Here is a 131,288-nt window from a genome sequence, read left to right as displayed (position 1 = left end):
TTAGTTTTCTGTTTTTTTATTTTTCACTAAAATAACCGCTCAACACTGGACAACATTTTGGCGAGAATGACCAAGATGCATAACAACTAGAGTCAGTTTCTGTGACAGATAATGAAATGATAAACAGGCTCTGCAGCAGAAACACTGATGGACAGATTGACAGCTTGAACAGAATGGAAATTCACCCGGGGGCAAGTTGGTGGAGTATTTTTTTTTGTCACAGCATTCTGGAAAAATAACATAAACCCTCTAAACAATGGTGGTAGACAGCCAAAAATATCCACTGTGAATTTAAACCAACATGAAGGCATGAAAGGGATGCGTGAGGGAGAAAAGACGGGCTCAGGAAAGTGACTTACTATGTCACAAGTTTGTGCAAAAAAACTAAATATACACATTTAAAAGGCATTCCTATGTTATTTTAAACACATTGTACACAATGTGCAGCTTTTTCCTGTTGATTATCGTGGTTCAGAGTTCAAACTGTGTCGTATCTGCATAAAACCAGAGCTCCATCTGCAACGAAGAGGCCTGAGCGCTCTGACCAACAATAGATGAGCAGCAGCTCTGCCGGGTGATTTCCTGTCTGCGGTTACCGTTTGATTGACGGCAAAAAATAACCTCCGAGCTGTCTGGGTCATCTGAAAACTGGGCGACTGACAGGCATGAATGGATCTAATTTCCATATGTAATTTTCACTCAGTCGAATGTAATATTTTTCCCAAATAACATGACTTGGTGTTATTTCAGTGTTGGAGCTGTATCAGCACGGAGCTATCAGCATTTTAATGAGAAATACCAGCATCGAGATTTCTTTTTACTCCAGGGCTGCCCATGGGTACAAGGTGACACTGTAGTGACGTGGGTGCAGGCTATAGTCTACGTTTCTCTGTGTATGTTGGTGCCTAATCAGCCTTGCCAGAGAGTTAAATACAGAGGCTTTGTTACGGTCGTCTGCATTCGGTACTGCTGCACACGGCACCCTTTAGTGCCGGTATGAAACACACTAAGTATAATGCAAACCCAGTAACAGTAAACGCTCTGAAAAGTGTGGTGACGTATTTTAAAGACCAAAAGGTCCAGCAAACAGAAGGCTTTCATCCAGGAGACCGCTTTTCGTGTCCCAAAATTCACAACGTTCAGTGTCATTTTCACTGTACAAACATAGTTGTTTTAAGCCCAACCATGTATTTCTTTCCTAAACTTAACTATTGTGGTTTTGTTGCCTAATCCTAAAGTGATGCCAAGGGGCAGTATGTCACAGAAACGGAAGTAAGGACATTTTTAGCTTCCAAAACTGAGGTATTTCCGAGTGAAACGAAATATGTGGATGTGGTTTAGTTTACTGTTCACCTCCCTCATCCACCTTGTTAGCTTGGAGGAGGAAATAAATTAAATACCAAGGTCTAATTTAATGTAGACATCTAAATATCTTACTACGATATTGCTCTGCTACTCACTAGCTAACGGTTAAGTGCGGTTTTATATGAAGGGCTTGTTAGCTAGCTGCCTCAAATTACATTTTATTGGATATATTTATTTAACCGTCCCCAAGTTCAAGATGAAACATCAAAACTTGTTTGTTTTTTAGATTTTGATAACAAAATACACTGAAATGTTTCTTTAACAGCATGTTAGGATGAACATAGGAACACAAGATCAGAACTTTCCCTGTTTTTAAAATATTGTAGTTTTAGCACAACACAAGATGCTTGTTTTAAAACAAGTCAGCTTGAAACATTAAAACATTAAAGTCAACTGGAGAAAGCACTTTTAACCAACTCATAGAGTAGCTTAAATAGCTAGGTATATACAGCCAAGGTTGTATAAAGAGAACTGGATTCAGCATTGGAGGCGGTAAATAGTGGTTTTGATGCCAAAAATAAAGTGACACCGAGGGGCGGTATGTGACGAGTTGGTATGAAAATGTGTTAGTTTAGCACAACACAAGATTCATGTTTTAAAATGAGTCAGTTTGAAACATTAGAAAAGTCAACTAAAGACAGCATTTTTATCCATTGAGCTAACGTTAAGATTACGTTAGCTTAAATAGCTATACACCTCATAAAATCTGCTAGCCACTGTTGCTAGAGCCGACAAAATTGCATTTAGATTTAAATTTAGCATGTAACAAGGATAGATGAACAATTAACATGGAACACAGAATACTTTAAAAATGTATTTTTAATTTTGCCATGTCTTTATTGCCGTTAAGCAAAACACGACATTTAAACCTGTTAAATTAGGCAACAATCATCTGCGATTTCCAGCTTTAGCCTTTTAGCACAATGTTAAGTATGTGAACATCAAGTGCATAGTGTACCTCACAAGATTCTTGTTTTAACATAAGTTAACTTGAAACAGTAAAAAGTCAACTGGAGACATAATTTTCAACAAACGCATGGAGCTAAAGTTAGCTTAAATAGCTAACTAGCTACAGTCGATAAGTTGTGATAACCGGCTAAATCTGTTATTGTTTTTTTATTTACATGTATTTAGCATGTAATAAAAGAAAAATGAACACGGGATACTTCAAAAATATATTTTTCATTTCGCTGTATCTTTAATATATTGTAGTTTAGAACCACACAAGACATTTAAACCCTTGTGTCAATGATCTTCCATTTCCAAGTTGGTTTTAAGGTAACAAAAAGTGAATTAATGGACTGATTACGCATTTTAACCCTGCTGTGTGAATGAAAAGAAACCAGAGTAAATATCTGACTGCGGTTGGGGATAATGTTGTTAATTTGCTTCTTTTTCTCCACACAATACAACACAAAGAACATTATCAAATGATCTCAATTACATTTCCCCAGTTTGACAAAGAGGGTTAGCACTGCAGTATAATTGAACATTCAACATGGTCTAAGCTCATGGACATCTGGGCTCACACACACACACACACACACACACACACACACACACACACCATTCACACGCCACAGCTTTCCTTTCATTATGCAACACTAATCTGAAGCCTGTTTTCAAAAGCAGCCATTGTGTGGCGGAGCTGCTTCTGAGCCAAGCCGCATGGTGAAAATCCCTGGACTGTTGGCAAAACTGATCATACACCATTATTAAAAGATAATAATTGCTCTTCCTCAACTAACATGAAGAATAATAGAACAATAGAAATGACAGGATATGATTGCAACTGAAAAAATCTACCTGTAAGTGCAGTGAAATAAAATCTGTTACGGACTACTGACCAACAACTTGTTATAAAAACATAAATAGATGGCTTTTGGCTTTGACAAAAACTTAATGTAGAAATGAATAATGGTTATTTTTAACATTTTAACTTTAATTAATCATTGTTGTAGGCCTAAGGTGATTCTTACATTCTCCAAGTGCAAAAACTCCCTATACTAGGGATGCACTGATACCAAAACTGGATCAGATATCGGGCCGATGCTGACTCAAATAGCTGGATCGGATATCGGTGACAATGGGGCTGATCTATTCAATTCAATTCTATGTTTATATATACGACATACATTATATACTGGAATTTTAATTCCTGTTTAAGTTTTGACCAATTTGCTGTTGCATTAAAAAGTTTTACACCTGAATTGTAATTCCTGTTAATTTGCTAAGTTACTTGTGTACGATTTTATTATTTTAATACTAAATAACACTTCACCAAATTTATGTTATCTATGTATTTATTTGTTACATTTTGTTTTACAAAGTTAGAAAAACAATGTTTAAGTCCAACCTGATGTTGGCTTACACATAACAGAATGATCCCAGTCACTTCCACACAGTGAGGCATACAGCTTATTAATTAAACACTGGCATCGGATCAGTACTCGGTATCGGCCGATACCCAAAGCCCAGGTATCGCTAGAGAGGGCACTTTGGACGCTCTCCGAAACTTCTTGAGCGATCAATCTTGTCAAGCTTTTTGAGCTCGGACACTGAACTGAGACATCAACGCCCAGAGCTGCGGCAAAACCCTGAGAGATTGTGTCGCCCAGATTGATTTTGGCACCGTCCACCGTCTTTTGACGGTGTCAAAACCAATCAAGAAGGCTTTCGTCAAGGCTGCTGTGATCTCCAACAGCAGCTCTCCCATCATGGTGGTGGTGGTGGTGTCATCAGGTCTGCATGATTTCAACAATCCCCACTGTTCTGCTGTCATCCCTTTAAAGAAGGAGTGGAGCAGTTGGGAAACAGCATGACGTACGTTGAACTCAGGCATGGCTTCTTTCTGGGAAGTTCCTGATGATTCCATGTTGATTAATGCTGATTTATGGTTAAAATGTACTCTTATTCACTAACATTACATCCTACATACATCACAACGTTCACACATAATTACATATGTATAACTTTTGGTAGTGGTCCAATTTTGTAACGCATTGTAAGCATGGGAAAACACATGTCTGAGCTGTTTTTTTATGAATTATCTAAAAAATAAACATGCTAAAGACATGGAATCTCGGTCACAGGTTTCATATGCTATAGCTTTTCACCCCGCAAGATTGTGTGCCAGCTACAGGCAGGATCTATGTTTTACTGTAAAACGCCAAAAGTATTTAAGGCAATATCAATACAAACCAAAATTGACTTACATGTCATGTGCACACGGGAGCAAGCCTGTAGCATTTCACACACGGGAAATATTTCAATATATGTCTTCCTATCGACATTACAAATATGATACTGGTAGTCAATTTCGGGCGGCGCTGGTATATATACAGTATATACTGCAAGCGCCCGTGTTGGAGACCCCTGGGTTAGAGGAAGAAGAGAAGCCATGATAGATGGATGGATGGATAAAATGGGATAGATGAGTTGTGTTAAGCTGTTGTTGACACTATACTGTAGATAGCAGCTCGGTAACTGTTTCATTTCCGTATATCTATAATCCTCTCACTGTATGTCTCACACACACACACACACACACACACACACACACACACACACACACAAGATGGAGCAGTTGGTCACGATTCATCTGGACCGGAAATGTACAATGCTGATCTTCTCTCGACCATGGAGCTGCAGCAGATGTTTGACCTGGTTCAAACAGAGTACAAATCTCAATGTTTCTATCCACAGACTTAATTTAACTTCATCTATTTTCTGCAATTAAAAAAAAACAAGGTAAGGACAGTACCTCTTCCTCGACTGCACAAGAATAATTTTTGGATCATCACCAGAAACAGATATGTCACATATCTCCCTCCAGTGGACGTAAACGGCATGACAGTCATCATGTTGTATTTTTATTTCATTACAACTTTGGCACACTTTGACCTGACCTGACAAAGTGCGAGTAGAAAGCAGGGCGGCATTATCAACAACTGAGGGTTTATTTTAGGTTTGTATGCAGCTCTACATATAATAGAAGAGGTGATTAAAGGAAAATGAAAGATACAAATCTTGTTACACAAAATTAGGTTTATTTTTTCTCCTATAAAAGTAAAAGTACTCATTCTGCAGAAAAATGCCCCCTGTGAGTTATACAGTATTATATATATATATATATATATATATATATATATAAAATATATGTAAATGTACTTAGGTACTTTCCACTGCTGACAATCTAATAATATACAGTATATATTCTGCAGAAGGAGTACTTTGGATACTTAATTTGCTGGTGATACTCTTGTTAAGTACAAATTTGAATGGAGAACTTTTACTTGTAATATAGTTCTTTTACATTATTGTACTGGTACTTTTTCTTACTGAGTACTTCATTCACCACTGCTAAATTATTACACCTATCAATTTATGACTGATGACCTAGATTATATTACTAAAAGTATAAAGTAGCATAAAATGGAAATACTCAAGTAAAGTACCCCGAAATTGTACAGTAATTGAGTGAATGTACTTAGATACAAAAATACTTTTTATGTACAACTTTGAATGGAGAACTTTTACTTGTTATGTAGTATTTTTACATTATTTTACTGGTACTTTTACTTACTGTAAGTAGCCTAAAGGACCTGAGTACTTCTTTCACCACTGCTAAATTATTACAACTATTAGTTTATGACTGACGACCTATATTATATTAGTAAAAGTATAAAGTAGCATAAAATAGAAATACTCAAGTAAAGTACTCCGAAATTGTACAGTAATTTGAGTAAATGTACTTAGGTACAAAAATACTTTTTAAGTACAACTTTGAATGGAGAGCCTAAAGGATCTGAGTACTTCTTTCACCACTGCTAAATTATTACACCTATTAATTTATGACTGACGACCTTGAAGCAGGAGTTTACTGGGGTCAGTAACCGTCTACAAAATGCAATGCCGAAAAGAGAAAGATATTCAATAACTTCAGTATTATACAGTGTAGTACCACCAAAATTACTTCACACGTCAATGATCTCCTCATAGTTGTACTACAACAGTAGTTAGTTTGGAAAAATATGCTTTTGCATAATTTTGGTGAATCTTTAATGGGAAAATTTTTCAATAACTTCACTTTTAAGTATAGTCCCATCAAAATGTCTTAATTAGTTTAAAGGTCCTATATTGTAAAAAGTGACATTTTCATGGCTTTTATATTCTAAAACAGGTTTAAGTTCTATATGAATACTGTAAAAGTATCGAAACGTTTAATCCACAGAGAAATATACACAGCCCGTATTCAGAAACTGAGCTTTTGAAACAAGCCCTCAGGATTTCTGTCCATTTGTGATGTCACAAATCTACAATATTTAGACCATTTCACAGTTTTAAACATAAACATTCTAAATGTGTCCCAGTTTATTTCCTGTTGAAGTGTTTGTAAATAACATCAGCTGGCAGGAAGTAAACATGGACCCAAACTGTTGCCTAGCAACGCAATTCCGTTGCAATTCCATTGAAATGTACTAAAACGGAGCATTTCAGACAGAGGGTAAATACAGTTATATCCAAGCAGACAGTATGAGGAAAATAAAGTTTTAAAAAAAAATTAAAGCATGTAAACATGTTCTAGTAGAAACCAAAAATACAAGTATGAACCTGAAAATGAGCACGATATGGGACCTTTAATAAGTATAATCAGGAAGAGACCATTGATGTGTGAAGTGATTTTGGTGGTACTACACTGCATAATACTGAAGTTATTGAATATTTATCCCATTAAAAAATTCATTAAAATTATGCAAAAGCATATATTTTCCAAACTAAGTGTTGTAGTACAACCATGAGATCATTGATGTGTAAAGTAATTGTGATGGTACTACACTGTATAATACTGACGTTAATGAATATTTTTCTCTTTTCTGTTCGTTGCACTTTGTAGACGGTCCCTGACCACTCGTCTCATGCTGCACATAGAGATTAATGTTATGTGTTAAATGTGTTAATTAAAAACTTGGTTGTAGCTCGTTGTCTACCTTACGTTTGTGTTTTAACAACGTTTTGGTTATGAGTTATTGATCCAGGAAGTTTGAATCTGTCAATATCATTCCAACTTTACCGAAGTACATCATCTAGGGGGGCTCCGTACATCAGCAATGCCAGCAATCAGTTACCTAACTCGAGGGAACGAGATAATAAAAATGTTCTCCTAGGGGTCTAGGGGGTTTCCGTAGGAGATCATTGATGTGTGAAGTAATTCTTGGTGGTACTACACTGTACATTACTGAAGTTATCGAATATTTTTTCCCATTAAAAATAAAAAAACATTATGCAAAATAATATTTTTTCCAAAACTAAATGTTGTAGTACAGCCATGAGGAGATCATTGATGTGTGAAGTGATTTTGGTGGTACTACACTGTATAATACTGAAGTTAATGAATATTTTTCTCTTTTCTGTTCGTTGCACTTTGTGGACGGTCCCTGCTCATTCAGTTCTCAGTCGGCTGCACATAGAGACCAACGTTATGTGTTAAATGTGTTGATTAAAATGAGGTTGCAGCTCGTTGTCTACCTCGCTACGGTTAGAAAAGAGCCGTTTATTTATGTTTTAACAACGTTTTGGTTGTGAGTTATTGATCCAGGAAGTTTGAATCTGTCAATATCTTTCCAACTTTACTGAAGTACGTCATCAAGGGGGGCTCCTACTTTAACGCCACATTCCAGGTAAGAAAAACAATCTACCTGTAAACTGATCTTTTTAAAGTGCAAAAATGTTATCACAAATAATTAGTAATTTAAGAGCTTATAAAGATCAGTTTGAACTGTGTGTGACCGACACTTCTCCTTCAGTTTATTATACCTGTGTAATCATTAACTCTTCTTCTCTGGTGGGTTTTTTCCAAACACTAATCACAGGTAAGTGATCTTTGTCGTGTGCTCGTGCCTGCAGGAACTGGCTGCTTTTAACACTTTATTTTTAACTTCATTTTCACCTTCCAGGTATGCAGTAACTTCCCCTTTCTTTCATCACCACAAACCGGCTTTATACCATACAGGTAGAGAAAGTGAAAGCAGGTAAGAGTGGAGGTGATAAAAGAGCAGGAGCAGAAGCAGAGCTGGCAGAGACCTGAGCTACACAGGTAAGCAGACACCTTTTTACTCTCTCTCTCTCTCTCAACACAGTATGAGCCTGTAACTCTTTAACTTAGTGTACAGATTGTATGCATTTGGTCAAATATTTGTCTTTGCAATCAAACAGAGAGTTTTGCTTCACTTTTAGTGATAAGTTTTGTTATATATAGAAGGTTATTTGGTGTCAAACACTGTTATCAGCACATTGTTCCGTATTAAGCATGACTTGACAGGCCTGTATTATATGCTATTAGGAATTTTGATATAATATAATACAGTTGAGGTCCTCTATTGAGAGTTTAAAGTTACATATCAGTGCTTATAATGATATAACAGTATATATGGCATCGCTGTAATCCCATATTTACACTGTTAAACTTTAATTTCACCCGTCCTAAGCATCTGCATAATGACTTTCTTATAGAAATGATACTAAAGAACTGTTTCGGAGTCCTTTATTAGACATTTAATGTTAATCCTGTCATTATTATATCTTTATAAATCAATGTATTGGCTAATAATGATTAATCTCCATTTTCTATTTTCAATTCTCTTACCAACATTGAAGAAATCAGTATGTTAAAACCTTAAATCAACAGTAACATGTCCTTAAAAATGCAACCGACTGAGGAGACTAAGAGCTTAGTTTTTTTAATGATGTCACTGTTTGCTTTATTGCAAATAAAGAGGCATTACATTATTGATATTTAACGGACTCCCCACTTCTTCCCGCCTCTGCTTAAACCTTTGAATTAATGAATTACCTTTAGTTAAATTGTAGCTGAGCTGTAAAGTGATGAGGTGGCAGATACTAAAAGTAAAGAGCATTCTTGTTGAGCTGCTTTTTTTTACTTTCACTTTTACAACTCATCAACCACACAAAAGCTTAATTAAACAACAGATACAGGTGAAAAGAAATAAAACTGAAAGTGTCTACATGGCTGGATACTAGCAGGCCGGGGGTAAACATTGACACACAGAATGAAACCTTTATTTATACAGGGAGGGATAAAAGTCTAATTCTTTTTTTGGCCAGGAGTGCAATGTTTACATAGATATACAAATACTACGATAAGTATGGCAAGTACAGTTAGTTACAAGAACATTTAAACAAAAACAAAATGTAATATGATGTTTGTGCATCATATTTCATGAAGCGCCGGAACAAGTTAATACAGAATATATTTGATTCTGTGTGGAAAATAAAGATTTCTCAAACTTTAATGCTACATAACTGCAAATAAAAGTGGGGTCCCGGATGTTATTGGGCTAATAATAATAACAAAATTGGTGGACTTTCCTTTTAAATAAATTAAGTAAGGGATAATGTACAGTGAGCCGGTCATTATTGTGAAATAAACCCCGACAGGGGTGCAGCATCGCCCAGAAGGGGTTTATTTCACAACAATGACACGCTAGCTGTACATTATCCTGCTTATTACACGGCTACTTACTTAAGAAATCAATAATTTGACACAAAAACGGTCCGCCAGAGTCCAACATCAGAACTGCGCCCATAGCAACGTTCTGTTATACATAGAAACGGTCTGTTATAAAGAAATAACAGACCATAGAATGCCGTGATTGACCAATCAGAATCAAGTATTCCACAAAGCTGTGTGATAAACCTATATATCATATATATCGCATTTCATTTCTCTTAATCATCTCTTAATCATTAGTATTGTTTTATTTTATTAGGTTAAAATCACACAAATGACACAGAAACAACACTTAAAACCTATATGATATGGAAATAAACATGATAATATATGAATATATCAACATTTTTATGAACTCCTCTCTTATTTTATCTGGATTATTTGAGATGGACAGTCAGAGGAAACTGTGTGGAGTGATTTTATTAAAGAAAACCAACCTGAAGAGAGGAACAGAAAAAGTATTTTGGGACTTCCCCTGTGGAAATTACACCCTTGTTTCCTTGTCGCTGCTGTTACAACATACATATTCCCAACATATTTCATGTGCCTGTTGACATGACCTGCACTGCCAGGTGGTGTTATGTGTTGTTGTCTGTAAACAGAAATTGCCCAAGCCTGTCCCTCCTGTTTGAAACCACAATAACCAAAAGCACATCTTAACTTCACACATTCCTTCGTAGAGCAGAGTGCAGGCAGCCGTTAACCTCTCTTTCCTCACAGGTGTATGTTATTTAACGGGATGAGATGTCACAAATGATGGACAAGTCTATGGAGAACCCCGACGAGGACAGAGTGTCCCTCAGGAGCAACGAGAAGACGCCGACCAACGGCAGCATCTCGAAGGGCATGCTGAAGACGTTTAGAAACAGCATCCGACGGGCGACGGAGAAGAGCCCGCTGTCGTCAGGAGGCATGGGGTCAAAGGTCGCGACCGGCGATGAGTCGGGGTCACAACCGCCTCTGTCACCCAGTGAGTACCGTCATTAAAATCTGCTGTCAGGCAGGTACAGTAATAATAGGACCTCTCAAGGTCAGAAGGTGTTTGTGTGCCGGCTTATCTGACCAAAAAGTCACCAGGAGGTGATTACAGTTTCAGCCTGAGTTTCCGCCTTCTAACCGGGAAATATGCGCTTATATATGATAAGAAGTTTGTCATTTATTTTGTATTGTATTACCCTGTTTACCTCTACTGTAATTCGTGGTTGCCTACATTTCCCAGGATTCCCTTTAACACCCACCAGAAAGACGTGTGTGAACTCGTTCCACTCAGGTGTGGGTGATACTGCATGTGTAGGTGGGAATATAGTTCAGAAAGAGCAAGACAAGCATCGTTTAACTTTTTTCTAAAAACAAAACCTGCTATAAATGTGTCTCTGCGTGTCCTCTGCAAGAGATTTTGTTTGGGACTCTCACTCGTACAGTAAATGTTCTGCGTGGAGGTGATCTTGTGTAAACAATGGGGAGATAAAATACCAAAAACACAAAACATTCAAGTTCCAGCTTGTGAAGATTTGCTGTGCGACAATAAATTGGTATTTTCTGGGTTTAAGACTGTTGATCTGACAAAACAAGCTGTTTAAAGACATCAACTTAAGTTTTATGAGATTATAATGAGCACTTTTCACAGTTTTTGTCCAGAATATATGGACCAGATGATTAATCGAGAGAGTAATTGTTAGATGCTGATGATGATTGAGGTCATGTGTGCAAGCGTGAGAGATAATAATAAAAACAGAAACTAGTGTGATGAGCTTTGAGTAACACCGTGGTTAGTATTTTGTAATCCACCTCACCGGGGAGTTCATGCAGAGTTTCCCCACCAGGAAAAAACAGTTAAACAATCACCTGACTCAGTAAATATGTGGCCTTTAATGTGTGGTGAAGCACCGCTGCTTGTTTTTCTGATAAACCTAATTTCATAAAAATGTAATAATTGTTGTTATTTATGTTGGGACACCTCCACAGTTTTAATATCTATATCAATATCTATTTCTATTTTGGTAAATGAACGTGTGAGAATTTATTGTTTTATCGCAGAATTACAGCTGACTATAATCACAGCCTAGGTATCGGCTATGGAGGACGGAACCTGCCAAAATAAAAAAAAAATAGATAAATAAATGACTCGATAAATAAATAAATATGCCATTAAATTAAGTGAAAATAATATTTAAAATAAATGTAGGCATTACTTAATGCAAAAGGAAAATCATGCATAAATAAATAAATACATAAATAAATACATAAATACAATTTAATAATGAATAAATAATGGTAAAAATAAATCTAAAATTAATTAAAAAAATAAATGTACCAATAAATACATCCATTTAATGGTAAATAAAAATAGATAAAAGGGGAAATTATATAGAATAATAGATTCTGTAGATCAGGGAAGTAATACAAAGATAAATAAATAAAGAAGCAAATTAAAACAGAAATATCAATTTATGTCACATTTGATCAATGAATTAATTATTATTTTTGGTTAATTTAATGGCATATTTATTTATTTATCGAATCATTTATTTATTTACTTTTGATTATGGCAGGTTCTGTCCTCCATAATCAATCAGGGTGTTATCGTTCAGTGTGTGTACCTTTAATTTAAATAGTTTTTAGAGGCCCCAAAGAGGCAAAAACAACCGAAATTAAGGCTTTCTACAAATTTAGAATAGATAAGCTTGTGCAGCAGCTTTTATATCTTGATCGTCTTTTGCCCCCCATCAAATTTATCCCCTTAATACATTTGTGAAAGAGGCAATATAGATGCAGAACCAGGCTTCATTTTCAACATTGCCTTGTTTTAATAGCTGTTAAAGGTGTATGGTTTGTGCATGTGAGCGATCTCCACTGGCTAGCTCACGGCCGCCACTCTGCACTGCTCTCATATGGCGGTAACAGCTGATAACACCATCCCGACCGAAGTATAGCGCCCACCCTCCGGTTCCAGCTCTGTCAGCACTGTTGCCGTTGTTTTCACTGTTAGCGCTGTTAGCATCGTTAGCTCCCAATCTCGCATTTAGCACCTTTAACAAAGCTCTGGGGTACAGAGAGAGAGAGGCAGAAGCTGATTGGATCATTATCAGTCAGGCAGGCTCTATTTATTTTAAAGCAGATGCTTTCCAGACTTGAGTCTTGCAGTAAAAACAGAGCTTCTCTTTATGTGCAGGAAGAACAGATGGTTGCAGGAAAGCAGCAAACGTTACCTTGAGCTATTTTTTTAACCTGTGTTGAAGTCTTTTAGGGTTGATTAAACCTTTAAAACACAACACTTCCACTTCCTGCTCAGTAGTTTTGTAATTTCTGCAGCATTCAGCAAGGTTACATTAGTCCAGTTTAGTCGTACACATGAGGTCATTTCATTTAGAGTAAGTCCTGTGGATTCTTTTTAAATGTCAGCAGAAATGAGGACAAACTGCTTTCAAATCTCCGCAGTGACTTTCACTTTTAAATGCTGGAGCTGAGCCAGACCTGTCGGTTTTCATCAGGACGTAATCTGTGCATTCCTCAGGTTTAGTTTTAGGTCACGGTGAGGACGAAACACCGCCAAAGTCATGCACCCACACATAAATGTAAACATGAACCTTGAGAAATCGATTGATTTTCTTTTCTTACTGACGTGACAAAGAGAGATTGTGAAATGAGGAAACTGGTGTAGGTTAACTGAGAGACTTTCTGCCACTCTGTCAGGTCTGAGCGCCGGCTCTCCGCTGACGTCTCCTCGGAAGAGCATCGTAGGCCTTTTCCACAGAAAAGAGGAAGACGAGAGCGACGGCACTCCGCAGAAAGGCAAAGGTGTGACGCGTTCAAACACAGGTAAAGCAATCATTTAATACTGGATCAACGTTTCATATCAATAAGTCTCCTGGCTGCTGACTTTAAGATCTACATGGCATGATATCTCTGGTCACCATAAACTGTGTGTTCTCCATCCTCAGATCCCAACATGGCCAGGTTTGGTGATTCTATCATGAAAAGAGGAGCGTCGCTTCGTCGAAGCCTGAAATTCGTCACCAAGAAGGATAAAACCGGCACACTCGTCCCCGTCTCTGAAGGCGCAGCAGAGGAGACGAAGGAGGAGAAAGAGGAGGAGGAGGTGGCGGTGGTGTGGGAGGAGATGGAGGAGTCGTACACGATGCCAGAAATACCACACACACCACTGTCAGGTACTGTTCAGTCTCTCTCACATGGTTTTATAAGCTTGTTTATCCACGGAGGGTTTGCTGCTGATGTGCCGTGCTTAAAGGCCACCCATCACCTTCCTGTTTGTAACGTTAGCATGTTTCAACATTTTCAACCTTCACCTTTTAAGTTGATATGGTGAACTTGATTTGCTTATTTCTACATCCAGCAGTTACAGAGCAACAGGATCATTCATTAGGAGTCTTTGAGTTCACCTGATGAATAGAAGTCCAATATTCTCTCTCTTTTAGCTCTGTTTTTGGTCTCTACCACCTCCTGAGAGAAATACCTGTCTCTTTAGCTGCTAAATGCTCCATTAATGGACTCCAATTCTAACCGAACGTTAGCTATGGTTGCACACTGTTAGCCTGGAAGCGGAGCTGAGAATAAAGGCACTCGCGAGCGTGCATGATGCCACATCCGTTGGTTTTTCCCGGTATAAACGGGCCCGGGTCCATCACATTAAAAGCAGTCTACAGGCTGATGGAGGAAACCCAGAAAGTCGTGGAAGTTCTCATTTTTTAGGTTAAGTTCACACATTGTCAACAAAAAAACGATTTCTGTGTAAAAAGTAACATATAGTCCCTTTAAGGTTTCAGTTTCCAATTTTGAGAAAACACTAGTTCTGCTAAAGTAAGGTCAGAAGTTACTGATTTTGCACATTTTTCCTGATGGAAATTTGAAGCTTTTGACTTTGAGGAACTAATGACTATATTCTGATTTGTTTTTCAGTTGCTTATATTTGCATTAGTGTCCTTCAGTTTACATAAAGAAAATGGGCTGTCAACCTTGTATGTGTAAAAAGACATGATTATGAATGCAACCTTTTCTCACCAAAGCAAACACCTTCCTGACCGTCTCTTTCTCTGTCTGTACATTCAACTTCTCTTTTCTCTGTTTTGGCAACAAAAGCAGTTAATGATAGGATCTTATTCACCGTGTGAATACACAGTTTGTCTGTAGACAGTCAGAGTCTGAATCCTGCCTCAAAGAGGAGTCTTTGCTTTAACTGTTAAATTGACAATCAAGTGATTTCTTCTGATTTTAAGTTAACTTATTGTTGTGGATTGTGGATTTATTGTGAACATGCATCGATTTACAGGACAGATTACCTAAGAAAGAGTAACAGTGTTCGCCTCCCTCTCTTTTTTCTTTACTGGAACATTTACAGTTGTCATAAATCATTTGAAGTGACCAGCCATCCTCTCTGTTTTCTCCCAGTGATGCAGATCAATAAGCTGATCGAGATGGAGGTGCTGGAGGAGGCTCACCTGAACCTGCTCGCCCTGCGTCAGGAGTTCCAGCATGAGCGGGAGCGCTGCGGCGAGGACTCGCCCATGGAGCTGGCCAAGAAGGAAAAAGACCTCAACCTCCTCTACGGAGACCTGAGGAACAAGCTCAACACCATCGTTCGCCACTCCAACTCTCTTCCCTCCAGAAACAAGGCGCTGCTGGTACCCGTGGCCCGCATCATCCAGGAGGAGGGGAGGAGAGCCGAGGAACCCGGCGGGCTTCCGGGCTGCTGGATGGAGGCCTGGAGGGAGGCGGTGGGCGAGGGCGTGAAGGTGAAGGTGGGCAGCGTTCACCTGGAGCGGAGGGAGCAGAACTCCTCCTGGTTGTCGGTTCACCTGGGGCTGCTGGGTAAAACCGTCGTGGAGGATTTGGAGAGCGTGAAGAAGGAGCTGCGTTGGTCGTACCCGCCCAGCTTTAATGTCTTCAGCACTTACGTGAGGAGTTACCACCGAGTCGTCGGGCAGCACCTGAGGAAGCTGGAGCAGCAGGTGACGGAGCCGAGGGACCTGTACGCTCTGCTGGACTGGATCATCAACCGCTATAAGAGGTCAGTGGATGGAAAATCAGGAGCTGAAATATATATTTTTCACTATAAATCACACAAAAAGACAGAAACTAGCAACTGCTTAACACTGTAGGAATATTAACTATTTTGGAATAAGGGCAAAAACTGGAATATTTTGTGCATGTAAACTTAGTAAATGAGCCACAAATACTCGCTGGAGCACCAAATGGGAATTACTCCGCCGCTGAAAATAGTCCCCAACAGACGCTCTTTTTCTTCCTGTTTGAGTGATGTTTGTTTAAAAACTACAGTGACCAGCTGTTTTAGGAATTTACTGAGCCTTTTTAGAAAATGAAATCATATATTTTTGAGGTGTTTTTAAAGATTAATGACTTCAGTATGAACCAGTGAGTAGAGAAGTATTGAGAAAGCAAAGCAAAACCAACAATGTCCGTCACATTGCTGGTTTTGCTTTTTCATGGGATTTGTTTACAGTAAGACAAATAAAGAATAACTTTTTTTTCAACCTGTTATTACCATATTTAGATGTTAATCTTGATGTTACTCCCCTACTGACCCCACACCCACCACACTACTGTTGTCCTCTGTTGCCTCCAAGTTGCCATTATATCCAATGTAACTAGTATGCTTATGCTGGAATAATATTTAGTTTGCGGTAATTTGATTAAACAAAAATGTGTTAGGAATATGCACAAAGTGAGCACAATATAAACAAAAAATAATACATTTTGACACAAAATGATCTAATCATACCGGACCAACCTTAGTTGATACTGTACTTACGTTAGTGGTGCAAATTCCCAATCAAATGTGCAGTAGTTACATTACTAAAACCAATTGACATGCAGTTAATCTGTGACTTTTGAGGCCTTCCCTTACCTGTGTATAATTTGACTCATCTTGTGATAAATTGGGTGAGATCTAGGGTGATAGAAAACACCACTAGGATCAGCCTTGTAGGACAAAAACACAAGTGGCCAGACAATCAGACAGGTTGATGTGACAGAGTGATGTAGTGTGTGCTTATTCAACCATCTGGCACAAACAGCAGTTTGCTAAGTATAAAAATACTCACAGAATCAGTGCATGTATTTTTGCCTCCATTCAATGATTGGAAATAAAATGAAATGAAAATGAAAATAACATTAAACATATTAAAAAAGAAATAAAGAAAGAGTTGGATGACTCCGTGACGCCAGACATCTCTCAGACTGATTGTCCTCCTGCAGAAATATTTATGATCTCAAACTCTGCAGGAAAAACCCAAAACTTCTAAAAGCACATCTCGACTTCCCTCCCACAGTAAAGATGTGTTCACAGATGGTGCAGACAGAGATGTTTGAAGAATCAGCACCAGAGAGAGCAGAAGTGGGGGAAGCACATATAGAAGAAAACAGACGCAGCTCTGCTGAATCAGGCCACGCCAAAAGCTAAAAAACTGAGCTCCAAACAACATTTGGGAGACCAAAAATAAACCGATGAAAAAAGAAGCACGACACTCTCTCGAGGACAAAATGGAAAAATATAAATCAGGTCGTGTATCTCACAGATTATGTAAAGTAGCATCCTAGAAAACAGTATATAACTCACATACTGTAACATTACTGTTAACACAAATCCGTTTAAAAGAACTCTGATTGGATTTTTATTAAACTTATAAGAATGATGCATCTTATTACTCAGCTGAAGCATTTTTGGGAAACTGTATGTTTATTAATGTACTTATAAATAATCATCTACTTTTAAGTATTTTGTAAAGCATAATTTAAAGCTGATGTTTCCCAAACATGACAAAGTTCTGGTGAAATCTGCAGAGCTTGTAACCTGATTTCTTCTTTCCTCCCCCGACATGAAGCGACACGTCTTCAGCGTTGCACCAACAGATTGCAAATGTTGATAAATGTATGTTGTTTCACCACAGCGAGAGGATCATGGGAAGTCTCTCCCTGCAGCCGGACATGAAGGACGAGAGCGCTGATCTGCAGCTGGAGGACGACCTCCTGAAGCAGCTGAAAGACAAGTACTGCTGCAGAGTGAAGGTGAGGAGCACCACTGAGGTCATATTGTCACTTTTATGGGAATTTGGGGAATTTTAGCAACCTAAGAGAGTTAATAAAACTTGTTTTTTTACCAGGATTCAGTATGTCTCCAGAAGAGTTAAAGTAAACAGGCCCTTTAGTCCTTCGTGTTGGGAAATAAAATGTTTATTTTAAGTGCAGGCGAACAAAAAAATCCTGCACACCATCGATCACTTGTCCTCAGACCTTCATCAGGTTAAACTCTGGATGGATTTAAGAGTTTTTCACGACTCAAGAAATGCAGGATTGGACCCAAAAGCAGACAAAGCAGGTTCATTTCAGTGATTTAATGCCGAAGTGAAGGTATATGTATGTAGGAATAAACTGAATAAGACAACTCGTTCAGTTTTTTGTGGGCTTTAGATGAACTTCATTCAACACTTCATAGACACGTCATTCAAAACTAAAAGCCTGCATGTGCTGTTTGCTAAACACTACCTCAATTATCAATCACCTGCACCCAGAATGCACCTGTGAAAGCACCTGTAACTAAAGATAATAGTGTTTTACTGCATACTTAGCACATCGGGGTGCAGTAGGCATGTGGAAAGAGCTATTTATTTGGTGTTTGTGTGTAAAATTGTGATACAAAAAAGAGATTTTGGTTTTTGCCTATTTTCAGGAAATGTTTTTAAGCAATTGCAAAAAACTGTAAATCAACATCCAGGATAATTTTTTTACTCACGTTTCAGTCACAAAACCATACAAACATAACTATTAAATGTAACTAGAAATGTATTATGCATATTAGCATTATTTGAATGTTGAGAGGTGAGCTGCCCTCCAGTGACCTACAAAATAAAAGCACAAAAGCCTCTGATTTGGAGACTGAAGTGAATTTTTTTTAAATTTTATTTTAACTAAAGGTTTGTATATTATTAATTACTACAGCAGTTCTTGTGATAATAATTAAGTATGTTTACAATCGCTGGGAAGATGAGCTCAAATAACATCATCAGAGAAGAGAGAGTGAGCTTTTTACAAACTCCTCCACCTTTCGTCTCTCTGTGTTTGTCACTGCAGGAGGACGTGAAGTCTTCTCTGGACAGAGTCATTGAACTTGAAAACGATGATGTTTGGAAGGACGGAAAGACTCCAAAGAAGGAGGAGGACTTCCTGGACTCTCAGCTTCACATGGACATCTGGACGGTACGACATCATGAGTTGTTTTATTTGTTTTAGACATCGAGGATGAGATATCACGAGAGGCTTTCTTTTGAGGTTATCAAAATCTTCTTCTTAAACATATAGGTATGCTATTTATTAAAAAGTCTGTGTACAAATCTGAAAACTTGTCTGCTAAAAATAGTAGAGTATATTTTATCATGAAAGTACCACCAAAACCATCAAAGTGTGCCTGTAGAGTATTCAAATAGTTAATGAAAGTATATAAAAAATACATAGCAGATATACTCTGAAAAAAATATACTATATTTTTTTTTTAAAGAAGCAATTTTATATATTAATAAATGTAATATTTGTTTTTAAGTATGTGGCCTAATATGTTTGTTTTTGTCTAGTTTTGTGTGTTTTTGTTTATTTAAAAAAATCTATATTATTTGTGTTTATTTTTCTTGAACTGTCGTCTTCTTAAAAAACAAAGTAAACAAGTAAATATCCAAAAGTCTAAGTAACAATAGTGGGATGTTTTTTTTCCTCCTCCATCCATGATGTAATGTTGTATTTAGACCATGTGGCGGCAGCAGAGAGCTTCATATTAACCTCATGGTTACTCTGTGTATTATTCTCTGCAGAACGTGAAGGGATATGCTGTGAACTCTCAAAAAATTGATGCTCAACTGGAACAGAAAGTGATCTCTTCCTGTCTCCAAGAGTTGAAAGAGTTCCCCAAGAGGTACGTTAACACAGAGACAGCAGTGTTCCTTTCAAGATAAAGCAGCAATAAAAACAGAAACACATAAACAGTACATGAACTGCATGTTAAATGTTTTCCCTTTTTGTTGTTTAAAGTCGAGATGAAATGAAAAATACCTTTTTAACCCTTTTAAATCCCATCTCTGGTCATATTGTGCACCTATTTAACAATATATGAAGAAAGACAACCAAACAATTTCTTTGTTTATTTATGTCTAGCCAGTAACAACCAATTTCAACCAATTTCAACCAATAATATCATGACATCCATCAATCATCCTGCAACGTTTAGGCTCTTGTAAGTCCGCCCTCAAATGTAAAGGATTTGATTTACATCACTCTTGTTACTTCACACTGCTCAAATATTCACTGGGTAATATTTACAGCACAGAAACTAAAGATTGGGACTTTAAGGAGGTTTTTGAAACAGAAAACAGCTTTTAAACTTTTCCTAAGAGCCTCCAATTGAACATCATGATAAAAGTTTAGCAGTTTAAATATATTTCTGAAGACATATTTTAAATTTATCTTCCAAAATATCTTTGGAGGATGCTTCATGTGAGTGAGTGCATGCCGTAAAGAGTGTCAGAAAGATATAAACTGTTATTTTACTAGATATTTTCACGGATTAGCTGCTTTGAGCATAACACACCTGAATTTACAACCACACTGTCTGCAGCTGAGTTGCATTGTGGGTAATGTAGGCACCAATTGTCCATGTGTGCCACATCACTCAGCCACCTAGAGGGAGGATAATGTTGTCTTGTCGTCTCACCACTTTGGTTCAGACTGAAATATCAGAATTACAACAATTATTGGCTGGATATCAATGAAATTTGGTTCAGGCATTCGTGGCCCTCAGAGGATGAAACCTGCGACTTTGGTCATCCTCTGATTTTTCATTTAGCGTCAACGTGACGTTGAAGTTTGCGGTTTTGAGTAAAATGTCCCGACAACTATTGGACGGTAACAACCTATAACAGTTCAAGTCTTTAGAAGCCGGGTATTCTTATTAACTCCTTCATTATAAGTTATTTTAGTGTCTTTAAGAACATACAGTACGAACATAAGACTGTCATCATTTTTATCTTCCGACAATTCATTTATTAGTGAGGAGGTCAAAGGTCAAATGGCATCACCAGGCCAGGAGAATAAGTCAAACACTCTGGGGAAGAAAATGCCACGTGGTACACAACAAAAGTCACATTTATTTAAAAAAAAATATATAGAGAGAGTTAAAAGAGGAAGGGAGAAGTGTGAGGGGGACCCCACCTACAAGGAAACAACCCAAAATAAACCAAAAATAAACCAAAAACAGGATCCTGCCCTCGGGAATGTGCAATAACCTGCAATTACCACACTTTCGCAATGTGAGAATATTTCATTTGTCTGCCCTGTCCTCCTCTAACATAAACATAAAGATACAGTTTAAATATATAAAAAAAATAGAAATAAAACACCAGAAATTACACGGTAATAAAACAATAAAGAAGACAGTGGTGGAAGAAGTACTCAGATATTTTGATTAAAAAGAAAAAATAGTAATACCACAGTGTAAAAATACTTTGTTACAAGTAAAAGTCCTGCATTCAAAATATTATTTAAATAAAAGTATAAAAGTATTAGCATCAAATTATACTTAAAAGTACTCATTATGCAGCCATTTCAGAATAATATATATTATATTATTGGATTATAAGTATTGAAGCATTAATCACTTTAATGTTGCAGCGGATAAAGGTGGAGATCATTTTAATTACTTTATATACTGTAGCTTAATTCATAATAATAAATTGTAATTTATTAGTTGATTTATATTTTGCATTAATAATCTGAATCTGAAAGTAACTACAGCTGTCAAATGACAAATGTAGTGCAGTAAAAAGTACAATATTTTCCTCTGAGATGTAGTGGAGTAGAAGTATAAAGTAGTATAAAGTAGCATAAAATGGAAATACTCAAGTAAAGTACAAGTACAATACTTACATACTTACATTCCACCACTGCCTGCAGACTATCTCGGCATATTAATTATAAAGTAAAATGAGTATTAATCACATTTATGGATTTATTGCAACTTAAATACAAACTTGAGATATTTGTTTATACACTAAATATATATTTTACTATGTGTTTACTAAGGTTTTGTCCCTTTATAGTTTATGGACGTCTTAACAGGAAGTCCATTAAAAGTGGGAGTTTTACACCTTGTTACTCGTCTGACAGCTGAATCCTTCTCTCCTCTTCACAGGTTTGAGGCGGAGTTCAGACGTCACTGCAGCGCTTTCAGACCGCAGCCTCTCTGGACCGAGTATCAGATTACATACATCAACAGCTTCACCGCTTTACAGTAAGTCACATGGCTTCCTGAGATTACCCACGAGGCACCGCGATAATCCAACGTGCCCTGACAAAACCATAAAGCCTCCAGAGGGTAAAATATGTCAACGGATTCATTCAGCGACGACTTCCTGTTTTACACAGAAGCAGAAATAAGAGCACAGCTTAAAATAGGTAATGCGGAGGTAATGCTTCTGGGTTGTTTTATCTTCAAAATAAAAGCTCAAATTGGTACATATACATTTATCTGTATTTAAATAGTAGAGAATACAACTTTTGTCTTTAGCTCACAAAAACATATAACATAAAGAACAGTACAAAGAAAGTTTAAAACACAGTACATTAGTGAAAAATACAAATACTTTAGAAGCGTTAATCGGTTAAAATGCTTAATGTCGGTTAAACGGTTAATTATGAACATCCCTAGTCACATCCGTTGGATTTTCCCTGAAAAACGGGCCTTATTCTTCACATTAAAATCAGTCCACAGGCTGTAAAAGGTCTCATTATTTGGGTTAGGTTACAGCCTGTTCACACATACACAATAAAACATGATTTATATGTGTAAAAAGTTACATAGAGTCCCTTTAAACTAATGATTTTAAATTGTTTCTGTATCTTCACAAACAAACTCTAACACAGAAAACAAGCAATTGAAATGCACACAGACTCGGGAGGATGTTTTGAATGTCCCGAAAGTCCTGCAGAGCTTTAGTTTGGATGATTCATCTCTGAGCTATTCAAGAGTTTTCGGGGAGATTCCAGCGTTCATGCCAAAACGATTTATATGCAATTCAAGCACAAGTCTATTCTAAGAGTCTTTTCACAAGCCTGGAGTTGTATAGCAGTCTGTCTCTTTAACATGCACAGCAGAGGCTCAGTACGAACCCACTTTTAACGAGGTCAGTAAGAGAGATCGTGTGCCAGCCGTGGGGAGACTGCCACCTCACGTGATTTCGGGGAATCGGGGCTGCGACTGAGAAGCGCTGCTGTGCTATAAGTCGGGGGGAAAGTGAAAGTACTGAGATTGATGAGCTTCTAAAACCTCCCCAGCTGCTTCTCCCACAGATGCTTTGCAGCGTGTCGTTAAAGGACATTCAAGACAGACTTAGATGGTGGGTTTGTAGCTGCAGATTTCATGTCTGCTTTCTGTTTCAGAAGTACAGTTGAGTCTGTAGTTGACTTTTTAACATCTGACACCACATCCTCTCCCTCGTCTGAGTCTCAGTCCTGCAGTCATTTACAAAAAACAAACAAAAAAGCTCCTAAATTAGTAAGCAATGTGAAGGATTTTATGTGCAAAACCTCTAAATTGTTGCTTTAGTTGTAACGTATATTCATAAAATACATGGTTTCATGTGTTTGCATACAAAATTGAATTATATTTTCACCTCATAGACTTGAACTGCAAGATCCATCCATCCCTTACTTCCTATCCTCTCTCTACATTTCTGTCTAATAAAGGCATAAAAGACCCAAAAAGCAAACGCAGATTTAAATTTAAATTCTACATCAATACATTAGGGAAACATTTTGAACATTGAAGGTTAAGAGGTTCAAATTAAGTTGTTAGAAACTGATTTCACTGCACAAATCACACTTTAATATTATGATTAACATTCTTTCTTCTTTCTGTATCCCACTTTATTATCAGAAGTGACCGTTGCTTTTTGGGGGTTGTTTGTGCTCAATAATTCCAATATCAATACGTCAAATATCTCTAAACTCAAATTACATGCATGCCACTGCAAGGTAAAGTGGCTGTGGACGGGGAGCAGCAGGAAAACATCTTTTAGTCACTTAAAAAACTCAACATCAGTTTAATTGTACGCTATATTTAGAATATTCTCACAGCTTTACCTCGCCATCAGACAGCCCTTTCGATCGGTTAGTTTATCTGTGTTATTGTGGGACTTTTGGATCTGAACTGACGTGGCGTCCACAGCAGTACGTTGCTTAGCTTCCTGCCGGTACTCCTGCCTGCTTCTCCAAACTGGGAGCACGCCGACCGCCATCTAAGTTACTGTATGTAACGTTAATACACTGACTATAAGGATGTATATATATATTGTACATGAAGCAGCGTCATCATGCAGAAAATGTTTATATTTGAAAACATGTGCCCTTTAAGTAAAAGTACCAATACAACAATGTAAAGTTACTCCATTACAAATAAAAGTCCTGCATTCAAAATCGTACTTAAGTAAAAGCACAGAAGTATTATCAGCTAAAAGTTACAAAATTAAAAGTACTAGTAAAAGTATTAAGGTGTGATGTGACAAGGGGCCAAAACCAAAACGATTTGAAACCTCTGCTTTAATATAGCATTTTAAATACTGTTTTGTTTTATAAAATTTTAATCTGAAAAGTAACTTCAGCTGTCAGATACAGTCCAATATTTCAGAGTGAATTGTAGTTGAGTTAAAGTATTAAATGGAAATACTCAGGTATACAAGGGTGAACTAACTAAGTAAGTGAGATGTACTTCAGTTTTTGTTCTCACTGAAATGTGTCAATACTACAAAAGTATTGCGTCATAACATCGGTCAGTGATGCTGTTTGTCCTCCTGCAGGCAGCATATGGACGGGTACCGGGACACCTGTCCTGAAGAGGTGGACGGGTTCAGAAAGGAGGTGAAGGGGCTGATTATGAGGCTCCTACAGGTGCTGGAGGACCAGTTCAAAGATGAGGTCAAGGTACAACCAAAGCACAAATCAGAGAGTCAAATCAGCGTTATTTTAGGTTAAAACCCAGTTCTGGTTTTCATTGATTTATTCCCTCAATCAGAAGCTGTTGTGGTTTCTAAAAAGGGGAAATGAAAAAGGGATGCTCCTTCCCTGAACCTCTATTCAACACAAACAATCTAGAGATGCTTTCAAGAAAGTCTTTTACCGTAACGCGTAACAGAAGAGCGAGAGCAGGGATGTGAAATCAGGATGTAAGACACTGCAGTAGATTCCTTATCAGAGGCAGATTTATAATCTCACCACCAGCTGTCCAATCTAAAAGACAAAACAGGTCATTTGTGACTCACAATGAGCAGCAGGACACTATTTGTTGTTACAAATATGATTCATACGACTTTAGTTTAGTGATCTACCACCACTATGGTTAAAGTTTAGGCACAAAAACGACTTAGTTAAGATCGGAGAAAGGTTGTAGTCGTGGTTGAATAAAACCAACATTGACGGTTTCCGTTTGGTGATAGCTGTGGGCGGTATATTCTAATGAGCCTGCATGTGACATAGGAAGGGGAGCCACATCTGGGTCATGACTAGATTACATTAGAGGTTAGGCATTGACCTCGAATAGTTAAGGTTAGGATTAGGGCTGTCATTCCATTTAAAATAGTTAATCACGGTGAATCGCACATCTTTTATCTGTTCAAAATGTACCTTAATGGGAGATTCATCAAGTATTTAATACTCTTATCAACATGGGTGTGGACAAATATGCTGCTTTATGCAAATGTATGTATATATTTATTATTGTAAATCAATTAACAACACAAAACAATGACAGAAAACCCTCACAGGTACTGCATTTAGCATAAAACAATATGCTCCAATCATAACATGGCAAACTGCAGCCCAACAGGCAACAACAGCTGTCAGTGTGTCAGTGTGCTGACTTGACTATGACTTGCCCCAAACTGCATGTGATTATCATAAAGTGGGCATGTCTGTAAAGGGGAGACTCGTGGGTACCCATAGAACCCATTTACATTCACATATCTGGAGGTCAGAGGTCAAGGGACCCCTTTGGAAATGGCCATGACTTTTTTGGAGCATTATTTAGCCTCCTTTGCAACAAGCTAGTGTGACATGGTTAGTACCGATGGATTCATTCGGTTTTCTACAACCTAAAAACCGCAAGTTGCATTAATGCGTTAAAGAAATCAGTGGTGTTAAAAAGCATTTGCGTTAACACGTTATTATCGCAGTTGACAGCCCTAATTTAGATGTTTACAAACGACCTAGTTTGTCATTTAATTTGGAGGACTTACTGAAATCCAACCTTCTGCACACATGACACACACCTTTTTCTAAAAGCAGACATCTAAATGAGGAGATAAAGTCACTGATAACCTACCTCAAACCTGTGGTGAATAAAACAGTAAAAACATTGTATAATATGTTTGTTTTTGTCACTTTGAACCTGCTCTCTGTGCTGCTTTCCAGCCGTACCTGAGGAGGCAGATGACGAGGAAGTGGCTCACCAACGACGAAGACTTCAAGCAACTTTACAGTCGGACGGAGCTGCTTTCTCAGCACTGCGCCCTGATGAGGCCTCCGCATGGTCAGGTGAGGAGGAGGAGGGAGAGAAAGCATCGGGGGGATTTCCAACATTTACCAACCACTTCATTATCTTCATGTAGCAGTCGAACAATTTCACTTACAGGAAATACCTCCACCTCTTAATAATGATTGGTTACCTGCCAAAATGATGGATATGATACGGTAAATTTCCCATTTAGGGCCAAAGATTTACTGGCATTCGTACGATCTTGATTAGACAGATCCTTCATAGATGTAACTGGGAACAAGCTGGCTTAAACAATGTTAGGTTTGGCAGCGTTTGTGTGTTTTTAGGGTAACAATGATGCAGAATATCAGCTAAAAATAAAGGATTTCACACTAATGGCTTTGGAGGTCAGGAAAGGAAATCCTTATTTACTTTTTTAGTTGACCCTTCTTGGAAGTTCCAGTGAATCAATCTGGGCGCCATTGTTTTCGGCCGGATGCTGCGACTGCAGAAGACATTAAACCGAGTGAGCTGAAAACAAGCCTGGATGAATAGGTGGAAGTGGAGGTGTTAGTTCAGATGATCTGACGGGTGCTGGTCGTGTGACAGACAAATAAAGAAAACCACAACTTACACTTCCTCTTTTTTTTTTTGGTGCCCATCCTGTTATTCTGCAACAACACTCTCACACCTCTCTCTCTGTGTGTGTGTGTGTGTGTGTGTGTGTGTGTGTGTGTGTGTGTGTGTGTGTGTGTGTGTTTGTGTTTCCCGGCAACAGGAGTTTGCGAGCCGACTGCACTACCACGTGGTGAGGGAATACGTAGGCCAGCTGATGAAGAACAGCTACTCGTGCAAGAACCGGAAACACGAGAAGGCCGCGAGCAAAATCCATGCACAGTGGGCAGAACTCGGAGATCTGTTTGAGGACATGGTAATAAACTTTTTTACTTCCTCTTCAACACCAAACCAACCCTGACTCTTAAAAAAATTACGTTACCATACAACTAAACTGCATCCTCAATAACGTTTAGAGGGAAACGTATTTTCTCCCAGATTACAGTTTTAAACACGTGGTTACGTTGTAAACTGATACAGAGCTAAACAAAAAACGCAGCAAAACTACTTGGTTAGGTTTAGTAAAAAACATCATGGTTTGGCTTAAAGGGACTGTTTGTAAGAATCAGAAATGCTAACATGTTAACAGCATCGCCTGTGGCCGTTAAGAAACGGCGGAAACGGGAAACCTCTGTTGGTCTGGAGGAGCTGCAGCAGTTATTTCTGCACAAACGTCCACTGTACATTCACTAGATATTCTCAGAGCTAAACTAACTCTTCTGCAGTGTGTAGTGTGCACGCATGCACGTGTAGAGGTGGAGCGAAAGAGCGAGAACGAGCGCGGTGTGTGAGTGAAGACAGGCAGGCAGAGGAGCAGAGGAGCAGAGTACAGCAGAGACTCCGGTCCTGGAGACCAAAGCTACAGTCTCCACCTCGTCCTCCGAACGCGGCCAACACTGTTTAACAGACGGGCTTCACTAGATAGAACTTTGCAGTTTTGGTGCTTCCGTGTAGTTTGTGTTGGAGTTTGAGTCTGGACAGCGTAGCCACACGCGAGCGCGCATGGGACACCGACCCGCAATGATTTATACGCGTAAGAAGTTACAAACAGTCCCTTTAAGTTACAGACGTAAATTAAAATAAGTCAACGCTGAATTGGCTTCACACGGGACACGAACAGCCGTCTCCGGGGTGATAGTCCTGCGTTTGTTTGACCCGTCCACCCCGACCTATTCCGTTTGACCTGCAAGTCAATACGGAAAAATATGGTCTAAACAGGTTTAATGGAAATGGTGGAAAGTATATTTACTCATGTACTGTACCTTAGTACAATTCTAAGTCAATTTACCTGAGTATTTCTGACATTTAATGCTACTTAAACTTCTACTCCACTACATTTCAGAGGGAAATGTTATACTTTTTACTTACAACTTTAATTTGTACAGATATATTTACTGCTGTAGAGATTCATAACATACGATAAGCTAATAAAATACAATACAGTGTTCAAAATTAAACCGGTGGCTTCAAACCTTTTTGGCTTCACATTTCAGATGTCTACGAGTTGTTGTCAGTTCCCACCAAAGAGACACCCAATGTTTCACACAAAGAGAGAAAAATAAATACAACTGTGCGTTTCAGAACTTCCTCTTCCTCTTTCCTCTCTCATTAATCATCTCACGACCCCTCAGAGTTATCCGGTGACCCTTTGGAAGCACTGGACTAAAATAGTAATAATAATAATAATAAATAGTAAGATATTGAAGTCATGGTCATGAGAAAAAAGGTTCATGTCATGATAACAATGTTCTTGCGTTCTTGAATTGCAATAAGAAAATAAATATAAGCACCACTAAATCCTGATTTTCCAACACTTCAAGAATTCAAAACATATTTTGTGTTTTGTTATTGTTTTTCTGTGCTAGAAGTCGACTCACGAGTGGCTCTACGCTGCCGGAGACGACCTGTGCGACATCATCGGACAGAAGAACAAGACGGACATAAAGAACCATCTAGAGCCTTTAGTGGAGCATTACCCCGACTGCAGGTAAGTGTTTCTAACTCAGTTAATCATTCTGTATGAATGAACCTGGTTCACCAGCACAATTCACTGCAGAAAAAAAACAAAAAAAGTCACGTTAATCCCAGCATAGCTTCAGCCTGCAGCAACATAACTGAAAACACCTGTGAGGAGGGATGTTGGACCTTTAATCTATAACAGGTTTGGCCCTTCTGTGTGGAGTTTACATATTCTCCACGTGTCCACGAGTGTTTACATATTCTCCACGTGTCAGAGTGGCTTTTTCTTCCTCCTGCAGTCCAAAGACATGCAGGTTAGGTTAATTAGGTTCATTGTTGACTCTCATTTGCCCGCAGATGTGAATGTGAGTGTGAATGTTTGGCCAAATCCCAAAGTCCCCCTGATGCTGCGTTCCAGGCAACTCGGTGACCGGAATTTTCCCCGTTGAAATTTCCAGCTTCCGACCTCCAAGCGTTCCAGGGGCACGACCCCAAATGTAAACGTAAAAACCTGGCTGGCTGTGACAACTGATATTTCTTTGTCAACTGCACACACAATCAAACTCTCAGCAGTGCAGCCTCCACATTTTTTGGGGCATTTTTAATGTTTTACCGACTAACTTTTGTGCAGAGAAGATAACTTCCAGAGATTGCCATAACCACCTACTAACTACTAATTTCAGGATCAGACTACACAATACTTTTGACGGTTGCGATGGTCACTATGTCAGATTAGACGATTGAGAGTCATAAATTCTTGTCGTGACTCGGCCGCGACACACGACAGACTACACATCGGTCCCCTGTTCCGACAATACACACTCTCCCGGCACCGGGCTTGAGCCCCGGTAAGCCCGACCATGTAAAGTGGCCCACGAGGCTCCGGGGGAAACAGTAAAAATATCATTCACAGGGAGAAGCGAAAGCGGGCGCGCAACGGGATGCTCCATGACGCAAAGACACAACGGCGGTGGTGTTTTTTACTCCGACACAACCTAGATTGAATATCCTACCGCGAGGTCCAGCAGCAGTTGAAGGTCCGATGACATCATTGTGCATAATAAGTAGCCTTCTGTTTACAGCTGCGTGCGTCTGTGCTCAGCCGGTCAAAATCACGGCCGTGACGGAACGTCGTGGAAGGCAAAAAAAATTACAAAATCAAACATGCTAGACTTTCTGTCGGGACGTCGTGAGGCGTCCCAGACGCGGCGTCGGTTGTCGTTTACTATGACACACTACACAAGATAAAACTATCGACTATCGCGCACGACACTCATTTATCGATCCCGATCCGAGCCGACACCCTACGACGGCCGTGTCCGGCTGATATCGTGTAGTCTGAACTAGGCATAACCTATACTATTAACATTGCCGACATATTTTGACATCAATTTACATGCAGAACGGGTTTTACTCTATGATAGTATGTATTACTTTAATTAAGTACAGGAAAATATATTTTATGTTGCCTTTTAGTTGATGGTTTACCATTTACAGTGTGCACTTCCATTGTCCATTGTGTGATGTCATGCCAGTGAGAGAGCCCTCATGCTCTTGACAGTGGGACAGCTCTAAGCCCATTAGACTAAAAGGGAATGCAACTCAAAGTCTGTGAGTGTGGACATTACGATTGGGCCGTCGTCTGTCTGACTGGTGACCTGTCCAGGGTGTACCGCGCCTTCCCCTTCCCTTCTAGACCTCAGGTTCAACCAGGCAGGAGGGCGACGCTGAGCTGTCAGGCTAACGAGATTAACATCAGCTTTTACTGTAACAGCAATAAAGCCAGCCAAGGTCACACGGGCTGAAGACGCGAGCTTTCCTGTCTTACTAACACTCAGTTTCTTATAAATCAGGCAGGTTTGTAAAAGTGAAACATACGTGGAGGTTAGCGGGGCGCCGTGACGCGTGTCTGTGTGGAAAAGTAGCGGTTTGAGGTTTAAAAAACCCAGAGTGAAGACATTCAACCAACATCCCGATTTTAATTTCTGTAAAATACTTAAAGAGCAGCAGTTTCCTCTTTTTTTATGATGGTGCTTCTGTTTACACGGAGGGGAGACGGAGAGGTCAGCAGACTGAAGCTGTGCAGGAATCCCCCCCCACTACGTTTAGGGGGCTGAAACACGCAACACACAGCTGGAACCAAAGTCACCAGAAGAATGAGGAAGTGGTGATGAAATAAGAGCAAAAATGGTGAACGAAGAAGTACGCTTTAATTACTGATTAACCCCCTAAAATACAGAGAGAGAGCAGCGATCATTTGGCTTCACGTGACGTTTGTCACGAGGAAGCTCCGGTACAAACAAACAAAGGAGCTAAAAATGCTCAAACCTTTAACCCCAATGAACTGAATAGTTTACATGGACTGAATTAACCCTGATATGATGTTGACATCCGCTCTGAAATCATGTGAGTGGTATTTACCTAAACAGCAGACATGTGAGGGGATGAGTCAACCAAACTATGACGTGTTGATGTTGAGCTGAGATTCATTCAGATGATTCTACTGCTGTGATTGTTGACTTAAAGGCTGGACACACGAAAGGATTTATCAAACCGTAACAGATGTTGTGAGAAACCCCACACATAACGACATGTTATGTTAAATTTAACAGTTTTGTTCCTTTAGTGTGTTGAGAGCAACAATTTGGCCGAAACAGCAACACCACCCACTAATGCCGGTAAACACTACACGAGAATCAAGTCGATTTTTGGGCCCGATTCCTCCCGACAATCGTCAGCAAAGCCCTGATTTTCGAAAGATTATCGTTCCAGATATTCCTGTGGTGGGAGGTATTTTAAAGGGACTGTTTGTAACTTTTTAAGCGTATAAATGTACCGGGTCGGGACACACGCGTGCTCGCATATGCGCGCTCGCCTGTGGCCGGAGCCTCAGCTCCTCTGCCAGCTTGCCTTCACTGACACAGCGAGCGCGCGTTCTCGCTGTCTCGCTCCACTCTCACGTGCATGCGCGCACACTCCACACTGCCGAAGAGTTAGTTTAGCTCTGAGAATATCTAGTGAATGAACAGTGGATGTTTGTGCAGAAATAACTGCTGCAGCTCCTCCAGACCAACAGAGGTTTTCTGTGTCTTGTGAAGTGACGGGGCTCTGCAGAGAGACACGTTATCAGCGGCACCCGGTCAGAGACGGTAACGTTTCTCTTCCTGCTCAGCCCCGGCACCGACCCGCTTTTCCTGCCTCAGCCTCCGGTGTCTCCCTCTCCGGAGGCTGAAGCAGGAAAAGCCAGCAGTGATTCATGGAGAGACCTTCGTCTGGTCAGCTAACATTACTGCCAAGCAGCTGAAATATAGAGTGATATTGTGGTTTTAGCTGACGTGTGTCGCCTCACTGTTTTGAGCGATGCTCGTTCAGGTATATTTAGAGCGAGCAAGCGCAAGCCCGACGCTGACTTTCGTTGACTTCACGGCCACAGGTGTCGCTGTTAACAAGCAATTCTGAAAGTTACAAATAGTCCCTTCATCCTCATTGGGTTGTTTACACTAAAGTCACGTTTGATCACGAGTGATTTTGCAGAACTCTCTCCAACCTTAACCTGAGCAGAAGTCTAATCAGCCAGAATAAGTGAAAACACCTGTGTGGATGTTCAGGACCTGTGAAGACTCGCACAGATGTTTAAACTCACCTGATTAGAGCTCCTGTCGGGGCTTGTGCAGGCTAAAGACACTCAAATTGTGGTGCTTCTTTTCTGGTAAATTGGACATCCAATGCACCGATGAATATCTCTTAATATATATATATATATATTTATGTTTTCTTCTTCTCCACCTGCAGCAGGAAGCACCTGGTTGCTGTCCTGAACTTCAGAGGTCTGGTGAGAGGTCGCGAACACCAGCTGATCCTCCAGAGGCTCACCGAGCTGAAGAAGAAACTGGGCAACGCCGGCGGCGACAAGAGCCGAGTTTTATTTGGTGACATGCAGGTCACCGTCAACACAGACTGCCTCTCCAACCTGCCTTTCTCCTGCTTCAGCTTCCTGCTGCCCGACAACTAGTCAACGCAACATGGAGGACGAGTCGCTGCTCAAGAGGTGAAGTTGTGACAGGAAAGTTTCAGGTTTTTTAAGGTGGTTTGACACATTTTGACACAAATTAAGGTCCCTGCTCTCAAACAGCCTCTAAACTCAAACAAACTGCACCTTCTGCACAGATACCTTTGTAATTAAACATTTCTCAGGACCGATAGTTCACAATCTACCCATTATTACATGGTTGACAGTAGAGCTGTGTGTCTGTAATTTAGAAAATCAGTTTAACTTTATTATACCTATCACCATTAAGGGTTTGTTGGTATACACCATGGATGTATAAAGAGAACTGGATACAGCGTTGGAGGCGGGGCCCCGTTCCAAGGCTGTATCCAGTTCTCTTAATACATCCATGGCCTAAATGGCTCGACTTCCGTCTGGAAAAGTACCCGGATCTTGGGCACATGGAACATGCGCAGTAGCGTCCGCTCGGTCACATGACTCGGTCACGGGGTCCCAACGTCACGCCGTCGTCACGGCTTGGCGCTCCAGCCTCAGTCTGGGTCTCATTCACTTGAAGGGAGGAAGGGAAATAACTCTGGATTCAGCTATTAGTGCATTTTACAACTTTAAAAACTTAATGATTTAAATAAGGACTGTTAGAGGGTTCGTACTGGGAAGTTTAGTTACTACAAAACAAATTATTCACTGAGTTACAGACGTCTCTTTCCCAATGTTAGTCTATGGTAAAAAGTATTTTTTGGCCCGATGGCATCACGTGACGGACACGGAAGTTGCAGTACCGCCGTTTGGCCACTACGGAATTTGGGATCAACGACCGGCGCTCTTCCTTGGGGCTTGGTATACACTTGGTCAGGAGTGGCTCTAAATTAACACACAATCTCAAGCACAAGAAGAAATTGATGAATCTTGCTTTTGGCGTGTGTACGCCATGTAGTCTGTACTGACTGCAATGTAAATGCATCCGCGTGAATATGCGGTCATAGCTAGTGACGTAGAATAAAAAGAGAAAAAGACTGCAGATGGTGTGCAGGAGGGGAGGTGGATGGGTCCAACAAACGTGTTAGAACGTTTTTTCCAAAGTTACATTATGTTATGTTGTTTCCGTACGCATTTTACTTAGGTTATGTACTTATTCTTTGGCGTGATATTGGGTCGGATGAACAGGTGGTTTTAATCACACTAACACAAGCAATTTAAGTTTTCCCAGCTAAGAGAGTTTGGTGAATCCGACACTCGTACAAACTCACCAAGAAAAAGTCTGAGGCGTTGCGTGAGGTCCATTGAATCTGTTACTAACAAGTATAGTTCCTGTATCAGAGCCCGATATATCTTTGACCAGCTGTTTTAGATTTGCCACAGACACGTTGAGAAGTTGAAAAGTATCAAGAGACGGACTAACACATCGTCATCATTTCATGACAATAAATATACCACCAGCTTTATCCTTGAAATAGAGTTTAAATTAAGTTATAAATTAATCTAATAACACATGTCTACTGTTTTTACACATATTACAGTTAATACTGTGTCCTAACAACCCAGTGAACTTCTATTCTTCTAAAAGCCAATATTAGATGTCTCCTCTGACACACTGACAAATGTAGAAATGCAGCACATGTTACCACTTATAAAACGTTTGTTATGACGTTTGTAGTGTGTTACACATTAAGACTGTTTCCATCATTGTGAGAAACTGCAGGATTGTTTTCTGGGAAGGAAAGCAACTAATCCAGATAAAATTCAGCAAACATTGTGAAACTTTCGTGAGTGGATGAATGTGAAGCGGATGTAATAAATTAAAAGCAGGTTTTCTCAGCAACATCTTTTTGCAGTGGAATTATACTGTGGTTGCAAAATACATTTACATCTTCTCTGATGGCTGTTGGACCTTAATTTGAGTTTAAAGTGTCAGATCATCTGATAAAAACTGTAAGAATACTCTTTGCATGTGAATGAGTCGTGTGCTGTTGAGCGAGGAACTGAACCTGTACTGTAGCGGATGGTACCAGACTATTTATAGATCATATGAACTGCTAACTGCCTTCTACGACGGAGTAGTAGGGCCACATTGAGGGATAAAAAAACTCTGAGATTTCGAGAATAAAGTCATAATATTACGAGAAAAAAGTTGTAATTAAATGAGAATAAAGTCATACTATTTAAAAAAATACTAAGACTTTTTTCTCTTAAACTTATGACTTTAGTAATGTAATATTAAGACTTTTTTTCGTAAACTTCTGACTTTATTCTCGTAATTTTACGACTTTTTTTCGTAAACTTATGACTTTATTCTCGTAATATGACTTTTTTTCTTGTAAAGTTCTGACTATTCTCGCAATATTACGACTTTTTTTCTCGTAAACTTATGACTTTATTCTCATAATATTACGATTTTGTTTCTCGTAAAGTTAGAATTTTATTCTCGTAATATTACGACTTTTTTCTCGTAAAGTTCTGACTTTATTCTCGTAATTTATTAGCTTTTTTCGTAAACTTCTCACTTTATTTTTGTAACATTATGACTTTTTTTCTCATAAAGTTATGACTTTATTCTCGTAATATTACGTTCTTTTTCTCTTAAACTTCTGACTTTATTCTCATAATGTTACGAATATTTTTCCTCGTAAGTCTATGACTTTATTCTCGTAATATTATGACTTTATTCTCCAAATCTCAGATTTCTTTTTTTTCCCTCATTGTGGCCCTAATACTCCGTCGTAGCCTTCAGACTTTAATATGAGGATTTTCTTTAGTGAATTATGTCTTCTAGCGTCTTTCTGTCAGATATCTGATGTTAGATCAGAGACGTGTGATCACAGACGCAGAAGACCAGCTTAATAATGTGATTTTGTTTTTGCACATTTCATGTTTTCATTTAATCACGATTCTGTTGTCTTGTGTTTGTAAATAGTTTATGTGATTGTTATCGTCTCGTAGAAGTGAAGAATTTAGTATCTCAGGATAGTTTAAATCAGGGTTTTTAAGCTTGTTGTGAACTGTGACGTCAGTTTTAGGTACCAGAGTTCTCGTGTATCCTGACAATTATATGAATTTAAATATGAAATGTTTCTGTGTTAGATATTTCTTTCAGTGTAAAACATTTTTTTTTCTAATAAAACATATGAAACAGATTTATGACTCATGAATCTCCCACGACTCCATCTGCATGTTGAGAAACTCCGGTAAACACCAAGAAGATTTTCAAACCTGAAAACAAACACTTAAACTTGTAATTTTTTATGTAAATTCTCAAATGTAAAATCTTCAAATGTTGGCCGTCTGTGGATTAACTTTAAATATATTGACACTGACATCTTTAAAAACATAAATCTTCAAGATTCACTCATCTTTTATTAATAATAATAAACTTTATGTGTATAACACCTTTCAGACATTTAAACAAATAAATGAAAAGGTGGCAAACAAAACATTAAAATACAATATAAGAGGGTAGAATTATAGAAATAAAATAAATATTAATTAAAAAAATAAACTTATGTAAGATTAATGTGGATCTTTCGTCAATAATAAAATGACCTAAACCAAATAAAGGGTGCAGATTGTTTTTATTACAATCCATCAAACAGCAAAAAGTTTCAAGATACGTTTTGTTGTGTTTATTTTTTAAATAAAAAGTCCCAGATATGGATTGAAATAATAAAAAAATACCCAGAATCACTTCTTCTTTACGTCAGGCGGCCCAGAACCCAGCAGCTGATATCTCAGTAAACACAGACGGACTGTTTGATGCCGTGCACAAAATGAATAATAAAAATAGTCTTGGATTCTTATTATTTATTATGCAAAGGAGAAGAAGTTCAGGAGTTGTAATTTCATGTCATGATGTGCAGCTTGAACGCCTCACTGCTGTCGGACAAAAAACATTGTTTATTCCTTAGAAAACATACTTTATCAGGAATTAGCCAGGAGGCTAGTTTTCATTGGCCTTTTGCCAGATGTTGTTAGACATCCTAGAATAATAATAACAATACAATATGTACAATAATTAGAACGTTGGTTAAAAGCATATACAATACAGTTAAATAAACATGGATTGACCGTCACATAATACTGCTGCTGCTGCTGCTGCCAATAATAACAGAAAAACAATGCAGAGTCTTTTAATGTTCATTGTGTAAATTTTTTCTCCCTTTTTTTGCGTAAAGTTATGATTTTATTCTTGTAATATTACGACTTTTTTTTTGTAAAGTTGTCTTAATTCTCGTATTATTAAGACTTTTTTTCCCATAAAGTTATGACTTTATTCTCATAATATTACGACTTGTTTCTCTTAAACCTATGACTTTATTCTCGTAATATTACGACTTTATTTCTCATAAACTTCTAACTTTATTCTCGTAATATACGAGAAACAATGCAGTCTTTTAATGTTCATTGTGTACATTTTTTCTCCTTTTTTTAAGATGTTTTTGGAGCATTTTCACCGTTATTGGATAGACTGACGAGTGAAGATACAGAGATGAAACATGCACATATTGTATGCATCTAGTCTTATGCACCCCATGGCTACAATACTCCTGATAGAGTTGATGACATCTCTGTCTACAAGTTGTGTAATAATGGACAAAAGCAGAGTGAGTGTGTTACAGTAAAGAGGCAACAATCACATGTTTGGCAGTGAAAGGAGGATTGGACTCAGTAAATCTGACGTCAAAGTCTCCGACTCCCTCGAGGATTTTATCTTTGTCCGTCTGAATTACTCACAGAGCTGAGATATCGGTTTGTTAGGTAAAGACGGGTAACCCTCAAGAATAGCTCAAACAGAGATGTAGGTTCACACTGTAGCAGCAGATAATAAAATAAAACCTTTCTTTACTTTGTGCTGCAAAAATTCTGTTTAAGTAAGAAAAAGGAAATCTGTTCAAACTTCTCCTCTTCAGTTAAAGACATTACATAAAAAACCTGTGTGATTAGTAACATTTAAATCTGTGACTTGGTGCACTGCAGACGTCTAATCAGCCGGAATGACTGCAAACACCTGTGAAGACACCACACAGGTGTTTTCACTTCATGCTGCCAGATTACTCACTCTCCTGTTGGTTTTGTTGCACTTGTTAGAGCAGACACAACTTTTAGCATTTTTATTAGCACATGGAGTTTAGTATGGAGGACAGAACCTGACAACATCCAAAACAAATGAATAGATAACTGACTTGTTAAATAAATAAATGTCATTAAATGTAGCAAAATAATATTAAAAATAAATGTAGTCATTAATTAATTGATAAAATTTGACATAAATTATCAATATTTATGTTTTAATTTGCTTATTTATTTATTTAACTTTGTATTATTTCCCTTATTTATTTACTCTTCTGTTTAATTTCCACTTTTATTTAATCATGTGTTTATTTTTATGATATTTTTAAATGTATTTATTTATGCATTTATTCTTATTTATGTATTTATTTTGCATTTAGTTTTTATGTATTTATTTATTTTTGCATTTATTTAATATTTATTTTTAAATGTATTTATTTATTTATTTATTTATTTAGGCTTCGCAAAAGTTCTAATTGCTGGGGGAATATTGCCTTCTATGTCCGCCCTAACACTGTCATGGGATTCTTCAATACTACTGCTACTACGCTATTCCCTAAAGAAATGCAATATAATTATATAATAAAGAATCCATCCATCCATGTCATACTAGCTTGTCGCGAAGGAGGCTAAACATACAAACTTACGCTAAATTTTACGAGGAAAAACCTGGTAGACAGTAACACAAGAGGGGTACCCCGTGCATTGGTTCCGATGCCGAGGGGCGCTGAGCAAACGGCGGTATTTGACGAGTCGGGAATGTGTTGGACTTTCCATCCACTATTGTTATGTAAATATTAGGAGTTTTGCACGTCGAGAGTTAATGGTAATAATTCTGCTATTAAACCGCTGCAGAAGAAGAGGACACAACGAGATGATGCAATTAAAAGAGTCACTTAAAATGGTGGAAAACATAAATATGATGTTTCACGTATTAATGTGAGGAAGGTCACAGCCTCCTCATCATCTCTTCAGTGGACGTTTAATGTCTCACGTACATAAAACTGAACTTTCCTCATAGTAAAACTGAAAACAACTCATTTTCTATAAAGACTCTCTTTTATAAAAATCATTCGTCAGTGTTTCCACTTGTTTTCCGTGTGGTCGTCGTGGTTGTCTGACAATTATAGTTTCACATGACGTCTTTCCTGTTTGGTGCTGATGCAAGTCAGAGCAGCAACCTGTCGGATACTTTCACTTTTCATTTGGCTGACGTTTTGCAAAAGTTTCCGTGTCCCAACACAGCGAGCTGCATGTCCAAATCAACCAAAATAGGTTCTTGTGTCATTGTGGAAAGAATTACTGACAAAAAACCTTTTCAGTGAAAATGTTATCTTTGACAGAAAACATCAAAACACTTCCTCTTCTTCTTCAAAATCTTTTTCGAATAAATGTGCAATCCATGTGATCCAAATGTAAACACAAGAATATCAACATTAGTCAAACACTGGAGTAAAACAGCACATATTCTGAACTAAGTTTGGTTGAGAAAGAAGCACGCTTTGGTCCACTACTTTGATTCAGACTGAAATAACTCGACAACTATCAGATGGATTGCTATGACATTTCATAAACACATTCATGTTCCCCGGAGGATGAACCTCTCTGACTTTGGTGATCTCCTGACGTTTCCTCTAGCGCCACCATCTGGTCAGAATTTCACTTTCAGATTCTTTGGTTTGTGACATTTCCATCAGCCTCAGCTGCACTTTTTACTCACTAATTAGTAAATATTTGCATGCTGACATGCTAAACCAACACAGTGAACATGGTTAACATTATACCTGATAAATGTCAACATGCTAGCATTATCACTGTAAGCGTGGTAGCATGCTAATGTGAGCCTTTAGCTCAAGTACAGCCTCACAGAGCTTCAGGGACTCCGTGACAAAAACATCTGTTTTACTGATTGTTTTTATTTTTATTTATTTATTTTATTTTTTATTTTTTATTTTTTTTAATTTTATTTAATTTTTTTTAATTTTATTTAATTTAATTTAATTTAATTTTATTTATTTTTTATTTTTTTATTTTATTTTATTTTATTTTATTTTATTTTATTTTATTTTATTTATTTTAATTTTAATTATTTTTTATTCTTGTAAAGCACTTTGTGAATCGTTTGTAAATTTGATATACAGTTCCACGACTTCTGGCCGAACTGATGAAGATCATGTGATAAAACCAAAAGCTCCAGAACAGCTACTAAATTCCTCAACAAAAAGGCATATTTACCAACCCAAATTGCCTCTTTTGTGGAGGAAGAAATTACTTTAGTCTTGTAATATTACGACTTTTTTTCTCGTAAATTTAGGACTTTATTCTCGAAATCTCAGATTTATTTAGATTTAAATGACTCAGATTTATAGAGTGAAACTGAATCACTGACTGAGCCGTTAAGAGGTTTATGACACCCACAGAGACAGAAACACATCCTGGTGGTCGTGGTGTTTGTTTTTATGTGACCACACGACAACAGACGGTGGGCCGCAGTGACTTTTTTATAAAGAAATAGTCTGAAATGTAATCTATAAAAGAGTCTGCCAATAACAACAATGAGTCACATAAGGAAACAGTTCTTCTTTCAGTTTTTTTTTTTTGTAATCATTATACTTAATATTTTTATCTTTTGCAACAACAGGTCAGTATTCGGTAAAACTTAGACATAGATCCACGATTCAATCTGTAAAATCTTTAAAAGTACAGCGTTTTGTTGTTTTAACAAAAATAGTTGGAACTATTTATTGGTAATGAAATGTTTTCTAAACTCTTGTCATCACAATGAGGGTTGCCAGGTTTGGTGCCTGTACACTAAATCTGGCAACCTGCACCGCAGCTGGAGACAAAAGTTCCTGGCGGATGGAGAAACTGTTCTCCGTCCACAAACAGTTCCAGTTCGCAAATCCTCCTGAAACCATGAACGCTGGGAACAAAGTATATATGGAAAATAATCTCAACTCAACATTCCCTTACTGTTATGCTTTTCCTGAGCTTTCAAATGCCACTGAAATCTCAGAAAAAGCTAGTAAACTAGTTATTATTTTCAAACGTTCAGGACAGAGTCAGGCTAGCTGTTTCCCTCTGCCTCCAGTCTTTATGCTAAGCTAAGCTAACAACACCCATCCTCTCATCTCATTCTCATGACATAAGAACTATGACTTTAAGTCACATATTTTAATCAATAACCCGATCACATCTATCAGATCTCATATATTGCACCTGTTTGAGTAACGATAACTTTAAATTCAAGTGTACGTGTGGCGTGTGGCGTGTGGCGTGCTAGAAACCACGCTGCTTATTTATAAATCTGTGAGGTGCTTTTTCACTTTGACATAATTAAAAATAAAAGTTAAACCTAAACTCGCTTCTGACTTCTCTGTTTTCTAAGGAAGTGAAAACTTGACCAACCTATAGTATTTCAGGGCCGTTTATATGAACTAAACTGTACTTTATTGTAAAAGTATTATTGATCTGTGTATTTTATCTGGACTTTGTGTCATTGGACGTGATATGAAGGCCGTTATATCTGCCTGATAAATGATGTTCTTGTATTTATAAATCAATGTGCCTCTAAAACAACACCTTGCCCACCGTGTGAGAAACATTTCAAAACTGGTACTCTTCATTTTGAAACCACTCACCACCTTATTCTCACATCATACAGTAAAGTGGGCGCTCGCAGAGGAAACGTGCATGAATGGAAAGAGCGCAGTGTCTCAATGCATGTCACAACCAACATCCTGACATCAAATGTCACCTGCAGCTTCTTCTCAGCTCAGAGCTGCACCGAGCTGCAGACACAGAGGAAGTCTAAACACCTGCCAGGGGGGATGTGTTCGACACTACGCTGTGGTTGTTTCCCCTGCAGATCCTGCAGAGCAGAAGGTAAGAAAAGCTGTTTATAACACAGGTTATTAAAGTTATCAGCAGGATTTATGGAGTTCAGATTTTGATGTGATGTTGGAAATTGAAAGTGAAACATGGCGGCACGGTGTTATTATAGGGGTTATCTGCAGCAGCAGGGATTGTCCGAGAGGAACTAAAGACACATTCAGAGAAAACTAACGTCATCTGACTGTTTGACCAGAAGATCAAAGTCTGTAATGACTTCAGGAAAAGTCTCTGAGCATCCTGCAGTGACCTTCGACCCCACAAGGTCAACTCCTCATCCAATCTACTCCAGTATGGAGGACCGCAAGAGTCTATTTATTTATAATTTGTAAATTATTTTTTATAATTCTTCTTTTTATTTCCCATTAAAATGTCAAATAATTAATTAATTTGTAATTTAGTCAATTTATAGATTAATAAAGACATTTGTTAACGATTATTATTTACAAGTTTATTAGTTATTAATCAGTTAAATGCTTTATTACTATTTCAGTGACTCTTCCATAATCCAGAGGATCTGTAGTATAAAAAAAGGAGAAACTCTACAAGTGCACATGTTGCTTCAGTAGATCATTTAATATAACCTCCTAATACTTATAGTACATGTGAATGAGGTATTTCAGTTTTTAATTAATTAGTAAAAATGTCTAAAATCCTGTTTTTTTACTTTGACGTTTTGGCGGCAAAATGGGTCAAATGTGAAAGAGAGTCGAGAGTCTAATTACTTTCTAAAGACGCTGAATACTAATATACTGTAACATAATCAATAGACATATTACAACGTTAAAAGATTCATTTATTTGACATTTTACAGGGTGTTGCACAATGAAATGTAAGTTGTAGCACCTTCACGCTACACACACATACAGTAGATATTTAAATTAGAATAGAATAAAATCAAACAATATATACAGTTACTTGTATACAAATCTGTTTATACATAGTAGGGCTGTCAAAGTTAACACGATAATGACGCGTTCATGCAAATTTGTTTTAACGCCACTAATTTCTTTATCACATTATCGATCTTTCGGAGGTCGTAGCGGGCTCAGGGTGAAGATACTGGTATCACATGAAACGAGAAGGAGGTTAAATAATACATTTTGGCTAAAAGGTCCTTTGACCTCTGACCTCAAGATATGTGAATGAAGATTAGCTAAATTATAAGCCCGCTCACTTTTTTTAGCGGTCCAATCAAATGCGAAGGGTTTGATTTAAATCCCTCTTGTAACAGTCATCACAGTACACAAGATGAAAACGCTCTAACGTCTCTAACGCTCTAAAGCACGTGTTTCAGGCGGGAAGAAATTCTTTGTAACAACAGGTCAACATGTCACAGGAGTCACAGGATCTGTTTACCGAGTGGCTGCAGGTCTTCTCTGGCCACATTTCGCCGCTAAAAGTTCAACTTTTCCCAAATTTCGCTGCGGAATCAAGCTGAGCTTGGGAGTGGGTTAGGGGTTAGGCTTTTCATAAACATTGCACGGCAACCTGCCGCAGGCCACACTTTACCGCTGCTCTGATGTGAATTTGGCGTTATTTTGGGGGGTATCTAATCCTAAATGTTTGACTCGTTGGTGGCGCTATAGAGGAAAAGTAAAGAGATCCACTGGGGACCATGAATGTCTGTAAATGTCATAACAATCCATGAAATCTTTGTTGAGACATTTCACTCTTAAGCGAAGACAAGTGGCCAGGATTGCCTCAGTGCCAGCGTGTCTAAAAAAAAGTCCAGCTTCATGCATCATCCAAAGCAGGAGGAGCTTACTGCTGCTGCTTTACAGTATAAAGATCCTGCAGCTCACAGCAGCAGCTGTACTGTTACTAACAGAGCAGCGACTGTGAGATCAGGGTGAGTAACAGCTGCTGAAGGACTAAAACACTACAGATATTTATCTGCATGTCTGGACAGGTTGATAGCGTGTAGAGTGTATTAGTCTTTAAAAGAAGTTTCTGCATGGGCAACTTTATTCACATTACAATAACTGTTAAATAAGCTGTGTGGGACAGGTTTTGCCCTTTGCTTATTTGTCCAGTCTTGATCAATAGGATTAGTTTGTACAGTTATTCATTAATGAAGCTGAAAAGTGAATCATTGAAATGTTGTTTTTTTATTTACTGTTATTTCCACGTCTTGTTTTTTCATCCGCTATCTGCATATATTGTTGTTGTTTTTTCATGGGGCATTTTTTATATATTTTCACTTTGTATTATTTCTTAAATAGGTTCCAGGGATTTTTGGAGATATCTTTTAGTTTTTATAAATGCACTGTGATGAGGATGATGATGATCATGATGATGATGATGATAATGATGATGATGATGATGATGATATTGTTCTGGCAATGCTTAAGATTTCGGTCCTGGTTGATTTAGACTTTCTATTTGAGTGGAAACAATGGAAATGTGCTCAGAGTTTAGCAGTCTGGAGTCTTTTCTGTTTAGACATGAGAATAAAAATAGAATAGAAAAAAAATATTTCTTCGTACATGAACATGCATAATTAATTTTTTGTGTATACAACAGTATGTTTTCCGGGAATGTCAACATCATTGCGTGTGTGTGTGTGTGTGTGTGTGTGTGTGTGAAGCCCAATGGAGGCTACACTACTCTATGTTTGCTGTTCCCAGTCCTGTTTTTATACATTTGCATTTGCCAATCATATCACACATGCATATTTCATACGGCAAATAGATGAATATTGCAATAATTTCATCACCATTGTGTTACCTCATTGTGCTATAGATGCTGAAACAGACATTTATTTAAATTAAAATATTCGCGATTGCCACTTTAAGATGCTCTTGTGTAATTGCATTTTGCTTTTTTATTTATTGATTTATTGATAAAAAAAAAAAAAACATTGATACCACGCTCAAACAAAAGTAAAATGTGTTTATTATGCTTTTATTTTTAAATTAACGCCGGAAGCAAGTTACGTTAGGAAGGTTAATTTAACTTTTAAACTTTGGTTTTCTTATAAAATATAAGAAAATACCATCATATAGTCATTTAAACGGAAAATACAGAATCAACATAAAAAATATAGTTGAAAGCAGGTGATGGATGAGTTAGAATTCAAATAAAAGCTAAATTCAAATTTGATAAATAACGCTAGCCAGTAGTGTTAGCTAAGTTTTGTTTTATTAACAAACATTTGGCGTATTTTTTTTGTCTCTATATAGATTCATCAGAGAGTTTCTCAGACTGTTGGTCCAGTCTCTTGTCCCAGATCAGGATGCGGACCGAGACAAACGGATGGTTCAACTTCAGAAGGGGCCCCAGAGTTCAGCCTGTTGTCAACAACACCAACAACACCAACAACACCACGACCAGCGATGGACGCCGCTCACCCGGCAGGGAGAGGGCCCCAAGCGGTCAGTTAAAGCTCCATTAGCGTTAAATAACATAACAGTTTCATAATCTTTATTTTTTTTTTTTTTTGTTATTTTTATTTCCTTGTATTTTATTTATCTTTTATTATCTTAAATACCCATCTTTTATTGCTTTCTTATTCAATTAACTTTTATATTGGTTGCTTTGGTGTGCATTAGTCTCTCTAAATCCATTTTTAACATCTTCAATCAGCACTTTGAATTGCATTTGACTTGTTTAAAAGGTGCTATATATATATAAATAAAGCTTGATTGATTGATTGATAAACAACTTTTAACAAAGAGGCCTGTTCTTTTCCTTTCCTCCCTCAGTGGTCCTCACATATGAGCAGATCCTTGAGGCAAGGCGCTTGTGTGAAGCCAGCCGGCTGCTGATAGAGAGAGAGGAGCGTCTGTTCGAGGAGATAAAGGAGTCAGACGAACTCACACATCATGAGGAAGAAGTATGGAAGCTCGCAGCAGACCGCAATGCACTGAAGGCGCTCGTCCTGCAGACTCTGAAACTGTCTCTCGACCTGGAAGAGGACAGCTCGGAGGCTCTGGCGTCTGCCGTGAAGGCCATGACCCAGGAGGAGGACCAGGACCGGAAGTGGACACAGAGGGGTCAGACACCTCCGCCGTGGAGGCCCAGCGGCTGGAAGAAGGTTCACGACTCCACGCTTGGCAGCTTGGTGGAGGACCGTTTGGACAGCCCCTCGACGCCTCCTGCTGACAAGGCGGACCGGTCTTCTATCAACGCGGACGTCAACAGCATGGGCCGGCAGCTGAAGGACGACCTGCTGGCTGTGGTGCGCGTGGTGAAGAGCTGCTACCCGCCACAGCTGGACATCTGTAATTTTTACGCCAGGTTGTACCACCAAGCCTTCAGCACCAGACTCAGAAAGGTTGCAGACTTTGGTCTGGACAACAAGGACTGCGAGTTCCTCCTGCGCTGGGTCAACGAGTATTATCCACTGTAAGTTCAATCTATATTTCTGGGTCCATTCTGTTATTATGTTGGTGTATGTTTTTGTCCTGGTAGAAGAAGAGCCTAAACACGGTGACATTTGTCAGTGTGTCGGTCCGTCAGTCCATCCTCTCTCCAACACGCTGATCCAAGGTTGACCAAGATTTACATTTACTGAAGTACTGTATTTAAGTGCAATTTTGAGGCTGTTTTATACTTCTACTCCACTACATTTTGGAGGCAAATATTGTACTTTTTTTTGCCACAATAGCACCACATGTACGAAAGAAAGATCACAAACTAATGAGCAGATTTGCTGTGAAATTTACTGAGCCCTATTCATGCTTTTTTGAAACTTGACCTTACAGTATAAAATAACCTGTGGTGACCTCTAGGATAATCACAGCCTCATGAAACTTTACAGCCACAAACTAGAGACCAAGAGCATTCAGAGGATGGATGGCTTTCAGAGCTAGGTTGACAATAAGGGGGTTTCTGAGCAGTTTCCAGAAGAGAAGTGCTCGCCATCCAATCGCCGAAAAATGCAATTCTTGCAGAAATCTACCGGTAGACGTGTGCAACCGGTTACAGGGGTTTGATTTGTTTTAAGGCGTCACAAGCCAAACAGGATTGGGTGTACCACTGTAATGGTACATGACCACAGGATCCGTCCTTTCAACGCTTCCCATTCATCGTCTATGTAAGCAGCTGTGCAATGCATTCTGGTAGCATGGCGGCGCGATTCCAGAGACGGAACGGCACCTTGGCCGCTCCTCATTTGCATAAAGTTGAGGTCTCTGGCTACTCTATGCAAATCACCGCCTCTAGAAACTTTTAAACTAACTAACTATCTAAAATAAAGACGGATTCAGGAACTACACGGCTTATATAATGTTTTCAGAAACACATTTCGGTGAACTACTTTACGTAATATACGAGAAAAAAGTTTCCAAACGAGCCGCCATGTTGGTTCTGGTTTGGGAGCAGCCAGCCCACGAGTGAAAGCGTTTGTCCAATCAGGTGCCTTGTCTCTAGTGGTAGCTCATCAAACATCCAATGCTGGGAAGCGAGGCGATCCCTCGGGTCCAAAAACACCCATCTGGATACGTACCATAATAGTGCTAAATTAGACTGTTTCTCTTGTGTTGAAGACACGTTGATGTTTTGCAGAAATGCATTTACAAAATATTATGAATTTCTCATCCAGAAGGTTCTTTAACCATTTTCTTATCTTCCATCTAAATCGGTCCTTCATGGTTTTATTGTGGGAAATCAGTGAAATAAATGAGGAAGCAAGACTTTCACCCTCAACTGCTCAGGATGATTCATTGAGGGACAACGCAGCTCGCCCTAGAGTTGTGTAACCATGTAGAGATCTGTTGCAGGAGTGGCACAAATCCTGCACGCACAGCACATACAATAATACACCTCAATGCAATGCAGCAAAAACACAGATCAAGTTTGGTTTTACAGTTGATCTGAGTTGTTTTGACGCAGTCACACCCTGATGTTCACAAACCAGGTAGTCTTTTACTGATAACAACAAGTCTCTGCCTGTCCTACTGAAGCAGGTTGAGCATCTGATCAAATTACAAAATTCACATGAAATCATAATCTTGATGCTTAAAATAAGTCTTGAGGGGTTTATCTGATGAAAGTTGTGATCTCTGCTCTCTTCTGTATCAGAATCCTTCAAAAGCCGGAGCTGGTCAATGAGATCGATAACAAAGCGTTGGGAAAGCTGCTGCCTAAAGAGTTATTGGAGCCTCTGGAGGATCAATACCTGAGCAAACAACAGGTAACCTGCTGCTACCTGCTTTAGTTGAGATTAGTGCAACATTAGTCCTATTTAGCTGTTTTTAGTTTTAGTTCGGTTGGGTTTTACCTAACCTTTATTTAGTTTCAGGTCTAGTTTGATTGTTGTAGATATTCATGATCCCAAGTGGATGCATCCTAATGTTTTTAGCGGCCTCTGAGATTGTTCATGCTCTCTGGAGAATATTTCCTTTTAAATTTATTGTCCTGATGACATTTTTTCTGGTGCAACCCCTCAAGAAAATCTTACTCTAATCTGCATTTCAGTAAGGCATAGCTAATATATTATAAAGAACACTGTAGTTGCTATTTCAGCTTTAGAGTTTTAGTTTTATATTGTGGAAATTCATCCAGTGACAGCAGCGTGTTGTTGTGCGTTCAGGAGGAGCTGACGAAGTACATCGGCCACGTCCTGGAGGAGGCGAAGCAAAAGTGGAATAAAGGAGAGGAGCCGACAAAAGAGGACGACTGCTTCGTCAGTCATGTGGCCTACGACATCATCCAGGTACAGTTTCAATAAGACAACGTGATGTCAAAGCAGCTATAATCAATATTTTCATAATAACAATGCGAAAGTTGTCGCTCTAAGTGATGAATCTACAGAGAATTCTCAGCTTAATCTGCAGCTCCTCTCGGCCTTACGGAGCTTTTTAGCATCTGTCCGGCTGCAACTTTACTGTTCCGGTTCACTCTCACGGCTCTCATGGTGTCGTTTTCAGACAGGCGACTGTACACAACCTGCAGACACACACACAGTTAGATACTAGCTGGTGAACATAATGGATCATTTAGCTGCTAAAGACAGATATTTCCCTCAGGATGTGGAAATAAGTGTTTTTCTAACAAGTTCAACTTATCATCTTTTAAAAAATGACTACGTTTAAATGCACAAAATAATCAGTTTTTTGTCCTTATTCCAGAAAAAGACAATATTCCTACTAAGGTGTTTACATGGCTGATGAAAATGAATATTTCACTAATGTTCCTGTTTACATGCAGCCGTTCATGCTCCAATTAACATAACCGGAGGAGGACTTGTTCGAACACATCCTTTCATTCCTTCAACCACCTTCTTGAAAAGGTTGGCGTTGTGATATTTGCTCATATCCATAACAGGCGAGAGGCCGTGTGTTGCAAACTGCTGTAAAAACCCCAATTGAGACGCATATTCTGAATGTGCTGTTTACATGTCCAAAGAACGCTCCTAATGCTCCTAATGCTCCACTTTTAACAGTCTCTTCTGCACTATATTCACTTTTTTAATAGTCGTGTATCACAGCTGTTACTCTGCACTATATTTAGTTTTAACAGTTTTCTTCTTCATCTTGTATTTTTATATCTGGTATATTTTTGTGTTCTTTGTACTAACCTTTTTTACTGCCTTTTTACTAACATGTTTTTGCACTATGGAACTGTGATGCTGGAAACTTGAATTTCCCTCGGGATTAATAAAGTTACTATCTATCTATCTATCTAAAACCTGAATAATATCAACATATCACACATGTCTTAATCTGAAAATACTCCATTCAGATTAAAGACTTGTCTTAAAATGTTTTGCTATAATCACAAAGTGCTGATCTGATTGGGCAGCTTGCTATCCGTCTATCTGTCTGTTTTCATGCTGATGAAACAACTTCTTGTTATCATGAGAGTTGACCCGTGTCCTCTGCTCTACCGTTCAGACCAGGAAATGTCTGGCAAGTTGAGGCCTATCACGATATTTTCCAGGCTGTTTCACATATTAACGAAAGTCAAACTGGAGAAAAACAAACTTAAGAAAAAAATTAACCAACCGAGGAGAACAGAGAGTCGAGGAAGAAGTTATTTATAGAAAGTCGAGTAAAGCACTAAAGCTGGTTAGCGGAGTTAGTGGTTCAGTTTCTTGTGTTAGTTTGGGCACGTCTGTGTAAAGTCTCAGTACTTCACAGTCATGTTTAAATGCTGTCATTGATCTGAATCCTCCATCTGTCTTTAGTTCATCAACGGTGGGGTGACTTCAGCTGAGAAAGTTGTTGGAGATCTGCACAAGGCCCAGAACATAACGTGCCAACTGAAAGATTTAATGCAGAGGTAACAAGACTTTTCTTTCTCCAAAATAGTGTCATGTTATTGTCTTGTGTTTAATGAGAACAGTGTAAAAGTGGAAATCAACTGTTTTTTTAACTCCTGCAGGTTCAGGATCTTCCAAAACGAGGTCATGAAGCAAAACAAAGCGAACAGCCGGCCGGTCATCAAGGCGAACCTCGGCTGTATCGAACAGTTCAGGTACGTTTCTGACATTTAGGCGTTGTGGCGTGATGAGACGGACGTCTGGCTATATTAAAGAGATAGTTTGGGTGTTTTGAAGTGGTGTTGTATGATGTACTTATCCTATTTTAAGAATATTTTCAGCGCTTTACCTCGCTGTTATCTATTCTCTCTCCAAAGCAACCAGACTCTATTGAAAAAATCTGTAATTTTACCTCACAGAACACAGAGTTGCTGGTTTACTTAACCTTTTAAAACACCAAAGTCACTCAATAACACAAACTAACCGATCGAGGCAGCGGTAGACCAGCACCTCCCGTGTTCTGAGAAGTAAAATATTTTTTTTTTCAATGGAGTCTGGTGGCTTTGGTAAGAGCATAGATAGATACAATGGCTTCACTTCCTTTTTGAAAAGGCCGTCTGACAGCGAGGTAAAGCAGCAAAAATATTCTAAATATAGTGTACACTTAAACTGATATTGTTTTATCAATACCAACCGCCATCTACTGTAGGTAATACACCGACTATGGAGAAGTACCTCATACAACCCCACTTCAAAACACTCAAACTATCCCTTTAAGATCAACAAAAGAAAATATCCCTGCATGATCTAACGTGACTTCTGTGTTCTGTCTGCAGGGACGTCCTTGATAAGAAGAGACATCTGTTCACAGAGGATGTGCAGAGGAACTGTGTGCATGTTCTGACCGACATGAAACAATCTGCCCACGCGTATTTATTAAAACCTGTGCACGAGGTCCTCAAGGTGAGTTTATTTACAACAAACCAACACACTTTTTTGCACAAAAGTTTTTTTTTAAATGGCATTTTTCAAAACAAAAGTCACAAAGTTCTCCACAATAAGAACATTTAGCAAACAGGCAGAATAGTAAGAAACACATGAGCAGCAAAATGTGATTTACAGGTTTTGTACAAAGTCTTGAAAGTTTGGAAAATGCTTAATTTTAAACGTTATGTATATACGCCATGAAGAATGAAAGTTTATATGAACAGCTGAACAAAGTGACAAGATACACTGATTACTGTTTGGTATAGAGGAATTCTGTAAACTTTATTTTTCACATTTGCATTATAACAATTTAGATGTGATGATAAAGGCTTCAAGAGTCTGGGAATCTTTGGTTTATATACCTTGAAAGTGCTTGAATTTTGCTCTTAAAAAGCAGTACGAACCCTGCATTTACAAGAGAGAAAAGAGGAAGGGGAGGGACTTTTTCTTTTTCAATTGTAGCTCTGAAGAATCACAGAAATATAGATCTTCACACAGGAAATTTGCAGAACTGTTTGATTTTTTTTTATTGCAAGTTCTCTGCTACTGTTTATGAAAGTGTTACCCGTCTGATGTGTCCTGTTTGTACCTCACACAGCCACAGTACCGCAAACTAGGAACCAATGACTGGCTGAGTAAACCAAACCTGTTTGAGAAGCTGCTGGTCAGCGTTGAAGATGAGATGCAGGATCTTAAGGGTGTGATTGAATCCTGTCACCAGGTAGACTGAAGAAAGCATGAAAACACACACTTCAATTTGATTTAGAGGAGAAGCTGCTGTTTTTTTAAAAACAAACTGTAAACTTTATATCAATAACAACCATGTTAACATGTTGAACGTATTTCTCTTTCATGGAGCCATTGGTTTCAATTAATTTCAATTCATTTTTCACTGATTTCTGATTTGATGATTGGATGTATTTCAGAAGCTGATGGGTCAGCTGCACCAGGAGGTGACGGCAGAATATGTGAGGAGGCTCCTGAAGGGACAAGTCAAACTGAAAGACAAGGAGCGGCAGCTGAAGGCCTACGAGACCATGAAGGACAACGCAGAGAGAGTACACGTTTTATTCGTCAAAATGGTGAGAATCAAGCACAAAAGTGCACAAAAAAAACATTAATTTCTGGTTGTAGCATCTTTTAGTTCAACTTCAGAAATAATACGTCACTGAACTGACTGAACCAGCGGTGGAGGAAGTATTCATATCCTTTACTTAAACGTAAAAGTACTAATACCACGTTGTTAAAATACTCTGTTACAAGTTTAAGTCCTGCATTGAAAATGTTACTCCAGTAAAAGTATGTAAGTGTAAATATACTTAAAATATTCAAAATAAAAGTACTCAATGTGCGGAATAATATCCCCTATTATATATTCTATCATTATGTTATTATTATTACTCATGCATTAATATATAAAAGCAGTATTTTACTGTTAAAGTTGGTTGAGCTGGAGCTCATTTTGAACTGTTAACTGATGATTTTTTAATTATCGATTGATTGTTTGGTTTGTAAAAATAGTGAAAATTGTAAGAAATGAGTCCAAAGTGACACCTTCACAATATTTGTTTTGTCCAAACCTTAACATTATTACTAATACATTAACTTTATTAACATTAAAAGAGAATTAAAAGAGCAGCAAATCTGGAAACATGAAATGTTTTTACATGAAAAATGACTTTAACGTTCAATAAAATAGTTGCCAATTAATTTTCTGTCAAGATTTTTGTTTAAAAATCTTAATTTTTAATGTAACTAAAGCAGTCAGATAAATGTAGTGGAGTAAAAAGTACAATATATCCCTCTGAAATGTGGTGGAGTTGAAGTAGAAAGTGTCATGAAAAGAAAATATATATACGCAGAATACGTCAAATTTGTACTTGATTAAATGTACTTACTCCGCACTGAACTGACCACATATTGTGATTGACAAGTGATCCAGGGAGAATCCACAGTGACCACAACAGATAAAATCCTCCCCAGAACAAAGAGGCGTTTAGATTAGACTGAACTGATGTAGCTGCTCTGTCTTCAGGGATCAGAGGAGGACTGGTTGAAGGAAATCCTCACCAAGATTGCAGAAGTGCTGAAACTCCAGGACCTCCCCGCCATTCAGATGCAAGTTGCATCGTTGGGAACTGAATACCCTGACCTCAGGTGACCTTTGCACTCACACTGGATATATATATATATACAACATGTTTCTCTCAGGCGTGCAGCGAGTGGTCTGTTGTCTCGAGTGTAACTGACCTAAAAAGGACAGAATAGCATCATGATGTGAGTGGTTTACATGACTGTGAGGTGGAGATAAACAAACCCATTTGTCAGAGAGCGCTGAGGGGCGACAGGAAGCAGAAATGTATTCAGATGTTTCCTGGCAGCGGGATGATGTTGTGAGCTAAACGCAGACGTGTCAGTGAAGTACAGCAGTGAAATATGGAGGCTGGAGATGGTGTGGTAGATTTGTTTCCAAATGTTTACCGGGACTTTAATGGTTTAAACATTTGAGGAGCGATATAGGCATTACAGTAACTTCATTCATACTTGATCAGCGCTGCCTAGTTTGAGCGTTTGATGGGAGTTTCACGAGCCCGCTGCCTTGCGATGGACGGAACTCATTTGCATAAAGTTGAGGTTGAGTCATGATTATGCAAATTCTGATACGGCGACTGGGTCAGTCAACTCGCCGTGCCTGATCCATCATGCAACGCACGGCCGGATCTCATGCTAGAAAATAAAAAATGGATAGCATCCGTCGACTTCACGTCCGTCAACGGACTTAAAGACAAAAATAGTGAATCCAAGCTCTAACCTTATTATTGGAAACATTTTTGAGAAATACACTTTCTTAATTAAATAAGTTAGATGAGAAGATCGATACCACGCTCGTGTGTACTGAGCTGGAGCCGGGAGAGAGTTTAGCCTGGCATAAAGACAATAGAGTGCTCCAGGGATGACCACTTTAATGATTTTTGAATCAATTGCCAGAAGTAAAAAGCTAACATTAGGATATAAACAAACTACACCACGGTCGCTTGACTGAATGCATGATGGTCGAGGCTGTAAAGGCGGACGAGTCGGCATGATGGCGTTTAGGAGTTTCATTAAGCCACTTGTTAGCAACCGCCTTTTTTTAAAGACACGTAAAGGCTTCAAAATTCACGAGTGGGATATTTACTGACGCATTTTATGTTGTAGGTTAAAATTTTTGTTTAGTTGTTTGTTTGTTTAGTTCAGTCTATGAGGCTTTTACTGCTAAATTACTGCAACTTCATTGTCATCGTAGCGACACGAACGGTCCCTAAAGGAGCTACAACTGCATTGTTGTTGTACAATGATAACAAATGAACATTGAAACAATTAAATTATGTTAATAGCACTTTCTGACCTCATTTCATCACCGTATCAAAAGCAACAACCTTCACTCTACAGTCATGTTCGAGTGTCTCTGTGGTTGTAATAAGTAAGGGATAAAGTACAGCTAGCGGGTCATTGTTGTGAAATAAACCCAGACAGGGTCTCTCATCGTCCTGAAGGGGTTTATTTCACAACAATGACCCGCCAGCTGTACTTTATCTCGCTTATTACACGGCTACTTACTTAAGAAATCAATAATTTGTTGCAAAAACGGTCCGACATCAGAAATGCGTCCATAGCAACGGTCTGTTATACATAGCAACGGTCTGTTATACATAGCAACGGTCTGTTATAAAGAAATATAACAGACCGTAGAACGCCGTGATTGACTCAGAATCATGAATCAAGTATTCAACAAAGCCATGTAATAATAAATAATACATTTTTACAGGCGTTGATTTTGAACCTTTTCCCTTCCTTCTTTCACCCACAGTGAGAAACACGTGTCGGCTCTGCTCAAGCTCAAGACCAACCTCTCCAAAGCCGACAGGAAAACCGTCAAAGACATTCTGTCGGACACAAGAGACCAACGGAGCGCAGACCGCGCAGAACTTCGTCCGTTTTTCTCTGGAGTTCCCGTCAAATGAGCCCTATACGTTCAGTTCTCCTCATTTAAGTTATCTGAAGGTTGGGTTGTACAGTATCATGTTTTATTGTGTGAATGGATGCTTGTGTTTTCAATCAAGTGATGATATCCCAGTGTGGTTCAAATGTCACGTAGGCTGGAAACAATATCGTCTATAGACTGACTGTAAAATGATGGATGAGTGTTGTTGTTACTGTATGAATTAATAAGCTACATAAGTGCTGGTAAATATGGTGCTTTTTACTGCTAAAAACATGAGTGTATGTGTGTGTTTTGGGGAAATAAGGATGTTTTTTGATAGAGTATATATTTTTTTTTTACACCAAATCGATATTATAGTTATTTTCATATCATGTATATTTTTATGTGCAATAATGTGAGAGGTCGATTTTTCATTTTTATAGTTTTACATTTCGGTATTGTTCAAGAAAGTGTTAAATGTAAGTTAAGTTTTTAAATAAATTGGGTGAAACCTGTGTGTGATTAGACGATACATTTTTATACCTGTTTACATCAGCAACAAAATCACCTTTGTAGGTAAAAACAAAGATTTCTCGTAGCCATATTCATGTGAACATGCAGTTATCTAAATGTAACATTCACATGTTAGAACACAATATACTGTATGTAAACATTAAGTGCAGGAAAAGACAATATAGAGTGTATTCAGAAAGTATTCAGACCTTCACTTTTCACACTTTATTTTGCAGCTTTATGCTTAAATAATTTAAATTCATAAATTTTTCCCCTAAAATTTTAGCCATTTTTCACATTTATTCACAAAGAAAAACTGAACTTGACACTTGATAATTCAGCTCAGGTGCCTCCCCTTTTCTCCTGATCATCTCTGAGATGTTTCTACTCCTTGATTGGAGTCCAGCTGCAGTAAATTCAACTGATTGGACCTGATGAGGAAAAGCACACACACCTGTTTATATAAAGCTCTCACACCTGACGATGCACATCAGAGCAACAAACAAGCCGTGAGGTCGAAGGAACTTTCTGCAGAGCTCAGAGACAGGATTGTGTCGAGGCACAGATCTCGGAAAGGCTACAAAAAAATACGCTAAAATCTTGTGATCGCTTTTGGGCTGCTAACTAATGATTATTTTCTCAATCAATCGATTAGTTGTTTGGTCTATAAAATGTCAGAAAATGGTGAAAACTGTCGATGAGTGTTTCCCAAAGCCCAAGATGACGTCCCAGTTTCTCAAAGTCCAAGGTGATGTCTTTAAATGTCATGTTTTGTCAGTCCCAAACCCAGAGATATTCAGTTTAATATGATATAAAACAGAGAAAAACAGGAAGTCTCTATATTTGAGAGGCTAAAAACAGCATTTTCTGCATTAATTGCATGAAAATTACTTAAACAATTATTAAAAATAGTTGATTATTTTTCTGTCGATCGACTAATCAATCAGTCAACTAATCGTTTCAGCTCTAATGGGTATTGGGTCTGTGAATCTTTTTCCACAGGGAGGTCAGAGGTCATGTAATCTCCATCAGGGGAATATTAAAACCAAAGAACAACAAGGCAACATCGCCTTACGACAGCGCCTAGCAACAAAGCTACGCTTCCACCATTTTGGACTGAAAGCGACTACTGGACGGCAGTAAAACATCGCCTAAAAGGTGCCGCACAAAGGTAAAACTAAATTATTTCTATTCTATTGTCATATTCTACCAAAATGGCATGTGTTGAACACTAACATATTATAGATTTAATAAACGTTTTCTGTCTAAAAAGGGCGGCAGCGGCTGTTGTAAAAAGAAAAAAACACTGGAGGTTCATCTCTTTGCTCTTTATACTCTTTGTTAAACTCTTTGTCACAAGCCGCCAAATGAGACCTGAACAATCCCAGGAAATCATTGAGCCTCTTGTGTGAGAATAGAGCCGGTACACGCTGAGCCGAGGTGTTTCCAGTTTATTATTTCTGAGTAATAACTGCTGCTCAGGGCCGAGGAAGGATACGCTGCAGATTACTGTCAGTGTTGTAGTTTATTTTCCTGAAAGTCTGTCTGTTTGTATATCGGAAGGATGTGCTCAGGAAGACGGAGGTCAGAGCTACGAGTTCCCCTCGGACAGCGACAGGGAGTGAAGGAAGTGAAGCTCTTTAACGCCGCTGGTTGGTGGAAATCCTCGGTGCTTTTTGTGCTGTGAGTCACCGACCTAAGTATGGAGGCTGTTTATGTGTCCAATGAGCCAAAGTGTCTCTGAATTAAAAACCACTGAATCACAGGCTGGAGTTTCTCAGTCTCACATTGGTCATCGAAGAAATATTTTTAGTTTCATTATCAGTTTTTCAACCCCGTCTCCCACAACATTCAATCCCATACAACTAAACGGCATAACCAAAATACGTTTTGACCGGTTGCAGTTTTAAACAGTTTTAAACAGGTGATTAACGTTGTAAATGGAAACTAGAATTGCACTCGGAGAGTGCAGACCTCCACCAAGGTGCGTGACTTTAAAAACAGATCAAAGCTCACAGCCGGCGGTACCGGGTGGTCGGCGTATTATTAACGCGGTGTTTCCGTTTCTCCGTTTCTCATTCGGCAGCCTCGTTATGTCTGTATAACATTACACTACATTGCCTCTCATCCCGTCACCTACCGCTTTGTTCTTTCTCACCGCGGGCGGACAGCAGCTTTTGGTGGTGATGCGGATCATGATCCGGATTCAGGAATTTTTTTTAAGGATTCCGATCAGCCTGAGCATTAAAGACCACAGGCGCAGTGTAACTGATGATGCGTTGATGACGCGTGACTACGCGTCCTTCTGAGAGCAGAGAGATACGTGTGTGGATGTGTGGCGAGAATCCGAGATGCAGGAGCTGCTGGTTGTCCGCGGTGAGAAAGAACAAAGCGGTAGATGACGGGATGAGAGACAACGCAGTGTAACGTTATACAGACATAACAAGGCTGCTGAATGAGAGAGGCAGCCGCCGTTACGTTACACGGAAACACACCGTGTTAATAATAAGCCGAACCACCTCACGGTACCGCCAGCTGGGAGCTGGGATCTGTTTTTAAAGTCACGCACCTTGGCGGAGGTCTGCGTTCTCCGAGTGCCATTCTAGTTCAACATATTTTCACCAAGCCCCCAGGAAGAGGACCGGGCTTTGAAGCAAATTTTCTTCGTGGCCAAACAGCGGAACTACAACTTCCGTGTCCGTCACGTGATGCCATCGGGCCCAAAAATAGTTTTTCCCATAGACTTACATTGGGAAAGAGACGTCAGAGAGGTAAATCAACTTCCCAGTAGGAACACTTGAACAGCCCTTATTTAAATCATTAGGTCCTAAAAGTCTTAAAATGCCCTAATAGCTGAATCCAGAGTTATTTCCCTTCCTCCGTTCATGTGAATGAGCCCCAGTCCGAGGCTGGACCGCGAGCTCGGATGCGGAGTTAAAGGAAACACTACTGCGCCTGCTCTATGGGCCCAATGGATGAGGAAGATCACTGGATAAACCGGGTATTTTATCACTCAGCAGTCGAGCCATTTGGTATTTGTACAGGGGGTTTCCTGCACTAAATGTATGTGTACATGAATTGGTGCACTGATTCACTTACCGATATTACTGCACAACAACATCCCAGTGTTTTTGTTTTCTGTGGATGTGGATCTTTTCAGATCAGTTTGAGGAGTGCCTCAGTGGTTTACATCTTCCACATTTTATCGGAAATGTTTCATGCACTCACACTGATCCGGTCTGGGTCATGACTTTGGTCTCGGTTTACGTGTTCTTGACTACAACACTGCTTGAGGGTCCTCTGCAGGTTATATATGGCCTCAGGGTGAATTTTTTTTTAAAATTATTATTATTATTATTTCAAGAGGCTAAAGTATACAAAATAATCATAATTTTGTGGAACAAAAATATGAATTCCTGTTTCTTTAATCATCTTGTGACCCCCTCACATTTATCTTGGGGACCTATTAAGAGGTCCCAACCCCCAGATTGAGAACCACTGTTCTGGGATCTGTTTTGTGTCTTTAGTCAGTGGTGTCTGCAATTGTGGAGCAACAATTTCCCATCAAGCCCCATTTCAGGTCGTGGATGTTAGTCTCCATCTAGAGACGGTTCGATGAAAACGCAGACAAAATCTGACTTTTTATTGAATCATTTTATTCATTGATTTACTGACAGAAAAAGTGTTTTTTGTGCCCTTTTAACCCGATTTATAAGCTTCTAAACAGAAATAACCACTACCGTATGTAACATTAATAAAATACAAACACATTAAGTGACTTTGTACTGGGAATAAAAAGGGAATTAAAACCAGAATACAGTAACCTCACACAAAAATAACCTGTAGTTTCAGTGTAATGCAATATTAAAAAGTTTAGCATGTAGAAATTAGAGTAAACCCACATCTCTATACCCTGATTTTATGAAGATAAGAAGATAAATCAAAAAGTAATCAGCACAAGTGTTTGTTGAGTAACTAACACAAAATAATATTTGCTCTTAACAGTAACGTTTGATATCGTACGATTGATTGTAGTGAATACGGGGACGTTTTTGTAAAATATCTAAATCTAAATAAATAATTTAATAATAAATATTAAAATATTAACATTACGGAAAGACAGAGCATCTTTATCAGTGCAGTTCAGCATATTAGCATTTCCGCTGCATTGAAATACAGCATGTGTATAATTTTTTTCTCGTGTTTTGGGAAACGATAAAAATAAATATCCAGTTTTCTTAAATGACAACAGTTGAAGGAAATCAGTGACATACTCATAGGCAGCTACTTGTACACGGACTTCTGTAACACGTCTGCGTCTCTATCTTTAGATTAGATAAGAGAAGTGACACCAGTAACGGAGTGGACTATAACAGGATTCAGGGGATCCGAAAAAGCTCACGACTCCTGAGTGTTTTGGACAATCAGCTCGGTCCTCTTTGCTTGTTGCAGTCGATCCTCTCGTAGAGCAGCTCAGATTACACCAGATATACAGCAGCACCAACATGCAGATCTGGGTTTGTGTTGATAGCCAGGGACGTCCTCCAGGACACTCTGCACCTCCCTAATCTGCCTTCTGGGGAGACCCTTCCATCGCAGCAGAGCAGGCAGGAGCTCCAGGTCCTCGCTGCAGACAAAACACCAGGAAGAGTTGGTGAGACGCAGTTCCCCTAATGGCCACTAGATGCTGACTTTAACAAAATCCCAACCCAGTCGCCCAACTCGTTCTCACACCCAAATCGCCAAATGCTGCTGTTTGGTAAGGTTCTGCTTGGCATCGGAAACCGACGTACTGAGGCGCCCTTTAGCAATAGTATGTGACAAACCAGGCTTTCAACTAACTCCAATGTAAACCCACCCTCGCCGTTATTCGATGGTCGGAGCAAGTGACTGAGTATTAATAGCGTGAAAGTCTGCTAAGGGCGGACAGGGAAGGGTGGTAGATGTGTCAAACAAACACTTTCAACCAGGAGACTGTTTGTCCCGTGTTGACTTATTTTGTCACGTCAGTCTTTAGTCACGTGACTCGTCGGTACCGTGAGTCCCTAGTCAGTGAAGTTAACGTCAACCCCGACTGTTTCCTGACCCTAACTAAGTGGTTGTGTTGCCTAAACTTCCTCTGAAAACGGAGCTTTATTTTGAAAGGACACTATGCATGTAACGAACGCATGTTTACACGTTGTTCCCGGTCCGTCCAAAAGTAACGTAAGAGGGGTACCCCGTGCGTCGGTCTCCGATACCGAGGGGCACTGACCAAGCGGCAGCCAGACATGTTTTTGGCATTGTTCAGCAAACCACGAATACGTTGAATGTCGACATTTCTGAACCAAAAATGCGTTTTCTAAATACGTTTCAGCCTCGTATCACGCTTGCAGAAACACACAATACTACGTGGTTAATGTTGTGAAACGATTGGTTAAGTTTAGTCAACAAAACAACAAATACACATAGCCGTATTCAGAAACCGAGCTTTTGAAATAAGCTGTCAGGATTTTTGTCCATTTGTGATGTCACAAATCTACAATATTTAGACCATTTCACAGTTTTAAAACGTAAACATTCTAAATGTGTCCCAGTTTACTTCCTGGTTGCAGTGTATGTGAACGACATCAGCTGACAGGAAGTAAACATGGACCCCAGCTGTTGCCTAGCAACGCAATTCCGTTGAAATGCACTAAAACGGAGCGTTTAAAACAGGGTAAATACAGGTATATTCAGGCAGACTATAAGAGAAACATAAAGTTTTTTTTTTAACATAACAGCATGTAAACATGTTCTAGTAGAACATAAAATACATGTATGAACCTGAAAATGAGCACGATATGGGACCTTACTGATTATAGGTTAACATACACAGAGGGCCAACGCAACGCTCATGGACACAAAACTTGGACACAGATGTGAGTGAGAAACATCAGAGTGATTTACCTGTATGTGTAACATTCCTGCTGCATGCCTGCAACCGTCATCTTCGTCGCCTCGGGGCATTTGCAGTCCAACAGCTCTTTGACTTTCAGCAGCATGAGGTTGCTCTGTCGGACATCAGGAGCCTGACACAACACAACACACACAGGTCACACATTAATGTTGTAACCAGTGAGGATTTAATCCAGCTGCTGATGAATAAACGTCATGAACGAGACATAAGAACAAGCAGTCCGTTGATCTCACCAGGTCTGAGATGGTGTCGTGCAGCAGCTCAGCATCTTTGGCCACTTTTTGTCCAACATCATCATGACTCCAGTTCCTCTTCAGTTTTTTCAGGCTGATTTCGATGAGATGTTTGAGGTAAATGTGAGCGATGAGCTTGTAGGTGTCGTCCATCACTTCCTGAGAGAAACAAAGACGGACAGAGACACTGTTTAGTTTTTGTCAAGAAGAACAAGAACAACGACGTATTTAGACATAAAGATATTTATTTTTCAGTATGTAACATAGCTGCCTTTTGGGTTCCTTTTCTATACTTTTATAGTGCTTGTCAGCAAATACATCATTCACCATTTCAATAAAACCAAAGTCAAGTCTCAGGTGAAACGTTCCTGTTTTAAAGGGACAGTGTGGAATATTTGGCGACATCTAGTGGTGTGGTTGCAGATTGCAACCAACCGAGTACCCCTCCGCTCACTCCTCCCTTTCCATGATGTAACATCACTCATACATTTGGGAAATGTCAGCAAATAAGTGTTAAAACAAACAGGCTAGGATATGAGAGTTGTATGGTACTTTATCTGTAATATCTCTGAAGGAAGTGTGGGACGATACTTGGTTAAAACAAATATTTATTTTATTTTATAATTGTTTTATAGGTTAGGGTTTATAAAAAATACATGTGGAAATATAAAGAGGAATAAATAAAAGAATATATAAGTAACAAATAAATGGGTAAATAATTTTTTTTTTAAATGTACTTATTTATTCTTTTATTTATTTTTCTATTTTTTAAATTTACTAATATATTCTTTTATTTATTCCTCTTCATATTTCCACATTTATTTTCTTATTCTTTTACAGATTTATTTTTTATTTTGGCACTCCTAAAACAGACCTGCAAATCTTAAAAAATATTTTTTTTTTTGTTTGTTTATCGGTTTTTAATGTTGCAAATCTTTTACCAATAAAGATTTAAGTGGGAAAAAAAGATTTGAAATTCAAGACTGTAAAAGCTCAGATTATTTTTAACGTACCTTTTGTATATCCTGAAAGCCCGACAGCTCGGAGAAATGACTCTTTACTGCGTTGATCAGGAGGTCGAACTCGTCGTTCACGGATTTGAAGTATTTCTTCAGGTGTCTCTGTGATTCAACAAAACATTAAGATTAATTTAAATTTAAATTTAATTTTAAAATAGACTTATGTGCCTCTTTTGAAATAAAACAACAGGTGTATTTGTGATTAAGTTGAACAGCTACCTCTGCAATGTCAGCCACGATTTCCATCAGAAGTTTCAAAGTAAAAGCCTCCAGGTTTTCAAGCGTTTTCACAGTTTCATCGAGAAGGGATGTCGTGATGTCGTTAGTTTTGGTCTGGACGTGCTGCCTGAGAGGAAATATCATAAACATCATCATCATTTTTATTTTCTTAAGCCTTTTATTGACGTACATCCTGTGTTTTAACTGCATTTCTATATTACATTTGCTGTTTCAACAGTGTGTTTTTCATTATAAACCTTGATTGCAACTAAAAATATGCCTTAAGAAACAATAACAGACATGTATTCTCATTACTGTTTTTATTAAATTCATATTTTTTATTGCTTCTTATATTTTGTTATTATATATTTTAAAGGTCTTATTGATAGTATTTTCATGTAGATGAATATTTAAAAAAAAAAATGATTGTGAATTGATAATTTAAAAGAAATTTGGCGTGTCCAAAATTAATGTTTTGTTTATCTCTGTGGAAGATATCTGACTTTCCCACTTTAAACAAGGCTTGTAAGCCTCGATGCTGGTATCTGTGGGTCGTCAGTTAGTGTGGGAAAAAAACAGATAAATGTCTGAGATTGACGGTAAATGCCTGGCAATTAATCTATCAATAGCACCTTTAAATGTTTTTATATTTACTATTTATTTTCTTTCTTTTATGGAGCCTCGCAGCGAAAGCATTTCACACGATTGTACTTGTTTGACCAGATATAAACATCTTGAATCTTGAGTTTAAATTGAAGTGAATTAAAGTAAATATTAAGCAAAGAGACAGAAGTGCTCATATACTCACTTGAGTTCTTTACAGTTGTTCAAAGTCGTGAAGAAGTGTTTCATTTCTGGTTTGCCCATTTTTGCTTCTTTTCCAAGAATCTCAGTCTGCTTGGCGCTGTAACTACAAACCAAAGAAAATATACATCTTATTGCAATGTACTGACTTTAATTGGTGATATTTGTATTCATAAGGTCTGTGTAAATAAATAATTTATCCTCACCTCCTCAGAAACACCAGCAGCTCTTGGAAACAAACTTCCTGCACATGATGAGACAGCTTTGTGCTGATTTTGTGTGCTTCTTCGGGCATGGCAGCAATGCACTTAAAGAGAAACAACAAAAAAAATTAATAAATATTTCATTTAAAAAAAGGGAGAGACACAATATCAAAATACAAATAGAAATACATTAAAAAAAAACTAACAAATAAACCAATTTAGAGGAAAATAAAGTTATATATGCACATAAACACATAAATCTTTCCCTGTGGTCTCGCGGTAAAAACATACACTCCTATAATATGTATATGGTTCACTAAGTACCTGAATAGTGTCCATGTAAAGTTTATTGTGATCTTCTTTGCTGCTCGAATACTGCAGGATGTTCTCCAGGTGCCGTTTGACCTCCTCCTGTGGACACAAACACAGAAATACATCAGAAGAAGGAGCAGAAAAAAAAGACAAAGTAATTTAGAAATTAATATAATTTTGGATTAATACATGACATAATATTCTCGACTGCTGTTATTAACCATTGTTCTACCATTTAAGGTCAGTGGGTGAAATAATAGCAAAAACATATATTGCCAGGAATTGAAAGTCAATTATTTGTTAATAATAATAAATTATATACCAGCAACTTGGTAAAAAAAATCTTAAAAATTAACAGACTTTGTATTTATTATTAAAATAATAAATCGTACACCAGTAACTTGGCAAAAAAAAAGATCGTAGAAATTAACTGAATTTTTTATTTATTTCTAATACAAGTAGTAACTTGGTAAAAAAAAATTGTTTAATTAGTATTATTTTTTGAATGACTCTAAAGCTGTTTGAGTCATACGTTTTAATTTATGTAACGTTATACATACTCACAGCTAGAAAATGTGGCTCTGTGGATTTGGAAGCAGTTAGCAAAGGAGCATTTCTTAAAAAGAAAACCCTGTAGCTAACAGGATTAAATGAAGCAAAGTTATTTGGAGGGTACATTTCCTGGAATACCAGAATGTTCCTTTAAATGTTAATTTAGTAGTTTGTTTTTACAGCTTTAAACCACAAAGTGGACACATATCTCAGTGTTTATGTGGCTAGATGCTGAGATTTGTGGGGGGGGGGGGGGGGGGGTTTGTCACAGCTGCTTTCATTTATCTGTTTTTTGGTTTGAGACAAAATGTCCTTCATGTTGAGGTTACTGTTACTAAGTAACTCAAATAGTCACCACAGTGATGTGCTGTGCTTCCATGACTCCGTTATACAGAGACACACAATAAATCCCTCATGAAAGGTGTGGGGACCTACCATTTCTGGTGGCAAAGACAATGAACTACGCTTCTCAGGATCCTTGAGTCATGCAGTCATTGGCTGTGGACTAAGCTCAGCCATAGCTACTGTAGCATTCACACAGAGGTGGGAAATTCACCCAGGACAAAACCAGGGGAATCTCTTTGTTCCTCCTCTTTCTTCACCTTCTCCTCACCCCTCCTGACCTGTGGAGGTGAGCTGCTGCTCTGATCTATGGCCTCAGTCATAAGAACTCAAGGAACCAAAAATGCAGAAGACGCGAGAGCCTGCCTTTTCACCAACTAACTTCCAGCAACAACCGCAAGGAAGTTAGCACCAAGCTATCAAGCTGCTGGGAAGAAGTATTGGAGCGATCAGCTTCCTCTAATCTGCACAACTTGATTGGAGCACAGCAAAGACGACATCTTTGACTTGGAACCACAACTTCAACACATGGAATTACAAACCCCTTTTCTTCCATGGATTGGTAACGTACTGGGCTTACATTAGCTGTAGCAATTGCACATGGCTGAGCAAGACTGTTCAACCTTGATTTGTAGAATGTACTTGTATTGATTTGGTTTAATGTTATTCATTGAGTTTGACTGTTGTGATATTATTTGTATTTGGGTATCTGGTTTCGCCACATCTGATGTGTTTAGTTTATGCTTCACATAGACAAGGTCTTGCATGCAAACTAACCATCTTTTCTAACCCACTGCATTATCTGACACACATTAAGATCACATATAGAAACCGTGAATTAGTTAAACATAAACATACAGCCTCAGATAATCTTAACCCCCACATCACACCCTCTCTCTGTCCTTCCATGTGTTCCGAAGAACAAAGAGGCCATGTGGTGACATGTTGGCGGCCATCTTTGAAGTTTTGCAGTGCTCGCCCCTTTTGTCTGTAGGCAGACATCTTGAGACCAGAAGCCATCCACTCACTCACACACTCACACTGCTTAGTTATTTAGTGAGATTAATATTGTGTTTTAAACCTTTATTATCTTGTAAATAAATGTTTGTGGAATATACATGCTGGTCTCTTTAATGTTGTACAAGAGTGAATAATGCCAACCTCTGCTATGTCAAGAACTCCGATATCCTTCAACCTTTACTATCTATTTTGGTTATAGTTATTAATTTAATTATTAATCAACATTCCAAATTGATAGTTTAGCATATATAATGAGACTATATTAACATTTTGGTTATTGGTCCCAGGGTGGTGCCCCGTTTATTATTAATGTTTATTGATAATCTTTATTAATATTAATAATTCTATTATTATTTATTAATTAATTTGCTAATAACCAAACCTGTTACTGCCAAATCCCTACAAAGGTGTACAAGGCTAAACAAATATATGTTAATATGATGAGGAGAGTTAGTATTCATACCTGCACATTTTTAATCAGTTTATCCTTTGCCCTTGTTGTCCACTCCGTGAGCAGCAGGAGGTCGACTTTTTTAATGGGATCCATTTCCTGAAGGTCAGGACTGCCAAGCAGCTCCTGACTGGGAAAGTACCAAAAATACCAACATCAGAACTGGGAAGCAGCATGTTTCAGTTCTCTATCGTGTATTCAGAATAATGAAAGAGTTATTCAGCATACAAGAGGTAGATTGTAAAAGTTGAGTATGTTAACATGCAAATATTTGGATGAGCATATGTTAAATATGAAGCGACAGCCAGCAGATGATAAGCTTAGCTTAGCACAAAGACTGGAAACAAGTAGAAACAGCTAGCCTGGCTCTGTCCAATATTAACAAAATCCACCTAGAGCTTCTTGTTTGTTTAATCCGAAATACCAGTGTAAAAGCCCAAATAAAAGTCCAAAGTTCAAATAATGGGTGGGGGAGTGGTTGTCATGAACTAATACATGGGTGGATAACCTCCATAACCAATTTGTTTCCAGTGAAGATGGAAGTTTATTTTGAAAAGACTGGAGCGGAAATTGACAAGTGTGTCATGTGTTGCTGGACATTCGTAGGAAAACGCACGAAAAATTAGGAATAACTTTTCCTAAGATATCAAACATAAACAGGAGCAAATCAGAAAAGAAGGAAGCTTCATACTAAAATATGACCAAATAAACTTATCAAATGGTGAATTAGGAATAAAGGCCTGTCTCTAATATAAGCCTGCTTCAAATAAAGGCCCTCTGCAGCTGAGGTAAATAAAGATTCAGTATGTGAAAAGATAGATACCTCAGATACGTATGTAGGACCCACTTCATCAGCAAAAGGGAGTTCTGGGGGGAGCTGACGTTCTGGAGAAGAACATCGAGGTGATCAAATGTCTGACGATGGTAGCATTCAATCAACCCCATAGACTGCAACAGGGGGCCCAGCCTCACAAGCCTGTTATGCACAGTTTCCTGCACCTCTAACAGGTGCTGACGGAGGTTCTGGTCCACATCAGCTGGTAGCTTTGGGAAGTGCTCGCACACAGATCTTTGCATGATGCGAACAATGTGCTGCTGTTCTGTATTGGGCTCAGATCCATCTTCAGAGGTGTTGTTGGCATCAGCAACATCTAGAAGTTCAGCTAGTTCCTGAGGTGTGATCTGGTCCTCGCTCTGTTGCTCGCTCAGTCTGTTGTGAGTAGAGGGGTTGTCACACCTGGTACCTGCCTGGTCTTGTCCTATGAAAGAGTGAAATAAAAGCTTTTTAGGTTAAAACACTGTAAATCTTACTTTAAAGGGAATATTTGTAACTTACAGAAATGCTTGTTAACTGCGACACCTGTGGCTGTTAAGTCAACGAAAGTCAGCGTCGGGCTCGCTCTACATAGACATGAACGAGCATCGCTCAAAACAGTGAGGCGACACACATCAGCTAAAACCACAATATCACTCTATATTTCAGCTGCTTGGCAGTAATGTTAGCTGACCAGACGAAGGTCTCTCCATGAATCAATGCCGATCCTGTGTTGGCTTCTCCTGCTTCAGCCTCCAGGAAACAGCGGGGCTCCGCAGCGAGAAACGTTATCGTCTCCCGACCGCAGCCGGAGGGAACAGGGGAGACACCGGCACCCGGTGGGACACAATAACATTTCTCTCTGCGGAGCCCCGTCACTTCACAAGACAAGGGAAACCTCTGTTGGTCTGGAGGAGCTGCAGCAGTTATTTCTGCACAAAGTCCACTGTACATTCACTAGATATTCTCAGAGCTAAACTAACTCTTCTGCAGTGTGGAGTGAGCGCGTGTTCACATCTAGAGGTGGAGCGAGCTGAACGAGAACGCGCGCATTTTGTCAGTGAAGGCGAGCAGGCAGAGGAGCAGAGACCACAGGTGAGCGTGCATATGCAAGCGCACATGTGTCCCGACCGCATACATTTATACGCTTAAAAAGTTACAGTCCCTTTAAAATACAAAGAAATTAAACATGTATGTCTCAATTCTGCTGACTCGTAACTAAGTATATTTACTTTAAGTACAATTTTGAGATACTTTACTTGAGTATTTTAAATCTCATGCCAGATTTTTACAGCAGAAAACAAATTGATGCTTTGTTATACATTATACCAGTGTTTCCCAGACCCACTTTTTAAAAAATGACAAACCATCGCGACCCAATTCACAATATTCTGTAAATCGTGAGAAGAGCGATATTTGATCGTAAATGAACGCTACTCCCTGAACATTTTTACTGCCATTTCTCTGCATCACCTTATATTATGTTGAAACAGTAAAGCTGTCATTTCGAAGAGATATGCGTTTGATAAGTCACAACTTCGTTTTATGCACGTGTTATTGAAAACATATACACGTGTTCAATACTTTTTAGAGTCCTCTAGGGATGACGTAGTTTTGTAGGCCAACCAGAAAGTTAGCATCGCCCTGGTTCCCTCCACAAAAAGCCAATGGGATTTTGCCATTGGCTTTTTGGATTATTGAAAAAAATAAGCTCTGTTTCAAACAAACGTTTATGATATTTAAACATTTTGTTCAGCAAGATAATCTCCACAAAAGATTGTATTGTAAATGCAATCTCCAGAAGTAAAAAAGTAACATTAGGCTATAAACGAACTACACCACGGTTGCATGAACGCGAGTATAAACAACAAGGCTGTAAAGACGGATGAGTCGGCGTGATGACGTTCAGTAGTCTTATTAAGCCATGTAGAACAAAACATTAAAATCTCTTGTGTTAACCACAGACCTTATTTCAGGCATCTAACTAAAAACCCATTCAGAGAAACCCATTGACTTCCAAACAAGAGAACCGGACGTGCTAAAATGCTGACTCATTTCTTGGTTTTAGGATTTCTGGTTCTTCAATCGAGTTCTTGACTGTGTTACATTCAGACATATCAAAGCAGAATAACAGGTTTGTTTTCTGAAGAAGGGAGGATAAGATAAAGTCAGGACCAATGGTATGAGTGACACATCAACTAGGTTGTAGTTCTGCACGACACAAGGGTAATTTAGATTGCATAGGTGCATGGGAATCCCCGGCATGCCTGATAGCAACACCATGCTGCAGTTTGATAAAATCTTATTTGAACTGCGGTATCACAGTTTTCCAGATAGTGCTCCAACACTTTGATTTGGCTCCACCCTTACATGGTTGTTCAGTTTTTACTTGTTATAGGCTATATCTTTTTAATATCTCCTCTTGAAACACACTTCAATAGACCTGTTTTTACTCACTTTTTAAAGTCATCATTACTGCACTTTTGTTTTTCTATGTCACAGAACACTTCATAACTCAGTTTTTCAGATGTTCTATGCTGCACATTTCACAAACACACATAAGAAAATAGTATCTACATTTATATTTAACCAACCTGGCCTCATTTCAAGCTGTATTGAAATATAATTCTACACTAACAAGACAGACAATAGTAGATATAGAAGATAATAATGATTGCTTTTAAACTGTGTGTGTATAAACTGTGCAAACAAAGCAAACTCATAAATATAAAAGAGTCTTACCATCTTGTGTGTGGTTGTTTTCCTCTAATAAAAGTGTCCTGCTGTCGCTACTCCAACTTTTGCGCTTTACTGCTAATTTCTTATTTTTTTTCATATCCAGTTTCAAAGACTTCATCCAGATTGTGTTTTTAAGCTGTGGCTTTGTAGTGCTGCAGGTTCCTGCTCTGGCTGATTGCATCTCTGAGTGAGCATCTGTTATGTTCTGGTTCAACAAAAGCGTGGACTCAAACACAAGTCTTTTCAAAGTGTAACAATAATAATGTATTACACAAATATTAAAAGGTACTGTGAATAGGGCTGGGGTTCCTGGAGGTCCGAAACGTGGCAGTAATAATGTCAATACTCAAATCACGGAACGGGGGGCACGGGGAGGGGGTGTCCAGGTATCCTTGCAGAGGGACAGATGAATCCACTTGAACTCCGAGCGGTGGAATGGCGTCGGAGAGTGAACAGGCAGGTAATTAACTAAGGCAAGGATCCAGGTCGAGGAGGAGCAGAGGGTAGGAGTGAGCAGGCAGGCTGGAACCAGGAAGCAGCAACAGCTGGCAGGTGAACAGACCTGAGCAAAGAGCAAAAACAAGGTGAGTCCAAAAATCCCAAAACATGAGCAAAAGCAAAGTCAAGAGCAATATACTGAGAGAGCCTGAATGTGTCTTGTACCACTGAGGGCGACGGAACGATCTGGGATGACTGGCAGGAAGACTGGGGTAGATATACTGCAGGTGTGTGTGATGATTGGTTGATTACTGTCAGCTGCTCCAGCAGTGTCTGCCCAGGAGAAGGAGGAGGAGGAGGAAGGCCACACCTCCCAACACACTGACAGACTAGACAAAACACACAGGAGACAAAAGGGCAGGGAAACAGAGGAAACACAAGGAAAACTAGGCTGCCAAGGTGATATCATGACAGTACCTCCCCCTCAACGAGAGCCTCCAGGTGATCTTACAGGCTTATCAGGATGAGCCTGATGAAACTCCCGAACCATGTCAGCATCCAGAATGCGGGAACGAGGTACCCAGGACCTCTCCTCTGGACCGTATCCCTCCCAGTCCACCAGATACTGCAGGCCCTGGCCTCGACGTCTAACATCCGTTAGTCGTCTGACCGTATAAGCCGGCTGATTGTCAATGATCCGGGCGGGAGGAGGGGGATTGGTCGGAGGGACCAGAGGACTAGTGAGGACCGGTTTCAGCTGGGAAACGTGAAACGATGGATGAATCCTTAGAGATTTAGGCAAGATGAGTCTGACAGTGGAAGGGTTAATAATTCTCTCAATCTCAAAAGGTCCAATGAAACGGCGAGCCAGTTTTCTGGAGTCAGTTTTCAATGGAATATCTCTGGAGGACAACCAAACTCTCTGACCTGGGATGTAGACGGGAGCCGGGGTCCTGTGACGATCCGCGATCCTCTTGTTTCTCTCAGCCATCCGAAGTAAAGCAGCCATAGTGTCCTTCCAGACCTTGCGGCAGCGTTGAAGGTGGTGTTGCACAGATGGCACAGCCAACTCCTCTTCTTGTGCTGGAAACAGTGGGGGCTGGTAACCTAATGAGGCCTCAAAAGGAGATACACCAGTGGCAGCAGAAGAGAGAGAATTATGCGCATATTCAATCCAACATAACTGTGAACTCCAAGAAGATGGATTAGTAGCAGCAACACAACGTATCCAACCAAATCCTGATTACCCCTCTCTGACTGTCCGTTCGTCTGAGGGTGGAAACCAGAAGACAGGCTGACAGTGGCTCCGAGGGCTTGACAAAAAGACTTCCAAACTTGAGAGATGAACTGAGGACCACGGTCTGAGACGATGTCCACAGGAATACCATGCAGACGAAAAACATGATTAGTCAGGAGTTCAGCCGTGTCATGTGCTGAAGGAAGCTTGGGAAGACCAATGAAATGAACGGCCTTGGAGAATCGATCAACAATGGTAAGTATAACTGTCTTACCATTAGAAGGTGGGAGACCGGTGACAAAGTCCAAGGCGATGTGGGACCAAGGGCGACCAGGAGTGGGTAATGGGCAAAGCAACCCCACAGACGGCCGATGAGATGTCTTTCCCCGGGCACAGACAGTGCAGGCGAGGACGTATTCCTTGACGTCCTTCTCCATTGTGGTCCACCAGAAGTGTCGTCTGAGGAGTGACAATGTCCTACTCATCCCTGGATGGCAAGCGAACCAGGAAACGTGTCCCCACTGCAGGACCTGGGAGCGAACTGACACAGGAACAAACATACAATTATCAGGGCCAGTACCTGGATCGGTTCTTCACGTTGAGCCTCCCGAACTGCTGACTCAACCTCCCAGGTTAACGTCCCCACCACCAAGGCTGCCGGCAGAATGGTGTCTGAAACACTTGGTGAATCCTCAGATGAAAACTGTCGGGACAAAGCGTGTGATGATAGGTTAATTTCTGTCAGCTGCTCCAGCAGTGCCTGCCCAGGAGGAGGAGGAGGAGGAGGAAGGCCACACCTCACAACACACTGACATACTAGACAAACAAGGAAAAACACACAGGACACAAAAGGGCAGGGAAACAGAGGAAACAAAAGGAAACACTAGACTGCCAAGGTGAAATCATGACATAAACGGCATAACCAAAATACGTTTTGACCGGTCGCAGTTTTAAACAGTTTTAAACACGTGATTAACGTTGTAAATGGAAACTAGAATTGCACTCGGAGAGCGCAGACCTCCGCCAAGGTGCGTGACTTTAAAAACAGATCACAGGTCTCAGCTGGCGGTACCGTGAGGTGGTCGGCGTATTATTAACACGGTGTGTTTCCGTTTCTCATTCAGCAGCCTTGTTATGTCTGTATAACGTTACACTACGTTGTCTCTCATCCCGTCACCTACCGCTTTGTTCTTTCTCACCGCGGACGGACAGCAGCTTTTGGTGGCGATCCGGATCATGATCCGGATTCAGGATTTTTTTTTAAGGATTCCGATCAGCCTGAACATTAAGACCACAGGCGCAGTGTAACTGATGACGCGTTGATGACGCATGACCACGCCTCCTTCTGAGAGCAGAGAGATACGTGTGTGGATGTGTGGCGAGAATCCGAGATGCAGGAGCTGCTGGTTGTCCGCGGTGAGAAAGAAAAAAGCGGTAGATGACGGGATGAGAGACAACGCAGTGTAACGTTATACAGACATAACAAGGCTGCTGAATGAGAGAGGCAGCCGCCGATATGTTACACGGAAACACACCGTGTTAATAATAGGCCGACCACCTCACGGTACCGCCAGCTGTGAGCTGTGATCTGTTTTTAAAGTCCCGCACCTTGGCGGAGGTCTGCGTTCTCCGAGTGCCATTCTAGTTCAACATATTTTCACCAAGCCCCTAGGAAGAGGACCGGGCTTTGAAGCAAATTTTCATCGTGGCCAAACAGCGGAACTACAACTTCCGTGTCCGTCACGTGATGCCATTGGGCCCAAAAATAGTTTTTCCCATAGACTTATATTGTGAAAGAGACGTCAGAGAGGTAAATCAACTTCCCAGTAGGAACATTTGAATAGCCCTTATTTAAATCATTAGGTCCTAAAAGTCTTAAAATGCCCTAATAGCTGAATCCAGAGTTATTTCCCTTCCTCCGTTCATGTGAATGAGCCCCAGTCCGAGGCTGGACCGCGAGCTCGGACGCGTAGTTAAAGGAAACACTACTGCGCCTGCTCTATGGGCCCAATGGATGAGGAAGATCACTGGATAAACCGGGTATTTTATCACTCAGCAGTCGAGCCATTTGGTATTTGTACAGGGGGTTTCCTTCACTAAATGTTCATGACATTTGCTCCAACTCACAAATGACTTATGTATGTATGTGTACATGAATTGGTGTACTGGTTCACTTACCGATATTACTGCTCAACAACATCACAGTGTATTTGTTTTCTGTGGGTGTTTTTATGGGGATGTGGATCTTTTCAGATCAGTTTGAGGAGTGCCTCAGTGGTTTACATCTTCCACATTTTATCGGTTTATCGGTTTCATGCACTCACACTGGTCTGGTCTGGGTCATGACTTTGGTCTCGGTTTAGGTGTTCTTGACTACAACACTGCTTGAGCGTCCTCTGCAGGTTATATATGGCCTTAGGGTTAACATTTTTTTTATTATTATTATTATTATTATTATTTCAAGAGGCAAAAGTATCCAAAATAATCATAATTTTGTGGAACAAAAATATAAATTCATGTTTCTTTAATCATCTTGTGACCCCCTCACATTTATCTTGGGGACCTATTAAGAGGTCCCAACCCCCAGATTGAGAACCACTGTTCTGGGATCTGTTTTGTGTCTTTAGTCAGTGGTGTCTGCAGTTGTGGAGAAACAATTTCCCATCAAGCCCCATTTCGGTTCGTGGATGTTAGTCTCCATCTAGTGACGGTTCGATGAACACGCAGACAAAATCTGACCTTTTATTGAATAATTTTATTCATTGATTTACTGACAGAAAAAGTGTTTTTTGTGCCCTTTTAACCCGATTTATAAGCTTCTAAACAGAAACAACCACCACCGTATGTAACATTAATAAAATACAAACACATTCAATGATACACTGAAGCAGAAAATACATCTTTGTACTGGGAATAAAAAGGGAATTAAAACCAGAATACAGTAACCTCACACAAAAATAACCTCGGGGACATTTTTGTAAAATATCTAAATATAAATAAATAATTTAATAATAAATATTAAAATATTAACATTACGGAAAGACAGAGCATCTTTATCAGTGCAGTTCAGTTTCTTTGACGTTTGGTACCTACAGCATACAAAGGAAATGAAAGTACGTAAACTAAAAGTAAACAAACAAAAATAAAACTGAGCATTCAAAGGTTTGAAACAAAAGAAGAGTCGTTTTGAAGCAGCATAAGAAAACAAAAATGTTAACTTTTCCCTTTAACTTCTTTGTTCTTGTCTTCTGATCATCAGAACTCAATAAAAAAACTTCCCTTTTTATAAAATGTGCCGACCTGCCAACCTTGAAGTAAGTCTTATTTTGTATTTTCGTCCATTACGGTCATATTCCTGTTAATTAACACATCGCTCCCTCATAACATCTTACGCCAACATGAAGACTTCTCATTCTGGGGATAAACCTGAATATTTGGCTGGTATTTTGCCATTTTTGTTGTAATTTTATCCCTTTTAATTCAATAATAATAGTAAACATTGCGTTGAAACTGCATATCATTTGTTATCTTTTTTCTGCAGCGCGTCTTCGCTTTTTTTTTTCAGCCCCTTGGTGCCATGATCGGCTCCCCTCTCATGATTATGCGTTTGGCTGCAATAATTAATATTATGAATACTATGAAAAGTCACATACGTTTAACCGTCTGCAACACACTGGCAACATAACTTACTTTACAAACTTAAATGATTGTTGAAAAGCAAGCTTGCAAATTAGGGCTGTCAAAGTTAACGCGATAACACGTTTTAACGCGACTAATTTCTTTAATGCATTAGCGCAACTTGCGATTCTTAGGTTGTAGCGGGCTCAGTTTTAAAGCTAGAGTGAAGATATGAGTGTCATATGAAACTATAGAACCTGATGAATCCATCGGTACCAACCATGTCAGACTAGCTTGTCGCAAAAGTGGCTAAATAACGTTCCAAACTTATGCTAAATTTTGGCGAGGAAAAACGGTTATTGGCCATTTTCAAAGTTCATTTTGAACAGATAAAAAATGTGCGATTAATCCCGATTAACTATTTTAATCGATTGACAGCCCTATTGCAGGTACTGTACATACGTAACGTTCGGCTAACGCTAACTCAATTCACAATCTCAATTAAGGGATAACATCAAAGTCAAGAGTGTTGCTGTCACTTTGCGGATCCTAGCTATCGTCTCTGTTGAAATGACTCGACGCATTCGTCAATCATCACCGCTTGCATGGATGAAGGCAAGGGGAACAAATCCTGCGCTATGATTGGTCACTGTTTTTCGTCAGTCTAGACGCTCGTTGGCGTATTGCTGCTGCCTCTTGCTGTTAGACTTGAGTACTGCACAATTAGTCACCTTTTTGTTTTCGTACTTTAGACTGACAAATTGTACCGGCGTACTTGGATGTCAAAATGCATAACTGATACGCAGGTTGGCAGGTCGGAAATATGTACCACTTACTGTGCAGTCTTTTTGCACAAAATAATTTTACTGTTAACGGTGTGCAAACATCCCTCAACCTTAATCCAGCTAAATATTTAAAAACGTAAACAACTTCAACAACCCAAGTACATTTAGTTTTTGATGGTTTTAAAGTGACATCATCTTCCAACGCGCAGAATAGCATATTAGCATTTCCGCTGCATTGAAATACAGCATGTGTTGATTTTCTCGTGTTGCATAAAAATGAAAACTTTTGGGAAACAAGATAAAAATAAATATCCAGTTTTCTTAAATGACAACAGTTGAAAGGAAGTCAGTGACATACTCATAGGCAGCTACTTGTACGCAGACTTCTGTAACACGTCTGTGTCTTTATCTTTAGATTAGATAAGAGAAGTGACACCAGTAACGGAGTGGACTTTAACAGGATTCAAGGGATCCGAAAAAGCTCATGACTCCTGAACGTTTTGGTCAATCAGTTTGGTCCTCTTTGCTTGTTGTGGTCGATCCTCTTGTAGAGCAGCTCAGTCTTCACCAGATATACAGCAGCACCAAGATGCAGATCTGGTTTTGACTTGATAGCCAGGGACGTCCTCCAGGACACTCTGCACATCCCTAATCTGCCGTCTGGGGAGACCCTTCCATCGCAGCAGAGCAGGCAGGAGCTCCAGGTCCTCGCTGAGACTATATGAGAAACATAAAGTTTTTTTTTTTAACATAACAGCATGTAAACATGTTCTAGTAGAACATAAAATACATGTATGAACCTGAAAATGAGCACGATATGGGACCTTACTGATTATAGGTTAACATACACAGAGGGCCAACGCAACACTCATGGACTCAAAACTTGGACACAGATGTGAGTGAGAAACATCAGAGTGATTTACCTGTATGTGTAACATTCCTGCTGCATGCCTGCAACCGTCATCTTCGTCGCCTCAGGGCATTTGCAGTCCAACAGCTCTTTGACTTTCAGCAGCATGAGGTTGCACTGTCGGACATCAGGAGCCTGACACAACACAACACACACAGGTCAGACATTAATGTTGTAACCAGTGAGGATTTAATCCAGCTGCTGATGAATAAACGTCATGAACGAGACATAAGAACAAGCAGTCCGTTGATCTCACCAGGTCTGAGATGGTGTCGTGCAGCAGCTCAGCATCTTTGGCCACTTTTTGTCCAACATCATCATGACTCCAGTTCCTCTTCAGTTTTTTCAGGCTGATTTCGATGAGATGTTTGAGGTAAATGTGAGCGATGAGCTTGTAGGTGTCGTCCATCACTCCCTGAAAGAAACAAAGACGGACAGAGACACTGTTTAGTTTTTGTCAAGAAGAACAAGAACAAGAACAACGACGTATTTAGACATAAAGATATTTATTTTTCAGTATGTAACATAGATGTCTTTTGGGTTCCTTTTCTATACTTTGATAGTGCTCCTCAGCCAATACATCGTTCACCATTTTAATAAATCCAAAGTCAAGTCTCAGGTGAAACGTTCCTGTTTTAAAGGGACAGTGTGTAATATTTGGCGACATCTAGTGGTTTGGTTGCAGATTGCAACCAACTGAATACCCCTCTGCTCACTCCTCCCTTTCCATGATGTAACGTCACTCATATATTTGGGAAATGTCAGCAAATAAGTGTTAAAACAAACAGGATAGGATATGAGAGTTGTATGGTACTTTATCTGTAATATCTCTGAAGGAAGTGTGGGACGATACTTGGTTAAAACAAATATTTATTTTATTTTATAATTGTTTTATAGGTTAGGGTTTATAAAAAATACATGTGGAAATATAAAGAGGAATAAATAAAAGAATATATAAGTAACAAATAAATGGGTAAATAATTTTTTTTTTAAATTTACTTATTTATTCTTTTACATATTTCCAATTTTTTTAAATGTACTTATTTATTCTTTTATTTATTTTTCTATTTTTTAAATTTACTAATATATTCTTTTATTTATTCCTCTTCATATTTCCACATTTATTTTCTTATTCTTTTACAGATTTATTCTTGATTTTGGCACTCCTAAAACAGACCTGCAAATCTGAAAAATATTTTTTTTGTTTGTTTGTTTATCGGTGTTTAATGTTGCAAATCTTTTACCAATAAAGATTTAAGTGGGAAAAAAGATTTGAAATTCAAGACTGTAAAAGCTCAAATTATTTTTAACGTACCTTTTGTATATCCGGAAAGCCCGACAGCTCGGAGAAATGACACTGTACCGCGTCGATCAGGAGGTAGAACTCGTTGTTCTCAGATTTGAAGTATTTCTTCAGGTGTCTCTGTGATTCAACAAAACATTAAGATTAATTTAAATTTAAATTAAATTTTAAAATAGACTTATGTGCCTCTTTTGAAATAAAACAACAGGTGTATTTGTGATTAAGTCGAACAGCTACCTCTGCAATGTCAGCCACGATTTCCATCAGAAGTTTCAAAGTAAAAGCCTCCAGGTTTTCAAGCGTTTTCACAGTTTCATTGAGAAGGGATGTCGTGATGTCGTTAGTTTTGGTCTGGACGTGCTGCCTGAGAGGAAATATCATAAACATCATCATCATTTTTATTTTCTTAAGCCTTTTATTGACGTACATCCTGTGTTTTAACTGCATTTCTATATTACATTTGCTGTTTCAACAGTGTGTTTTTCATTATAAACCTTGATTGCAACTAAAAATATGCTTTAAGAAACAATAACAGACATGTATTCTCATTACTGTTTTTATTAAATTAATATTTTTATTGCTTTTCATATTTTGTTATTATATATTTTAAAGGTCTTATTGATAATATTTTCATGTAGACAAATATTTTTAAAAAAATAATACATCTCCAGTTTGGCTTTTCCTGAAAAAAAAAAATTATTATTGTAAATTAATAATTTAAAAAAAATTGGCGGTTCCAAAATGAATTGTACTTGTTTGACCAGATATAAACATCTTGAATCTTGAGTCTAAATTGAAGTGAATTAAAGTAAATATTAAGCAAAGAGACAGAAGTGCTCATATACTCACTTGAGTTCTTTACAGTTGTTCAACGTCGTGAAGAAGTGTTTCATTTCTGGTTTGACCATTTCTGCTTCTTTTTCAAGAATCTCAGTCTGCTTGGCGCTGTAACTACAAACCAAAGAAAATATACATCTTATTGCAATGTACTGACTTTAATTGGTGATATTTGTATTCATAAGGTCTGTGTAGATAAATAATTTATCCTCACCTCCCCAGAAACACCAGCAGCTCTTGGAAACAAACTTCCTGCACATGATGAGACAGCTTTGTGCTGATTTTGTGTGCTTCTTCGGGCATGGCAGCAATGCACTTAAAGAGAAACAACAACAAAAAAGATTAATAAATATCTCATTTAAAAAAGGGAGAGACACAACATCAAAATACAAATAGAAATACATTAAAAAAAATAGCAAATAAACCAATTTCTAGGAAAATAAAGTTATATATGCACACAAACACACATAAATCCTTCCCTGTGGTCTTGCAGTAAAAACATACACTCCTATAATATGAATATGGTTCACTAAGTACCTGAATAGTGTCCACGTAAAGTTCATTGTGAGCTTCTTTGCTTTTCTCATACTGCAGGATGTTCTCCATGTACCGTCTGACCTCCTTCTGTGGACACAAAAACACAGAAATACATCAGAAGAAGTAGGAGCAGAAAAAAGACAGTAATTAAGAAATTAATATAATTTTGGATTAATGCATGACATAAAAATCCTTGGCTGCTGTTGTATTTACCGTTATTCTATCATTTAAGGTCAGTGGGTGAAATAATAGCAAAAACATATATTGCCAGGAATTGAAAGTCAATTATTCATTAATAATAATAATAAATTATATACCAGCAACTTGGTAAAAAAAATCTTAAAAATTAACAGAATTTGTATTTATTATTAAAAATAATAAATCGTACACCAGTAACTTGGTAAAACAATCTTCGAAATTAACAGAATTTGTATTTATTATTAATATAATAAATCGTACACCAGTAACTTGGTAAAACAATCTTCGAAATTAACAGAATTTGTATTTATTATTAATCTAATAAATCGTACACCAGTAACTTGGTAAAAAAATCTTCGAAATTAACAGAATTTGTATTTATTATTAATCTAATAAATCGTACTCCAGTAACTTGGTAAAACATTTTTTTTTCGAAATTAACAGAATTTTTTATTTATTATTAAAATAATAAAATATCTCAAATATCTCAGTGTTTATGTGGCCAGATGCTGAGATTTGTGTTTTTTTTTGTCACAGCTGCTTTCATTTATCTGTTCTTTGGTTTGAGAGAAAATGTCCCTCATGTTGTTACTGTTACTAAGTAACTCAAATATTGTCACCACAGTGACGTGCTGTGCTTCCACGACTCCGTTATACAGAGACACACAATAAATCCCTCATGAAAGGTGTACAAGGCTAAACAAATATCTGTTAATATGATGAGGTGTTTCAGTTTTACTACCAGGTACAAGCGTAAGAGAGTTAGTATTCCTACCTGCACATTTTGAATCAGTTTATCCTCTGCCCTTGTTGTCCACTCCGTGAGCAGCAGCAGGTCGACTTTTTTAATGGGATCCATTTTCTGAAAGAGAGGACTGCCAAGCAGCTCCTGACTGGGAAAGTACCACAAATACCAACATCAGAACTGGGCAGAGGCATGTTTCACTTCTCTATCGAGTATTCAGAATAATGAAAGAGTTATTCAGCATACAAGAGGTAGAGAGTAAAAGTTGAGTATGTTTACATGCATATATTTGGACATTCGTAGGAAAACGCACAAAAAATGAGGAATAACTTTTCCTAAGATATCAAACATACCGTTGTATGAGGATACGTTTAACAACATAATGCAGAAACACAAATTTAACAGAGCAAACGGGAGCCGATCAGAAAAGAAGGAAGCTTCATACTAAAATATGACCAAATAAACTCAAACAGTGAATTAGGAATAAAGGCCTGTCTCTAATATAAGCCTGCTTCAAATAAAGGCCCTCTGCAGCTGAGGTAAATAAAGATTCAGTAGGTAAAAAGATAGATACCTCAGATACGTATGTAGGACCCACTTCATCAGCATCAGGGAGTTCTGGGGGGAGCTGACGTTCTGGAGAAGATCATCGAGGTGATCAAATGTCTGACGATGGTAGCGTTCAATCAACTCCGTAGACTGCAACAGGGGGCCCAGCCTCACAAGCCTGTTATGCACAGTTTCCTGCACCTTTAACAGGTGCGGATAGAGGTTCTGCTCCACATCAGCCGGTAGCTTTGGGAAGTGCTCGTACTCATATCTTTCCTGTTCCTGAGGTGTGATCTGGTCCTCGCTCTGTTGCTCGCTCTGTTGCTCGCCCTGCAGGCGTTGTTCCTTGTCGGTGTTCAGATTGTTGTGAGTAGAGGGGTTGTCATACCCGGTACCTGCCTGGTCGTGTCCTATGAAAGAGTCAAATATAAGCTTTTTAGGTTAAAACACTGTAAATCTTACTTTAAAATACAAAGAAATAAACATGTATGTCTCAATTCTGCTGACTCGTAACTAAGTATATTTACTTTAAGTTCAAATTTGAGATACTTGTACTTTACTTGAGTATTTTTAATCTCATACCAGATTTTTACAGCAGAAAACAAATTGATGCTTTGTTATACATTATACCAGTGTTTCCCAGACCCACTTTTTAAAAAATGACAAACCATCGCAACCCAATTCACAATAATCTGTAAATCGTGAGAAGAGCGATATTTGATCGTAAATGAACGCTACTCCTTGAACATTTTTACTGCCATTTCTCTGCATCACCTTATATTATGTTGAATAGGTAAGGCAGTCATTTCGAAGAGATATACGTTTGATAAGTCACAACTTCGTTTTATGCACGTGTTATTGAAAACATATACACGTGTTCAATACTTTTTAGAGTCCTCTAGGGATGACGTAGTTTTGTAGGCCAACCAGAAAGTTAGCATCGCCCTGGTTCCCTCCACAAATAGCCAACGGGATTTTTCCATTGGGATTTGGATTATTGAAGAAAATAAACTCTGTTTCAAACAAACGTTTATGATAATTACACGTTTTGTTCAGCAAGATAATCTCCACAAATGATTGTATTGTAAATGCAATCTCCAGAAGTAAAAAAGTAACGTTAGGCTATAAACGAACTACACCACGGTTGCATGAACGCGAGTATAAACAACAAGGCTGTAAAGACGGATGAGTCGGCGTGATGACGTTCAGTAGTCTTATTTAGCCATGTAGAACAAAACGATAAAAACTCTTGTGTTAACCACAGACCTTATTTCAGGCATCTAACTAAAAACCCATTCAGAGAAACTCATTGACTTCCAGACGAGGAAACTGGACGTGCTAAAATGCTGACTCATTTCTTGGTTTTAGGATTTCTGGTTCTTCAATCGAGTTCTTGACTGTGTCACATTTAGACATATCAAAGCAGAATAACAGGTTTGTTTTCTGAAGAGGAGGGGATAAGAAAGTCAGGATCAATGGTATGAGTTACACATCAACCCACATTAATAGGTTGTAGTTCTGCACGACACGCCTCAAGGGTAATTTAGATTACATAGGTGCATGGGAATCCCCGGCATGCCTGATAGCAACACCAGAGGCCATGCTGCAGTTTGATAAAATCTTATTTGAACTGCGGTATCACAGTTTTCCAGATAGTGCTCCAACACTTTGATTTGGCTCCACCCTTACATGGTTGTTCACAGTTTTTACTTGTTATAAGCTATATCTTTTTAATATCTCCTCTTGAAACACACTTCAATAGACCTGTTTTTACTCACTTTTTAAAGCCATTATTACTGCACTTTTGTTTTCTATGTCACAGAACACTTCAGTTTTCAGATGTTCTAAACTTCACATTTCACAAACACACATAAGAAAATAGTATCTACATGTATATTTAACCAACCTGGCCTCATTTCAAGCTGTATTGAAATATAAATCTACACTAACAAGACAGACAATAGTAGATATAGAGGATAATGATTGCGTATAAACTGTGTGTGTATAAACTATGCAAACAAAGCAAACTCATAAATATAAAAGAGTCTTACCATCTTGTGTGCCATTGTTGTTTTCCTCTATTAAAGGTTTCCTGCTGTTGCTCCTCCAACCTTTGGTCTTTACCGCTAATTTCGTAATTTTCTTCATCTCCAGTTTGAAAGACTTCATCCAGATTGTGTTTTTAAGCTGTGGCTTTGTAGGGCTGACCGTTCCTGCTAGGGCTGATTGCATCTCTGAGTGAGCAGCTCTGTTATGCCCTTTTATAAAGGGAGATGATGGGGTTTTCCCATCACATCACCAACAGAGTACTTTCGTTTTACTGTAGCAGTGATTCCCCATGGTAAAGTGAAAGCTGTTGCATCATGTTGAGAAGAGCCACAATAATAACATACTACAGATGCTGCTACCACTACTACTAATGATAATAGTATAATTAATATATAGTAATATAATAACCGTGACCTTGAAAACAGGCGCTGACAAAACAGTCTCACCGCAACGTCACACTAAGAAATATTCAGATTAGTAGCTCCAGAGCAGCTCATTAAACCTTGTGGTGAGATTGTTTTGTCAAATAATGATAAAAAAAATCAGCTGTTCTGAACACAACATTGCGGTTAGGGTTCATTTATGTCAGCAGCACAAATCACATGTGACGTTCTGGTTATGTCTCCTGGAGGTAACCAGAAGTGGAAGCAGTGCTCTGCTCTTCTACATAAGTAAAAGTACTAATACCACAGTGTAAAAACACTCTGTTACAAGTAAAAGTCCTGCACTCTAAAGTGTACTTAAAGGGATTGTTTGTAACTTTCAGAAATTGCTTGTTAACAGCGACACCTGTGGCCGTTAAGTCAACGAAAGTCAGCGTCGGGATCGCGCTTGCTCGCTCTAAATATACCTGAACGAGCATCGCTCAAAACAGTGAGGCGACACACGTCAGCTAAAACCACAATATCACTCTATATTTCAGCTGCTTGGCAGTAATGTTAGCTGACCAGACGAAGGTCTCTCCATGAATCAATGCTGATCCTAGTGTTGGCTTTTCCTGCTTCAGCAAGAGAAACGTTATCGTCTCCGAGCGGGTGCCGGTGTCTCCCTCCGGCTGCGGTCGGAGACGATAACGTTTCTCGCTGCGGAGCCCCGTCACTTCACAAGACACGGAAAACCTCTGTTGGCCTGGAGGAGCTGCAGCAGTTATTTCTGCACAAACGTCCACTGTACATTCACTAGATAATCTCAGAGCTACAAAGTCTCCTGCAGTGTGTAGTGAGCGCGCATGAACGTGAGGTGGAGAGAGAACGAGCGCGGTGTGTGAATGAAGGCAAGCAGAGGAGCAGAGCCTCCGGCCCTGGAGACCAAAGCTACGGTCTCCCCCGCGTACTATGACCACCGCCAACACTGTTTTGCAAGACGGGCTTCACTTGATACAACCAAGAGTGCTTCCGTGTAGTTTGTGTTGGAGTCTTGTTTAGACAGCGTAGCCACACGCGAGCGCGCATGGGAAACCGATCCGGTAGATCTATACGTGTAAAAAGTTACAAACAGTCCCTTTAAGTAAAAGTAGAAAAGTATTAGCATCAAGATTAAAATACTTAAAATACCAAAAGTACTCATTATGCAGAATAATCTATATTATATTAATGTATTATAATTATTGATGCATTAATGTTCTCATCACTTAAATGTTGCATTTTTGGAAAAAGCTCATTTTAATGCATAATGAGCAACCTTTTTTTTATACATACACACATGATGTCACTTTCTTGTTTCAGTGGTAATCTGAAAGGAGGAAACAGAAAGTGAGTGGGAGCCATCGTTTACCTGTGCCTGCAGGTATCAGGTGTGCAGGTGTATTTTTAGATAGCGAACTGACGTGCCATTGTACTGAGTCGTCAGAGGAAAGGTGTTTACAAATCGAAAAACCTTTGCTTGTGTGCATGCAGTCTCTCTTACTGGGAGATTGTTGGAAATGAAAGACATCCGGAGCGAATTCAAATGTGAAACTGTTATATTTCCAGTTTCATATTTCATTATATATTTAATTCAGCATGAATCAGAATCCAGTTTATCGACAAGTAGGTTTCAAGGAATTTGCTTTTGCATAATGGAGCAAAACACAAACATAGTAAGAGAAAATGAAATAAAAAATAAAAGTAAGTACAAAGCTGTGCAGTTTTTAGTAGTGGTATGGGTTTATAACAGTTAGATTACCAACCCTAGCTTTAATCGGTGCACAGATGCAGGCTTGTGTGGGTGTGTCTGAAAACTAGGATCAAATTCCCCTTCAGAGAACAAAAAGCATTCTGGGATATTCCCTCTCTCTCCTTCTCTCGGAGAGCACTGTGGGTTTCCCATTATCTAACTGTAAGTTTAGGAGAGCTGGATACTCCCTTTAATCCCAACAAACCCGACACAGTGCATGCATATTTCCCAACTATGGAATTTACATCTGTGTTTGAAGCAGGAAGAGGTAGAATGAATCTGGCTGGCTGAGTTCAACACAAATCAAAACACTTAACCACAGGCTGGTGCATTTAAATGCTATGTGGTTGTAGAGGTGGTTTTTCAGCGGCTTTTTATTTACTTTAATGCAGAACAAAGTCCAGTTTCAAGAGAGAAGTTGCATCTCCAACCAGGAGCTGAGTCATCAAGAATAAACAATATAAAAGTACCACATAAATATACAATATCAAATCAAGCAAGAGAGAAAGCACTTGAATACAGGAAATGAAACATCAACACATCATACCATATCATACTAGCTTGTTGTGAAGGAGGTTAAATAACGCTCCAAACTTACTCTAAATGTTGGCGAGGAAAAACTGTCATGACCATTTTCAAAGGGGTCCCTTGACCTCTGACCTCCAGATGTGTGAATGTAAATGGGTTCTATGGGTACCCACGAGTCTCCCCTTTACAGACATGCCCACTTTATGATAATCACATGCAGTTTGGGGCAAGTCATAGTCAAGTCAGCACACTGACACACTGACAGCTGTTGTTGCCTGTTGGGCTGCAGTTTGCCATGTTCTGATTTGAGCATATTGTTTTATGCTAAATGCAGTACCTGTGAGGGTTTCTGGACAATATCTGTCATTGTTTTGTGTTGTTAATCGATTTACAATAATAAATATATACATGCATTTGCATAAAGCAGCATATTTGTCCACTCCCATGTTGATAAGAGTATTAAATACTTAATTGATTGACATCCCTAAGAAAAATATATGATAGATGTTTTTATGTCGTTTTGATGTTCTATATCGTCCTGTTGCCCAGCCCTACTGTAGTAGAGCGAGTTGTGATGTTAAAATAAAGTAAGACGAAAGGTACCACCAAAGTTATTACAATTCATCCTGTGGAGAATATGAATGTAACAGTAAACATATAAAACTGAAACTGAAACTCCATGCTGACTTTACAAGTCAACCAGATTTTGTTTTTACCATAAACGAAGTCCTAACCAGCAATTAACTTTAATGAACAGGAAAACAAAATGTGAATTTGAAAAACAGATTTAATCGAGTTAAAGAACCAGATTACTGAATACAGTGGGTTTTCCAGACATAAACATTTATTCATTCTTTCATTTTTCATACCTGCTCTTTCATGTTGAGAGACAAATTAATTAACAAGGGAGTTTAAAGCCTTCAGTTCACCTGATTTCAGAACCAGAAATACCTGATTGAGACGTTACAGTTGCTCTTATTTACAAGCATAACGAATATAAGAAAAAAAAAAATAAGGAGTATGTAAAATGTAAATTATGCACATAATGCTACAATATATAACACAATATACAGTATGTAGAGTAATATAAATTAATGAATTAATAAATTAATAATTAATCAAAATTAGAAATATAAGAAATATGTACAAATATATGCATCAAATATCTACAATATATAACCACAGTGTAAATAAGTATATAAATAAAAAATAAATAAAAAATAAATGGTACTAAAAAATAAAAGTAATAATAATAATAATAATAATAAAAATAAGTTAATAAAAAAGGTGATAAAGAAATAAAAGTAAAAATAAGTAAATAAGAAAAATAAAATAAAATGGTAATGAAAAAATAAAAGTAATAATAATAATAAAAATAAGTAAATAAAATTTAAAATAAATGGTATTGAAAAAGTAAAAACAATAATTCAAATAAGTAAATAAAAAAAATGGTAATGAAAAAATATAAGTAAAAATAATAATTAAAAGAAATGATAATAATAAAAATAAATCAATTTAAATGCAAACTCTGAATAAAAGTACTTTTTTGAGTATTGAATCCAGGACATTTTACTACAAGGCTCACTATAATTTAAAATATTTGTCATTTTCCCATTTTTTGGTTCAACAAATAAGCTGGAGCTTTATGTGACAGGACACACCCACTGGCCTTTAAGGTCCTGAGTGAGATCAGGAAACCTCTTTAATTATCTGGACGGACCTCAGTGTGGACGGATATGTGTCTTTAACTGGCTGCTGCTGCTGGTTCAGAGGAGACTTGACAGTGTCTTTGTACGTCTTCCTGACATGAAGAAACAGGTGAAATTTGCAGGAAGTCATCCGCTCCGCAGGCTCCATCAGGATGAGGCTTTACCAAGGTAAAGTAATAATTTAATTTTAAACAAAATATTCTATTCTTATTATATTTATTTAATCAGTAAGTTTATGTCACTGAGAAGACACCTTTATGTTGCTCCTTCTGTTGCAGGAGTACTGGGATGAATGACTCAAAGATGGGTAAGTTTAACTGCTTTTTATAAAATAAAATAATAGTCAGCAGTAAAGAAGCAGAAATCAGAAGAAACCCAAATAATGCCTCAGCTTTTTATTCAGCATATTAAATCCACTGTCTTCTGTCTATTTCACCGTCGTCCCTCGGTTCAGATTTCAGATGTGCATGCACAATCTACTCGTTAAATAAACAAAACATGTCAAGTATCCTGTCCTGCTTTGAAACCTGAGCGTCAGGTTTTCTATCAATGGAAAAGAAGAGGGGAAATCCTACACCTGAACCTGACCTGCGTCACGCCTGATCGGCTACAGGAAGAAAGCTCACTCGTGCTGTTTACTAAGTAGAAGCAGTTTAACTAAGCCCACATACAAGCCTTCGGATATGGCTCACGTGTTCCAAAATGCACAAAACACTTACCCGCCAAATATGACCTCTTAGATTAAAGGTCCCATATTATAAAAAAGTGAGATTTTCATGTTTTTCTTTATTATAAAGCAGGCTTAAGTCCTATATAAACACTGTAAAAGTATCGAAACACTCAATCCACAGGGAAATACACACAGCCCGTATTCAGAAACTCTGCATTTGAAACAAGCTGTCAGAGTTTCTGCCCATTCGTGATGTCACAAATATACAATATTTAGACCCTTTACACAGATTTAAACGTAAACGTTCTAAATGTGTCCCTGTTTATTTCCTGGTTGCAGTGTATGTGAATGTCATCAGCTGACAGGACGTAAACATGGACCCAAGCTGTTGCCTAGCAACGCAATTCTGTTGCAATTCTGTTGCAATTCCGTCAAAATGCGCTAAAACGGAGCGTTTCAGACGAAGGGTAAATACAGGCATGTTCAGGCCGACAGTATGAGGAAAATAAAGTTTTTTTTTAACATTACAGCATGTAAACATGTTCTAGTAGAAACACAAAATACAAGTATGAACCTAAAAATGAGCATAATATGGGACCTTTAAATTTACACTTAACTTTTAAACTTTTAAACTGGTTTGTATGTGGGCTTAATTGTCACCATCAGACACTGTTAGACAATCTTCCAAGCAGTTTATTTGAATTCAGGTAGGTGCAGTAACTGTCAGGCCTTAGCATGCTTCAAACTTCCTCAAATAACGATCCAACAATTACGCCCACTTCAAGCAGCAAATAATCGGGTGTGTCGAGGTGTAAAAGTAGGCAGTCAAGTATCCTGCTTCTCAACTGAGGCTAAAGAACTGTCCCAATGACTGTCTGTTTTCTTTCTGCTAACAGCGTTTAAAGATCCCGGTGTGAACTTCAACAGTGGTTTTAAAATCAACAGACCACCAGCTGCAAGATGTGAACCACAACTCCAACACGTGACGACCATACAAATCCCCAAAACCATCACCGCAGCCCCATTTCTGAAGGTAAAAGTATCATCATGTCATTGAGATCTATTTGGCCTCTACACTGTGAGCCTTTGATATAATTATTACAGTTAAATACAACAACATACCCAGTAAACCTACCATTTGGAGTACATTTGTATGGGCTGGTCAGGGTTTCCAATTGTCCTGACCACCGTAGAAGCTGTTTTGAGGCTGAGGGGGGGTGCGTTGCCTTGGAAGGAGCCCCGATGGGAGGAGTTGGGTTTAGATGGAGCTCCTGAGGCGATGCTACTTTCAAATGATGCTAGCTTTCCAACATCGTCGACCCTACCTTTAAGTGAATGTTCTGAATACTTCGTCCACCACTGCGGCTGCACGGTGGTGCGGTGGTTAGTGCTTTCACCTCGCAGCAAGAAGGTCCTGGGTTCGATCCGGTCTGGGCAGGGCCTTTCTTTGTGGAGTTTGCATGTTCTCCCCGTGTTCGCGTGGAAACAGGGGGGTTGCATCAGGAAGGGCATCCGGCATAAAACCTACAGTATGCCAAATCAATGTGCGGATCAATGATCTGCTGTGGCGCCTCCTACCGGGAGCAGCCACAAGACGAACAACACTTCTTCCACCACTTCCCATGACTTAATGCTAGAACTTCCACAACTGATTTACCGGACAGTGATTCATCCTGTTTCAAACTAGTTAAAGGTAATCCGAGTACAATACAACATGAGGAGAAGCAAAGTAACACAATGTAAATGGTGTCAGTGTCTGAGTGTGAATCCCTGCAGTGAAACCTGACCTCTGTCTCTCCCTCAGCACGCAGCCCTAACACCAGCTCAGAAGGAGTATCTGTACACCATCGCTGCTTCCTACAGCACCGTGCGCGTGCGTAACCTCATCACCCAACACTACATGAACATGCTGCACAGGAGTATACCAGCAGGTGAGAAAAAACAAAACAAATAGACATGGTTTGGTTCTTTTTGTGAACAACAAAAGTCTTTAAGGAGGAACATGCAGATGGTTTTAATTACATCTTGCACTCTCGCTTGCCTAGAAAGAACTACATGGGTTTGCAACTATACCTCTCAGATCTTATTTTACCATAAACACCAGCACACTTCCTGTTTTGTTTTTGGTTCTGGTTTCTTATCTGTCCCCAGAATTCACCAAAAATACCCATTTACTTGTTCTCTCTTTTCTAACTATATCACTAGTTTGGTTCAACACCAGTGTTTGTTTTAATCCTCTCTCTGCACTTTGTTGGTGTTATTGCTATTATTTTCAATATTTGATAAGTACTCATTATATTTCTTGTTTTTCTTTTAATAGATAGATATTTATAGATATTTAATATACTAAGTTCTACTGTATGTTATTTCTTTTTTGAAACATGTTGCGACACTTTTGCGTTTTAATGCACTTTAAATAAACCTCGACTTGACTTGATTCAACACCGGCTACTCTGCAGTTGTACAATATGTTTTTGTATTTCTTTCAGGAAATTATCAAACACCTGCTTTATGTCTTCACAAAGGTTTTAACACTATTTTGTTTATGACTGCGTTTGTTCAGGCTACAGTTCTGAAAGAGACGACCTTGTGTCTTCCGTTATCTCTCCGGGGGCGGATGAGAGTGATAAACGCCGCTTTGAAGTTCCTTCCAGGGCGAAACACAAGGAGAAGATAAACGCTACTGCAAAGAATCCTGGGAAATCCTTTCTTCCAAAAATCCCAAACACACAAGCCAGGTGGAACACACACTTTCACACAGATATTTAAAACATGATTTAAAGGAGATTACCAAGAACATGTTTAAATTTTCTTTACTGTATGCAATATTTCCGGTGGCAGATATCTCACCTTTTTTTTGTTCTTAAAGTAACGTTATACGAAGCTTTTAAAAAGGTATAAACACTCCTCTGTTTCATCATCACTGCAGGCTTTCCAACACATCAGATTCAAAACAAAAAAAGATGAAGAAACGTACAACAACATCTCCAACACTGAGAAGAAAAAGTCCACGAAGTAAGTCAGAGAAATGTTCAGGACTAGTTTTATCCTCCGTAAAGGCAACATCGGGGCCTTCTTTTAAATCTCTGCTTCAAATATGTAGTCATTTTAATTTATTTTTAAAATTTTAGAGTAATTTTGTAGAAAAGTTTCTGTAAAATATGTTCATCATATTTTAGTTAATTTATCTTATTGTACCAGACATTTTAAGATTCGTCTAATCAAATCGATGTGAGTTATTTTATGTATGTGAAACCATCCATGTTTTAGTATGTTAAATAGTTTTGTTTTTGTTGCCAGGAGCCAGGATCAGGTTGTTGGAGGAAGACGAGGAGGAGGAAGGACTGGATGATTCTCTGAGTGTATGTTTGAGTTCTCTCTCTTTGGGAGAATGGGATGATGACACGTTCTCAGATTTATAACATTTCTATTGAACTTTTGATCTGTCACGATGACATTTTGTGTCCATATAAACTGAGAATAATCTCCCCTCTGTCATAGCTCCAGGTAAAGACCAACAAACCTCTTGGTTTATAATGCACCAGGTACTTTTGTATATTGGTGTCCCCCAGTGGCAGCGAGAGGAAACCTTTTGAAGACTTTATTTCCAGGAAATCACGTGTTCAGTTCTTGTATTGGTGTAAGGCACGCAGTGGAATCACAGCTCATAGTTGTAAGTGTTCACATGATTCACTCTTTGGGGAGACGCCAACCACAAATATTTTACTGACACTGTTATGATCAATTAAAACAAATGGCAACAGATAGTTTTCACTGCTTCTTAAAGGCAGAGTTGATTTTATTTCTCAGAAAAAAAGCTTAAAATCTTGATTTATATCTTGATGAACTGCAGCCGTGGTTCCTATATACTATTGTATATTTGCTTTCTTCTATACAGTATGACTGGTGGGAATGAATGCAAAAAGTTCAGTCATTAAGCAGTTGTTATATAAGACCAGGTTTTCTATTTTATGGCGTTTTTAGTCACATTCAGCCCCAAAAAAACCCAATCAGATCCTGTCCCAGACACCAGAGTTTCATATGGGCAATCAGAACAAAGCTAGCAAGACTCTTTTGTTTTCTCTGTTGGAGAAGGTTTAGAATTCAGACAGATAACCAATAACATGTATTTATGACATACCTTTTAAGTTGTAAATCTTAAATTCTCCACTCATGCTTCATATGTTCTGTGTAAGTATCGCTGAAGAGATGGAAATATGTATCAATAGAAATAAGACATTGCTAGAATAATAATCCTTTCTCTGACTACCAAACCTCTAAAACATCCTCATTATATTCATTAATGGGCGCTGTAATATTTAACACTTGAATAAATTACTAAAAATGTCTCCTGTCTTGTCAGAAAATACTTTATTTTCGCAGTGTCTGTACCGCAGTGTTTTTTGGTTTAGTTGTGCAACCTTTGACCTGAAGTACTGATTGGTATTTGGCATTTATTTCAGTATCTTGTCAAACAACTGTTCTCTTACTGTGGTTTCATATCCACTGATTTGTGTCCCATTGTTTTTAATAATTTTATTAATCTTTAATATTGTTTTATATTCATTTCTAGTCACTTCTCGTGTTCAGTTATTACTTACTGTCTGTTCTGTAGCCACAGTTTTCAAAAATATTGAGGTCATGAGTCCAAATTTTCTCATGGAGCACAACCCAACACCCCTAAAGAACTACAAAAGCAAAGTATATTCTGAATATTCTTAACTTTTCACATCATTTACCTGCTAAAATACATATTTGGTGAATTTTATCTTCCTCCATGGATGTCTAAATGTTGTTTCAGTGACTTCTCTGTATTGTCAGCAATATAATGATTATTCTTAACATTTTTGGCCTAAAAACAGTCCCATCCAAGAATATTGACTAAAAAAACACTGAATCTGCTTTTTAAAAAGTGTTATTTGTGTGTAATTGTGTTTAAAAGACAAATTGCACTGAAGACATTTCCTCTGTTTCCTCAATGGTAACTAAAGCGTACAATACAGTACGGATACTTACATTTACACACCAAATTCCACTATATGCCCAAAAGTATGTGGACCTGCCTGTTCACCTGAGGCTTTTGTTTAGTGGTTTTGTATTTCCCCGTCAGTAACTGTTCCTTCTCTACTCCCTGAATCAGAGTATATTATCCATTATATGCACACATTCATATTGTTATTACTTTCAGTATTATTTAAGACAAAACAACCGATGGAGTGAAATTAGATCTTTATTGTGGGAAATAAATGAATGAAAAAAGGCCGACTACATGAAGCTGAAGGCCTGTTGGTTACAGGACAGGACGAGGGCGAAAATGACAAAACAAAAAAAAAGAAAAAGAAAAATGGCACCAAATATTTCTTTTGATAACAAATACATGTGACATTATTGCATTCTCTAACAGTTACCAAATGACAGCTGGGATACAAGCAACTGCTGATGACTTATAAACAATATAATACATATTTCTTCTTTTAGAGTTAAGTTACTGAACAGTTTGTTACAGCATTAACATTGTGGTGACTGCAGGGGAGATGCTGCCCCCTGGTGGAAAGGAATGAAACGATACACTGAGCCACGCTACCCCATCATCACCTCCTCCTCCTTTTCCTCCTCTTCCCCCTCTTCCTCCTCAAGCCGTCCTTTAAGATTTCTTGTACTCGATTCTCTCCACCTTGACGTCGTCGCCGATCAGCTGATAAACGTACGTGACCACTGTAGACGCCTGGATGTCCATTAATACAAAAGAGGGGATGATGTTGCTGTAAGGAGAGAAGACAGATGTGTTTTAAGGTCAAAGCTTTTCCTGTTCGGACTGCTGACTGCTTGTAATCATAGTCTGTCTGGTTTCTACGGTTACACCTGTTGTGCTGTAGGTCACACTGGAGAACATCGTCAGTGTAAAGAACATCCCTTTCCAGAAAGTAATTCCCTATAACGACCTTCCAGAGGAACTGAGAGGAGCTGAAAATATTCATATTTTTAAATATAAACTAAAAACCCATCTATTTAGTCTGGCTTTTATGTAGTGTTTTATAATTTGATGGTTTTTATTTTTAATACTTATTTTATTTATCATCATTATAGTGTTTATTTTACTCTATTTTGTTTAATCAACATTTTATTGCTGATCATTATTATCTCTTATTTTATTAAAATTGTATTATTTTAATACAATCTGCTTATTTTGTGTAGTTTCATCATTTTTATTTAATAATTTGTATTGTTATTTTTATTTTCTTGTATTTTATTTATCTTTTATTATCTTAAATACCCATCTTTTATTGCTCACTTACTCTTATATTGGTTGTTTTGGTGTGCATTAATCTCTAAATTCATTTTTAACACTCTTTATTTTTGTCAATCGTCTGTCCAGCACTTTGAATTGCATTCGACTTGTCTGAAAGGTGCTATATAAATAAAGTTTGATCGATTGAGTAGTGGAAGTATTCAATCCACCAATAATACTATGTAAAAATACTCTGTTACAAGTAAAAATCCTGCTTTCAAAATGTTACTTCATAAAAGTACAAAAGTATCAGCATTAAAATATACTAAAGTGCCAAAATTCAAAGTAAAGCAGCACTCATGGATTTTTTTCTCAGTTTTGTGAAACATTATTTAACAATACTTACAGAGACATAGTCGTTCTACTAGAACTAGAATTATCTTGTTATTTTTTTTATTTCTGTGTCTCTACCTGCTATGACAGCAAATGAACATGTCATGGTGAGTGTACGGTTTGCTGCATCGAACAGCAGTCTGAGAACACTAATTTGATTTGTTTGGTTTTTCCTGTCAGTTTATCAGTTTAACAATGTGTATCTGTAGTTGTACTTTTCTAATACGAAGCAAATAATCACACTACAGCTCACAGTGTCCTAATTCTATCTTATGCTGCTCACATGAAAGGAAATCTTTTATAATCAGTGAAAAATGCAAAAAATAAAACTACATGCATATGAGCTACAAATGTAAACAAAATGTGTTTTTTTTAATTAGAATTTGTCCCCATTTCCTGTCTTTGTGGTTACAGTGGGAGGTGGTGAATGACTCCTCCTACCTTTCCAGTGCGCTGTAGGCTCCTGTGGCCGAACCCGGGTTGATGTAGAACTTGTTTTCGTTCTCGAACGCCTCGAACTTGTGCGTGTGCCCAGAGATGAGGATGTCGACATCCAGCTGTCTCTGGAGCAGCGCCAGACTGGCCATGTCGCCCCAGGGGATCACCTGGTGGCCGTGGATGAGGCCGATCTTAAACTGGCCCACCGTCACCACCTTCTGCTCCGGGTAGTTCAGGTTCTGAGAAGGAAACAAAAACGGTTTGTTTTAATTTGAAAGTGCTATTTCTTGTAATAATACACTTGTTCTTCAATGTGACTGTTTCTACAAATTGTGAACGTAAAACTCAATTTGCGAGGAGGGAGCGATCATAATTTCATTACACGGCAATTAGTCTTTAGCACCAGCAAGAGATCCATTTCACTTCCTTCATGAAATTGAATATTCAGCCACATAAATTTTGGCTTTGTTGAATACTTGATTCTGATTGGTCAATCACGGTGTTCTACGGTCTGTTATTTCTTTATAGCAGACCACCATCGCTATATATAACAGAACGTTATACAACTTGCATCGCCCTGATCGGGATTATTTTCTACATTAATCGATCAAGTCCAAGGTGATGTCTTTAAATGTCTTGTTTTGTCAATCTAAAACCCAAAGATATTCAGTTTTAGATGATATACAGATGTATGATAAAAGAGAAAAGCAAAAAATCTCCATATTTGAGAGGCTGAAAACAGAATTTTCTGCAATTTTTGCATGAAAAATAACTTCAATGAATATGGCTGTGCTTTTTTTCATTGTTTTCTACAGGCACACGCTGACCTCGTCGAAGTCTCCTCGGACTATGTGGACGTCCCCAGCGAGGGTCTTCAGGTAGTCATAGCTCTCCTTGGTGCAGAGGTTGCCCGTGCAGAGGATGTGCTGGATCTTCCCCGGAACCAACAGCTTCTTGAACTTGGCTGGCAGGGTGTTGCACCGGTGGGGGATGTGCAGGTCACCTAACACCAGGACCAACTGATGGCACACACAGAGACAGGTTAGTCACCCACCGATGAGGAAGAGTTCAGGCTGTGAGACGTAGCATCTCAACATTGGAAAATGAAAGTGGGCCGAGGATAGAGCTCTGTGGGACGCCGCAGGTCGGGATTTATTAAGTTGTCTGATATCTTGTTTGAAACTAGAGATGTTCCAATACCATTTCTTCCTTCCCGATACCGATTCTGAACTGGTATCGGATCAATGCATAGACTGGCGTACTCGCCGATACCTGATCCCGAATTTTGGGCAGTATCGGACGCATACTGGTATCGGAACAACTCTATTTGAAACCATCAAAATACAGTCCAGTTTTACGTTATTGCACCCGAACAACAACCTGCTGCAGATTAATTCAGTACAGTGATAAACAGGCTGAATTCATAAAGATCAAACTTGTAATAAATAAGCCATGTTTGTGAGTAACAAGCTGAGTTTATTAGGTGTCTGAATTCAAACTGGGTTATGAATGTTACTTCTTATATAATCTAAAAAAAAAAAAAAAAACAGTCCATGGTGGAAAAATATGGATTGAATCAGCACAGCTGGATTTCAGACACTCAATAACAGATGTAGGACATGAGAGCGAGATAATTATGTTTTTCACACAACACAAGGAGTCAATAAGAATCAAACATCGACAAACTTGAAGGTTCATACTAAACATGAAACCCATAAATAACCTACTAACTCCACTGAAGAGCAGAGAGATGCTGTAAATGTTAATTGTGTGGTTGCAGGTTACGATTTTGGTGAGAAACAAACCAACACTTCAAGGTTGTACTTAACACAATAAATCAGTTTAGCTGATAAACGGTGCAGTTGGTGAGCTTTGAGACAAGTTTTTGTCACTTCATACACATCAAAAACATTGGCTAGTATTTAATTAGTTTGAGTTAATTGATTTCCAATAATAAATGTATACATACATTTGTCTAAAGCCAACATATTTGCCCACTCATGTTGATAAGAGTATTAAATACTTGACAAATCTCCCTTTAAGGTACATTTTGAACAGATCAAAAAATGTGTGATTCAATATTTTAATCGATTGACAGCCCTACTAAAAATCTGTCCAATAAGGACAGCTCATTATTTCTGAAGTGGAAAGCCTCCATTCATGATGATTTCCTGTTTTGAAATAGATGAGTCACTAGTTAGGATTCCCAAAACATGACCTTAAAGCCCGTCTGAGTCATGGTAGATTTCTATACACGTTCTTGAGATCTACTCTTAGGTTTCCTACTCTGACTAATTTCTAGACTATTTTGTTTAAATGGAGTGATGTCTTGTTTAGGAGAACAGAAGAGAGCAGGTGTAATTAAAGCATCGTAGCCTGCCAGGCACCAGATCCCTACAGTGCAGTTGCTGAATTAGCAGCAGAACCAGCAGACTTCCACCGCTGTGCAATCTCAACCCTTTGTTAGTGTGGCAGGCAGAAGAGCGAGCAGAAAACAGGGATCCAGCACAGAGCGAGGGGCACTTACCCGGTGACCAGCCTGGTTGATTGGAGACAGGCAATGAGGAGGGGGAGGAGGAGGAGAGTGGGGGATATAGGGAGGAAGGCGGGATGTGCATGGAGAGAACGACACGAAGGGCATGATCAACGATACAAAAAGAAAAGAAACAAGAGACAAGAAAGAGTTGGGACAAGAGGGAAAAACTGAAATTAGAAATTAAAAAGTGGATGGATTAAGTAGACAGATATTAATCATTCAAAAATAAATAAGAAAAGTTAAACAACAATGTGGTCGAATCGATTGTTAATGGTTGATGGTTAGTGATGATGATAAAGCAAAATCATGTGGGGAAGCAAATCAAAGTGTTGACTGGAATTTAGTTATAAATCAGTGGTGGAATGTAACTAAGTACATTTACTCAAGCAGTATAAATGTGTTATTTCTGCCTATTCTATAAATTATGTGTTTGAATATTTTTGCATACTGGGGTCCCTAAACAGTCTTGAATTACATAAATTGGGTATCATTGTAAAGCTGAGACTCTTGTGGATCCAATGAGCCCAACTGTTTTCATGTGTGATGATGTTAATCCCCATACATATTACATTTCATTGTAGTGAGACCATTTTTTTTAACTTGACCTCCCTGTATAAAATGACCTGTGGTGAACTCTAGGATAATCACAGCCTCATGAAACTTTACAGCCACAAACTAGAGACCTAGAGCATTCAGAGGATGGATGGATCAAACTAGAAACCTAGAGCATTCAGAAGACTGATGGATCAGACTAGAGACCTAGAGCATTCAGAGGATGGATGGATCAAACTAGAGACCTAGAGCATTCAGAGGATGGATGGATCAAACTAGAGACCTAGAGCATTCAGAGGATGGATGGATCAAACTAGAGACCTAGAGCATTCAGAGGATGGATGGATCTAACTAGAGACCTAGAGCATTCAGAGGATGGATGGATCTAACTAGAGACCTAGAGCATTCAGAGGATGGATGGATCAGACTAGAGACCTAGAGCATTCAGAGGATTGATGGATCTAACTAGAGACCTAGAGCATTCAGAGGATGGATGGATCAGACTAGAGACCTAGAGCATTCAGAGGATGGATGGATCAGACTAGAGACCTAGAGCATTCAGAGGATGGATGGATCAAACTAGAAACCTAGAGCATTCAGAGGATGGATGGATCAAACTACAGACCTAGAGCATTCAGAGGATGGATGGATCAGACTAGAGACCTAGAGCATTCAGAGGATGGATGGATCAAACTAGAGACCTAGAGCATTCAGAGGATGGATGGCTTTCCTAGCTATATTGACAATAAGGGAGTTTCTGAGCAGTTTACACAACAGAAGTGCTCGCCATCCAATCACCAAAAAATGCAATTCATGCAGAAATCTCCAAATGTGAAAAGTTTTTTTAAACCAAATCACAGCATGTTTTTTTCTATGGTGTTCCTCAAGGTCTTGGTGTCTTAATGTGGTATACTGGAGGGATATAAACTACTAAAACACTACTGCACAACCTTTGATTATTCCAGATACAGGGAACAGAAAGAATGAATGAATGGACTAATACATAATGTGTAATTGTAGTCATTAGCTGACCTCATAAGTAATCCAGTTCAGGTTAATAACAGTGATAAACATCATTATTGCTGCACAGGAAAAGTGCCTCTTAGCCTGTTAGCACAGCTAGCATGCTAGAAAAAGTAAAAAATGTGGTGATAGCAATTAAACAGACAACAATAATGTATGCTGAACCAACAGGACAAGGTTGAAGATCACCGTGCACATGTAAAGAGTGACTTTAAGGCTGCTTGCAGCTTGTTGCAGTGCATTATCTGATGTTGGAGTCTGAACGTTAAACTGCTCAGCTGTCATGTGACCGCTGCTCCATCTCAGAATGGAGCTTCCTCTAAAGAAACACTGAAATAAAGACTCTGTGGACGCTTTAAACCCCAGATGAAGACCTCTTTACGTGGTTAACTAGTCCTGGAAAACATCGAGCGTGAATATTGGGGTGTAAATGAGGTAAATTATGGCCTTTTCGCCATTTCATTTCATACTCACCATCTTCTATTTTGCTGTTTCTGCTGGTCAACTTGCGGAAGCGCCTACGCACGTCACAGCGTCACGACGTCAGCCAATCAGAGAAGAGAGCGTCAAACTTCTTCTTCTTCTTCGCTGGTGTTTATTGGCGGATGGCAAACCATCTTAGAGGTGCATTACCGCCACCTACTCATGGATGTATTAAAAGAACACCTACTGGACTGGAGTGTGGAGCAGGAGATTGGCAGGGGAAAAAAATATAATAATAAAATAAATAAATAAAAAACAAAAAAATAAAATACAAGTTAATATTTATTAATAATAATAACAATAATAATAATTAAATTCTCGCCATTATTCCTGTTGCCCTTAAATAATTAATTAGAAGATTGTGTACTTTCTTAGATGTCTTTCCTAGCAGATTCCCCATTGTAAAATTTCCATCATCTACTCCTGATAGCAATTCCCTTCTTTCTTTGTCATAATTCTTTTTATTTATTTTAATATTATTTCAAAATTCACATTGCAAACATTAAAAACATTTACATTCAAAAGAAGCATAGCAAAAACAAACAAAGAGCCGTGACAAACATAAAAGGACAACAGAAATTAAACAAAACCAACATAAAATAAAAAACAAACACAATAAATATAGATAAATAAATAGATAATAATAAAAAAAGACCACGCAGGAGAATGACAATAATTTCACTTAAAAACGTTAAAGATATTGCATACATTCATTGTTTTCTTTGTTTTGTGAGGAAGAAATTGTTGACAGATATAGATCCATTTCTTTCATAAATACAAAGGAATTTATGCTTTTTTGGGGGTAAATTTACACTTGTGAATGTGGAACTTCGCGAGAATTCAAATTAAACTAATAAGAAAAAATGCATTACTGTCTTTGTCACTGTAACCATAGCAACCATTTTCTTTGTCATATTTGTTGCACTCTATAAGAACATGCTTGACAGTTTCTGGTTTATTACAGTGCTTAGTGCATAGTCAGTTGGGTGCTTGCCTATTCTCTGGAGTGTTTGGTTTAATCCTGTATGTCCTATTTTCAGACGGGTAATGTCCATCTCTTCCCTTGGGCTCCTACATGTTTCTGAATACTGTACAGATGCCTCCCTGTGTCACTTAAGTCCCAGTATTCTTGCCAGGTTTTTTGCATGTAGTCCTTCAAGATAGTTTTAACCTCTGCTTTACTTAATGGTATTTGTATGTCAATTCAGTGTCATTTTAATGATTGTTTGGCCAATATATCTGCATTCTATGCGTACTGAAATTTAACTGGGGGAAAAATATCTATAAATCTTTATAATCTGTTCTGAAAGATAGATTACATGGATAACATTATTTTATGAGTCTGAAAAATCTTGCAAATGGTTTACGTAAAACTCCCATATTTCATATCTCAAATGAATTATAAGTGGTGGTAAAAGTATTTTACTTAATTTTTTAGAACCTTATTTAAGTTTTTCAACAAAGTTACACCCAAAAAACTAAATGGAGAAAATGTTAGAATTTTTTTTTTTTTAAATTTCTGTTTTATTTAATTTTTGTACTTATTTTATTATTTTATTTTGTATTTCTTGCTAAGTCCATTATCTGATTTCAAACACATTTTCACTCTTAATTAATTTAATTTTTCTAGTTAGTTACTTTTCTTAATTAGTTTAATTTACTTGTTTTATTTTTTATTTTTTATTTTTTTCATTTCCTTTCCCCTTTAATGTGACCAAGACCAACATGGGTAGAGGGTAGGGGGGGAACTGTGGCCTTTTCGCCATTTCTTACTCAATAGCCAATCAGCCAATCAGAGAAGAGAGCGTCAGATCATGCGTCAAACTGCATATAACACTTCCTTTTGTCCTTTCAAAATAAAACAAGTGAAATTTAACGTTCAAGATTCAAGATTCAAGATGTTTATTGTCACGCTGGTTATACAGATACAATCGTGTGAAATGCTTTTTGCTGGGAAGCTCCATTATAATAATAATAAGTTATATTACAATTATAAAAGGAAATACTTTGTACAAGGGCATATTAAGAATATATACAGGCATATTAAGAACATATACAGTATAAACGTCTAAATTAATAGGGGGGAAAAAATCCATAAATCTTCATGATTTTATTTATTATTTATATTATTTATTATTATTTATGTATTTCCAGTTTCAGTAGAATTTAATTTTTTTTAATTCTTATTTTATTCTAACGTTTTTATCTATTATTTTGTTTTTATACTGCTTACTTGCACCGACAAAACCAAAGCAAACTCCTGGCAATAAACCCGATTCTGATTCTGATCTGATTACAGATATATACAATTCAGTTGCAGATATCTGCAGTGTGAATTACAGATATCTGCAACTGAATTATGACATGTTGTAATTCCAGTTTCAGATATCTACAATATAATTCTGACTAGTCATAATTCCAGTTCAAGATATCTTTAATTCCCCTCAATTCATCATTCCTCAATTCAACATCACCGGGTGCGAGCTGCCCAGCCTGCAGGAGCTTTACACCCAGCGGTGCCTCAGGAAGTCCCTGAGGGTCATTAAGGACACGACACACCCCCACAACAGCCTGTTCTCCCTCCTGCCCTCTGGTAGAAGATACAGGACCCCCAGGACTCACACCAGCAGACTGAGGAACAGTTTTTCCCCCCAGGCCATCAGACTTTTAAATAGATAATTAATTTGACACATTCTTACACAAAAATATTTCTTATACTGTATATACTGTATATATTGTTAATACATATGTTCTTAATATGCCTGTATATGTTCTTAATATGCCCTTGTATAAAGTATTTCCTTTTATAATTGTAATGTAAATGTAAATGTAATGTAAATGTAAATGTAATATAATTTATTATTTAATGGAGCTTCCTAGCGAAAAGTATTTCACACGTTTGTACCTGTACAACCGGCGTGACAATAAACATCTTGAATCTTGAATCTTGAATTCAAGATATCTACATTGTCCTTGCCATATATAATCCACATACACAAGTAGAACGAAAGCGTGCTTTTATTTTTTATATTAATGCTACGATGAGTATGTTTATAGCTTATTTTGTATATTGTATATTGGTAGAATTTCAATTTTTTTATTCTTATTTTATTCTAACGTTTTTATCTATTATTTTGTTTTTATACTGCTTACTTGCACCGACAAAACCAAAGCAAATTCCTAGTGTATACCTCTTACACCTGGCAATAAACACGATTCTGATTCTGATCTGATTACAGATATATACAATTCAGTTGCAGATATCTGCAGTGTGAATTACAGATATCTGCATCTGAATTATGACATGTTGTAATTCCAGTTTCAGATATCTACAATATAATTCTGACTAGTCATAATTCCAGTTCAAGATATCTTTGATTCCCCTCAATTCAAGATATCTACATCGTCCTTGCCATATATAATCCACATACACAAGTAAAAGCGTGCTTTTATTTTGTATATTAATGCTACGACCGAAAGTAGCTATCTCTGCTGCGTCAGTTAGCTTGTTGGCTTCCGGCAGTAGAAGAGACGCAGGCTTCAGAGCTCAGTGTTTCGCAGAACATTCGAGAGGTAAGGTGTGACTTTGTGACTTTGTGACTTTATTTAATCACTTTTTTTCTCGGCCTTTATCCTGACGTGGATTCAACACTACGGATCGTAATTACACGGAGTGAAAATGTAGCTAACTATCTTAAATAATATCAGTAAATCATGTTTTATATCTTCAACCGATACCGCGTCGTCAGCGCTAGTTAGCGTTAGCGTGTTAGCATCTGGGCTCCGGCTATTACCTGGAGTCATCATGCTGTAGCGCGCAGGGCTCCGGCTATTTCCTGGAGTCATAATGCTGTGAGCGCCTGTTTATGATAACGGACTAACGGTGAAGATGTATTTTAGACGCAGGAAAGTATTGATATCACGTTGAGGATGAAATATACTTTTATTAACGTATATATTTGTTATAATTTGGGGTGTAATTTGGTGATGAAACACGTGTTATGTTGCCAGCTGGCTTGGACGTCGTTACCTGCTCTCTTTAGTTACAGTAACGTTACTTTACATAACGGATCCTTTCTGGAACCGTCCAGACTTTGTTTAGTTCTTTTCTTTTTATTTATTTATTTTGTATTTAACCTTTATTTTAGTCCCATTATTGAGATTAATAACCTCTTTTCCAAGGGAGATCTGGTCAGCAGCAAGAACACAAAGCTGTAGACACAAATAGAGATAAAATACAATTCACAAAATCACTAAAATGTGCATTAAAAGAAAAACTATCTAAAGACAACCTAACCTTGACAACCTCTATCTCCTTTCCATCAACAGTAAGCACAGGAACATTTTATGACCTAAAACAACATAAGTTTTGCTTTAATCTGCATTTAAAACAAGTTTCAGCTCATGCAGTGAGTTTATTATTATTATTATTGAGGTTAGTCCCATTGAGATTATAAGAACCTCTTTTCCAACCAAGAGAGACCTGGCCCAAGATGGTCAGCAGCAAGAACACACAGCTGCAGACACAAATAAGAGATAAAATACAACATAAGTTTGGTCTTATCTGCATTTAAAACCAGTTTTACAACTCATGCAGTGAGATGATTATTATTATTATTGAGGTTAGTCCCATTGAGATTATAAGAAGCTTTTTTCCAAGAGAGACCTGCATGGCCAAGATGGTCAGCAGCAAGAACCCAAAGCTGCAGACACAAATAGAGATAAAATACAATTCACAAAAGCACTAAAATGTGCATTAAAAGAGAACTATCTGAAGACAAATGGGGGGGACAAATGAACTTTTTCTGGGAGTCAGCTGCACAACAAAGGAGCTAAAAACATTGTCAGTCTGCTTCTAAAAGCCTTCATTTTACATTCTTACAATAGTTCTGCTGTGTACGTGACCGGTTTGAGTGGAGCTAACCCACCCAGTGAAACTACAACACCTGATGATGATGCATGCGCTTTTTAGTCCGCAGTTTGGGTCGCTAGATAACAATACGCCTCTCCCTCCCTCCACCAAAAGGTCCCCCCTAAAAACCCCCCGAGGACGTTTCCAGATCAAACCCCCCTGCAGCCTCTGAGCCTGGCGCCTGCATCGTTTGGACGCTTCAGGGTGTTTATCTGTGCTTCTGCTTTGAGAGCCACAACCCCGTTAAGAAGAAGCCCTGCTGCAATCAATAGGACACCAGCACCAGCCATCGACCACCGTTCACTGCGGCTCTTGGACGATCAGCGTTGTGTTTATGTCTTTGTTTTGCGAAAACGGTAAGTTTTGCATTAAGTATTTGCAGCCCTATTTTAAAATGTGTGTTTCTATATTAGTGGGTGTTATTATTGTGCATTATGACATGTTTTCTGAGCTCACTGTATATCAAAATGGCGTCTCCCAGTCCCCTCACTCGTGTGCAGTGACTGACTGTATGACGCACTCTGCACCAAGCAGCCTGCTAAGCTAGTTAGCCTCCTCCTTCTGAAATAGCCTCGACCTCTGCCCTTCTGAAAAACGACAGACATCACTGTGTCAATGAGTCATTTTCATGTGGATCTTAATGAGGAAACTACATGAGTAGCTGGTGGTGGTGGTGTTAAAGCCGTCAGCAGCAGGGAGAGAGTAGAGAGTTGTTTGGCAGCTGCTAGGCCTCCTGTTTGTGACCTAATAACAAGAGAGGGCCTTATGTGACTAAAGCCAGAGGCCCTCATGTAAGACAAAGGGCTTTCACTAAACAATTTGTGTACGTATATGGCCACAAAAGCATCCAGTTTAGTGCCTGGGTTTCATTTTTTCTCCTGTGGCTTAATCTGTCATGCTTGCTCACTGTTGGATCACATGGATATTCGTCAGCAGTATTTTCTGAGTGCAGAGGCTTTTCATATTTGTAATGTATCTGGCATGCAGGTATTAATGCTCAAACGTGTATAAATGACTCTGCAATATCCGCCAGCTGTCTCTGAGAGTCTCTGGACTCTATTACCTGTCCTGACATACCTGTATCATAACTCAGTCTGATCTGGCTTAATAGTGGCAGTCACTCAATCATCATCATGCACCACAGGAATCTTCTTTTGTATGTGTTTTTATTGGTGGATTGTGAGCTATCAGGAGAACAAATCCACCTTGATTTCAAAGTAAATTATATAATCAGAGTTATAATTGGTTGGGTCAGATAACTCCCTGAATACTGGCACAGACTTATGAAGTGTTGTAACACAGCTGCATATGTATGCATATGATAACATATGGTGCTGGGAAAACACCACTTTGCATTCAGTGCAAGGTATACAATTTAAAAAAACAACAAAAAAAAAACCCAGACTAAAACATTTATAATAAGAATAATAAACTTCTAAAAAAATGGCAATGCAGGTATTAATACTCAAACTTGTATAGGGGACTCTGCAATATCCCCAAGCTGTCTCTGAGAGTCTCTGGACTCTATTGCTTGTCCTTCTGGACTGATATACCTGTATCATAACTCAGTCTGATCTGGCTTAATAGTGGCGGTCACTCAATAAAACCAGATTCCTGTGGTGCATGATGATGATTATGTGTTTTTTACCAGTGGATTGTAAGCTCTCTACAGGGCTACAAACCCACATTGATTATGAAATAAATGATATAATCAGGGTTATAATTGATTGGGTTATAAACTGTCAAATAACAAACCAAGAAATCTTGATCAGTTTCCTAGACCCTTAATTGGCATTTTCAAATTGCTTATTTTGTTTGACCAACAGTCTAAAACCCCAAATATTTTCTCTCATAAGTAATCTCAAACCAGTTTTCAGGCAACTTTAAAGGAAACTAATTATCGTAATTCTGTAAATATATTGGAGTCTTCTCCCTGAATACTGGCACAGACTTATGAAGTGTTGTAACACAACTGCATATGTACACGTATGATAACATATGGTGCTGGGAAAACACCACTTTGCATAAAGTGCAAGGTATACAATAAAAAAAACTGAGACTAAATCATTTATAATAAGAATAATATACTTCTAAAATAAATGGCAATGAAGGTATTAATGGTCAAACTTGTATAATAGGAGAAATATTTGTTTAAGGTACTCTGAAATATCCCCCAGCTGTCTCTGAGAGTCTCTGGACTCTAGTGCCAGTCCATCTGGACTGACATACTTGTATTATAACTCAGTCCGGTCTGGCTAAATGGTGGCAGTCACTATATCATTATGCACCACGGTAATCTGAATTTATTATGTGTTATTACTGGTGGATTATGAGCAATCCACAGGGATACAAACCCACTTTGATTACAAAATAAAGTATATTATCAGGGTTATAATTTGTTAGTCTGCTATTAACTGTCCGATAAAAAACTAAAAATCTCATCACAATTTCCCAAACCCCTAATTGGCATCTTCAAATTGCTTATTTTGTCTGACCAACAGTCTAAAACCCAACATATTTAGTTTGCCATCATGCAAAACTAATCCACAATCAAATATTTACATTTTGAACAGAAACTCAAACCCATTTTTTTTTTTTTTTTTTTTTGGCATCTTTGCAACATTAAAGGAAATCAATTATCACAATTCAGTAATATATTGGGAGTTTTCTCCCCGACTACTGGCACAGACTTATGCAGTTGTGTTACAACACTTCATATCTACACTTATGGTACTGGGTAAACACCACTTTGCCTTCAGTACAAGGTGTACAATTAAAAAAACTGAGACTAAAACATTTAAATAACAATACAAAATGCTTAACGTGATTGAACCAGCTACAAAAACATTTCAGTTCTGATATTCTCTATTCAGTCGAGTTGGCTAGCAGCTCACACATGAAGTTACTGTTATTTCATTTTTTTAATTCATTGCTGTTTGTCGCTCTCCTCTTTCAGAGCTGTTGCGCAGCCGTTGGAACCTGTGTGGTGGAAATCTAGCCTTCAAGCAAGGAGCTTGCGGCCACAGCGGCACAGCGTTTTTCATGTCAGAGACAGAGCGCGCTTGCAGTCGTTTATGTCATCCCCTCTTTTCCAGACAGAAGATCCCGAAAAATCCCCAACCAAGATCCTTTTATCTTACTGATAGTGCTAACATCCAGCCAAAATGTCTGTCAACGTCAACCGCAGCGTGTCAGACCAGTTCTATCGCTACAAGATGCCCCGTCTGATTGCCAAGGTGAGTTATTGCAAATATTTGAAAAGTTATTACAGATGACACAAATCAAATTGAAGTTGCCTGAGAGGACATTTATGAAATTCTTGTCGAAAGATCATTAATTTTTTCTGATGTTTTGGGTGTTGATGTTCTGTGTCTTTATCTCCTCCAGGTTGAAGGCAAAGGGAATGGAATCAAGACGGTCATTGTCAACATGGTTGATGTTGCAAAGGCGCTGAACAGGCCTCCAACATGTAAGTAACACCTGACCTGTGCAGTATCATCTTCTGTTGGTCTCGGTTGGCATTGTGATGTCTGATGTCGCGTGTGATCTTCTCCGCAGACCCGACCAAGTTTTTTGGTTGTGAACTCGGTGCTCAGACCCAGTTTGATAGCAAAAACGACCGTTACATCGTCAACGGATCCCACGAGGCGAACAAGTTGCAGGACATGCTTGATGGGTTCATCAGAAAATTTGTGCTGTGTCCCGAGTGTGACAACCCTGAAACTGATCTGGTGAGTGTTTCACAGCATCTGCAACGTAGATCCAGGGAAGTTTAAGACTCGATTGTGCAGCTTTTAAGATCTAATAAGATTTTATTTGTCTTTTCTTACAGCATGTCAATCCCAAGAAACAAACCATTGGCAATTCCTGTAAAGCCTGTGGATACCGCGGCATGCTAGACACCAGACACAAACTCTGCACGTTCATCCTCAAAAACCCACCAGGTGACATTTTGCTCTTTCTCGTAGTTACAATCAGAGTTGATCCCCCACTTCAGTTGAAAATACTAGAAACTTTCACTCATACAGATTTTGATAATAACTAATTTGCTTCTCCAATAACAGAGGCCACTGAAGGCGGTGCATCTGTAAAGAAAGAGAAGGAGAAGAAGAACCGCAAGAAGGACAAGGAGAACGGCTCCGGCAGCGGAGAGGCTGGAAGCCAGGAAAACTTCGACGCTCCTGGCGCTGTGGTGGGTTTCTAGTCCAGGATCAGGCAACTAGAGTCTCTCTAGGAGCCACATTACCACTGCCGTGAGAGTCGGACAGTTGTGTGACCAGTTTTATCAACCGCAAACACAGAGCCTGATGAAATCAGTCAGACATTGTGTTATTTGCTTACTGTTGGACCTTTTTAAGAAAACGTTTGGTTACTCAAAGTGGTCGCTGAGGTCAACGTCCCTGTGAGCAGCCGACTGTACTCACTGCCTAAACAAAGATCAGCCTTGTCAAAAATCACCCCCTATCTCACAGTCCAGTGATACTTCTGACTCTTATTTAATCTGTGTGGTGATTGAGCTTCATCAACTAATTTTTTATTGACAAAGACTGGTTTTAATCTTAAGGCCCTTTACAATCGGCATTCATTCCCGGGACAAATGACTCTGCAGTAGTCACAGGTATTTATCGGCTCCAGCTCCAAGCACCCCGGTAGATACACTAATTTTCGCCCCGTTTTGCAATGCTGTGTGAAGTGAATATAGTAAATAAAATCAACAGGGATTTGAACAATTCATATAATTTATAAAACATACAATTAATATTCTCTCCTCAAAGCCACCAGACTCCAGGCAGACGATAGTAATTTTACCTCGCTGATCGTCGTAAAACACACTTCAAATTCAACAGAATCATAATAACTCATCAAAACCGTCTTTTAGTCTTTCCTCTGTTCCAACAATCACCAAATCTGGTTTGGTCAAAACAAACCCTCAATACACCGAGTTACATGTGAAAAGAAACAGAAACAGACAGAAACATTAATTTTACCTTGATGATCATCGAAACCTGATTCATTCAAACTCGACAGAAACAAAATAATAATAAATCTATTAGTCTTTCCATTGTTCCAACGATCACCAACTCTAGTTTGAGTTTGAAAGAGAGACTGAATGAGTAACGGATATAAAAAAAAGAAGTAACCACCGTAATGTTTCCACTGTTTACTAACTCTGTTTCCGGTGGTGTCCGTGACCTCGAACGTGACACACCAGGAACAAAAAACAAAAAAAACAGGCTAGTGCAACGGCACAGCATACTCACAATGGGAAAGGAGTCTTTCACCTATTTTTAGCAGGGTTTCCTGTGTTTAAAAAAACCCTGCATCTATGCGCTAATGTTGGTGGGAAAGGGTATTATAATGCTAGTAGTCCACGGTGAACAAATGAAGCACCAAACCTTAAGATGATCAGGCTGTTTACTGGTACATCCAGAGGTCAGGTCTCTGAGGGAGAAGAGTGGATGATTAAGATTTTGTTTAACCGGGCAATTGAACGTTTTTGTCGAAAAAAACATCAGAAATTATTGATCAGTATTTTTATGTCTTAAAATATGTCAACAAACTAACAAGTACTGAAAATTGGCACCGAATTCCTAGTTAGCCGTTCAGTAATCATAACATTAAAAAGATTTTCAGTTCTCGCACTGCTGCTTGTGTTTCAACATTTAACATTTGGACTGTTGACAATTGTCCAAAGCCAACAGACAACAAGACAACAAGACAACAGGTTCAGTCAGCTCTAACAAACAACGATTAATTTAGTCTGGAGTCGTCTCTGTCTATACAAACATCCTGCAGTTCAGACATTTGTGAGCACATTTCCATCATTTTGTCTGACCTCTCTGTCGCCAGGAAGGAGATTCTGATGATGGGGACTGGGCAGAGGAGACCACAGAGGAGGCGCAAAGGAGGCGAATGGAGGAGATCAGCAACCACGCCAAGAACCTCACGCTCAGCGAGGACCTGGAGAAGCCCCTGGAGGAGAGGGTCAACCTGTTCTACAACTTTGTTAAAGTAAGACTGTCTGTTCTTAATTTGACTTTTTATTCACAACGTCCTTTTCTTTTGCTTCCTCTCCAAGCTGTAATGATGGAGACATCAGCTCACGATGTATGTGCTCACACTGGACGGTCCCACGATCGTCAACCACGACCTGGGTGCTCACACTTTAAGTATAAAATAGAAGGAAAAAAACTACTCCGCTGCAGGCTGTTCTGGCTGTTGACAGTTGTCAATAAAGATTATTTTGAAAGCTCCGAGGCAGGTAAAGTTTGTTTGCTAGCAGAGGTCTGTACGGGTCACAATGCTAACAAGGCAGAACCGTGCTGCTTTGATCATCTGTGCCATCCTGTCTGCTGAAACCTCTTAACAAAAAGGGGCGCCGAAGTATATGGACTCGCAGGTGGCGAGGACAGTATGGCTTTTACAGTTTACAGAGAGAAGGAGGTGTGCTAGCTACGTTTTACTATATCTATTGTACATTATCTTGATAGCTACGCTCTAATTTCTGTAAAAAGTGTAGAGCTGATGTTGGGGAATTGGCTCGTGGCTCTGCTTCAACTGAGCGAGAGTCTTTAGACGGCCGACCAAAATGTCTGACATGTCAGAAATTCACCTTACTGTCCGACGGCCGGTCGGAAGGAGTCAATCGGTCCTCGGTCCCTCCTGTACACTGCACGGCAAACGACGGCCGACAAAGCTGAAATTCGGTCCAGAAACGGGCTAAAATCGTACAGTGTATGCCCAGCTTTAAAGTCCTTCAGTTTGTAAAATGATTAATAATGACTAAAAATGATGTAGATTCAGAATAACTTTAATATACTATTAGCTTGTTGGTATAAAACCTCTGTTATTCACAGAATCATTTGGGGGAACATGAAGTGAACACTTATTAAATCTTAACTTCACTGGTTTCCATTTCCAGCACAAGAAGGAGAACGGAACCATCGACGCTGCCGATAAGGAGATCTTGGCGGAGGCAGAGCGCCTGGATGTGAAGGCCATGGGCCCCCTCATCCTCAGCGAGCTGCTCTTCAACGAGAACATCCGCGACCAGATCAAGAAGTACAAACGCCACTTCCTACGAGTAAGTTGAACGAAGCGTGCAGTTGTCATTAAGTCTATTTATGGGATAAAAGCTCTAAACTGTAGAGCAAATGTAACTTCGTTTCTTGACAGATATTCTGATTTTTAAACTTCCTCCCTCAGTTCTGCTTCAACAGCAAGAAGGCCCAGAAGTATCTGTTGGGAGGTTTTGAGTGTGTCGTGAAGCTGCATCAGGTCCAACTGCTGGCTCGAGTTCCCATCATCCTCAAAGACCTTTACGACTCAGACCTGCTGGAAGAAGACGTCATATTCGCCTGGGCAGAGAAGGTGAGCCTAGATGTCCATATATTGACCTTTTATTAAATATTAAATGCTGAACATGGATATTATTTTGGCCAGAAACTCAAGAAAAAGATAATACAAATAATAAAGATCTTTTTTCTTCTTGTCAGGCCTCACTACATGTGCCAGTTATGAATATTAACTGATATAAGCTTTAAAAAGCAAATTACCCAATTCACAAACAAAATAAAATACTAATTACTAGGGTTGTCAATCAAAGAAAATATTTAATCACATATTAATCACATTTTTTTATCTGTTCAAAATATACAGTATTTAATACTCTTATCAACAAGGGAGGGGGCAAATATGCTGCTTTATGCAAATGTATGTATATTTGTATTATACACAGGTACTGCATTTAGCATAAAACAATATGCTCAAACCACAACATGGCAAACTTAAGCTCAACAGACAACAACAGCGTTAATATCGCGTTAACTTTGACAGCCCTACTAATTATGCAAAAACGAAATATACTTAACAAGAAAATAATTAAACTAAACAAATAACAAGCAAAAGAAAACACAATCGCATATAATCTAAAAAAAGCAAACACCTAGAATAATCAAATGCTACTACTTATTAGTAAAAATACAACTGAATACTAACAACAAATGAATAATAATAATTTGCTTTATTGCTGATTTTTGGTAATAAAGTGTAATTTAATACAACTGCTACATTAGAATAGAACAACAATTCTTATATTACTTAGACAGTCACATGACAAGTTGTTAAACCAGTTTTGTACATTTAATATTAAAATTTATATTTTTATCAAATGGCATATGAGGAGAAAATATAAAACTACTCTAAATAAAAAAATTATAATCTTTAAGTATCAAACTGAATTTTTCACCTTTTCCTTTGTGCCTTGAAATTTTCTATAAATTTAACTTGATACAGATGAAATTTCCCCTTAATAACTTAATTATTGTCACAATATTATATAATTTTACTTTGAGCTCTGCCTGTAATCAAGTAGTAAAGCTGTTGATAGAACGCAGGAGATTAATTAACTCCTAATGTGGATTAAATGTGTCACTAGCAGAGGCATTTGGATTATAATTAAGTGTGATTGTATTTAATCGTAGCTGTTACTGACTGACTGACTGACTGTTGTTTTTCTCCACCAGGTCTCCAAGAAGTACGTCTCGAAGGAACTGGCCAAAGAGATCCACGCTAAGGCCGCTCCTTTTGTGAAATGGCTGAAGGAGGCAGAGGAGGAGAGCGGTGGCAGCGAGGAAGAGGAGGTGGAAGATGATGAGAACGTGGAGGTAACGGACAGACTTGGATCACAATTTTATGTTCATGTGAAGTGGCTGATTAGCTGCGTTATATCCCACATTAAATCTAAATAGTATGTAGAAAACATTAAAACAGATGTCAGTCGCAATATTTCATTTCTTTTTTCAGTAAAGTTTTTTTTGTCCATAATAACAGTAATAATTCACTTATTTTCTCGATTTAATCGATGAGTTGTTTGGTCTATAAAATGTCAGAAAATGTTGATCAGTGTTTCCCAAAGCCCAAGATGACATCCTCAAATGTCTTGTTTTGTCCACAACTCAAAGATAGTCAGTTTACTGTCATAGAGGAGGAAAGAAACCAGAAAATATTCACAGAATTTTGACTTTTCTTCTTAAAAAAATAACTCAAACTGATTTAATTGATTATCAAAATAGATTTGAAACTTGAGTTCTTTCATTGAATGGGGAGTTTTTTATAAAAACCTACTTGTATTTACTTAAAGTCAGCCTTGTTTTAGACACCGGGGTCAGTTTAAGGTTGTAGCTGTTGAGTCTGAACACTGTGTGGATGATGTTAAACGTGGCGGCGTTGTTGTCTGTCCTCAGGTGGTGTACTCGTCCTCCGCCCGCGAGCTCAAAGTTGAGACTGTGAAACCAGACACGCCTGAAAAAGAAGAAGACGACATTGACATTGATGCGATCTGAGCGTCTCAGACGACGACGACGACGACGACGACGATGATGATGATGATGCTTTTCTTGTGTTGTGGCTTTGACTCACGATGCTGCCCTGTACCACCTGAACGGCTGGCCTCTCCCTCCTTTATTACCCCCCCCCACCCCCATCCCCAACCTTCCTCTGCTTTGTGGCATGACTTAACATAGCGCTTTACTTGCTGCACATTAACTCTGTAATTTTGAGATGTATTCAGTTGATGAAATGAAGTCGCTCTGGGGATTTTAATCACGGGGGTTTGGGGATCATTTTGACTGCACATTTTTCTTTTTTTTGGTCCCTTGTATTTTTCCAGTCAATAAAGAATGAATGTTTTGCTATCCACCACACTCTGTTGTTTTTTACTGTTATCTCTTAGCTGTTTTTAAGAAGTTTGATTTATAAACACAAGCAGGTTTTACTGTCTTAACTTTTATTCATGAGGAACCTGCACATCAGGAAGTATAGACATGTCTGATAACAGCTGTGGTTTGTTTATCTGAGACAAACACTTGAGTAGCGGCTTCCAGTGGATAGAAAATTGACAACAATTATGATAGTTGATTTAGTCATTTGAAAGCAAATGTCTTTGCCTCCATGCTTCTCAAATATGAACATATGGTTTTCTGTAATAGTACACTGAATATTTGTTTTTTTTTTTACCGTTAAATATGTAAATTAATAAAATCTGACATAAAAAAGTAATAATTAATAGATGAAAATTATTCACTAGCTGCAGCCGTATAACAAATATGTAGGAATTGAAGGATTATTTTAAATGTACTATTTTTTTTCACTTAAACAGGAGACATTAGAGGCCAATCTGTGATTCAAAGATAAATATAGTGTGAAATTAAATATCAGATTCATCCAAAAAGTATGACCTTTTATGCATCCCATCTCATGAAAGCTTTTATCCACCAACTAAATTTATATATATAAATAATAAAATTTTAAAATAAAATAAACTAGTAATTGACGTGAGTTATATAAAAAAGTAAATAGTCACATATTAGTAATAAGTAATAGTACAATATATATTAATAATAATAAAATATAGGAAATAATACAAATAAAATAAACTGGTTATTGATGTGATTTTAGAATGCATTATATTTAATATAAAAGTAAATATATAAAATTGTTATAGTACAATATATATTAATAATAAAATAATAGTATATAAGTAATAATAGTATATATATATATATATTAATGAAATATATATTAATAAAAACAACTGGTAATTGACATGATTTTAAAATGACATATAATATCAAAAGTGGTAGAAATGGTCAATATTATTAGGATTAACAGGAAAAATAGTTCAGAAATTTGATTTATTGTGGCAAAGAAGGTAACTAAACAGGACATATGACTTCAAGATAATACATTTGCAGTGATATATGTAACATAAATATTTAGAGAAAATTGGGATTTTAAGAAGACTAAGTAAATTGTGTATGAATGTAGACTTTAATCCTCTTCTTTATAAGGTTGGATGTATAAAATAGACTTTTTGTAAATTGTAAATCTATCTTCAGATTGTTTTTGTCTAAAAATATACAACGAAAGTCATAATTTTAAAAGTTTTTATTCATGCAAAGGAGTGTTTTTGTCTTGTTATTCTGCGTTTCCTCCCTTTTAATATGTGAATCAGTGTAAAACCTGTTTTGCTGTGACTCTGAGGTCAGCCGGTTTCCTCACTTCCTCCCTTCAGCTGGACGCACTGATGCTGCCTTCAGGGGCTGTAGGAAATATAGACATCACCACTTCAACACAACAATCCTCACAACATGACAGTATTATGTTCATTTAATTCAGGATTTATTGTGATCTGTGGGTCACTCATATTAATCAATAATGATAAAAAAATATATAGCAGATATTTGCTGCATAGTTTCACCAACATAAAAAGTAATTTGCTTTTTGTTATTGAGTACTTTGACATTATATTCGACTTATTTAATATAATTAAATACGACTCGACTATTTCATTAATCCGATTCTACAAATTCATAAAAATATAGCAGATATTTGCTGTGTAGTTTCACAAACATAAAAAGTAACTTGATTTTTAATTAAGTGCTTTGACATTATATTTGACTTTTACAATATAATAATAATGTAATATAAATATAAATAAAGTATTTTAATAATGTAATAATGTAAAATATAATTAAATATGAGTCGACTAATTGAGAAAATAACCAATATAATATTAATTGACGATCAGTGGTAGAGTGTTATTAAGTACTGTACTTAAGTACAATATTGAGGTACTTTACGTGAGAATTTCCACTTTATGCTAATTTATGCTTCTACTCCACCACATTACAGAGGGAAATACTGTACTTTTTACTCCTTTGCATTTATTTGACAGATTCAGTTACTTTGCAGATTTAGATTATTAATACAAAATATAATCAACAAATAAATTATGATGTATTATTATAGATTAAGATACACTTTATTGATCCCTCAGTGAAATTCATTAGCTATTTAACATTAGCTTCAACTTTACCAGCTGCAACATCAAAGTGATCATAACATTTATATTACTTTTGGTACTTTAAGTATATTTTGATTTTGGTATTTTGATGAATTTAACTTCAGTAAAAATGTTGAATTCATGACTTTTACTTGTAACAGAGTATTTCTACATTGTGGTATTGTTACTTTTACTTAAGCAGTGGTGGAATGTAACTAAATACTCAAGTACTGTACTTTAGTACAATGTTGAGGTACTTTACTTGAGTATTTCCACTTTATGCTACTTTATACTTCTACTCCACCACATTTCAGAGGCAAATATTATACTTTTTACTCCACTACATTTATCGGACACTTATAGTTACTTTTTTACATATAAACATGATATGATGCAGTACTATAATACTAATCTATCCCTCACTTTGGTGTACTACAACATTAAAATGCTCTTACATGTATTCATTAGTAATTAGTAATGATATTCTATAATAATATAATGCTTCTCCATAATGAGTACTTACTTTTGATACTTTTAGTACATTTTGCTGATAATACTTTTACTTAAGAAATATTTTGAATTCAGTCCTTTTACTTATTATATTTTATTTATTATTTATTATTATAATATATTATTATCAATAATTAATAAAAGTAAAAATATTAAAAAACATATTATAATTATTTAATAATTAGTTTTTGCATTTATGTAACAATTATTTTGACATTAATTATTTATATTTTTATAATAAAAAATAATTTTGAAATAAATGTTATTTTGTTTGTTTGTGGGGGTTTTTCAGGATTATTTCTAGACTCTGGTATTTATATTTTTCCAGTGGTGGAAGAAGTATTCGGATCTTTTAATTATGTAAAAGTAGCAATACTACAGTGTAAAAGTCCTGCATTCAAACTCCTACTCAAGTAAAATCTAAAAAAAAATCTTAAAAAAAAGTATTAGTATCAATATATACTCTACTTAAAGTACCAGAAGTAAAAATACTCATTATGCAGAATGGCCCATTTCAGAATAATATATATTATTATTGGATTATAATCACTGATGCATTAATTAACGATGCTTTATATACTGCTGGATAGTTTAATCTATAAGAATGCATCATATTAATTTTAATAATAATCATTTAAATCTTAAAAAAGTACAATATTTTTTACTATGTGTGTGTGTGTGTGTGTGAGGAGGGGGGGGGGGGGTACTTCTCCCACCACTGTACTTAAGTAAAATATCAGAGTACTTCTCCCACCACTTTAAAGTAAAATATCAGAGTACTTCTCCCACCACTTTAAAGTAAAATATCAGAGTACTTCTTCCACCACTTTAAAGTAAAATATCAGAGTACTTCTCCCACCACTGTACTTAAGTAAAATATCAGAGTACTTCTCCCACCACTTTAAAGTAAAATATCAGAGTACTTCTCCCACCACTTTAAAGTAAAATATCAGAGTACTTCTTCCACCACTTTAAAGTAAAATATCAGAGTACTTCTCCCACCACTGTACTTAAGTAAAATATCAGAGTACTTCTCCCACCACTGTACTTAAGTAAAATATCAGAGTACTTCTCCCACCACTTTAAAGTAAAATATCAGAGTACTTCTTCCACCACTGTACTTAAGTAAAATATCAGAGTACTTCTTCCACCAGTGTAAAGTAAAATATCAGAGGTACTTCAGTAAAATATAAGAGTACTTCTCCCACCAATGTTCATTCATTCATTCAAAGCTTATCGCTCCTTTTTGTGGAGCATATGCCGTTGACCACAGTCCGCCAGAGTCTTTTGTCCTGGGCTTTCCTTTCTAGTTGTTTCCATGTCAGCCCGATCTGTTTGATGTCCGTGTCAAGGTCCCTGCGCCAGGTGTTCTTGGGCCGGCCTCTCCTTCTTTTGCCTTGTGGGTTCCATCTAAGGGCCTGCCTGGTGATGCTGGTACCGGGTTTCCGGAGTGTGTGGCCAATCCATCCCCATCTCCTTCTCCTGATCTCTTCTTCAACAGGTGTTTGACCTGTTCTCTGCTAAAGATCATTGTTGCTGATGGTATCCGGCCAGTGGATGTTTAAGATGCGCCTCAGGCAGTTGTTTATGAATGTTTGTACTTTTGTTATTGTGGTCTTTGTTGTCCTCCACCTCTCTGAACCATAGAGGAGTATTGGTTTGATGTTGGAGTTGAAGAGTCTGAGCTTTGTCCGCCGGCTGATTTTCTTTGGAGCTCCAGATGTTCTTTAGTTGTATGAATGAAGCCCTTGCCTTGCCAATTCTGGCTCTGACATCTGCATCCGTTCCGCCCTGTTTATTGATGACACTACCGAGGTATATAAAGGCTTCTACTTCTTCAAGTGCTGTTCCCTCCAAGGTCACTGAGTCTTCGCTGGTTGTGTTGACCTTGAGGACTTTACTTATTCCTTTATGGATGTTGAGGCCTATTTGTGATGATGTGTCTGTCAGTATTCTTGTCTTTTCTTGCATCTGTTGTCGACTGTGAGACAGCAAAGCCAGGTCATCAGCAAAGTCTAAGTCGTCTAGCTGTGTTGTGAGTGTCCACTGGATCCCATTTCTCCTCTGTGCAGTTGTGGTCTTCATTATCCAATCGATAACCATGAGGAAGAGGAAAGGGGACAGTAGACAGCCTTGCCTGACGCCGGTCTTCACTTGGAAGCTTCTGGTGAGCTGTCCTCCATGGATAACTCTGCAGGTCATCCCTGCGGTAAGAGTTTCTGATTATGTTGACCATTGTTTCTGGAATGCCATGGTATCGAAGCAGTTTCCAGAGGATGCTTCTGTCAACGCTGTCAAATGCCTTCTCATAGTCTATGAAGTTGATGTACAGCGGAGAATTCCATTCCAATGACTGTTCAACTATGATGCGGAGAGTTGCGATCTGGTCCACGCATGATCTATTAGCAGTGGGTCCACAGCTTTCTTTATTCGTTCCAGGAGAATTCTGTTGAATATCTTTCCTGGCACTGAGAGAAGCATGATTCCTCTGTAGTTAGAGCATTTGCTCAGGTCTCCTTTCTTGGGGAGCTTGACCAGATAGCCCTCTTGCCAGTCTGTTGGTACTTCCTCCTTCTCCCAGATCTTCTGGAACAGTGGGTGCAGCATCTCTACGGAGGTGTCCATGTCTGCCTTCAGCGCCTCTGCTGGAATGTTGTCTGGTCCTGCTGCCTTGTTGTTCCTCAATTGTGTGATGGCCTTTTTAATTTCCAGTTTGGTGGGTTTTCCACAGTTGATGGGCAAATCCGTCTCCGCAGGTTGAATGTCTGGAGGGTTCGGTGGTGTAGGTCTGTTCAGGAGTTCTTCAAAGTGTTCTGCCCATCTCTCCTGTTGTTGTTCTAGTTCTGTGATCGTCTTCCCTACCTTGTCTTTCACTGGTCGCTCTGTTTGTCTGGTCTTGCTGGACAGCTTCTTGGTGGTTTCGTACAGGTCTTTCATGTTTCCTTTTGCTGCCGCCTCTTCTGCTTCTTTAGCCAGGCTGTCGATGTAATTTCTCTTGTCCTTCTTCGCACTTTTCTTTACCTTTCTGTTGACCTCTGTGTATTCTTGTTGGGCTTTTGCCTTCTTGTACGACAGTTGTTGATCTCTGCCTTCTTCTGTCTTCTCTCCTCTATCTTGTGTAGAGTTTCTGCTGATATCCACTCTTTCTGCTGGCACGTCTTTAGTCCGATTACTTCCTGGCATGTTGTTGTGACGGCCTCTCTTATCTTTTCCCATTGGTCTTGCATGTCTTCTTCCATGCTCAGATCTTGCAATACCTGGAATCTGTTCTTCAGAGTCAGCGTGTACTCCTCCCTTTTCTGTGTCTCTTCCAAAAGGCGGACGTTGAACTTCTGTCTCTTTGTTGTTGTTTCCATCCAGTGCTTCTTCAGTTTCAGCTTCAGAGTGGCAACTAGCAGGTGGTGATCTGATGCTGTGTCTGCTCCTCTCCTCACCCGTAGGTCCTGAAGTGATCTCCTGAACTTCCTGGTTATACAGAAGTGGTCGATCTGGTTCTCTGTCACGCCATCCGGTGGTCGCTTTATGAATCCTCTTGTGTGGAAAGACGCTTCCACCTATGACTAGGTTGTTCAGAGCACAGGTGTCTGCAAATCTCTCTCCATTCTTACTCATCTCTCCAAAAACCCTGCTTGCCCATTACTTCTTCGTAGCCTGTGTTGTCTCTTCCGATTTTTGCATTGAAGTCCCCCATGAGAATACTGATGTCTTTTCCCTTTATCTGTTCCAGGATGCTCTGCAGTCTGTTATAAAAGTCATCCTTATTTTCATCGTTGCTGTCGTTTGTTGGTGCGTAACACTGTATCACATTCATCTTGATCTTCTGCTTCTTAGTTCTGAAAGAAGCTGTTATGATTCTTGGACCATGTGCTTCCCATCCAATCAGTGCTCTCTGTGCTGTTCTTGATAGAAGAAGACCGACTCCCTCTGTGTGCGGGGCTTTGTCTTCTTCATGGCCCGAGTAGAGTAGCAGCTCTCCTGTCATCAGTCTTCGTTGTCCAGATTGAATCCATCTTGTCTCACTGATTCCCAACAGGTCTAGATTGTATCTATTCATTTCTGCTGCTACTTGCATGGTCTTTCCGGTCTCATACTTGGTCCTAACGTTCCACGTTCCAATCCGGATGTCCCTGGTTGACAGAAGGGGTTTCGGCTCTATGACTTCCTTGACTTTGTGGCTTTCATCACACAGTGTCATATTTCCTCTTGATGAGGAACCCTCCTCTACCAGGATTTGATTCTGTCTTTCTGTTGTCAACGTTTCTGTAGCATATACGTTTTTTACAAGTTGGGGTTGCTAGCCCCAAGCCTATGCTTCCACCATTTCTGGCTTCTGGTGTGTTTTGGAGTTGGTTTGTTAGTCCTCTCCCCTAATTTATTGTCTTCCAGGTAGTGGATTACAGTCTCATACCACGTGAGGCCAGACAGGCTTTGGGTCGTGTACAAGCTGTCTCGGCACGTCAAGCCCAACCAACTCCTGCTACTGTGTTGTGAAAGCTGCCACTAGGGCGAGCATTTCATACCAGCAGCACGAGACAGCCCACCACTGTACTTCAGTAAAATATCAGAGGTACTTCTCCCACCAATGTACTTAAGTAAAATATCAGAGTACTTGTTCCACCACTGTAAAGTACAATATCAGAGTACTTCTTCCACCATTGTAAAGTAAAATATCAGAGTACTTCTCCCACCACTGTAAAGTGCAATATCAGAGTACTTCTCCCACCAATGTACTTAAGTAAAATATCAGAGTACTTGTTCCACCACTGTAAAGTACAATATCAGAGTACTTCTTCCACCACTGTAAAGTACAATATCAGAGTACTTCTCCCACCACTGTAAAGTGCAATATCAGAGTACTTGTTCCACCACTGTAAAGTGCAATATCAGAGTACTTCTCCCACCACTGTAAAGTGCAATATCAGAGTACTTGTTCCACCACTGTAAAGTGCAATATCAGAGTACTTGTTCCACCACTGTAAAGTACAATATCAGAGTACTTGTTCCACCACTGTAAAGTACAATATCAGAGTACTTGTTCCACCACTGTAAAGTGCAATATCAGAGTACTTGTTCCACCACTGTAAAGTGCAATATCAGAGTACTTGTTCCACCACTGTAAAGTGCAATATCAGAGTACTTGTTCCACCACTGTAAAGTACAATATCAGAGTACTTGTTCCACCACTGTAAAGTGCAATATCAGAGTACTTCTTCCATTACTGTAAAGTAAAATATCAGAGTACTTCTTCCATTACTGTTGATGATGAAAATAACAGTTGTGTTTGTTTGACTGCTGATGATAAAGCTCTGACGTCGGAGCCGAGGAGGAGGTCCGTGAAGGCAGCGTAATCCAGCCCAGCCGCTGAGTAGCCATTTTGGTCCCACCTAAAAACGGACAGAGCAGCTTCACTTTGGGCCGTCGGAGATGGAAGAAACCCGAGTCGACGGCGACTATTTCAGCCTCCAAAACCTCCCGAATCCCTCCGAGAAACATCGGCTGGTGACCCTCGACGCCACGGCTGCTTTTTAAACACAGTTTGTGGGAGAATAAAGAATAAAAAGCCTGGAGGTGATTTCTGCTTTTTTTTGAAGTGGCGACAGTCAGCCTGAGTTGAGTTAGCTTCACGGACTCACACCACAAACGGACAGACGGACACTGATTTGAGTTGATTGTGTAAAATAACTAAATTAGGTTATTTTATTTTTATTTTTTAAATTTTTTATTTCGTTTCCTAACAGTTCAAGGTGCTCGGCTCTAAACACGTCCGGTTTGGTTTTTGAAAATAGTCTCACGATCCATGCTGAGCCCGTTTCCCCCCGGAGAGCAGAGCTGTAATCTGTGTTTCTGTCGGACTGAAGGTGGATTTTTTGGACGTTAAACGGAGACTGGTGGAATTAAGGTCGAATATAAAGATGTCAACAAAAACTCCTCTGCCTACAGTCAACGAGAAGGTGACGGAAAGTGTGAGTATAAAGGCTTGTTTAATTAATTGCATTAAATATAATTAAATGTCTTCTAAAAGGAGTTGAATTTTGCAATTAATTAGCAAATAAACAAGCATATCCTACGTAAAAACGCCCTTTTAAATATATCCAATGTTTATATTTGGATATATTTGTGATTTTAAAATGCTTTATTATATTTAATATCAAAAAGTAAATAGTTTTATATCATAGTAATAATAGTACAATATATATTAATAATAAAAAATAATACAAATAAAATAAACTGATAATTGACATAATTTTAAAATGCATTATTATATTTAATACCAAAAAGTAAATAGTAATATATATATATATATATATATATATATAAAATTCTAATAATAGTACAATATATATTAATAATAATTAAATATAAAAAATAATAAAAATAAAACAAACTGGTAATTGATGTGATTTTAAAATGCATTATTATATTTAATATCCAAAAGTAAATATATATATATATATAATTGTAATAATAGCGCAATATATATTAATAATGATAAAATATAAAAATTCAAAATAAAATAAACTGGTAATTGACATAATTTTAAAATGCATTATTATATTAAACATCAAAAAGTAAATAGTAATATGTATATATTTAATATATAGTAAATAAGTAATAATAGTATATATATATTAAGATCTATATTAATAAAATTAACTGGTAATTGACATGATTTTAAAATGCATTATTATATTTAATATCAAAAAGAAAATAGTAATATATAATAGTACAAAATATATTAATAATAATAAAATATAAAAAATAATAAAAATAAAATAAACTGGTAATTGACACAATTTTAAAATGCATTATTATATTTAATATCAAAAAGTAAATAATAATATTTATATTTAATAAATAGTATAATAAGTAATAATAGTGTGTATATATATATATATATATATTAAGATATATATTAATAAAATGAACTGGTAATTGACATGATTTTGAAATGCATTATTATATTTAATATCAAAAAGTAAATAGTAATATATATATAAATGTAATTATATTGCAATATATATTAATAATAATAAAATAAAAAAATTCTAAATAAAATACACTGGTAATGACTTGATTTTAAAATGCATTATTATATTTAATATCAAAAAGTAATATATATATATATATATATATATATATATATATATATATATATATATATATATAGTAATGAGTAATAATAGTATGGTATATAGTAATAAATATTTATATATTAATAGAATATAATAAAAATAAAATTAACAAGTAATTGACATGATTTTAAAATGCTTTATATATATAATATCAAAAAGTGGTAGAAATTATCAGGAAATATAGTTCAGAAATGTCATTTATTGTGGCAAAGAAGGCAACTCAAACAGGACATATGACATCAAGATAGTACATTTGCAGTGATATATGTGACAAATATTTAGAGAAAATTTTGATTTTTAGAAGAATTTTAAGTAATTTGTGTATGAATGTGAATTTGCATGTAAATTATATTCTTGTGATAAGTATAAATGTATAATTAGGGATATTTAGGCCCAACCACCAACTAAACTACAGTACTTTGCCTCCTGATTTCTGGCAGGCAACAGTAGTTGCTGTCCAGACTCGCTATTGGCTCTCCCAGCTGTCACTCAAAGGTTTCAACCATTCAGAGTCCCTCGTTAGTCCTCATAAGTCCCGCCTCCTCGTGACCAAGGGAATCAAGAGCGTTGTCAAGGTAGCGACTATGTAGCTTCCGGTCGGGATTTTCAAAATTAAACTAATCTCCAGTTTGTGTTAAAGGCAACATAGCATTGTTTTAATCATTAAACACTTCATTTATTGTTATTATTTTCTAGGTTTTTAAGCATGCATATTTTAAAAATATATAAAATAAAGCTAAAATGCATCACTTTTTCTGGCAAAAAAACAAACAAAAACAAATCAGGGCTGCTACTAAAAATTATTTTCATAATCTGTCAATGTTATTTCCATTAGTTTCATTCGGAGTGCAACTTTTATATTCATTATTGAGTAATTTATTTATTATTTAGAAAATGTCTGTTACTGTTTTCCAAAATTGTAGGCGACACCTTTAAATTGCTGTTTTTCTCTCTAAAAAATTGTCCAAAATCTTGAAGATATTCAAACAATGATATACAACACAGAAAATCCTCACATTTGACAAGCTGGAACTGGAAGATGTTAATTATTTTTACTTTATAAATGACTTCAACAATTAATTAATGTACTAAAGTTAGTTCTTATTAATTTTCTGTCAAAAGAACTAATTATTTAAGCTCTAAATTGTGTCCACAGTGAGATTTAAAAATCTCCTAACATCCCAAAGTGATGTCTTCAAATTTCACAAACTCAGTTATTTGTTTTTATAATGATAGAAAACAGTATTTAAGAAGCAGCAACCAGTAAATGTTTGCCATTATAGCCCTGTAAATGACTTGGTGATTAACTGATCATTAAAATTGTTGCAGATTAATTTGATTGTGTTGATTATTTTGTTGTTGTTGATAAATTTAACTAACTATTTAGGCTATAAGGTGTCAGAAAATAGTCAAGTTTCAGAGTCCATGGTGATGTTTTTTTGTCCCGACCAATAGTCCAACTCTAAAGATATTTAATTTACACCTATACTAACTGAGACAAGCAGAAAATCTTTACAGTTGAGACGCTGAAACCAGCAAATGTTTGGCTTGATAAATGCCCTGCATGATTAAGTGGTGTTCAAAATTGCTGTTGATCGACTCAGTTAATCAACTAATTCTTTTAGTGCTGCAGAACATTAATTGTTTTGACAGGAAACAGAGAAAAGTGAGCCACTGTACATACATATTTTCTTGTCTTGATCTACCTGTAAGCTGCACATTTTTCTTCATTGTACTTAATCTACTCTTTCTATAGCTGCTTTGTTCTGTCTCTCAATGCTATAATCCATACTTAATCTTTGTGAGCAATTTTTTTTCTGTTTGACATGAATTCAGTGGGTTATATAAATTCATAACTCCACTTATCTCCATCTCGTTGCATCATATATTCCTTTTTATTTCTCCCCATATTATTGGATATGTGTAAGTGCAGCCAGACGTAACGTCTATGTGTGAAATCATCAGAATCTCATGACTCATCGCAGCTGGAGATAAGACTTCTCCTGCACAAACAAGAGCACTGAGGGGCGATGAGATGCGGGGACATTTTATTGATCCCTGCAGGGAAATAAGGACATTTCAGTAGCTGCAAAAAGACGACTGGAAACCCGCAGAAGCAATAAATGAAACGGAAGAAACAACAATTAATTCAAAGAAACTTTATTGGCAATTATTTTAAGCGATTAATCATTAAGTAACAAAAGTGCCAAAACATTTGATGGTCCAGGTTCTCAAATGTGAGAATTTGCTTCTTCTTCTTCTTATGTTCAAATCATAACATGGCAAACTGCAGCCCAACAGGCAACAACAGCTGTCAGTGTGTCAGTGTGCTGACTTGACTATGACTTGCCCCAAACTGCATGTGATTATCATAAAGTGGGCATGTCTGTAAAGGGGAGACTCGTGGGTACCCATTAGGGATGCACCGATACCAGGATTGGGTATCGGGTCCGATACTGTGCTCATGTACTTGTACTCGCAAAACGGCACGGATACCACTTTACGGTAGCGTGACGTTCACCTCTCGTCACCATCTTTCGGGTCCTATCGTACGCGCTCACGCTCCACCTCCCTGACGGTGCGGGCGAGACTGGCCGGTGGTGCGCCTGACCCCGCAGGGCCGGGATCCCACCTCAGCCGGCACGTGCCGGCCCCTCACTTTCATTGTGCCACGGGGTTTTGCTCGCACCCTCTGAGGACACTCCGCCCCGGTGACACTTTGTCCACGGCCCCGGGAAGCACCTTCGCCCCGAGCCTTTCCAAGCCGACCTAGAGCCGGTCGCGGCGCACTGCCTCACATGCGGGACTCCACAGCCTGCCGTGCCGCTCACACCCTCCAGTTGGCTGTTAACGAGGGTCTTTAGGCACAGAGAAGTACTCGGTATCGGTACTCGGAATCGGTACTCGGTATCTGTGAGTACCCAAATGTAAGTACTTGTACTTGTATCGGTGCATCCCTAGTACCCATATAACCCATTTTCATTCACATAACTTGAGGTCAGAGGTCAAGGGACCCCCTTGATAATGGCCATGGCCGTTTTTCCTCGCCAAAAACGTAAGCACAAGTTTGGAGCGTTATTTATCCTCCCTCACTCTAGCTTTAAAACCGATTAATTTATTAGTTGATAACTTTTAAATTAATCGGCAACTGTTTTGATAATCGATTTATATGTTTGAGTAGTTTTTTGAGAAAATATTCAAAATTCTCTGATTCCAGCTTCTTAAATGTGAATATTTTCTGGTTTCTTTCCTCCTCTATGACAGTAAACTGAATATCTTGAGTTGTGGACGAAACAAGACTTTTGAGGACGTCATCTTGGGCTTTGGGAAACACTGATCGACACTTTTCACCATTTTATAAACCAAACAACTAATCGATTAATGGAGTAAAGAATACAACATTTCCCTCTGAGATGTGGTGGAGTAGAAGTATAAAGTAGCAGAAAATGGAAGTAAAGTACAAGTACCTCTTAATTGTACTTGAATAAAGTACTTGAGTAGATAGATTTAGTTGCTTTCCACCACTGTGGATGTGATTAAGACAACCTCTTAACTCCCCAACGCTGGAGTCTTTTAATCTGAAAGGATGCTGACCCGGCTTCTGGTTTCGGTGCGTCTGCCTGTATCAGGCTTGACCGGGATCAGTGCGTCCCCCCCCCCCCCCCCGCCCGGACTCGGTCTCTTGTCTCTGGTCTCTGTGGTTATCTGGGCTCTGAGTTGGGGAAAATCTGGTGTAGTGGGAATCTCTATGGGAATCATCATCATTCGTGCGTTTCCTGTTGAAACATGACGGGCTCGCAGGCCGCCAGGAGACACCGCAGCCTCGTGAGTAACCACAGAAAAGGAAAGGGGCAAATTAAAACCGGGACGTTTTGTCTTTTTTTTCTTACAGGAAGTAGTTGTTAGATGGAAAAATGGATAAAAAAACTTTATTTCTGTGTTCGTTTATGATAAGCACATGATGTTGGAAAGGGGGAAACCGTTGAAGGCTTTATTTAGTGGCGTGTCTGTGGTATTCAACAGTGACCTTATCCTATTTTTATCTCCCCTGCTATCACTGTAGAAGGCCTCAAATATTCCTTTACTGACTTAAAGTGTGTTTGCTGCTTAGCGGAGAGTTTAAAGTGGCCTTATTTTGGTTTATTGTGACCTTGTCCTACCAAATGGTAACTTTATTTTCTATGGTAAGCCTTATTTTAGCTGTAATATCTTCTAGATTTAGTAATGTGACAACTATAACTCGTTTTAACTGGATTGGTCCCCAGACATAAAGTAGAGATAATGTTTCTTGCTCATCTGGTTTTGTATAAAACTCCATGTTTGCATGAACGTGTTACCTCTTGTTATTCATTTCCCCTCTATCATTGTCCCGTTCATTGTCTGCAGGGTGAATGGGGTCAGTTAGGTTGGGGATGGGCAGAGGGCATCGCCGCTGTTAATGAGGCATCGGTCCGACAGTCGATACTGAGGCCGCACCGAGTATCTATCTATCTATCCGTCCTGTCCCTGCTGGGACACAGAACGGGGGTGCTTTTGAACACAGCACCCAAAAAAAATCAATCCCTCCATGTGTGGTATCTGTCAGACGCTGTGAGCCACAAAATCACCACAGCAGACCTCTTCCTGCGCTGAGCGGTTAATCTTTGATTGCGTGTTGGAAGATGTAAACCAGAGTGCATTGGGTTTACTGAACGTTTTAGTGTGAAGTTTCCATTCCTTTAACGTCTTTTTACAGACTCAAACAATACAATTTAAGACTGTCAAATTTAACGCAAATTCGTTTTAACGTCACTAATTTCTTTAACGCAACTAAAGCTAGTGAAGATACTGGTATCATATGAAACTATAAAAACCTAAAGAATCCATCGGTACCAACATGTCATACTAGCTTGTCAAGAAGGAGGTTAAATAACGCTCCAAACTTACGCTAGATTTTGTTGAGGAAAAACTGTCATGGCCATTTTCAAAGGGGTCCCTTGACCTCTGACCTCCAGATAAGTGAATGAAAATGGGTTTTCTGATTGTAGCTTCTTAAATGTGAATATTTTCTGGTTTCTTTACTCCTATAAGACAGTAAACTGAATATCTTTAAGTTGTGGACAAAAGAAGACATTTGAGGCCGTCTCCTTGGGCTTTGGGAAACACTGATCAACATGTTATAGACCAAACAACTAATAGATTAATCGAGAATGTAATCAACAGATTAATCAACAATGAAAATAGCCGTTGGTTGCAGCCCTAAACGAGATGAGATGCATCAAGATCTGTGGTTTACCAACTCTGCTGAACAACTTTCTTGGTGTAAAGCAGAACAATAGTGTCGTAACAGTATTTGAACCAGACTGTTGTTATGGATTGACCTTTTTTAAACCCTTTATTTGTTGCTTCACGTTTTGCTGTACATCCTGTTTTTTTGTAGTTTATTTTATATCACCTTTCAAACATGGAGGCACTTAAAGGTGCTTTACATTGGACAAAAAAATACACTTTGGACCAACATTTAAAAACACAATAATTCCACAATAAAATCTAATATAAATATACAAAAATAAAAAAAAATAAAAATAATCTTCTGTTATGATGGCATATCGCAGGACTAGAAAATGAGGCAGAAATATCTGAAACAAACAAAAAAAAAACATCTGTCCTCAAGCTGAGATAAAGATCTCTGCTCTTCAACCTGGTCAAATTTTTTCCATTTAGTTGTCAGTGAAAGTGACTTTCATTAATATGTGGGATCCAGTGTCTGGACGAGTCTCTTCAGTGCTTTCTGGACGAGAAATTTTTAGCTGATTTTAATAAAAAAAAGTCATCCATAAGCAGCAGAAAATGTTCCTTAATTGATAATCAGTTGTCTTCATTAGGATTTAAGTTCGTATAAATGTTATCAGTGTTTATTCAACAGTTTGCAGATAAAATTATTTATTTAAGAGCTGAAACAAAACAAAAGATTCATCTACAACAGAACTGATAATGGATTAAATCATTTAAATATCTTTTCAAGAAAATAATGCGAAAAATTAACTGGTTTTAGTCTGTTAAATGCAAGAATTTTAAGCTTTTCTTGGTCTAATATGATGTTTTAACTGTTGTTTTGTCAAAACAAACATTTTAAAGACGTCACAGAGGACTCGATGCTTTGGAACTTCACTATTTTCTGATATTTCAGCGACCAAATGATTAAACGGTTAATTGATTAATCTTCAAGGAAAGACACGTTTATTTGTGTAGCACATTTCAAACACAAAGGCAATTCAAAGTGCTTTAAATAATGCATTAAAAAAGAAGGAAAAAATTACATATAAACATTACTTTTTTTAATCATATTTGCTCCATTTCTACCTACTGCAGCTTTAAGTCATTTTTCAAGAAAATAATGCAAAAGGGTTGATAAAATTTGAAAATTTCGAGCTTTTCGTTGTTCTATATGATGTTTAAACTTGTTTTGGCAAAACAAGTATTTTAAAGACGCCACAGAGGACTCTGGGAACTTGTCATGGATGCTTTTCACTATTTTCTGATATTTAATTGTTTAATAATTTGGTCAATTAATTGATTAATTGTCAAGGAAAGGCAAGTTTATTTGTGTAGCACATTTCAAACACAAAGGCAACTCAGTGCTTTAAATAATGCATTAAAAAAAGGAAAACTGGATTTAAAGATGTAATATCCTCT

At 38.1% G+C, this 131,288-nt stretch overlaps 8 protein-coding genes and 1 pseudogene across 15 annotated transcripts in view; 5 read left to right on the top strand and 4 right to left on the bottom strand.

Annotated features, from left to right (window-relative positions):
* Nucleotides 1-10,639: 10,639 nt before the first annotated feature.
* Nucleotides 10,640-35,291, top strand: exoc3l4 (exocyst complex component 3-like 4). 2 transcript variants are annotated; one of them, XM_074661011.1, is made up of 14 exons: nt 10,640-10,865; nt 13,589-13,714; nt 13,837-14,064; nt 15,302-15,920; nt 17,821-17,938; nt 19,001-19,126; nt 19,732-19,832; nt 22,104-22,202; nt 24,766-24,889; nt 26,375-26,497; nt 27,217-27,369; nt 28,919-29,040; nt 31,023-31,214; nt 32,805-32,945. In XM_074661011.1, the coding sequence occupies exons 1-13, from the start codon at nt 10,640-10,642 to the stop codon at nt 31,189-31,191; spliced, it is 2,334 nt and encodes a 777-aa protein (XP_074517112.1). In that variant the 3' UTR covers nt 31,192-31,214; nt 32,805-32,945. The 2 variants fall into 2 exon arrangements, with proteins under 2 accessions (XP_074517112.1, XP_074517111.1); XM_074661010.1 differs by lacking the exon at nt 31,023-31,214 and having other exon boundaries at nt 32,805-35,291.
* Nucleotides 35,292-41,786: 6,495 nt separating this feature from the next.
* On the top strand, nt 41,787-55,649 carry LOC141783621 (tumor necrosis factor alpha-induced protein 2-like). 2 transcript variants are annotated; one of them, XM_074661013.1, is made up of 12 exons: nt 41,787-41,967; nt 45,159-45,350; nt 45,681-46,323; nt 48,001-48,112; nt 48,512-48,634; nt 50,108-50,202; nt 50,305-50,397; nt 51,019-51,145; nt 51,768-51,890; nt 52,096-52,251; nt 53,205-53,326; nt 55,020-55,649. In XM_074661013.1, the coding sequence occupies exons 1-12, from the start codon at nt 41,802-41,804 to the stop codon at nt 55,171-55,173; spliced, it is 2,106 nt and encodes a 701-aa protein (XP_074517114.1). In that variant the 5' UTR covers nt 41,787-41,801; the 3' UTR covers nt 55,174-55,649. The 2 variants fall into 2 exon arrangements, with proteins under 2 accessions (XP_074517114.1, XP_074517116.1); XM_074661015.1 differs by lacking the exon at nt 41,787-41,967 and adding an exon at nt 43,680-43,825.
* A 27-nt stretch (nt 55,650-55,676) lies between these two features.
* Nucleotides 55,677-92,370, top strand: fam216a (family with sequence similarity 216 member A). Of its 2 annotated transcripts, XM_074661035.1 has the most exons (9): nt 55,677-56,394; nt 56,649-56,817; nt 87,993-88,057; nt 88,168-88,196; nt 89,456-89,592; nt 90,364-90,490; nt 91,123-91,297; nt 91,489-91,574; nt 91,860-92,370. In XM_074661035.1, exons 4-9 carry the CDS (start codon nt 88,178-88,180, stop codon nt 91,979-91,981), a joined length of 666 nt encoding a protein of 221 aa, XP_074517136.1. In that variant the 5' UTR covers nt 55,677-56,394; nt 56,649-56,817; nt 87,993-88,057; nt 88,168-88,177; the 3' UTR covers nt 91,982-92,370. The 2 variants fall into 2 exon arrangements, with proteins under 2 accessions (XP_074517136.1, XP_074517135.1); XM_074661034.1 differs by lacking the exons at nt 55,677-56,394; nt 56,649-56,817 and having other exon boundaries at nt 87,919-88,057.
* Nucleotides 61,374-70,157, bottom strand: LOC141784040 (uncharacterized). Its single transcript, XM_074661722.1, has 10 exons — nt 70,148-70,157; nt 67,563-67,998; nt 66,752-66,869; nt 64,387-64,473; nt 64,066-64,166; nt 63,864-63,965; nt 63,056-63,182; nt 62,831-62,938; nt 61,818-61,976; nt 61,374-61,696 (listed from the first exon to the last, which is right to left on the bottom strand). The coding sequence occupies exons 1-10, from the start codon at nt 70,155-70,157 to the stop codon at nt 61,571-61,573; spliced, it is 1,374 nt and encodes a 457-aa protein (XP_074517823.1). The 3' UTR covers nt 61,374-61,570.
* LOC141783626 (tumor necrosis factor alpha-induced protein 2-like) lies at nt 76,675-83,719 on the bottom strand. Its single transcript, XM_074661025.1, has 11 exons — nt 83,501-83,719; nt 81,475-81,859; nt 80,931-81,048; nt 79,958-80,044; nt 79,635-79,735; nt 79,433-79,534; nt 78,821-78,947; nt 78,596-78,703; nt 77,537-77,695; nt 77,294-77,415; nt 76,675-77,087 (listed from the first exon to the last, which is right to left on the bottom strand). The coding sequence occupies exons 1-11, from the start codon at nt 83,679-83,681 to the stop codon at nt 76,928-76,930; spliced, it is 1,650 nt and encodes a 549-aa protein (XP_074517126.1). The 5' UTR covers nt 83,682-83,719; the 3' UTR covers nt 76,675-76,927.
* A 1,401-nt stretch (nt 92,371-93,771) lies between the features above and the next one.
* vps29 (VPS29 retromer complex component) lies at nt 93,772-100,362 on the bottom strand. 2 transcript variants are annotated; one of them, XM_074661040.1, is made up of 4 exons: nt 100,205-100,362; nt 96,447-96,638; nt 95,623-95,858; nt 93,772-94,321 (listed from the first exon to the last, which is right to left on the bottom strand). In XM_074661040.1, exons 1-4 carry the CDS (start codon nt 100,205-100,207, stop codon nt 94,204-94,206), a joined length of 549 nt encoding a protein of 182 aa, XP_074517141.1. In that variant the 5' UTR covers nt 100,208-100,362; the 3' UTR covers nt 93,772-94,203. The 2 variants fall into 2 exon arrangements, with proteins under 2 accessions (XP_074517141.1, XP_074517140.1); XM_074661039.1 differs by lacking the exon at nt 100,205-100,362 and adding an exon at nt 98,147-98,619.
* A 3,333-nt stretch (nt 100,363-103,695) lies between these two features.
* eif5 (eukaryotic translation initiation factor 5) lies at nt 103,696-114,829 on the top strand. Of its 2 annotated transcripts, none has more exons than XM_074609709.1 (12): nt 103,696-103,786; nt 105,240-105,481; nt 108,082-108,361; nt 108,513-108,594; nt 108,684-108,856; nt 108,958-109,069; nt 109,190-109,317; nt 110,976-111,137; nt 112,048-112,209; nt 112,332-112,496; nt 113,651-113,791; nt 114,371-114,829. In XM_074609709.1, the coding sequence occupies exons 3-12, from the start codon at nt 108,290-108,292 to the stop codon at nt 114,467-114,469; spliced, it is 1,296 nt and encodes a 431-aa protein (XP_074465810.1). In that variant the 5' UTR covers nt 103,696-103,786; nt 105,240-105,481; nt 108,082-108,289; the 3' UTR covers nt 114,470-114,829. The 2 variants fall into 2 exon arrangements, with proteins under 2 accessions (XP_074465810.1, XP_074465811.1); XM_074609710.1 differs by having other exon boundaries at nt 103,740-103,791.
* A 3,832-nt stretch (nt 114,830-118,661) lies between these two features.
* Nucleotides 118,662-122,350, bottom strand: LOC141783358 (uncharacterized; annotated as a pseudogene).
* Nucleotides 122,351-122,830: 480 nt separating this feature from the next.
* The window catches only part of mark3a (MAP/microtubule affinity-regulating kinase 3a), a 23,970-nt gene continuing 15,512 nt past the window's right edge, over nt 122,831-131,288 (top strand). Inside the window, exons 1-2 of one of the 3 annotated variants that reach the window (XM_074660888.1) lie at nt 122,831-123,048; nt 123,219-123,443. In XM_074660888.1, the coding sequence (XP_074516989.1) occupies nt 123,393-123,443 (51 nt within the window). In that variant the 5' untranslated portion in view covers nt 122,831-123,048; nt 123,219-123,392. Of the gene's footprint in view, nt 123,444-128,274; nt 128,439-131,288 lie in introns of those variants that run through there. The other 2 variants (XM_074660887.1, XM_074660889.1) reach the window with 2 other exon arrangements.

The sequence above is a fragment of the Sebastes fasciatus genome, chromosome 15 (genome assembly GCF_043250625.1).
Source record: "Sebastes fasciatus isolate fSebFas1 chromosome 15, fSebFas1.pri, whole genome shotgun sequence".
Taxonomy (NCBI): Eukaryota; Metazoa; Chordata; class Actinopteri; order Perciformes; family Sebastidae; genus Sebastes; species Sebastes fasciatus.
Note: the sequence above shows the minus strand (reverse complement) of the source record. Positions and strands in the feature narration are given on the sequence as shown.

What these genes read in the sequence shown, in the direction of transcription:
- eif5 (XM_074609709.1), top strand. Translation starts at nt 108,290, where the DNA reads ATGTCTGTCAACGTCAACCGCAGCGTGTCAGACCAGTTCTATCGCTAC. An exon ending in TGCCCCGTCTGATTGCCAAG is followed by an intron (nt 108,362 to 108,512) that starts GTGAGTTATTGC and finishes TATCTCCTCCAG; the next exon opens with GTTGAAGGCAAAGGGAATGG. An exon ending in TGTTCTACAACTTTGTTAAA is followed by an intron (nt 111,138 to 112,047) that starts GTAAGACTGTCT and finishes TTCCATTTCCAG; the next exon opens with CACAAGAAGGAGAACGGAAC.
- vps29 (XM_074661039.1), bottom strand. Translation starts at nt 98,260, where the DNA reads ATGCCCTTCGTGTCGTTCTCTCCATGCACATCCCGCCTTCCTCCCTAT. An exon ending in TCCGAGGAGACTTCGACGAG is followed by an intron (nt 95,859 to 96,446) that starts GTCAGCGTGTGC and finishes TTTCCTTCTCAG; the next exon opens with AACCTGAACTACCCGGAGCA. An exon ending in GCCTACAGCGCACTGGAAAG is followed by an intron (nt 94,322 to 95,622) that starts GTAGGAGGAGTC and finishes CTCTCCTTACAG; the next exon opens with CAACATCATCCCCTCTTTTG.
- fam216a (XM_074661034.1), top strand. Translation starts at nt 87,987, where the DNA reads ATGAAGAAACAGGTGAAATTTGCAGGAAGTCATCCGCTCCGCAGGCTC. An exon ending in CAGGATGAGGCTTTACCAAG is followed by an intron (nt 88,058 to 88,167) that starts GTAAAGTAATAA and finishes CTTCTGTTGCAG; the next exon opens with GAGTACTGGGATGAATGACT. An exon ending in CCGCAGCCCCATTTCTGAAG is followed by an intron (nt 89,593 to 90,363) that starts GTAAAAGTATCA and finishes TCTCTCCCTCAG; the next exon opens with CACGCAGCCCTAACACCAGC.
- LOC141783626 (XM_074661025.1), bottom strand. Translation starts at nt 83,681, where the DNA reads ATGCAATCAGCCCTAGCAGGAACGGTCAGCCCTACAAAGCCACAGCTT. An exon ending in GTCCTACATACGTATCTGAG is followed by an intron (nt 81,049 to 81,474) that starts GTATCTATCTTT and finishes GTACTTTCCCAG; the next exon opens with TCAGGAGCTGCTTGGCAGTC. An exon ending in AACTGATTCAAAATGTGCAG is followed by an intron (nt 80,045 to 80,930) that starts GTAGGAATACTA and finishes TTGTGTCCACAG; the next exon opens with AAGGAGGTCAGACGGTACAT.
- LOC141783621 (XM_074661013.1), top strand. Translation starts at nt 41,802, where the DNA reads ATGCATGTCACAACCAACATCCTGACATCAAATGTCACCTGCAGCTTC. An exon ending in GGCTGTATCGAACAGTTCAG is followed by an intron (nt 50,398 to 51,018) that starts GTACGTTTCTGA and finishes TTCTGTCTGCAG; the next exon opens with GGACGTCCTTGATAAGAAGA. An exon ending in TGATTGAATCCTGTCACCAG is followed by an intron (nt 51,891 to 52,095) that starts GTAGACTGAAGA and finishes GATGTATTTCAG; the next exon opens with AAGCTGATGGGTCAGCTGCA.
- LOC141784040 (XM_074661722.1), bottom strand. An exon ending in AACTGATTAAAAATGTGCAG is followed by an intron (nt 64,474 to 66,751) that starts GTATGAATACTA and finishes TTGTGTCCACAG; the next exon opens with GAGGAGGTCAAACGGCACCT. An exon ending in GCTTTCAGGATATACAAAAG is followed by an intron (nt 61,977 to 62,830) that starts GTACGTTAAAAA and finishes TGTTTCTCTCAG; the next exon opens with GAAGTGATGGACGACACCTA.
- exoc3l4 (XM_074661010.1), top strand. Translation starts at nt 10,640, where the DNA reads ATGTCACAAATGATGGACAAGTCTATGGAGAACCCCGACGAGGACAGA. An exon ending in ATCATCAACCGCTATAAGAG is followed by an intron (nt 15,921 to 17,820) that starts GTCAGTGGATGG and finishes GTTTCACCACAG; the next exon opens with CGAGAGGATCATGGGAAGTC. An exon ending in GAGCATTACCCCGACTGCAG is followed by an intron (nt 29,041 to 32,804) that starts GTAAGTGTTTCT and finishes CTCCACCTGCAG; the next exon opens with CAGGAAGCACCTGGTTGCTG.